Genomic DNA, 144,179 nt, shown 5'->3' with positions numbered 1-144,179 from the left:
TCAATTTAACCTCCACAATACAGCTACTCTTATAATCTCATCCACATCTCTCCCACAAATTTGGTCCCTCTCTCATGTGCCCTCTGGAATGCCACCCATGATCTTTTCCAACTCTCTGAATCTCCTAGTAACCACAAAAACCTGTATTTCCCCCTTCGACACCACTTCTCCTGCAGCTTGCCACACGGGGGGCATCATATTGTGTCACACACCCCAGGGGTTCTTCTATCATCTGGTTTACTCCTACAGAATCAAACCCTCAGAACTGTCCCTATCATTTTCTACAATTGAGGTTCATGCCATTCACCTCTTCCAACCTGTTCACCTTCGAGTAGCTGTCATTTATCATCCCCCTGATGCTAGCTCCAAAACCTTGAAAACTTTGCTTGCTGGCTCTGCTACTTCCTCTCTTCAGACCTTACCACCCTCATCTTAGGTGACTTCAATATCCCTGTAAAAAAAAAAGATTCCCTCCTGCTCACTGCAGCAATATCAACAAAAAATACTTAAATTTTACATGATAATAGAGATTCAGAGGTATTAGTTACATACATTTGCAAATATATGAATAAGCACCAGGCCATCATCAAGGCTCCTCTGTACTGGCATCCCTAACATTAAGGGGTTCACGTCCGAGAAGCAAGGTACCCCAAAAAATTCCAGCCAAGGACCATTCTCAGGGCATCACACGAAAAGGGGAAAAAAGGTGATAGTGAAGTGTAAAGAATAGATGTGTAAAGATAAATCAATAAGTGTTAATGAAATGAGAAAGAATTAAAATAACATAAATAATAAACAAACAATTAGAAAAGTGATAAAAAAAATCTATGTGAATTAAGTTGTGATGCCCTGAAAAACATCCAGCCAGAATAACTCCATGGGCCCCACTCCCAAATGCTCACCCCAAAATAATTATTGCTGCATAATAGTAGCACCCACTCTGGGTCATATAATTACAAATTAGTGTACTGCATAATAACAGCACATGTATATGCTGAGAGCTGACTCACCTTGGAGGGACCCCAGAAACCTCCATATGGCACTATAAGGACCAGCACATCCTCCAAATGCTGGCTCCCATCATGCCTCTCAAGACTGCAAACAAAAAGTATGGTGATCGCTCATATCAGCTTAGTAACATAGCACAGGTGCTTGTAAAGGGTGGGGTTTACACTGAACCACAGAAAAAAAAGATTCCCTCCAGCTCACTGCAGCAATGTCAACAAAAAATTCTTAAATCCTACATGGTAATAGAGATTCAGAGGTATTAGTTACATACTGTATATTTGCAAATATATGAATAAGCACCAGGCCATCATCAAGGCCCTCTATACTGGCAACCCTAACATTAAGGGGTTCACGTCTGAGAAGCAAGGTACCCCAAAAAATTCCAGCCAAGGACCATCCCCAGGGTATCACATGAAAAGGGGAAAAAAGGTGATAGTGAAGTGTAAAGAATAGATGTGTAACCAGTAAGTGTTAATGAAATGAGAAAGAATTAAAATTACATAAATAATAATCAAACAATTAGAAAAGTGATACAAAAATATCTATGTGAATTAAGTGGTGATGCCCTGAAAAATGTCCAGCCAGAACATGGCGATGGCCTGGCGCTTATTCATATATTTGCAAATGTATGTAACTAATACCTCTGAATCTCTATTATCATGTAGGATGTAAGTATTTTTTGTTGATATTGCTGCAGTGAGCTGGATGGAATATTTTTTTTTTTTCTGTGGTTCAGTGTAAACCCCGCCCTTTACAAACACCTGTGCTATGTCATTAAGCTGATATGAGCGACCACCATACTTTTTTTTTTTTACTTCAATATCCCTATTTATGTCCCCACAGAATCATCTGCCTCTAAACTCCTTGGCCTCACATTATCATTTGGTCTCTCCCAATTGACCTCCTCACCCTTCCATGTGAGCACTTGATATGGTCTTCACTCACGATTGCAATATTTCTGATTAAACAATTCCCCATTCCCTCTCTCTGACCATCACCTTCTCTCTTTTAGCTTATCTCTCAGTCCTCCTCCACCACTGCCTCTAAAGGCTACCATCACTAAGCGTAACATTGAGGCTGTCGACACAGTATTCTTATCCTCCCTGCTCAACTCACTTCTCTCCCAATTGTTTCTCTCCTGTCCTGATCAAGCCATTTTCCTATACAATGTCACCCTTCTTCTCTCAATTCTGTTGCCCCAGCGGTCACTTACTCAACCTCGCAGATTCACACCTCAACCCTGGCACTCCAAATGCACTGGCAAAAAGTATTCATAAATAGCCAAGCGACAGTGGAGGAAATTGTGTTCCAATGCAGACTTCTGCCATCTCAAATTTATGCTCTTAACCTACAGTGCTGCCCTCTTCCCTATCTAAACATATCCTTATCTCCTCCCAGTCCTCTAACTCCCATTGTCTCTTCACCACTTTCAACTCCCTTATCTGCCCCACGCTTCCTGCACAAAGGCACTAGAGTTCTCTGAAGAGGGAACAGTTGGTGATATGCTGGCACTTGCTGAATGCTGCACAGAGGCAGTGGTATTCTTTGGAGCCAGCAAACAATAGATGAAATGCTGGTGCTTGCTGATTGCTGCACAGGAGCAAGGGTATTCTCTGAAGAGAGTGCTTAGCAGGTAGAATGCTGATACTTCCAGATTAGTGCACAATAGCACTGAAATCACACAAGGAGCACAGGAAGCTTTAGAAACTGCTAAGACAGAAGTCAGCTAACTGGTCACAAGTGAAGTTTTTCTGGCAATGTCCTGCTGCACCAGAGGAGTTTAAGTAGGGCACCCAGAGAAACTGCTGAGACAGAAGCCAGCTACTGTAACTGGTCACAAGTGAAGTTGTTCTGGCAATGTACTGCTGCACCAGAGGAGCTTAAGTAGGGCACCCAGGATCCCTATTGGCTGCCAAAGTCAGCTGGAGGAAAAGCAGCCTCTGTTTGGAGAAAATGGAGTCAGCTGACTATAACCAACATGGTGGTGCCCATGCATTGCTGGGACCGGGAAGGTTCTGGAAAGATGCTAACTCAGAGAAGGTAGCACACACAAGTGTAATGGAGCACTGCAGTGAACCATAGGAGCACCCCAGGCACCCAGTCAGGTAACAGGGTCTCAGAGCCTGATGTGTGACACTTGACATTTGAAGGGGTCCATGATGAGTGCCGGTGCTGCATTAGAATCCACAAATCAGATCAGTCATCTTTAACCTTAATTGGCATTAGCGAATGTGCTATTTCTCTTGAAGCATGACACTGGCATCTCGGAATTTTGGCTACTAGCCCCTGAATAGCAGTCTGAAAGGGTTAAGAGTCTACATTAATTTTGAAATACTTTGTTTACGTGACATGGTCTTTTTTTTAATTGACTATTCACAAGATTAAGAACCCCTGCTTTATACATTCTCTGAAAAGAGTTAGTGGTACAAAGATTTTGAAGCTGTCTTGTACTTCATTTTTTGGGCCTCACTAGATACAGTACTCCATACTCATCAAGTTGGCCTTATATGTCAGAAGAACCCCAATCTATTGATTCCCCCATTATAAGGAGATTTGTCCAGCATTTTGTAAGTTGTTGCTTTTTATCACATGTGCTTGTATCCCTTTGACAAAATGGAAACCAGCTGAGTCCTATCCTCCTGAGCTGGAAGAGCCAGCAAATGGACGTTTTAGATTTACGTTCTGGAAAAGGAACAATGTCATATTCCATATTTTAGGTTTCACAAATGAACTTTTGCCCAACTCTAAATCAGACACTGATGGAAAAAAGTTAAAATAATTAATTTATGGAAAGAGACGATCACACAGAAGTAGATATGGCTTTGTCTTGATTCTTTCTCTTTTTAACCTTTGTATCCTTAGCACATGGTACTTGCACCAAACAAGTTGGAATTATTTTGAAGAATTATTTATGAACATAATATTGCACAGGACGGAAATATTTCAAAAGTGACACTAGACTAGATGCATTTAATAGTGTGATGTCCTATTGTAAGTGTCCCTGTTCTATAAAGTATTTTTAATTGTAAATAATCATTTGGCGTTGAGAATACTCACTCTCTCTCCAAGTTAAAAATAGAAACTTTTCTCAATCATTGTAGAGTCCCTGAGGGACAAAACATTTCTCATCTCATGATATAACAGCGGAAACCTCAGTAACTGTTTGCTCACTATGACCAAGCCAACATATCTCTGCACCTGATAAAGCATTTTAAATGGTAGCCTAAATAGGTAAGTAAATTATTATATGGAAATAAAGAAGTAATGTTTTCAATTCTGTCTACATCTGCACATTTTTATCTAATGCGACAACTGGAGAGAACAGTGCTATTGTTTTCTGGCTTTTCCTTATACAAAAAAACTTTGCATCTAATTATTTTTCTTTGTTAATACTAAGCATATATGTAATATGATAGTCATAAAGAGCACTGTTTCTCAAACGGGGTCCTCAGGACCCCTGGCAGTTCATGCTTTCAATACCACCTGTGGATCTTTACAGTGTGACAGTTAGGGGTAAATTTACTAAGATGGGAGTTCTATTAAGAAGTGATGTTGCCCATAGCAACCAATCAGATTGCAGGTATTATCTTCTAGAATGTGCTAGATAAATGAGAAGTAGAATCTGATTGGTTGCTATGGGCAACATCACTTCTTAAATAGAACTTTCATCTTAATAAATGTATCCCTTAGTGATGAATGCCCCTGTGCAGCAGCTAGGGGGTTTGGAAAATGTAAGTTGTTAGGGACCCTGAGGACTAAATTTCAGAAACACCGATATTGTGTATAGAGTTCTCTTTTTACAGATAATATTTTTTCTGTCTATTGGATAGAATAAATACTTGCTGATAGTGCAGTTGCAAATAGCTTACATAGTTATTTTTTTTTACCTGATTTGATTGTCGATGCCAGTCTTAGTAACTATACCACCACTAATCTGATGATAATGTCATCTGCAATGTGCAACATACTGTATAGAACCAGTGTTACCACCAAATAAGAACTTGCTGAAACTTAATTAGTGATCCAGCAGACAGAGAAAAACAAAGTAAATTGATAAATAAATATTATGCTGACTTTTTACAAAAGTGATTTGATTATCCTATATTTAATAAGTACCTGATGCAAACCCAGAATTATCTCTTTATAACAATTATGATAGTTAGAATGATAATTTATTCTCAAACTACAAATGGAAGTAATAATTTAGAGAACTGGAGTACAAACATTCACATTAAGAGGTCAAGGAACTCATACAATGTTAATATAACCTAAATTAGTAATTTTAAACTTTCTATAATCACAAGTGTGTGCAACACATATAAAATGTAAACTATCATGTCATAGAAAACCTAAACAAAGCAAGTATATACTGTAATGAGTTTCACCCCCTCCTCTCACATGCAAAACACTAAAACTGCACATTCTTCACACTATTGTGAATGCATAGCCCTTCCGACTATCTCCAGACATATCCCTGTTAGAGGACAGCAGCAGTGGGCTGACGTGATACATTCTGACCACCATGGGGATCGCTATACAGGACTTGGAGGTGAGCCGAATCAGCTACTTCCCATAATCTGGCCTCTAGGGCTACTTCCCATCTACTTATGTGTTTATTCTTTGGTCTTTTTGTTTTTTAGGTTAATAACATGCCCCTGTGTTGGTAATACTTTCAATATTTCAACTATCAAAGCAGCTAGGAAATTATTTTAATGTTGGCATTAGTTTTTCTAACACCAAAACTAACATTGTGATCCCAGAAAACTGGATTCTTTGAAATGCGAGTTACTTACAGTGCTATTTTTATTTTTCAGCAGGAACAAGCAGGAACTCTCATTAAATATGATGTAATGTCAGGGGCGTTTCTAGAGAGGATGGGGCCCGTGTGCAGTCTCCGACATGGGCCCCCTCCTCTCCGCCCGGCGGCTGGCTGCGCACTGAGCTGTGCGCGGCCAGCGCCTGAGTTTTAGACTCTGGGCACTAGAGTGTGCCCAGAGTCTATAGTGTATGCACAGGGCACTGGGAAAATGGCCGCGGCGGCCATTTTCTCTGTACTGCGCATGCGCAAATGATGGGAAAATGGCCGCCGTGGCCATTTCCCAGTCGTTTTACAGCGCCGGACCCCTGCACCGACGTGGGACTCTGGAGAGGTTAGTAATATTATGGGTGCAGGGTGTGTGGTGCGGGGCTCCCCTGGACCCAGGGGCCTGTGTTCCCCGCACACCCTGCTCCCATTATAGATACGCCCCTGCGTAATGTCCTGGGCCACAGTGTATTTTCCATAAGACAACTTTTATTTTAAAGTCCCTTTTGAGTGCCTTTTTTTCTTAATACTATACAGTATATTTATGTAACACACAATTTCCAGAAAAATAGCCCTTGTCACGAACTGGAGCCTCGGCGGAAGTCAGTGGCAGACTCCCCGAAACTCCACAACAACTGTGCATCGGGCGGGCTTCTTCATTAGATTTAAGGTTTGTAATTTTTACTGTTTAGTCACACCTTGACAAAGGGAAGTGTGTGTCCCGAAACGTTGGAGTGAGGTTATGTATTTTTAACAAATACACTATTTAAATTTTCGACTAAGTCTCTGAGTGCCACTGCTTGTTAGTATTAACATTTCATATTGTTGATATCCAGAGGGCACCGGAGCACGTTACTTCTGAGAGTGAAGTGCCGGTCCGACCACGGATTATATATATATTGTGACACAGTTAGGTTAGGGGGTCCCTCTCCTGGGTAGAGGACTCCTTCCTTACACACACACACAGCAGCAGGGAAGCAGCACACCAGTCTGGATGCAAGTACAAGCTGGTCGGCGCCAGTCTTTATTGTACAATGTCAGAAATATAAAGAAAACATAAATAGAAATCCTATACCTGTCGGGGCACTAACTTCACAGGTAGTTCCCTCACTACCAGAACCTGACAAGGCCTAATGCCCTCGCCAGCAACAAAAGCACAGCACAACACTCACAGTTAGGTTTCCAAGTGTCTCTGAGCAAACTCCCTGCCTCCTCTCCCAGGTGAGACCATCAGCCCTCAACACACTAGGCTTATATTGGCCACTCTCAGGTGGAAACCCTAACAAGCCTGTTACCAGGCTGCAAGAACCAAAACCTGGAGTGGCCGTGGGTGGAGCCCTCCCTCTCCTCTCACCCACAACCCCCAGGCCCCAAACAGGCTTTTCAAAAAGCCAAAACTCAAGCCTGCTATACTGCAGACTTTCTCCTGGGGGTTTAAAACACATAAGACAGGAATCTGGGACAAATGTACCTGCCACAGACCACTTTACCAATGATCCTATCACATTTCCCCCCCCTTTGTTTCGACCTGTGGGGCGGAACAACTGAAGCCCCCAAACAATGAACGCGTGACAACGCATCAGCATTGGCCAGCTGGCTTCCTGTCCTGTGTTCCACTGAAAATTTAAAAGTTTGTAACGCCAAGAACCATCTCGTAATTCTCACATTACTGTCCTTATTTTCGGACATCCACTTCAAAGGGGCATGGTCAGTGATCAATTTGAACTTTCTTCCGACCAAGTAGTACCTGAGAGCCTCTAATGCCCACTTTATGGCCAATGCCTCCTTCTCCACTGTGGCATAGTTTCTCTCATGTACCTTCAACTTTCTACTTAGATAGAAAATAGGGTGTTCCTCACCCTCCTTGTTCTGGGACAGGACCGCTCCTATACCTACTTCTGATGCATCGGTTTGTACTATGAATTCCCTTTCAAAATTAGGAGTCATCAGGACTGGTCGGGAACACAACGCTACTTTCAACTCCTGAAAAGCTTTCTCTGTCTCAGGACTCCATTCTACCATGACTTTTTCTTTGCCTTTGGTCAGGTCAGTCAGTGGGACTGCCATAGTGGCAAAGTTGGGTATAAACCTCCAGTAGTACCCCGTAATTAGGAAGAAGGCTTTCACCTGCTTCTTATTCTGAGGCCGTGGCCAGTTTTGTATGGCATCAACTTTATTGAGCTGAGGCTTTATCAGGTCTCTGTCAATGGTGTATCCCAGATATTTTACTTCCTCCATGGCTAGACAACACTTTTTTGGGTTGGCTGTCAAACCTGCCTTATAGATGGAGTCCAACACTGCTTGTACCCTGGGTAAGGGAGACTGCCAATCAGGACTATGAATGACCACGTCATCCAGATAAGCAGCCGCATACCATCTATGGAGCCTTAGAATCCTGTCCATCATTCTTTAGAAGGTAGCAGGTGCCCCATGTAGCCCGAAGGGCAACATCTTGTACTGAAACAAGCCCTCAGGTGCTGAAAAAGCTGTCTTTTGTTTGGCACTCTCGGTTAACGGTACTTGCCAATACCCTTTGGTTAGGTCAAGAGTGGTTAAATACCTTGCCGTCCCTAGTCTCTCAATCAGTTCATCCACTCTTGGCATCGGGTAGGCATCGAATTTTGAAACACTGTTCAACTTTCGGAAGTCATTGCAGAAACGCACACTCCCGTCGGGCTTTGGAATCAACACAATGGGACTTGACCATTCACTATGTGATTCTTCAATAACCCCTAACTCTAGCATATTTCTAAGTTCTTTCGACACCGATTCTCTTTGTGCTTCTGGTAACCTATAGGGCTTTAGATTAACTTTAACCCCTGGGTCAGTGATGATGTCATGTTTAACGACCGAGGTTTTCCCAGGTACGTCAGAGAACAGCACCCTATTTCTGATCAGAAACTCCTTGACCTCTTGTTGTTGAATTGCCGACAGGGTTTTTGCCACTGTCACTTCGGGAACTAAGGGCCCTGGATTTACTGGAGGGGCTCGGACGGCCGACAGTACTGTTCTATCTTTCCAGGGCTTTAATAGATTTATATGGTATATCTGTTCCGGCTTTCTTTTCCCCGGCTGGTAAACTTTGTAATTGACCTGTCCCACTCTTTCTAAGATTTCAAAGGGCCCTTGCCATTTAGCCAAAAGTTTATTTTCCACAGTGGGAACCAACACTAACACTCTGTCCCCAGTAGCAAAGCTGCGTAACCGGGCATTGCGGTTGTATACCCTCTGCTGTGCCTGTTGAGCCTGTTCCAGGTGGTCTCTCACTATCGGCACTACCGCAGCAATTCTCTCCTGCATTTGAGAAACATACTCAATCACTGTTTTGTAAGGACTAGACTGCCCCTCCCATGTCTCTTTGGCAATGTCTAGTAACCTCCTTGGGTGTCTCCCATACAACAAGTCAAAGGGTGAAAACCCAGTGGAGGACTGGGGAACCTCTCTTATGGCCATTCTTTCAAACGCGGTGAGATAGGCCTCCACATCATCGCCCAAAGTCATCTTTTGGAGGAAGTGACTGGCTCGTACGGAGTGAGTGGGGGTGGGAGGACCAGTAGCAACATCTCTGGGCCGGGCGAGCAGGTGCTGTACCACCTCTTTTATGGCCTGGCAGGTTTCCTTGATGGTGACCTGTTGTTGCCTCTGGGCTGTCTCCAAGGCCAACAGTTGCACCCTGGTGGATTCCTGCTGAGCTCTGGTAGATTCCTGCTGAAGTTTGTTTGTCTCCTGCTGAGCTGCTGTAGCTTGGAGCAAGGCCTTAATAATGTCCTCCATTTTGTCCTGGGGTGTAGGTTGGAAGCTGAACCTTGCCTCTCTGAGCATTGGCTGACGCCTCCTCTTTGGGACTCCAAGGACACAGCGTTATTTCCACACTTACAAATTGGGTGTCTGTCCCTTTAATTTTTAAATGGAAAGTTATCCTCTTGCTGCAACTTCAGTGTGTGTGGTTGCCTGCATTCTCCACCATATTGTGACACAGTTAGGTTAGGGGGTCCCTCTCCTGGGTAGAGGACTCCTTCCTTACACACACACACAGCAGCAGGGAAGCAGCACACCAGTCTGGATGCAAGTACAAGCTGGTCGGCGCCAGTCTTTATTGTACAATGTCAGAAATATAAAGAAAACATAAATAAATCCTAGCCCTGTCGGGGCACTAACTTCACAGGTAGTTCCCTCACTACCAGAACCTGGCAGGGCCTAATGCCCTCGCCAGCAACAAAAGCACAGCACAACACTCACAGTTAGGTTTCCAAGTGTCTCTGAGCAAACTCCCTGCCTGCTCTCCCAGGTGAGACCATCAGCCCTCAACACACTAGGCTTATATTGGCCACTCTCAGGTGGAAACCCTAACAAGCCTGTTACCAGGCTGCGAGAACCAAAACCTGGAGTGGCCGTGGGTGGAGCCCTCCCTCTCCTCTCACCCACAACCCCCAGGTCCCAAACCGGCTTTTCAAAAAGCCGAAACTCAAGCCTGCTATACTGCAGACTTTCTCCTGGGGGTTTAAAACACATAAGACAGGAATCTGGGACAAATGTACCTGCCACAGACCACTTTACCAATGATCCTATCACAATATATTTATATATAAATCCTTAAACGGCAGCACTCCATGGATTTTCAAACAGAGAAAAGAGTCCCTCCGGACTCACACTGAAGTAGAGCAACGTTTCAGATTTATTTCAAATCTTTCGTCAAGCTAAATATAACAAACAAGTCTTACCTTAAATACTTTAGGCACCCAAGTGTACACAGCGCCGGGCGGGCATCCTTCCCACTCCGTCGGCGTGCGGTGTGACGTCACGCGCCACGCGTCCGACGTCAGGTCAGGTGGGTGCCTGTTACCAAGGAAAAAACTGAAACCCATCACCGCAGGTAACCATGGAAACAAAAGTGTAAACATAAACAAAAGCGCTAAGAACCTGTCATTTATAAATATAGGTATAAATACCACCATATATATCAAATGCAATTAACATTGACTGGCGATAGTTATGAGCCAAATTGTATAACTTTAAATGTCACGGATAGGACAATTACATACAAATAGGAAAAATGACAAAAAGACATAGACATCAAAAACAACGGATTAAATAAAACAAGACAAATTGAGTTGTTCATTGAGACCAGCTGGAGCCACCGTATTTAATCGGTGTATCCACATAGCTTCTAGTCTCAAAAGATTCTTTGCTCGGTCACCACCCCTCACTGATGGTAATACCTGATCTATTAATTTGTATCTCAGGGTAGATAAGCCATGTTTGGCCGCTACAAAATGTTTAGCGACCGGCTGGTCACTTTCTCTGCCTTCCAAGGCTAATCTGATGAATGACCTGTGTTGTGCCGCTCGTTCCCTAAATGTACATGTGGTTTTGCCCACATAGGCTAATCCACATGGGCACTTAATAAGGTAGATGACATATCTACTCATACAAGATAAAATGTGATGAATAGCTATTTTTGTTCCCAAATGGGGTTGTGTAAAAAAAGCACCTACTTCCAAAAAACGACAAGTAGTGCAGCCTGTACAACGGTATGAACCCGGTTTTTTGGTCATAAAATGGGATGATTGGCTAGGTTTACTAGTTATGTCGTTTTTCACTAGCCAGTCTTTCATATTTCTGCCTCTTTTAAAGCAGGTGAGTATGCGTGTATCCTGTAGGGAGGGAATGCATTTATCAGATTGTAATAGCGGCCAGAATCTTTTAGAAGTTTGATTTACAACTTTATTTGTGTTAGAAAAATGAGTGATTAGTGGAAATATTTTTTTAGAAGAAGATTTTTTTTGTTTCGATAAACATTCATTTCTTGTCATAGTTAAAGCTATTTTATCTAGCCAATTCTAAGTCTCTGACTGGATAGCCCCTAGTCAGAAATTTATTAAACATCAACTCCATCAGGGTCACTACATCTTCTTCCCTACTTGCAATGCGTCTAATCCTCAAAAATTGTGAGAAAGGAAGACCTTTCTTGAGTGCTGGTGGGTGGGTGGCAACTCGAGGCATGCAGTAGAGTATTTCTATCAGAAATTTTTGTGTACAAATCAGTTATAAGACCTTTTTCAGTTTTATATATCTTCACATCTAGATAATTTACAGTTGTGGGGTCACAAGTAATGGTGAATTTGATTGTATCATCCATCAGATTTATTTCATCCATAACTTCATGAAACTCATCTGTTGTACCCGCCCATAGAATGAAAATATCGTCTATGTAGCGGGTTAAAAAAGCATTCTAGATGCAAATCTGGAGTTAGTTAGAAAGAGTTGTTTCTCAACTTGGAACATATAAATATTTGCAAAGGCGGGGGCCACGTTAGAACCCATGGCACACCCCCGCCTCTGCAAATAAAAACCGCCATCAAAATTTTGTCTCTGTTTTCCTGTCTCTGTTTTCTCCAACAGAGACAGGAAAAAATTCAATTCTGGTCCGGTGTATAAAGGATTATTTGTCAAAAATGTATATATATATAAAATTATATATGCACATTATATATTTTAGAGATGTGTGGTGACCCCTGTGTTATAATTTTGATTTTGGATCCAGATTCACTGATTCATCAACTTCCAGCCCAAACCCCTGGACCTAGAAACATGAAAATTGGGGAGTATATTCCTTTCATGACATGGGTGCCCACTAAGAAGGGATTTTTCTAAATTCGACTCCTAAAGGGGTGAAAAGGGCTAAATGTTTCCCCCCTGTGCAATGTCCTGCCTGACTGTCTCAACGTGGCTGTAGCACAGTTCATATTCAAACACCAAGTGTTATCCCTAGTTCTGCCAAATATCACTGGCAAATGGTGTGGCTCCTCTATTTGAACAGTGAGGAAATTAAATGTGTCACTACAGAGGTGAGAGAAGAAAATGTGTTCTTACAGAGGTGAGGGAGGGGAATGTCAAATGTGTTACTATGGGGTGAAGGAAGGGAATGAGTTCCATCACGGGCAAATGAGGGGAATGTGTTTCTACAGTGGTGAGCAGGGGTAATGTGTTACTACAGTGGTGAGAGAGGGAAATGTGTTACTCCAGAGGTGAGGGAGGGGAGTAAGTTACTACAGGTGTGAGGGAGTTATTGTATTCCTTCACAGGTGAGGGAGGGATGTGTTGAATGTGTTACCACATGGGTGAGGGAGGGAAAGGTGTTACTACAGAGGTGAGGGAGTGGAATGTGTTAGTACACAGGTGAGAGAAGGTAATGTCTTACTATAGCAGTGATGCATTACTATAGAGGTGAAGGATTAATATGTTATTGGAGTGGTGAGATGGAAATGGAAACCATAAATATCTAAGGTCTACCCAGGTAAAACCGGGTACATCAGCCAGTACATATAAATACATATTGCGTATATATATATATATATATTTTTTTTTTTTTATATATATATAATACGGTATGAGTATATATAATATATAATAATTTCGAGTTCAATTTGAAGCTCAAACTGAAGTAATGTGTGTACTTTAAAATAAAATAAATTAAGCTTACTTGGTAGTCTTTAACCCATAACCTCTTCAATTGTTAGGGCAAAAATTATGGATGGATGAAATTCATCTGCATCCAAGATGTCACTTCAGAAAAGTGGAAGCTCCTGACTTATCCATCAGATCTGTTCCAGTCAGGAACTCCCACTTTTCTGAAGTGTCATCTTGGAAACAGATGAATTCCATTCTTTAGGAGTCTTGGTGAAATTTGCTCTAATTACATTTTATGGGTTTTTAATCATGTACACCTGTATTATTTTTTTTTGGAACATACATCACTATGGGGTAAATTTACTAATGGACAATTTTAAATCAATCTAAATCAATGTTGTGTTTAGGGGAACATTTACTAACATTTAAAAATCAATATAAAAAATCATCTGTTTCTAAATGTGTATTTTAGCACCTGATACACAATATCAATTTAGATCGATTTAAAATCGACCTTTAGTAAATTTGGATCTAATATTCTGTCTGGTATATTTGGTGCTGGGCTCTCATTCTGGATAATTTGGATTTACCCTAACTATTGAAAAAAAATTTGAGTGTGAAAACTTCCAGATTAGTTTCATTTAATCTGTTTTGAAGTATGCACATTACTTCAGTTCGAGATTCAAATGGAACTCTAATAACTACACCATCAGTACCTTCCTATTTTGTTATATGTTTGTTTTTTTAGATCTGTTGCTACCTGAAGGATCCAAAAGGAGGAGCATGTTTTCATCAAACTATTACTATTATATAATGTGAATACTAATAGTGAATTTAGAGTGTGGTTTGTTTTATTTACCTTCCTATACAGTGTAATAGTACAGTTTAGATCCCACCCTAAACACTGTCAAATCAAATCAACTTTTTCAAAGCTGTACATTAAAGAGGGGTGGTTAGTTGGTTTAATTCAGTGATCATCACACCAATGCTCTCCTCCCTATCCATTTAGATTAAAAAGATGTCAACAATAAATCTTTTAAAATAAAACTTTGGTTACCAAATTTAGAAAAATAATTTGCCTGTTTGAAAAAGTGCATAAATACATATGCATAAATAAGCACAATATTTGAACCCATTGCTGTGCTGGAAAGTTGTTTAAAATAATCGTCTTTGTATTTAAACGTTATATTCGAGACAACATTTAAGAAGATCCAACGAAACCTCAACATCTTAATGACATAACAAATCTTCACAAGGGCTCTCCTGGTTGTCTCTTTGTCATTATCATTGGGAATGACAGTATAGAGGGAACCCACATCAATGCTGGCCAATATAGCAGTTTCAGGGAGTGAACCCAAGCAGATTAACTTGGTGAAAATATCGCCTATATCGTTTTTATCTTGATGTAAAATAACCATCCATGAATTGTGCAATGGGCTGCAAATTTCATCTCTGAGCAAAGATTATTGGCCACATAGGTGGTTTAGCAAGAGTTTATGTACTTTAGGTAAAGAATAAAAAATAGAGCAGACTGGACAAGGAACCTTCAAACATTCTGCAAGACTTACATCCAACCAGTAGTTAAATATACCTTTATAAATAATTTGATTGATTTTTAGTTCATACATAGGGTTAAACTTAAGTTTTCTATAGCTACTAGTCACTGATAACTGACTACACAATTCTTCATTATAATCACTAAAGACCTGGCACACAATGGCTCTGCCCTTATCAGCAGGATGTATAATAAAATCAGTGTCTTTCTGCAGGGACCTCAATACCTTTTGTTTGGCATGTCAAATTATAATAATATTTCTTCACATCAAGTCCCTGTTGTTCATTAACCTCTTGCAGATAAGTGTTTGTGCTGGAGTTGGTAGAAGTGGAATCAAAACACCTCTCTGTTTTTTAGTCAAGTTTGTATTTGGTGCTAATATGCATATGTGATGTGACTATTTTTCCTAATGCCCAGCTAAGGGTGTCCATGGATGGGATCACAGCTATTGTGAAGCAAAGTAATAGTAATGTATTTAATTTCTGCTAGTCACCCACTGAACGATATATTTTATATGTTTTTGTTTTGCATCATCTTGTTGGCTTTAGGTTGCCTGTACTGTGATACTGTACTAGGTTTTTGTGTTGGGTTTTTGCCATTAGCACTATCTTTCAGAAAATAATTTGTATATATTATACTGTGTTTTAAATCTCCAATAATGCATTTTAGCAAAAGATACTCTGTGTTACTATAATTAGCTAGTGTGGGTAACATTGAGATTTTTTTCTACACAAACTGACTTGTTATGTTATATGAGAGGTATATTGATGTTGGCCTATTCATAGACAGGGTGTTATACAGATATTGTTAATTCTTTTTTAGGTAGCTGCCCTTACTACTTCTGCAATGTGGCAAAAGAGAGAGGAGGAGACCCTACACAGGATATATGAACTCAATTAGAATTTTTGGTATGAGTATAAAAATAATATACTTTAGCCAACAAATTGCAAATAGAAAGGATTACCAGAATGTGTCAATAAACATGTGTTGGCAGTGCACATCCAGAGTTTATAGTTCACTTTGTACACAGAGCAGGGGGATTTTATGCAAAGGGTAAAAAAAGGAAGAAAAACTCTTATTGGGGGCATGCTTACAAAGCGTGCCCCCAATAAGAATTTTTCTTCTTTTTTTGCCATTTTTAAAAAAAATTTCCTGCTCTGTTTCTGCTGTCACGGCACCTACCAGCCTTTTTGATGAAGATCTCCTTAGAGATGCTGAGAATATGACACTAATAAGGTGTTGTTTGAACAGATGGACTATGTTGATCTTCCAGCCAAAACCCTACTTGAAATCTATCATAAATTGCTTAAATTAAAGATAAAAGAGACCTTATATGATCAATTTCTATCCAAACATTCAGAACTAAGAAGATACCTAGAGGTTTCAGAGTGAATAACACTCCCACCATTGGCAGGAATAGCCTTGTTTTTTTCTAGCAGATGGTGTGGAGTGTTGAACAATTGTCCACTAGATCTATTTATCCTGGTGGTGGAATAGGTAGAAAATGAGTACTCTACATTAAAATCAGAAATAGAGAGATTTACTAATTCCTACCAAAAATGCTTGATAGATGACTAGTCTGAGGGTGGGCTGGACAGACAGACTCAGCTGGATTACAACAATAGTGAGTTAGTAACTTTTTATAGAAGACAACTTGAAACTTTGAATAAGGATTAGAAAAAAACACACTATTAATTGGTTAATTGGAGAAAATAACCCACGGTCTCATAGACAAACAAGAATATTACTTTCTAGGCAATATTATAAAACCAACACCTACAGTATTCATCCCAATCAGCTTCTGAATCAGTATATGGTAACATTCTACAACCCAGGCACCTTTTTAGTGGTAAAAGCAGGAATCAGGTCAAACAGGGGCCTATAAGTGGGTCAGACCACACCAGAGTAAAAGAGGATACAAGGTGACAAAATCGAAGAAAGAGGCTGTAAATCTTATATTTAACCTGTCTGCCCATGTTTTTATCATCAGATGAGGTTTCATTGCTCAATAAAGGAGGTTTGTCATTTGCCATATTGAATATTGAATTTTCAGTGGGCCATTGATCAATATACAATATGAAGACAAATTCGATTCAGAGATTATTTAGCAAAAAATCATGACATTCCATATGCACAAATACATAAATACAAACTGGACTAAAAGTTCCTGTGATCCTACATATACCAACTCCAGCACAAAAACCTATATGCAAGTGGTTAATGAACAACAGGGACATGATGTGAAAAAATATTATGATAATTTGATATATGCTGAACCAAGGCCATTAAGGTCCCTGATGAAAGAGTTTGATTTAGTCCTGCTAATAAGGGGGGAGCCATTGTGCTCCAGGACTTTAGTGACTATGATGAAGAATTGTGAAATCAATCACCAGTGACAAAATCTATAGAAAACTTTAAGTACAACCCTATTTTTGATATTACAACTAAAATCATTTGAATTATTGATGAAGGTAAGACTAATCTATCATTTATTCTTTACCTAATATTTTTGATAAACTACCTGGGTGGTCAATAATCTCTGCACAGGGTTCCAGATTTCTATGTATTTAAGAGATACAGGTAATTTTATCATCAAATGGAACTGTTTGGGTACTGTCCCTATTTTGACCTTTATTAATGTGTGTTCCCTCTATACCATCATCACCCGTGATGATGGTGTAGAGGCATTTACTTATGTACTCTGAATAAGTCAACTTCTTTGATTTTACAGTGTTTTGGCTGGAGTCTAAATTGGCCACTACACTGTTTAGGAATGTAACGGACCATAATACCTTATTGTTTCTGACAAGCCATCATCCAGAACATTTAAAAAGTAGTTTGCCTATATCACAATTTTTGCAAGTTTTGCGGAATAATTCAGAATCTGAAATTACTAATTCACAGCAAATGGAGATGGAGGTGCAGTCCTTACATAGGGGCTATTCCCACAAAATTATAATATCTAGGAATAAACATTGGCTAGGATTTAAAGTAGTAAAAAATTCACAATAAAATACAATATATATTTTTTTTATACAGGAGTGCTTGATGCACATACCACCTGTGTTAAAAAATCAATTGCAAAGAAGTGGCACATCATTAAATCTGACATGACCTTACCATTACAGTCTAAGAAGCCACTTTTGTCATTACATAATGGTCCAAATTTGAAACAACTGTTATTAAGACTGACTGTGAGGAAGTATCCTAATAATACTGGCAAATAAATAAATATTAAATACAGGCTAACATGCACCAGTGACTTTATTATCTATATGTTGACAAGTCTTTGTGCTTTAGTATACATCGGCATTACAACTAGACCTTTCGTGACATGATGGCACAGTTTATCAGTGTCTCAAGCTTTTGCCACTGGATGCACTAATAAGCCTTCTTGAGAACCAGCATTCAACAGCAGCACTATGGTGCATGGACATAGACTGGTAATCCTCCCCCCCCCCCTTGAAAGAGTTGGTCATAGAGAACTGGCCCTTAAACATCGTGAGTCCAGATGTATTTTTGACCTAGATACTGTGTTTCTCAAAGAACTCAATGAACAAATATCATACAATATTTTTTTGCAGTAGGTGTATTTGCAGTATACGTTAAAGTATATATCTTTCCTGTATAAGCAATGGTTTATGGTGGTTTCTGATGAAGGACCCTGAGCAAAGGTTCTGACTGGGACTATCTTCTGATGACATCAGCTAACAGTGGGCTTCTGTGGGAGGCAGCCACGATGTCAGGAACTGAGATTCTGACCTGTTCCAGTACCATCTTCATTTTACAACCACCAGATATGACCATTTTGTTCCTGTACTGCCATTTGGGAGAGTGTACATGCTTTAAACCATTTATGTTTTGTTAATTGACAGGGGAAAGGAGACATGTCCTTTCAGATATATAAGGAGAAAGAAGGAGAGTGTGTACCACATTTCCACATTCATTGGAATGGAATCATCCATATAAATCTGCCTTCTTATTAGAGATGTGCACCGACCCACGTGTTTTGGTTTTGGATCTGGATCGACCCTGGTTTTGGATCTGTATCTGGTTCTGGATTTTTTTCCTTGGTGTTTTATTTTTTATTTTTGGTTTTGGATCTGGATTTTTTCCAAAAAATGATATAAACAACTAAAACCACATAATTTGGACCTATTTTTGTTTCTATAGTATTATTAACCTTAATAACAATCATTTTCAAGAATTTCCATGCATTTGTAACCACCTCACAGCTCACAATATTGATTTCACTATTTTTCACCAAAATAGGTCAAAGGCTGCAGCGAGGTGGCTGGCTAAAGTAAGCGACAGAGCAGCAGCACAAACGCACGGCAGTTTAAAAAAATATAGAACATCTAGAAAACATTGCCACACAGCAGTGGCAGACAGGATGGCAGTTTAATAAACTATAATAATGTCAGTCGGCAATGCCCCAAATTGTGCAAAATGTAAAGAAAAGAGATGCAAGATGGAATTGTCCCTCCCACCCACTCTTATGTGGGATATTAAAAAGGACACGCACATTTTAACAAACCAAGCACTTTAGCCACTAGGACTGACACTTTCATGGCTTAATTCCTTGGATTGTATGGGCCCCCAAAAAACATTTTTTGGAAGGACTACCTTCAATTATTAATGAGGAGATTGATGATGAGGGTGTTGGTGGTGGAGATTGCATGTGCTTGTCCAAACTGCTGGTAGCTGATACTGCACTGCTTGTTATTAATTTTCACACTATTATAATTTTGATAAACAAATTGCATGAACTCATTGCAAATGACATAACAGGGAGGAGGTGCCTAGATGGTTAACATCCTTCCTCTGCTAACTTTGGCTTTACAAATGGAACAGATGCCTTCACAACTGTTGTCAGAATTTAAATTAAAATAATTCCACACCCAAGACGTGGCTTTTCTGGCTTTCTTTTTATCATGATCAAGAACTGCTGCCACAGGTGGCTGATTTATGCAAACATCCTCATCATCAACATGCTCATTAGCATCAGATAGGACACAAATTTCCCCCTCATCCTCCTTCCTTCACACTATCATCCTCATTTTCTATTATTTCACCATCTAATACTAGTACAGCCGTCATGGCATCAGTAATCCACTGTGAAACTGTGTGATAGCTGTTATACTTACTTCCTCTATCAAAGGACCATTTAATAGTCAATTGTTTTTTTAACTTACTACTAGTAGTAGACTTCTTGGTCCATTTCTAGGATGAAGATCCACCCCAAGCAGCAGCAACAGACGTAGCACTCAAGGATCCTTCTGAGGAATCATGGCAAGGAGAGGAGTCTGTCATGCTTTTGAAATTGGATGCAGGACTACTTCCAATCACAATTGAGGATGTTGATGATGATGCAGGTGTTGGTAGTGGAGATTGCAGGTGCTTGGATCCAGATAGAAGGGAGCAGCTATGTGGCACTGGACTGATTGCTAGGTTTTTTTTGTCCCCAAAGTTTCTCAATTTGAAATACCCTTTTCAATTTGATGAATGCGCTGCAAGTGATGTAACAGGGAGGAGGTTCATAGATGGTTATGGTCCTTACCTCTACTCACTGTTACTTTGCAATGGTTACAAATGGCTTGGAAAAGGTTGTCCGGATTTGGGTGGAAATGATTCCACACATGAGATGTGGATTTTTGGTCCTTTGCCCAGGCATGGCAAGAATGGTATTTTTCCCACCATGGGCAACAACTGTTGCCTGATTTACAGTTTTTACACAAACATCCTCGCCAACAACATCCTCATCGTCATCAACATCCGAATCATCCTTGTTGTTATCGCCAACTAGATAAATATCCTCCTCGTCCTCCTCATGCAATTCCACAGAAGCATCCTCGATTTCTACGTCAGAAGGCACACAAATGGTGGAAGGAGGATCATCTTCAAGTACAGTATTACTAGAAAGGTCAGGCTCACACATGGCAGCAGTGGACACACTTGGACTCTCCTCGGGGATTTGTGATTTTTCAAAGCACACAGTTGGTTCTTTTGTATTACTCTTAACAATTTTTATTTATTTTGTACCTCTCCTACAAGCAGAGGGGCTTAATTTATCATCACTAAAATCACCAGTCATAAATAGTAAAGGCCAAGGCCTTATCCTTTCCTTGTCACTTCATGTAGTGAATGGCATATTGCCAATTTTTTGTTTCTCTAAAGCTGACTTAGCTTTAAATTTTTGGCCTGACTTAAGCCCTGGTACATCTGCCTTCATAGATGATGTTGATGGCCTTGCATCATCATCATAACTGCTGCCAGCAGTGGATCTTGCTCTCCAGTCATGTGACTGTCCTCCTCCTCCATACTCACCACGCACACAACCACACACAAAAAATAATAATATTTTTTTGGGCAGCAGCCCTTGACAGACAGCAGCACAGCTACGCCAATGACAGTGACAGGTGTGGCTAACACGCACACACAAAAAAATTGTTTTTCTTTTTTTCTAATTTTTGGGCAGCAGCCCTTGAAAGACAGCAGCACAGCACCCCTGCGCAGCTATGCCAATGACAATGACAGGTGTGGCTAACATGCAGACAAAGAAAATTGTTGGTTTTTACTTTTTTTATTTTTTGGGGGGCAGCAGCCCTTGACAGACAGCAGCACAGCATTCCTGCGCAGCTACGCCGATGATAGTTACAGGTGTGGCTAACCACGCACACAAAAAATTATTATTATTTTTAGTGGCAGCAGCCCTTGACAGACAGCAGCACAGCATTCCTGCACAGCTACGCTGATGACAGTTACAGGTGTGGCTAGCACGCACACAAAAAATATTATTATTTTTTGTGGCAGCAGCCCTTGACAGACAGCAGCACAGCACTCCTGCGCAGCTACACCGATGACAGTGACAGGTGTGGTTAACATGCACACAAAAATTATTTTTATTTTTTTTGGCAGCAGCCCTTGACAGACAGCAGCACAGCATTCCTGCGCAGCTACACCGATGACAGTGACAGGTGTGGTTAACATGCACACAAAAATTATTTATTTATTTTTTGTCAGCAGCCCTTGACAGACAGCAGCACAGCATTCCTGCGCAGCTACGCCGATGATAGTTACAGGTGTGGCTAACCACGCACACAAAAAATTATTATTATTTTTAGTGGCAGCAGCCCTTGAAAGACAGCAGCACAGCATTCCTGCACAGCTACGCTGATGACAGTTACAGGTGTGGCTAGCACGCACACAAAAAATATTATTATTTTTTGTGGCAGCAGCCCTTGACAGACAGCAGCACAGCACTCCTGCGCAGCTACACCAATGACAGTGACAGGTGTGGTTAACATGCACACAAAAATTATTTTTATTTTTTTTGGCAGCAGCCCTTGACAGACAGCAGCACAGCATTCCTGCGCAGCTACACCGATGACAGTGACAGGTGTGGTTAACATGCACACAAAAATTATTTATTTATTTTTTGGCAGCAGCCCTTGACAGACAGCAGCACAGCATTCCTGCGCAGCTACGCCGATGATAGTTACAGGTGTGGCTAACCACGCACACAAAAAATTATTATTATTTTTAGTGGCAGCAGCCCTTGACAGACAGCAGCACAGCATTCCTGCACAGCTACGCTGATGACAGTTACAGGTGTGGCTAGCACGCACACAAAAAATATTATTATTTTTTGTGGCAGCAGCCCTTGACAGACAGCAGCACAGCACTCCTGCGCAGCTACACCGATGACAGTGACAGGTGTGGTTAACATGCACACAAAAATTATTTTTATTTTTTTTGGCAGCAGCCCTTGACAGACAGCAGCACAGCATTCCTGCGCAGCTACACCGATGACAGTGACAGGTGTGGTTAACATGCACACAAAAATTATTTATTTATTTTTTGGCAGCAGCCCTTGACAGACAGCAGCACAGCATTCCTGCACAGCTACGCCGATGATAGTTACAGGTGTGGCTAACCACGCACACAAAAAATTATTATTATTTTTAGTGGCAGCAGCCCTTGACAGACAGCAGCACAGCATTCCTGCACAGCTACGCTGATGACAGTTACAGGTGTGGCTAGCACGCACACAAAAAATATTATTATTTTTTGTGGCAGCAGCCCTTGACAGACAGCAGCACAGCATTCCTGCGCAGCTACGCCGATGACAGTTACAGGTGTGGTTAACACGCACACAAAAAAATATTATTATTTTTTGTGGCAGCAGCCCTTGACAGACAGCAGCATAGCACTCCTGCGCAGCTACACCGATGACAGTGACAGGTGTGGTTAACATGCACACAAAATTTTTTTTTTTTTTTTGGCAGCAGCCCTTGACAGACAGCAGCACAGCATTCCTGCGCAGCTACACAGATGACAGTGACAGGTGTGGTTAACATGCACACACAAAACATTTTTGGTATTATTTTTATTTTTTGGGCAGCACCCCTGCACAGCTACCCCGATGACAGGTGTGGCTAACATGCACACAGATTTTTTTTTTTCACACTGGGTGTGGGTGAATACTCAGAGCACCCCTGAAGGACAGAGCACCCCTTGGACAACACAGCACTACATCCAGCCAGCCCCTCTATAGACAACAGCCCTTATGGGCAAGACAACAGCCAGCCCCTAGACAACAGCCAGCCCAGCCAGCCCCAATATGTATGGACAACAGTAGCCTGCCCCTATATGATCAACAATAGCCAGCCAGTCAGCCTCTATGGTCAGCATCAGTGTCAGCAACAACTCCCAGCTCCCTGCCACTGCATGCTCCACAGCCGTTATGAAAAATGGCGGCGATAGCGGGACCTTTTATAGAATCCAAAACCTGCAAGAATCCGACAGCGGGATGATGATGTTTTGCCTTATTTTCAGATCCGAGCCAGGTGGGAAAACCCGAGCCGGCTCGGATCTGACTCAGATGCCCGATGTTCGGGCGGGTTTGGATCTCTGAGATCCAAACCCGCTCATCCCTACTTCTTATTGCATTGATTGTTGCTGGACACCATTGGACTGCTGCAGGGTGATTTACCCCATTTTATTTTGTCTTTCGCATAGATTGTGGCACCTGGTGTTTAAAGGGATTTGTTATGCAGTAAGCGCTTTAACATTGCATATAATTGTCTGTTTTGTTTGATGTTTTTTGGTGTACCTGGATGAACACCTATTTATGCAATTTTTAGCTGCACACCTGTATTTTAATGTGCACTACTCTAAGGCACTCCTATTCTAGTCTGCCAATTTCCACTGGAACCATCCCCGGAACCAGTGTAATTTAAGAGTGTCCCCATTTTTAGGGATTGTGTGACAGTGTGTGGCCCTGATGAAGTTCAATCCTAGGCAAGAATTTAATCCTGATGTGATAAACCAGTGGCTTCCATTCTACCTGTTCCAGTGTGCATTCCACCGTGGATATACATGTGGACACTGGGATAATAAGATACACTTTGTGGGCTATGCTTGATAATGTATAAGAGCGCAGACATCCAGTATGTATTTTTGTCTTCACTTATATGACTGATGGTTACTGTTAAGTTGTTGACCTTGAAAATGTCCCCACATGGGAACAATACATTTGCTACTGTCTTTTTTTGATACTGGTGATATATAATTAATAGGACATTTCTCTCACTTGATGGATATGGCTAGTGCCAGGGCCGTAACAGAGCTTAACAGTGCCCTATCCTGGCCCCACCTTTTTGCACATGACATCATGACATCGTACATAGGAGGCAGGGCTGCCAGCACCCAGAAGTGTATCAGTGCCTGGAGCGCCTCTAGGCAGCTGCACACAAGGCAGGGTGGCTGCCTGTAACATCCAAAGGACGCTTCGGGCTGCACTGCCAAAGCATTACAGGATACAGGGTGCCATTTCAGGCACCCTGCTACGCAGAAACAAGGGATGTGGGTCAGTGAAGGTGCCACTCACAAAGCCCTGTGCTCTTTGTGGCAGCACCAGTCACACACCCCTAGTTATGGCTCTGGTTAGTGGCCTCTATCTTATATACCATTTGAGTGAGCCTTGAAGACTTGTTTGCTTCACTGAGGATGTCAGAGCTGTAACTAGATTTTTTGGTGCCCTGTGCAAGAAAGAGCATTGGCGCCCCCCTCATTTTTTAAAGGGACATGATGCACCCAAAAAAGGGGAATAGCCTCATGGGGAAGGGCCAGGGAAGAGATAGGGGAGGCCAGGAGTTGCTGGGGATTAAATATGAGAAAGTTATAAGTGAGAATGATAATAAACAGAAATTTGACAGGCCCAAACAGCGCCCCCTGACCTGTGGAGCCCTGTGCGATGGCACCGGCCACACTACCCTAGCTACAGCCCTGGAGGCTGTACCCCAGATTTTGGAGTGGGTGCAGTAAGTGTGGGCTTTATTATATATAAACTGTATATATATATATTTATATACTTGCGGAAGCACTATGAATTATTATCTATGTATGTGTATATTGTATAATTGAGAACTTGCAGCCGGTGATTACCCCTTTGAAGTCTATGGTGTGTGCCATAGCCACGGGTATGCTAGTCGTGCCATCCATGCCGCAATGCACTGTCATCGCGGCATAGATGAGCGTGGCTACGTCTGTAATTAACCAACCTTTAGTGAATATAAACCATATTACTGTATTAGTTACACATTACAGTAAGTAAAATAAACACATTTTCATTTATACAGGGTTCACTTCTGCCTAAATATGATATTAGGAGATTGTTACAATGTGACTGGATTCACGCTGCTGGGTCTGTTTGATAATCCGGAGTTACAGTTCCCAGTTGGTGTATTACTTTTGTTTACCTATTTCATAATATTTTTGGGAAACATTACCATCATTACTGTGTTTTGCATAGATTATCATCTGCACACTCCCATGTACATCTTCTTATTGAACCTTTCCATCATTGACATCGCTTCTGCATCAAACATTCTGCCTAAACTGTTTAATATGCTCTTCACAAAACACAACAAGATCTCATTTACAGATTGTATAACCCAGATGTATATATTTGCATCTCTGGTTTGTACTGAGCTTATCCTGCTTGCAGCCATGGCATATGATCGATATGTGGCAATCTGTCACCCTCTTAATTACATTGTTCTAATGAGTTTAAGAAACTGTGTTGGTCTCTCAATTGCCTCTTGGGTTGTGGGGTTTGTGGACACAATTGGACATGCTGTCCTTATATCTAATATGTCCTTTTGGTCAGATCATCATATTGACCATTTCTTTTGTGATATATCCCCATTACTGATGATTGCCTGCAGTAATATATCCATGGTGGAAATGTTGAACTATATTGAGGGGTTTCTACTAGCATTTTCTTCATTTCTGCTTATATTAATTTCTTATATATTAATTATGTCCACCATTCTGAAGATAAAATCGGCAAAAGGGAAGCATAAAGCCTTTTCCACCTGCACCTCCCATCTAACCTGTGTGATTATTTATTATGGGACTATGATCTGTTTGCATATAAAACCTACATCAAGTTATTTCCCAAAACAGGACAAGCTCTTTGCCCTGGTGTATGTAGTTTTGGTGCCTATGTTAAATCCCTTTATTTACTGTCTGAAGAATAAAGACGTCAAAAAATCATTAGTTAATCTAAAGGCTAAGATCTTCATAAAAGCTTTGTAGCTTTGTTGAAGGTGGTTTCTGTACATAATTATGTTTGAAACCATTTGTGGAGGTAACTTCACATTCAATAAATCTTTTCAATGGGCCTTTTTTGATTTTCATGAATGTTTAAAATGTTATGGTCCAGAATCCAGTTTTTACGAAAAAAGTTTTTGAAGAGATTTTTTTAAAATGCTGATATATTTTTAAATATATCCATTAATCATCCTTTTGATTTTAGCACCTGTTTTATTTTTGTTATCCTTTAATAATATGTTTTTTCTACCTTTGTTTTAAGATACTAGTAACAACAGTACATATCTTTGTATCAGTAAACATGGACTAAACAGCGCTATAGGGATGGGGGTGCAGCTGCTGGCATTGCCCCGGAAGTGATGCACAGCTGCTGGCCCAGCCTATAATGGTAATGGTGCCCAATTGCCCATGTGCTACAGTGAATGTGCCACCAGGCAGTATGATTTATATGTGCTAACAGCAGGACAGCAGGTGCCCAGCTGTCTGCTGGACCAACTTCCCATCTTCTCTGACTGCTGATGTTACAAGATTACAGAAGCAGAGGTGAAAGGAAGGATCATTGCCGAGAAAAGTGGAACAGTGGGGGTAAACTGATTTTAGAGGATCTAGTGACTACCGTGAAAGGTTAAAGCAAAGATAGAGAGTAATAAATATGTTGTAGAAAAGACCACGCAGGATAGACATAGAAACTGAGGGAAATGCAGGAAAGCATCAACATTCGAGATGGGTAGAAATATAACTGTAGTAGAAGGGTTCAAAGGGGGAGGTTAAAGGCTAAAGATTTGAGTGGTAATTTGGGTTGAAGGGGGAGACAATGACAGTTATGGAGAAAAAAGTAGAGAGCAAATCAGTGATAAGACATAATCTGTAATAGCAATATCAGCAGATATAAGATCAAAATATGGACTGTTTAAGGGAATAACAAAATAGCAGTAAATACTAAAAATTAAATGACAGTAGATGAAGAAAACAAATGCAACTTTTATACAGTGAACAGAATGGTGACTACATGCAAGAAGACAGTAAATGAGACAGAGGAAAAAGCTGGAGAAAATTGTCAACAAAGTATGGTGGATTGCTAAGAAGGCAGTCAGAAATTCAAGCAGTAATAATAATAGATGAAGGAGACCACAGAAGGGAAAAAAAGAGAATGGTAATATATACAGAAAAGAAAACGAATGCTGACACTGCCATTTGCATATTATTGCAGCCATGACTCTGGCAAAAAACAAGTGTGGACGTAGCAGCATCCACCTCTGAACCAGGCCCCAGGTGTTCACATTTCAACACGGTTTTCCTCTTTCCTTTACCTACCAAGGGTGAGTCGATCACTGCATGAAAACAAAAACATTGCTTTCTATGCCACACATAGATTTGGAAGACACACCTTAATAAATCCATGATCTCATAACATATCCTTTTCTATACTCATTATGTGGGTGAATCTAGTCTTAGAAATGACAAAGGGATACTAATTGTAGGGTATGAGGTCTGTTCAGAGTACTGCTTAATATTTATACTGAGAAAAACAAATACAGAAATCACTCACATACTGTACACTCCCATTATAAAAATAAAGGACAGTAATGATCCTGTAACCATTCTTCATTTAATGTTACAATCTTATTAGGATATATTAACTAATGTACTTAACATTTACTTTATCTTAAAACACAAAGAAATATCCAAATAACATTTTATTGCAGAATAGGATGTTTTGCATGGGTGTGGTTCCATAAACTTCTTATTAACTAATAACCTTTACTAGGGGCGGATTGGGCCACAAGGACACTAGGCCAGTTCCCGCTGGGCCGGTCCCTGTGTGGCCGCCCTTCATTCACCTGTGCTCTGCTCCGCTGGCCTGGCTGGCTGCTGCCACAATCAGAGCTCACCTCCGATCAGGAAGCGTTACTGTAGTTAAGGAAAAACCACCGACGAGGGAGCTGTTGTGCAAGCCCACCCGCAGCAGCTCCTCCCATAACCCTTTGTGGAGCCGTCAGTCACCACTGACAGCTTGGGGGGAATCAATGTTTGTGTGATTTCTTTTTTTCCCTGTGGGGGCAATCATTAAATCAATGTGTTTTATTTTTTGCTTTTTCCCTGTTGGGGCTGTTGTGTGTTTTTTCTCATGGGGGCCAATCTTTTTTCTTGTCGGGGGCCAATTTGTTTTATTTTTTCCTGTGGGGGCCATTGTATTTGTTTTCCTATTAAAGGCCAATGTGTGTGTTTGTTTACCTGTAGGGGCCAATGGGCTCGATTCAATTCAGTGAGATGCTGAATAGACCCGGGAGGGAGCTCCCAGGGCTATTCAATTTTGTTCTCTGTTTGGTCCAACAGTTGCCAGTTAAGTCGGAGAATGCTGGTTCTTACAACTTAACCTGGGTGTTTAGTCGTGTGAACCAACATTCTCTGAATAAAGTGCTGGCCACGAGGCTGTTAGCACCACGCTGGAAAACAGCTGCGTGGCCAGCACTTTTGTCAGATTCTTCCTCACACCCATGCAAAGAAATCCTTTAGTTGGACCAAACAGAGCTCTTAATTGAATGTCTTTGGGAGCTCCCTTGTGGGGGTATTCCACATCACACTAAATTGAATCGAGCCCAATGTATTTGTTTTTTTTTCTGTGGTTGCCAGTAAAGCATTCTGAGACCATTCATGTGTGGGGTTGCTTCTCAGCCAAGGGAGTGGGCTCACTTACAATTTTGCCTAAGAACACAGCCATGAATAAAGAATGTTACCAAAACATCCTCCAAAAACAACTTCTCCCAACCATCCAAGAACAGCTTGGTGATGAACAATGCCTTTTCCAGCATGATAGAGCACCGTGTCATAAGGCAAAAGTGATAACTAAGTAGCTTGGGGAACAAAACAGAAATTGTGGGTCCATGGCGAGGAAACTCCCCAGACCTTAATCCCATTGAGAACTTGTGGTCAATCCTCAGGAGGCAGATGGACAAACAAAAACCCACAAATTCTGACAAACTCCAAGCATTGATTAGGCAAGAATGGGCGGCCATCAGTCACTATGTGGCACGTAAGTTGATTGACAGCATGCCAGGGCGAATTGCAAAGGTCTTAAAAAAGAAGGGTCAACACTGCAAATATTGACTCTTTGCATACGTCAATAAAAGCCTTTGACACTTATGAAATGCTTGTAATTTTACATCAGTATACCATAGTAACATCTGACAAAAAGGTCTAAAAACACTGAAGCAAATAGTTTAAATAACAAAAGACACAGAGACTTGAGTTTGGTGAATTAGAATTGAAATTTATTAAGTGGTCAATTCAATTTTGTGAAAGAGGGTATGCTAAACCTGATAAAAACTGTGGGCAGACTAAAGCATAGGCAAGAAAGAATGATGCCAGGACTAATTCAACCACTAATATCAACAATTAAAAAGGGAGGTTATAGCAATCCCCACTGCACCAAAAGTCAAATAAATAGTGCATCCATGCCAAACAAAATACGGTTCCCCCATGCAGGATGATATCCATTTCACCCATGTGGGTGGCATCACTAAGTCTAGCACCAAAATACTTACAGTTTACTGTGCTTTAACACCACTAACAAAACAAAACACCAAGCAAGACAAAAAACTAATTAAAAAAACTCCCATCACCCCCCACAAACTAAGATATTCTATGCTAAATGGTATCTTATTGCCCAAAAAATCAAAGGAATAGCCCACCACGCAGATGGGGAAACAGTTAAAGGCAGGACGTTGGGGGTGGGACCAAATGAAAACGACAAGACCAAAATAAAAACAAGACAACGAGGAAGGGAAATACTCTACTGTAAAATGAACCTCTAAAGGCAAAAAAAAAAAACTTAGCATAACTGATCATGGTCTGGCTTGGTAAAAACAAGAAATTACTTTGGGCCTAAAAAATAACATGGCAAGCAGGAACACCTGGGTCATCTCACAGGGAGCGCTTGTGCTAGGCTCATCACTGGATAAGTCTATCCGCATGTATATAGCAATTGTGTTCAGTCGTCCTAAAGCTTTGATGGAATCCTCAGGCATACCCATAGCTGCAGTCTCTGCCCCAATGTGAAAGGAATGGATGCCAAAATCCTTAGGATTCAGACTCAACCCTTTCAGGCTGCTTTGGAAAGGTGCTAAAAATTTTGCCATATCAAAGTGGCAAGTCCTTTTGCACCAAATAGGCACCCTGAAACGGAGAATGTAACTAAACATAATGTAAGTTCCTGACCAATGTCTCCAGGAGATAGGGTCCATCTTGGAATGATGAATCTTGCATAGCAAAACCTCAAGCTCCATCAGTACATTCCAGAATAGCAAGCATTCCCCAACAAATTTTTAAAGAAGTGACCAGCTCACCAATCCGGAAAGCCCCAAAATTGGCCAAGACAAAGGCCAAGGTAAACAAAACCTGTTCATAACAATCTTAAGTGATGGAGGCAAGGACAGAGAGCAACTGAGACAACAGATGTATGTCAATTGGCTGACGTCTGTCAAGCAACCATGGCTCATCTCATGCCCAACCATTAAGAGCCTTCTGAATAAGAATACCCTTAGTGAAATCTACCTTATCATAGAGCTGGGCAAAAAATCAAATCCCCCAAAACATCCTAGCTGCAACAGCACAAGAGCAGCCATTTCACACCCACTCTTACCTATGGGTATTGAAGTCCTGAAATGACACCTAATCCTACCAGGCACTCTGATAAGTTCTCAACATTCCCAAAGCAAGGGATTCTTCTTATCTGGTTTGACTGACTACCAAAAGTTTGCAGGACTGTAACCAATTGAATCTAACAAAAATTAAAATGATCAAAGTCTTATTAAAGAGACACTTCACCCACAACTCCTGAGTGGCAATAATTGAGAAATGCTCAAGCAACAACACCATCCTAACTAAGTCCCTCTGCACCCAAGAAGGCGGCTTTGAGGAGACACACTGCCGACCCTCCAAATAGGAACCATAACCAGTGAACCCTGCTGCATCCATATACAATGTCATGCTGGAGGGTTGTAGTGGGTCGGAACAGGCATGGGAGGCTGAAGTGGAGACTTGGGATGCATGGATGAAGTTGGGAGGCTTGAGCCAAGACTTTCTCACATATGAGGTGAGGAGTTAGAGGAGCTTTAGAGGATGATGGACCAAAAGACGAGGACAGGAATCCAATATCTTTATTAACAGAGAGAAGGAATGGTAACTGGAGATAATGATAATGTATAGATGAGCCGAATCGAGTTAGGACTGATAATGCTGGATTGTTGAGTAGGGCCAGAATGACCGGTAATGCTGAACTGAAGAGCTGGATCAGTTTGAGACCGATAGTGATAAACTGGAGTACTGAATCAGTTGGAGACTGATGAAGATGTTTTGAAGTTCTGAATCGGTTTGAGACCGATGATGATGAGTTTAGATGCTGGAGTGGTTTGAGACCGATGATGATGAATTGGATTTCTGAATCGGTTTGGGACCGATGATGAATATATCGGATAGGACCAATGTTTTGGAGATGACAGCTGGAATCAAAGATTGGAGATATTGAATGAGACTGATGATTGCAGGTATCAGATGGGACAGATGATTGGAGGTATTGGATGGGACCATTGATTGGAGGTATCAGCAGGAACAGTGGAGGCAGTAAGGACAAGTCTCAGTGGTAAAACCAGACTGGAGTGCAAGATGGTATTGGAGAAATGAGGGCCAGTCAGGGAATGGAATTTATAGAGGTGGATCCCCAGGGATTGGATGCTATGTTCAGCTGGTCTGAGAGAAGCGCTCTGAGAGGAGGAAGAGTGTCAGATGACAGTCAACATGACTGCACCCATACTCTTTTTCTGCAGGGAATTCTGGCATGCAGTTTGTATCCCATCATGCTGGGGAGACACGCTGTGAACAAGGGACTGCAGAGAGCCATTTCCATGCTCAGTGACAGGACACTGAGTCAAAGGGGCAGGAGCAGTGCAGGTAGACCTCAGCACCAGCCGGGAGCAATGTGTAGAGTGAGCGGACCTCAACACTAGCCTGGACATGCACCGAAGAGGTAAGAAAGAGGTTTTAAGTGTCCAGAGCTTGACATGCCACTGGAGCCTTATGCTATACAAAGGCTGGGACATCCAAATACACAGACTTGCCCAACTGCCTGTCCCAACCACCAAGAAATCATCAAGATATTTAGTCACTCCCTATTCCACTGTGCTGGCAGTGATGCACCAGTGAAGGAAAGTATTGAAACACTCAAAGAATACTCAAGAGACAGAGCACCCCATTGGGAGGCAGCATTCAACATAATAGCCATCATCAAGCCTGAAACATATGAATGTAAAGGAAACAGGCTGCTGGGGCAATAGGCAAAAGGCAGATTTAATATTATTTTTTGCCAACAGAGCCCTCCATCCAAATCCCTGCACAAAGCACAAAGCCTGCTCAAATAACAGATACACCACCATACACTTCTCTTTTGGTATGACTATGTGTAATAGAAGTAAGGGAAGGATAAATGCTGAATTAATCTAAACTGAATTAATGATATAGCAATCACTTCATCAGCCAATTAGACTGATTTGACTCATCATAGGTAATCCACACACCAAAAACAGATAGATTGCAGATAACGGCACCTTAGTGGTGACCCCATAGAACAGCACAAATTGCACAATACAGAACAGAGGGCCTAATTTAGAGTTGTATGCAATGCTGATGTTTTCTCAAATCAAGAAATTTTTTGACACTGCACATGCATCAAGTTACATTACTGTACTTGCACTCTGCAAGTCTGTATTCACAGTGGGATTGATGGGCAGGGAGCATTTGAGGCAGGCAACGGGGAGTGTTGGACTAAACGCAGGCATGTCCTGACCATTTCAGGGGTGTATCAAATCCTGCATCTGCAAACCTGTACGCACAAAACATGGCTCCGGCATCTCATTACGGCGCCCATTCTGGGTGACCCTAGACTCACTCAAGGAGTCGATGTTTACCAGATCTGCGTCCGATGCTGCATACTGTATGTTTATGCAGTTACGCAGGGCTGCCATCAGAAATTATGGGGCCCGGGGCTGACAAAAAAGGCAGGGCCCCCACCCCTCCCTCAGTCCCATCAACTGTATCCATTGTCGGAAATTGACTACACATCCATCAAAACGGCCTGGCCCGGGTCTGGGAGAAAGGACACAGACACACACACAAAGACACACACACACATACACTTATCTTACCTATCTCGCTCCCTCTTCTGTCTCAGCCTCTATGCTCTGGGCGCCGGCTCCTCCCAATACCCACCCGCCGCAGCTCCTCTCTCTCATTTAGTTGTGCGTCAATGCATCAATAAATAAATACACATATATGATGATCAAAAAGACAACACAATACAAACACAAATATGCACACATATATATAACGTCTAATGTCCCAACAAAAAACATGACTGCACTGGCCTAATATATCAATATTAAATAAATGAATTATTAAACTAGCAAAAATCCCATTCCTAAATCACAATACATCAAAAAATTAATATTTTGTGTAATTATATATAATCTGATAATCAGAATTTCAACATATGAATGAATGATGGGCATCGTTGTATGGTCTCCGGCTGTGTCTTGGTAAGCGATGCGGGACTATTGACCGCTAACCACGTATATCTTCAGCTACCCCGTCAGATACCTCTGGCTGTATCTCTCCTGTTTCACAGAGCCGCCTATATGTGCAGTCAAATGTCCGACTGCTTGTGGCACGAAACCAAATGACTCCCAGCACGTTGGCTTAATTAGAGACAGGAGTCTCTTCCTGCGGCAGTTACCTAAACCGTACTGTGATCTTTTAGGATACGTTATTTAATTCTTTAGACCTCATTGCCATTTAGCTACAATTGGTTTTCCAACGGGAGTCATAAATATCTGCAAGGATTTCACTTGGGATTTCTCAGGACTATTGCGATTTATGTGTTTGGATCTACTTGCCTACATTTGCGATATATGTAACAACTTATGCAATTTACAATTGTTATTATTTTAATAGTGTACTCAATTTGTTGCTGATTTCAATATTTATAATCAGAGCTCGTTTTACATGTTGAGTGTTGATATTTTTATACCTTGTGGACTAGGAATCTGATCAATTCCGGTCCTATATCTCATTATTGTTTTTTATTGTAATATTCATGTGTATATTCTTGATTAAGATTGAATAAATTGGTCAGTGCAGACCTATACACACATGTATGTGTTATCGTCTATGTCCCAACATAGTTATTAGAGCGCAGTGTTCTTTTGTTTTTGGTATTACTAGTGAGGTTGGCAATCACCTCTTTCTCACTGCTGCTTTGTTAACAGATCTTTCTGGCTTATTAGCGCTGGAGAGGTCTTTTTTTGTGTGTTGTAATGTATATGTGACATGTGTATGTATATGTGTGTATATCTATATGCATGTGTATATATATATATATATATATATATATATATATATATACCTGTCCAGAAGAAGGATTTCTTTGGTCTCTGCAGAGCTTGACAAGTAGTACAATATTACAAAGACATGCCTTAGAACAGAGGAAGGGACGGGGAATAAGGTAGAAGGGGTAGGGTCTTGGGAAGGGATATGGGGAGTAGAAAAGCAGACAGATAGGATAGAGGAGAGAGAAGGCAATGAATCAGGGGAAAGAGAAGTGAGAGGGGTCTCCGGAAGGAAGGGGAGGGAGTACTAATGCCATTCGCAGCACAGGTACTGGCAGCTGGTTCTAGAGTAGGAACCGACCACCGCTAACCAGTTCACTGGTGGTGCTTGCTACCCTCCTGACACCCCCCACTCTTCATCACTAGGGGCACAACCCCCCTCCAACTGTGCACCTGGCTCTCTCTGACGTGGTTATTTGCACAGATTGCTGCAGACCAAACTTTATTAAGGATTACTAAATATTAAAGATTGCGGAATACAAACCTGAACATTGGAGTAAGGCTCTATGAATGTATTAGCCTATGGTGGACAGAACAGTTAATTTGCACTGATGCATTTAGTCTGCCAATGTATGTAATTGTATACTTACGATGCTGCGCCATTCATCCACTGAACTGATACATGGTCAGAAAATTCAAAGACATTGTTCCAGAATATCTCATAAATGCTAAATTGGGTTTAGATCTTGTGGCTAAGAAGGCCATGACTTACAGTATGGCTTACATCAGTACCATGCTTATAAAGTCTTGAGAGAGACCACATACAGTAAGCACTATATACAGTATGGAGACAACCTGGAAATCATACCTCCAATTATGAAAGAGATGCTGCAACTTAAGGTAAAGATGATCAGTCAGAAACATTAAGTAGTGACTACATACAAATCATGCCAGAAAAATGTGCCACAAAAAACTATGAAACTATGAGAACCCTTCACAATTGCACACGAGTATTTAGGGCTGCAGAGTTCATTCACTTTATTTTCACCAGTGATCTATATGGGACAGTACAGGATATACCATATTTCCCCACGTATGTGTGCTGAGTGTTCTGTATCTGCCCCTGACCCACTCTCCTTCCTTTTCCTTTCCTTTTCTTCTTATGTCAGTGTCATCCATGAGCCATTGTCATTGATTGCACCGTCTATGCATCAACAATAAATATGGGTTGCAGAGGTCCAGCAGCTATACAGAATAATGTAGCACAGTTTGTCAGGGCACTAGCACAGTGTCTGGCCTTTCCAGAGGCACCAGAAAAGGATGGAGGCCAGACCTCCAAGAAATACTGTATTAACTGTTTGCAGGTTTCTTAAGAGTTTTTGAACATGTGCTCAAGAATGTCTGATAGGCTCCCAATCCTAAACAAGCAAAGTGAAAGAACAGTTTAAGGCAATATATGCAAATAATGAAAAGTATTTCTGATCATTGCAATATGTCCATCAAATCACCAGGGAACATTCGGTTTCACTCATTCTTTATATTATACACGCACACATACAAATAGCATTATGGGTCTTTTTTATATACAGTATATGATATATTTATATTATTTTCTGATTGAACTCACCTACTTTTATATTCTTAATATTATCTTATATAAGTAACACACCTATTGAGGAAGACATTTTAAAATTTAAACTGCCCCATTCAACTTATACAACCCATTTCCACTATACATATTTATTAGCTTAAATAGGGACAAACCTTTAAAGCTACTGTAAACCGTGTTTCTGTAAAAGTTTAACAAACAAGGAGACCACGTCTTAACATATTATTTTAGAGAAAATAATGACACGATAAAGCCATCTTTTTTATATTTTGTGTTTTATGCAAATGATTCTTTAATATGGCACAACAATTTAGGATTGTATTTGATACAGTAGCTGTTTTTTTTTTGTTTCATACTAACTTATTCTTAAATTTTATCAGCGCAACTTTCATTTCTTTGTTTTTTAGACTATAAATAACAGGGTTCAGGACAGGAACCAATATAGCATACAGTAGAGCAATGAACTTGTCTTGTTTTGGGGTATAGCTTGTTGTAGGTCTCATGTACAAACAGATAATAGTCCCATAAAATATAACAACACAGGTTAGGTGAGAGGAACAGGTAGAAAATGCTTTACTTCGACCTTCTGAAGATTTTATTCTGATTATGGTGGATATAATAAATATGTATGACACTAATGTAAGTATAAACACTGATGATAATATTACTGTCCCTTCAATGTAGTTAATCATTTCAACCATATGTGTGTCGCTGCAGGAGATCTTTAGCAGTGGAATAACATCACAGAAGAAATGATCAATGATGTGGGAGGCACAAAAGGACAGTCTAGATATAAGGACAGCATGACCACTAGTGTCTATAAACCCGATAGCCCATGCAGCAGCTGCTAGTACAGCAGTTTGTTTCATACTCATTAGGACAATGTAATGCAGAGGGTGGCAGATAGCCACATAGCGGTCATATGCCATGGCTGCCAGTATGAGCACCTCAGTGCAAGCCATGGCTAAAAATAAATACATCTGATATATACATCCCCAAAATGAGATTGTGTTATTGTTTGTCATGAGCATGTTTAGTAGCTTAGGCAGAATGCTTGAAGTGTAAACAACATCGGTGATGGAAAGATGCAACAAGAACATGTACATAGGCGTATGCAGATGAGAATTCAAACAAATGGCAGTGAAGATGCTACTATTCCCAAGGATGATGATGATGTAGATGAGCAGAAATGTTATGAAAGCTGGATATTGGAGTTCTGGGATATCAGATAAACCTTTAATTAAGAACTTAGTCAGATAAGAGTGAAGCGCTGTATCATTTTGATAGATGACCATTTCTAGGTTGTAAAGAAAAAGCAGTATATTTGAAAATGTTGTACAGTACTTGCATTATTTTGTAATATTTTTGCTGTATCTTCTTTACAAGTGAATATTATATATTTAACTGTGAAATTGATTGAAATAACTCAAATTGCATTTGTGACTTTCTACATGGTGTACATTATATTATTTCAGTCACATCACCCTCTTCAAGATGGCTACCTCAATGGTACTAGGGTTGCCAGACCATCCCTTTAATAAGGAACACATATGCATTACACAGATTCTGTGGCTGATTAAAACCAAGGGAAATAAGAACTTCAAGTCAGCCAGCCACAGATCCTGTGTACTGTAATTCATATGTGTTCCTTATTAAAGGGATGAGGTGGAAACCTTATCTGGTACTGTTGTGGGTAGGATGAACAATGCATAGATCGAATGATTTTGTAAGGATTGTGTATCTTGCATAAGTATTCTTTACAGTATACTTATCTTGTTCAAGCATTGCCTCTTCCAGCCAGTATAGACTATGTTGTATGCCCAAGATGGCTGCCTCAAGTAACCTTCAGGGTAGGATGAATAATTCATGAACTAATGACCCAAAATGGCTGCCTCACACCTGTATTAAGATCACAGTTTCTGTGTTTTCTGCAAATGTAAATCTCTGTATTACGTTAATGATTTCTTTATAGCACCTTGCATTTTCGGGAGAAAAGCACTTTAAATAAAATTATTATTATTATATTATTATTATTATTATTATTATTATTATTATTATTATTATTATTATTATTATTATTATTATTATTATTATTATTATTATCATCATTTTCTTCCTTTGTGGTATTGTTTATCTTGATGAAAATACAGTCATTATTTGATTTGGTAAATGCATTTTACACCTTCTCCTTGATACCTTGGAAAAACAACTTTGTTCCCTGTACCTCAGATACTAAACAAACTAAGTAGATACACTGTACTTACACTTATCACAGGCAGAAGCAATTGATATGCATATATTACTGAGAGTCTGTTACCTTAAAAACTCTAACTTGGCACCGGCCAAAATATTCTCTCACAAGCAATTAATATGGCTACTGACAGCACCAACTCAGCATACAGAGTGGGCACAAATATTTTCTGGACATGATCAGAACCAATTTGCAGATATTACACCGCACAAACATGTGTCTGTACAACTCAGCACCAGCTTCTGTGTACACTACAGCTTAGTTTTATTTACTATATGCGATTTTATTTTGGACACATGATTAACATTCAAAGTTCTCTTTTAGTGCTGAAGAATATAATATTCGTAATTTTATATTTGCAGCAAATTATTGCCAATTTGTAACAGTTATTTTGTCAATATGCCTAAGCATCTGACAGATCTTGCCTGTGAGGCCATCTTGCATGTGAATGCCATACTAGCTTCTAGACTCAATGTATAAATGCAGAGATCAGGAGATAACAGGATAAAGATTTCCAGAAAGGCACCAAGGTCTAGAGTGGCCCATTTGTTGAGATTGCAGGTAATACCCTAAGATCCTTCTGGCAATTATATTTACATACATTTTATTATTTTTATTTTACATATACACTTCTTAAGGAACAGCTATGGTGGGGACAATGTACTGTATGTAGCACCTATTGTTTTGGTAAAAAAATTTTTCTATAACTAGTTTCAGAGGCAATAAGAAACCAGTGAAATCAATTCAGAATGAATAAAATAAGTATCTACTATAGTGGCCAATAGCGGGATCAGGATTGCAGAATCCCGGGATTTGGGCCCAAAATAGCTGGGATTTGAATCCTGGGATTGGAGTGTCACATAAATTCTGCCTGTGCCTGGAGTGGACTGATTGTAGTTGGACCTCGGGAGGAGGAGGGAGCCCTGCTGCTGCCCTGCCACTCAGTCCAGTACTGGTGCTGCCAGACCGCCCAGCCCAGCCCCACACCCGGTGAGTGCCTGCTCTGCTGCCTGGGCACATGACAGTTTTATAGTTTTCCTTTGAGCCTGGGCCATGATGATTATGTTTGTATATTTTATTTTTCATTGACCAACTCAATCCTGGGGATCCCGGCATTGAGCATGTTTCAATCTCAAATCTTGGGATTGAAAAAATGACTCAGGATTGGCCACCCTAGTATCTATACACTTGTCAGATGCTGGAAGGAACTATAAATCTTGTATCAACCTGTAACTTTAGATGAGTACTGGTAATTTTTATTTTCAAAAAGCACTATTTGGAGAATACTTATTTGCCAGTATAAATGATTCTTGATCTAAATCACAAGTATCCTTCCTGGTTTCACCTTAGTCTAGATGATTTACAGTAGCTCATTGAACTGTATTCATATTCCTTTACTATGATGTGTTTTTTCAGTATATGTTTTTCCAACCACCTGTTACATATTTCAAAGTATCTTGTCCCATGTCCTTTTGTGCTGTGTATTTGATTGAAAGTAAAATAATGTGACAATTCTTTATATAAAGATTCTAAAAAACAAATTGATCACTATTCTTTTTTACAAAAGAATATACTTGTTTCTTTTTAAAAGCATTTGGATAATATTTACATAGGAAATACAGTACATGCAGCAGCATTAAATCAGCATGGAACAGCACTGAATCTGTATAACTTTATGTATACAAACAGTCAGAAGATCTGCACATTTGGAAATCGACCTTGGTTAAGAGTTCATCTTTATTAATAGCAATTGCAGAGATTCACAGCAAGAAAGTATATAATGTTTAAAATGAATATGATATTAGCCCAAAACGTTATGTGCTTTTCTACTGCTACATCTATGTAAAATTAACTCAGTTTAATAACTTATTGTAGCTGCAGAGTTGTAGCAAAGTGAGCATACATTTTTCTTAAAAATAAGTGCATGCAAAAATAGCGTATTTATACACCAATACTGTGGTGCTTGAAAGTTTGTGAACCCTTCAGAATTTTCTATATTTCAGCTGAAATTTGGCCTAAAACTACCTCAGATTTTCACACAAGTCCTAAAAGTAGATAAAGAGAACCAAATCAAACAAATGAGACAAAAAATTAGACATGCTCATTTTTTTTGGAGGAAAATGATCCAATATCACATATCTGTGAGTGGCAAAAGTATGTTAACCTTTAGGCTTAGCAAATATTTTGAAGGTGCAATTAGAGTCAGGTATATTAAATATGTGGGATGACAATCAGGTGTGAGTGGACAACCTGTCTTTTTAAAAGAACAGGGATCTATCAAAGTCTGATGTTCACAACACGTTTGTGGAAGTGTATCATACCATGAACTAAGATTTCTGAGGACCTCAGAAGTAGAGTTGTTGATGCTCATAGAGCTGGAAAAAGGTTACAAAACCATATCTAAAGAGTTTGAGTCCACCAATCAACAGTCAGACAGATTGTTTACAAATGGAGGAAATTCCAGACCATTATTACCCTCCCCAGGAGTGGTCGACCAACAAAGATCATGGCAAGAGCAAGGCATTTAATATTACGCAAGGTCACAAAGGAACCCAAGGTGACCGCTAAGCCACTGAAGGCCTTTCTCACATTAGCTAATGTCAATGATCATTAGTCCACCATCAGGGGGACACTGAACAACAATGGTATGCATGGCAGGATTGCAAGAAGAAAGCCACTACTCTCCAAAAAGAACATTGCTGCCCATCTGCAGTTTGCTAAAGATCACCTGGACAAGCAAGAAGACTATTGGAAAAATGTTTTGTGGACAGATGAGTCCAAGATAGAGCTTTTTTTTTTTTTAAATGAGAAGCGTTATGTTTGGAGAAAGGATAACACTGCATTCCAGCATAAAAACCTCATACAGTCTGTGAAACATGGTGGTGATGTCACTATCTTGGTTTCAGCCTGTTTTGCTGCATCTGGCCCAGGACAACTTGTCATCATGGATGGGACAATGAATTCTGAATTATACCAGAATATTCTAAAGGAAAATGTCAGGACATTTGTCCATGAGCTGCATCTCAAGAGAATATGGGTCATACAGCAAGACAATGATCCAAAGCACACAAATCATTTGACCAAAGAATGGTTAAAGAAGAATAAATGTAAAGTTTTGGAATGGCCAAGTCAACCTCCAGACCTTAATCCAATCGAAATGTTGTGGAAGGACCTGAAGCGAGCAGTTCATGGGAGGAAACCCACCAACATAACAGAGTTGAAGCTGTTTTGTATGGAGGAATGGGGTAAAATTCCTCCACACCGATGTTCACAAGTAATCAACAATTACCAGAAACATTTAGAAGCAAGGTGGTCATACCAGATACTGAAAGCAAAGGTTCACCTACTTTTGCCACTCACAGATATGTGATATTAGATTATTTTCCTGAATAAAAAAATGAGCACCTCTAATTTTGTCTCATTTGTTTGATTTGGTTCTCTTTGTCTATTTTTAGTACTTGTGTGAAAATCTGAGGAAGTCTTAGGCCAAATTTAAGCCGAAATACAGAAAATTCTGAAGGGTTCACAAACTTTCAAGCACTACTGTATATAGCATTGTATACATCTTGAGAGGTGTACTCAGTCACATAGGCAGTAGGTGTGCTTAGTTTATGACATGTGATCACATCAGTCTGTATTTGTACCTGTCCTGTAACAGGTGCAAAAGATATAACAATAAATTAGGTACAGTGTGGAAGATGGTGCTACTATCAAAGTCACTTAAAGGTGGATGTAAAAAATGTGATGCTTCAATAGTGTACAAAAATAAATAAAATGTATAATTAACTTAAAAGAAAAATATGGCTCGTGTTTCTTTTTTTGTTGTGTTGTTTGTATCCTCAACAATGTCATTTTAATCAAATACACATGAAAATAAAGAGGATATCACAATGTGTAATCCAGATTTTAAAAGGGTGTTTCCCAAGTATTGATACTGTTGGAATAATAAATATCTGGAGCATACCCCACTCACTATTCAGACAAGGGAAAAGCTCCTATATAGGTGTCTTTGGCAGGGTCTTGCAAATGCTAACCAACTACCTTATGCCTGAAATTTTTTCTTCATATGGGGATTATTATAAATGTTGAGGTGGCATACCTCACTTACACTGATATAGTGTAGTAAAAAGCTCACAAGGGTTTATTTATAGATGATCAAAATAGTGCATACCAGTACTCAAAAAAAGCTTTCAATCCTTTTCCGATGACAAAAAATATTTTATTATATAAAAGTGCACATAAAACAGAATATAATAAAAATGTTTAAACTTTAAAAAAAATAGTGTTGTCTGGGGGGGGTGTCACAGGCTGGATTTGAGTGTGACCTAAAAAGATATGTCCGGGTCCGGTTCCCGAATCTGCTAAAAATGTCAAGACAATAAAAAAATAAAAGTCATACCCTTCTCCAGGGATGCTGAAAAAGATATGCCTCCTATCGGGCATATATGCACACAATTGCTGGTCTGTATGAGCCATATTTGTATGAACACACCGTTACTAACTTCTATGTGAGAACAACCCCTCCTATGTCAGTTCCATATCTCCGTTCATAGGGATTTGCATATGTAAAATGTATGCAAATTTGATATCACACATATGTGTGATTTTACTTTCTGTGCATGCAATTCATGCAAGATACTGTACACTATGCAAATTGGGGTAGTACTCTGCATCAGAGACTTTCTTTTTTGTGTGCGTGTGTGTGCGTGTGTGTGTGTGCGTGTGTGTGCTTGTGTGTGTGTGTTTACTCGTCCAATGGCAACAAATTTTTTAGGCTGGCGCCAAGTAGAAGTGCCTTAATCTGCAGCCTAAGAGTTTTCAGGTCTCCCAAAAGGAAGCAAAGGGCTCGAGTTTATGGCGCCGAAATTCCGAGCGACAGCTTCCCAACAGCCGGGATTTAATCTACATCCCTCTGTAATATGCGTAGTGTCTGAAGAATCTACGACTGTAGATTAGTCTTAGGCAGTTGCAAATGAAATGGACTGCTCACAAAAGACTTGTAACTCCTATTATATAGAAATAAAGCAAAGGAATAAACGGGCTCATATATTTAGTTACTATGCCCTTGATATACAGGGAGTAAACCGACACAAATTGCAAAGAAGGGACCTCAGTATTATCGGTTGTTACTCATTAACATTAAGGGCCCCCAATGCTTCCTCATCAATGTACTCCCTCTTCTTACATGCATTGAGCAGCATTCTGCACTGAGCGGCTCCATCCCTTCCACCTCATTTTGTGGGAAACCTTCAGGAATACATAACATACATGCATGTGTGGTCATAACGTTTTGTGGATGTGGAGGGTGGAAACAGCTAAACATGGCAGGAAAGGCATAACAATGTAAGTCCAGGCCTGGAAGTGGACATTTGGACAATATTTCAGTGTCGGTCAGTGGCATAACATAAATGGAATGGGGTGCGGTCAATGTTACAAATATGACTGAAACCTATTGAATCCTTAATCTGCTATAATTCATATATCTCACTTTATCTGTTTTTTTTATTTTATTTATTATACCTATGTACAGTATATCATAAATTCAACAAGAGTTTTGTCCACATTTTCAAAATTGCCTCTATTGTCTGCAAAAAATTCCCCAGTGATTAATAGTAAATGTTAGAATTTAGGCTAAAGGCCCCCATACACGGAATGATTTGAAAACGTACGACACCTCGTTATGTTTTCAAGTTTCGTGCGATGCATTGCAGCATGCTGTAAATGGTATACGATGCATCTTACAAGATCACATCGGAATCGTCTATGAAAACCCTATTTTTCACACGATTGGTCTTTACGATCAGTCGAAAATGGCCAGATCGTGTGAAAAATCGCCCCGTGTATGGGGGCCTTAGCACTTCCTATTCACACATACAAAAGAAAGCATTAGAAGAGTGGAAAATTGCATACTATGCTCCCCAATGTAAATAATATGACTGTTAGACATTGCTGATAAGTTATTCAGAAGAAAAAAAAATTGAGTATTGGGGCCATTATTCCCTGTAATACACACAATGTACTAATTTCACTTTCACACAGAAAATAGCCAAAAACCCGGCTGTTACCCCGCGTTTAATGCACTGTTTTTTTTGCCGGTCCCACTCTTTACCCCCTTTCACACAGAAAAGCAAATTCCAGAGTCAAGCATTTGGACCTGGTAATTTGCAGATCAACCAGGGTACTTTTTCTGTGAGAAAGGGTCAACCCGTGTCTCATTCCCTGTACTTCGACCCTGGTAAAAACCAGGGTTGTAGTCCTGGTAATTTCAACCCTAGTTGACCCTTTCACACAGAAAAAGAGCCCTGCAATTACCGGGTCCAAATACTTAACTCGGGAGTTTGCTTTTCTGTGTGGAAGGGGTATAATAAACATTGAAGTAATGACATCAGAACTCACCAATAAGTGATGAATGGTCTTGACTTTTGTACAGACATTATATTATATTATATTATATATAATCATATGCAGTTGTAAGATGTCTTATCCAGAAACCTGTTTTTCTGAAAGTTCCACAATCTATTAGTGAAAGTAAGGAAAGGTGGTAAATCTGTGCTGCTGCCTGGTAATAGTGTCATGTATACAAACATGTTCACCAGCTATTTTCTCTTACAAGTAGTGTATTAGGCGGAGCTATGAATATATCTTTTATTTAGGGGAGGAATGCAAAGGACCATGTTGGAAAAGACAGACAAAATGTTTAAATACAATCTAATATAATTCAGACATAGTGCTCTAAGGGGGGAATTCAATTAGTTGCAGGGTTTACCCTTCAGCTATTTGATCATGGTGCCCAATTCAATTCGCTGCGGGAACCCTGTGCGCTAATTACCAGAGGTAGGATTTTGCATTTTAGCATGTGGGGAAACCCATTGATTCCGCACTTTAAGTGGAATCAATGGGTTAGGGTGTATTGACCCCTGGTTTACCATGCGGTAAAAAGGCCAATTACAATAACTGAATAGCTATTTCCCGTGTAGTGTGATTAATTAGCTGTGGGGTATATCCCACGGCTAATAAAACCTTATATGGGGTTAGGTTAATGTTAAAAGCACATTTAATATAAATTGAAACATATCAATGTAACACAATATGATTATATATGTTAAAATGCATACATACAGAAATGGCCATATCATAAAACAGTGTGCACACTGATCAAATATATTATTATTCCTGTGGTCCCAATATCCTGTTTAAATCGCTCTCACCAATAGTCGATATAGTGGTGTGAATATATGAGAGTTCCAGTTTGATCTCCAGTAATTAGAAAAACGTATACGTATTTCCCAGAAGCTCAGGAAGAAGGCCAAGCAGAAGTCAGTTAGCAAGGTGTCCTCGCAAAAATCCTAAGAGAAGGCAGCAGAGGATGTTATTAGGTATTGCTACTTGTATAACTGGAACTTACTCCTGAGGAAGGCTGGGGTCTATTCCACACGGAAACGCATTAAGCTGCATGCTGGATTGTCCTGCATGTATTTTCTGGACCAGTTATACAAGTAGCTGGGACTTCTTCCTAAACTACTGGGTAATACAATTTTTTCTACTAAACCGGAACTCTCATATCATATTCACACCACTATATCGAATATTGGTGAGAGCGAGTTAAACAGGATTTTGGGACCACATGAATAATAATATATTTGATCAGTGTGCACACTGTTTTGTTCAATGACAAATCTCTGCCGGTCTCATAACTACATCCCCTATTGATTATGTGGTCATTTCTATATGTATGCATTTTAACATATATAACCATATTGTGTTACATTAATATGTTTCAATTTATAGTAAATGTGCTTTTAACATTGACCTAGCCGCATATGAGTTGTATTAGATTACAACGAATGAATAACCATTAGCGCTGTTTTTCTTTTTCATATTATTTCTTAGATTGAGGAGTCTAACACCCTCCTCCTAATAGCTGCTAATTTGACAAATGCCACTCTTGTTTTTTATTTGTTTTTTGAATCCCCCCCAAAAAAATATATAAAGGAAATCATTATCTGGAAAGCCCTAATTTCCAACCATTTCAGATAATAGATCCCATACCAGTACATTTTAGAATTGTGAACAAAACATTATTTTCCTGATTTCATATATGCTGATTTATATATACCGAAATACACATGTTACTGTAGGGGAATATCGACATGAACACAGACACTTTTAAATACAAATGTGTGCAAAGCAGGACTCACAATATGTGTGTGACACAGTCATGAAGTCAATAAAGTTAATTTACATACAAAACCAAATTTATTTTAAATAATATAATATTTAGCCTTTTCTGCTGTTAGAGCAGTGGATGCACTATAATTCGCTAGCCCCATAGCAAATTCACCAACCCCATAGCAAAATAACTTTTTTTTGGGGGGGGGGGGAGGGGGAGCAGAAAGACATATCTTCTTACTGCTACTGAGGCCATCACTATGCTCTTCTCAGCATGCACAGGAGCTGGGGAATGTGCAATTGAATCTCATTTGAGATTCACAGTGTCTCCATGCAGTGCCTGCGCCTGTACCCACACAAGAAAGGCACGGCAAAGATCCCTGGAACAACTGGCCACCATCACTAGCCATTCTTAGTACGACTAGTCCGGTACAACATCATCATCATTATATACATTGGTACAAACATTTTACCAACATACAAAAGCTCATTAAATAGAAAAGTTGTAAAATAATAAGTGACACTAGGAGGAGACTCATAACCAGAAATCCACACTTTGCCAGCAACAGAGACCCTATTTGATGCTAATATAGCACAAAGTTTCACTACTGTTTAATGATAGCAGAGAATGGGCTTTAAAGATCAGTCATACACAAACTTGAGTGCAGTAGTCACAGCCTTATGAAGTGATTAAATAGGCTACTTCACCTTCACTGCAAAACCTGCTAATTCATTGGAATACTCTCTACTTCAAAAAAAAAAACTAAACTAAGCTTTTAGATTTCTAACGCTATGTAAAAGATTTATTTAACAATGTATAGAAAAGAGGTGCAAGAAAAATAAATGATCTTGTACCCCTTGCATTGCAACATGGTTTGTTGCAGATACAGTACAAACTTATTTGCTTTCTTTGATTTGCTCTCAACTGAGAATCAGCCCCATAATATGGGCACATACAATATAAAGCAGATCAAACTATTCTTCACAATCCTTAATAACTTTGCATGTCTATTAGTATTGAGGTTTATTTACCATTTGTTTGAAGGATGGAACACTGTGCATGCTATTTAAGTTTCTGCAATTTCTTCCAAGTCTGAGCATTTTCTTAGTGAGGGCTGTCACACATTCATCTTGCCCACAATTTAATTTGCAGCATGTATTGATGATTATTATGAACAAATGTTTTTGTGATCATAATTGCCTATCTAAGATCGTAATTACATTAATACAAGCATCAAAACTAATAATGATGATGACGATGATGATGAAAATCGTGTCACTTATACTTTGAAAAAAAAAATTAATTCAGAAGCAATATACAATTTTTCCTGAAGTCACAGATTACAGAAAAAGTTTTAATTCAAAACAGCTAAATAGATTTTTTAACATTATAAACTGAACTTAAAGGAAGACATTAGTTTTTGTTTCATACCTGTAATTTGCCCTATAATGCCTACCGGCATATGTGCTTAATTTGTGCAGTTCAGATGATCATCAAATGATTTGTAGAAATAATTATCTCCTTTAGGATCATGGAGAGAGGGCCCCCCAATGATACAGTACATTGCATTCAGAATTTATTCTATATGTAGTAGAAGTTTAGTCCCCAAAGGGATTTAAAGACGTACCATTCTGATCTAAGAAGCTCCTGGCAACATAACTAACTTTATAATTAATAGTACTAGTTTTTACCATGTTTGCAAAAGTTGTATGCTGAAACTTATGCAAGGTGACTATTTTACGTTTAATGGTTGTAGCATAACTTTAGCCTAATTTACCAAATAATTTCCAAAGTGCAGTTACTCCTTATGTAAAGTTTATGTTTGCTGTATTATGTGCTCACACAGTAACCAGATGCTAGTGTAAAAAAAAAAAAAATTATCAAAAAGATTGTTGTGAAAATAAAAATATATAACTCCAAAGCTTCATTTTCCAAATGTAAGTGTGTGTGTTCACTCACTGTTTATAAAAAGAAAAACTTAGAAAAAAAGGGGTGGAATTATGCTAATGAAAAAGTGATATCTAATGTGTAAAAAGATAGCAAAATACTAAGGGGTATATTAACTAAATTGAAGGTGTTTACAAGTGGAGATGCTGCCCATAGCAATAAATATACCCCCAGGCATCTTAATGTGGCAGAAATTGTAAAATTATCAAGACACCATAAACAATAAAAAAAATCTGTTTAATATATTATTAGCAAACAATTTAAATAATATAGAATACATACAGTATAATAAAACCATCAAAACAGTGGATACTGGTAAATATATAGTTAATCAGTGAAATCTATATATAGATGTAAATATAAACTACCTCCAAAATCAAATTGGTTCCTCTAATGAACTAATGGGTTAAGTAAAATAAAATAAACAAAGTTCACTAATATAATAAGAATGTTGTGTCTGTCTGTTTGTTCCAAGTTGGCTCAAAAACTACTGAACCGATAGTCATGAAAAATTCTTAATATTGTAATAGAAACTCCTAGGAATAACCTGCACTTTGTTTATCTTGATCCGTCAAGTTTAAGCTTATCAATAACAAAAACAAAATTTACTGACATCACCAATGCAAGCACCAATGTAGTACCATGCCACGTCCAGTAACGGGTCAGGTGGAGAGGTGCTTTGGGTCCGTGTTCACTTGGATTGGATAGACTACATAGCGGTCTGTGCACAGAGCACACAGTGACATTGGTGTGACTGGTTTGCAAAGGCGCTGCCTTGTAAACCAAATAGAAGCCACAGAAACATCACAGCTGAATAGTAATAATACAAAATAGACCAGTTTGGCTGAAGCACTGCACAGATTAGTATGATGTTTAAAAGAGAAGAAATTGTTAATTTATAAAGAAAAGTTGTAAGGTATCCCCCCCAAAAAAGTATAACCAGCCCCAGACCTCAGATAATGGTCGATTAGTCAACAATAAAAAAGTTGGCATTTAGAAAGTTTACACCACAAGGTTGACACATTCTGAATGTCAACATGGTCATTAAGTTGACTATCATTTTGTTGACATGTTAGCAAGGCACTTTGACAGTAAAGCTGCCCACAGATTATTAGATCCATCATCTAGTGAGGGTTATGCCCAAACTGTCAAGCCACCTACAGTAATCCTGTTATTTGGGGTAACCTGGCAACAGTCTAGGAGCTCTTCTGATTGGCCCACAGTCACCTAAATGTGGGCTCTTAGTGGATAGGCTGGCCAGCATGGTAACCTGGCAACTATGAATATCTAAACCGTGATTATCCAGGTGGCTGGGAAATATATCTATGCCCATACAGGGGTAAGTACTACAAATAGGGGACACTGGGTAGATTTATCAAAGCTTGGAGAGAGATAAAGCAGAGCAATAAAGTACCTACCAATCAGCAAACTGTCATTTTTCAAACACAGCCTGTAAAATTACAGTAAGGAGCTGATTGGTTGGTATTTTACCACTATCCACTTAATCTCTCTCAAAGCTTTGATAAATATCTCCCACTGTCTCCTCGGACACTGAGAAGTGATCACGTCACTGTATGGTAAAACATGCATCAGAGCAGTGGTTTCAGCATGTGCACAAACCAGATCACAGAACAGCCTCCCTGGGTAAAAGTTCTGCTCAACATACAGACCAATTGCCACCCCTCTGTGAAGTTTTCATCCAAATCCATCAAGTGTAAGGCCCAGAATAGGCTACCCGGGTCAAAGATCGGCTGAGTGTACACCAACAGGGTGTCTGATCGGAACGTCAACCCCCTAGTATGTCTTCTAGGATCCAATGTTACCACTCTGTGAAGTTTTCCTCGAAGGCCATCCAGTGGCAGGCTCAGAACAGGCTCGCCGGGTCAAAATTCTGCCCAACGTACACCAATGAGAGGTCCTACCAGGAACCTACCCCCCTAAAACCTGGCCAGGATCCAACTGGACCACCCCACATTGGTTTCATTCCAATAGGTGCAGGGGTGTCCAAATGGATAACAGGAAAGACAAACAAACAACAAAACAAACATACCAATGAATATTATATAAAAGATTATTGCATGCAATACTTGCTGGCACATGAATCTGGCCAACATAACATCTATAGTATGCCTGTGAGAACAAACTGACATTGTTACTCAAATACATGCATAAATGAAATTAACAGAGATTTCATGGGATAATGAACACCTCCGACATAAGGAATTATAAAACATTATTAAATTGTAATCAGCGACATCCAGTTTACTCATATTTTTAAGAGGTTATTGAATGGTATCATACAGTTATAAATATTACAAATGAAAGTTATATTTTATGTTCTCAGTTCTCTGCTGCTAAATGTGAGTGCTTCACTACAGAATACTTTCTATTGTATCCATATTAGTAAAACACACTATTCTCGGGAGCACCTTCCTATTAATTTTGGTAAACGTGACCATTTATTTAATAATAGGAAGCAGCGGTACTGTTCTAAATCAGAATTGGATACTCCTGTGTGGACTCTCCTTTTAGAGTATCTAGCTCCTATCAGTAGCACTAGAACAAGATTGTATTACATGGGGGGTGGCCTAATGCACCATTTTGATATGGTCACTTCACCATAATCATTATGTTTAAGAGACTGCTTTTAGGGTGCATATCATTATGTGTCCCATAGGTATAGTTAACATATTGATGATTATAACTGTTAAATATATGGTATGGATTCAACTGCATGATGTATTTAAAGCTTTATCTATCATAAGACATGTGGCTAAACACATTTTCCAGCTACTTGGCCGCATAGCAGAGATCAACTGTATGCCAACTTTGAATCATCATACTCAAAATAAATCTAATTTGACAAAAGTTGTGAACAGGAGATTGGGTCTGATTCAGATTTGGGAATCAAGTAAGATAGAGCAGGTAACTGTGCACCTGGACAAACCATATTGCAATGCAAGGGGTGCAAATACATACATTATTTTTGTATGTAGGGTAAATACTGGCTGCTTTTGCATGTAGCCCACAATGCTGGACAGCTATATTTTTACACTGCAATTTACAGTTCAGTTTGGACACATCCTTCCCAAATCTAAGGTGCCTACACACTACGCGATGTGCTCACGATGCGATGTCTGATTTCCCTTGAACTCACCCCGGTAGCTCCCCGGCAGTCCTGGAGACAATTTGGTGTAAAGAGTGTATAATTTGACCCACAACCTCATGATCTATCATGCATTGTGTCCGATGTCCGAATCGTGAGATCATGCACAACAAATCGTTAGCTTACCAAACACCTCACGATGATCTGCAAGATTTCAACAATATTTAAATAATGGGCGGGCTTAACTAGGGAGTATATAAAGCAGAAGCCATTTTAGGTCTGTGCACTTCTGCTCTGTGACTAGTGAGCCTTGGTGTATACCTGCTGAATGCTGTACATTGCTATTTTACTGTTTTGTTTTGCCTGGCTCAACAAAGTGTGTTTTACCTGCATTCTATCCTGCATTCTGTGCTGATGGATCCCTATCGGTATAGAGTTCTGGCCACCTATGCTGGGGTTAAGGTGTTGAAGGAGAGGGCCCAGCAAAGGAGAAGAGCATGCTGGACCAAAAAGTGGCAGCTGCAGAGGGTTACTTGCTCTCACATGTCCCTGCTGATGGAGATTCAGGAGAACAATCCGGTCAACTACCGCAACTTCCTGCACATGGATAATGGCAACTTCCAGGAGTTGCTGCTTCTGGTGACCCCCTATATCCAGAAGCAGGATATTAAGCTGCGGAGGGCAGTCCCTGCTGAGGAGAGGCTGGTGGCTACCCTGAGGTACCTATCTACAGGAAGGTCACTGGAAGACCTGAAGTTTGGGACCCTCATATCCCCTCAGGCTTTGGCATCATCATCCCGGAGACATGCAAGGCTATTGCAAAGTGCTGCAGTACCAGTTTTGTAAGTTAAGAAAAAACACACTACATATTTATTTCTTCTGAGTTTTAAATGTAGAAAACTACTGTATAAACAATTTAAAACTGTGTAAAATTTTCTGCCAATATGGCTGCGAGTACTAAAACTGTGCTGCGAGTAATAAAACTGTCTTTATGAAAACAGTATAACATTTGGATTCCAAACTTGAAATAAATAATTTTGCCAATTTGTTTTTTAAAGTTTCCTTTATGCATTTATAATGTAAAACTGCATTATCACCAAATTTTATCAGTCCCAATAGCTAGGCTGCTCTATGGTATAAGGTGGGATCTGATGCCAGATTGAATAGGCCAATAAACACATGGCACAAGTACAGATTGTGGCACCGGATTCCAACAGTCTGTCCTTGCACCATGTGTGCATTGACCGTGTCCAATCAGCATCATCACCACCGTATACCATAGAGTAGCTATTGGGAGAGCTAAAATTTGGTGATACTGCAGGCAACAACAACTAAAAAACGTTCGCTGTTGTAAAACCCCGGAATATCCTCCTCTGCTTCTAAAGGGGCACTATATATAGCCTGGCTTGCGGTGGTCGGGTTAGTGGGTGGGGGAGTAGGCTGTGACTGGGATGGAGGCATCACAGGGGTGGTTGGGGCAGGTAGGCAGGGCACAGGGTCATCAGTGAAAGCACCTCCAATGCAAACCACAGGGACTGCATGGGCCAAAGAGGTGAGGGAGAAGTATATGGTCTATTTTAGTGGGCTGGGTGTAATGCATGGCAGGAAGACTATCTGAGATAAATGACAATTAAGTGGACATTTGTGGGACGTTAAAAATTGAGTATTTCTTTGTTATGTGTATGCACTGTGTCTTTACTTACCAAACCTGTCTCGGAAGGTCCACTGTGAACTTCAGCTGCCTCCTCTTCTCCCTCTCGCTCGGCCATAAGGACAAGAGACTGATGCTGTGGTTCATGGTCCATGATAAAGGAAATAAGAGGATAGAACCAATGGGTGGCCCGATACACGTCACCAGCAGACGCTCTTGAAATGTTTTGACTCCTCCACCTTCTTCCGTTCTTTGACAAAGACTGTATGGAGATTTGGGATTTTATTTCTCACCCATTTCCCATACTACAGTATTGACGACTATATTCCACCCATTCCTCCAATTCCTCTAATGTCTTTAATATTTTAAAGTTGTTTTTGGTTTGTTTATGTTCTTATGGTGTTTTAATGTTAAGGTTAATGTTATTACAAATTGAATTTTTCAATAATTTTTTAGATTCATTCAATAATTTTATTACGTTCAAAATATGATTTAAATATATAATATATAGACACATTAAAAATAGGTGGTCAGTGGGTGGGTCATGCATTACACACAGTGGGTGGGTGATGCATTATACACAGAGGTGGTCAGTGGGTGGGTGATGCATTATACACATAGGTGGTCAGTGGGTGGGTCACATTGGTGGACAGTGGGTCAGGCATATTCATTGGTGGACAGTGTTTGCATATACTTTGTTGCTCAGCAGCACTAGCATCATAAATACTCAGCAAAAAACAGGTCAGGTCGTGCGATCAGGTGTGCTGAAGGAATCGCGTCCGTCTTCATCCAAGTCATGATGCTACACAAAATGGAGACTGGACGTGTACAGGGATATGTCAGTCAAGTGACGGAATGGACAATAGATCATGCGATAGATCGTGAGTGCAAACACATGTACAATCTGCACCACATCATGTCCGAGATTGACAAATCTTACCTGCAGCAGGCAAGATCTGAAGATACAATGTACATCCAGCAGGTATGCGCATCGTCATCGTGATCGTGAGTGGACACTCACAATTTGGACATGTTTTACACGATTTGTTGTTCTGATGCATTGAAATTGGGCGAATCGTGTAAAATATTACCTAGTGTGTAGGCACCTTTAGTCTCTCTGCACATTTTACATCTGCCTCCACCTGCAGTGCAGCATAGTTTTACCAAGATGCATAGTTACTTGCTCTTTCTTACTCTATTCCCAACTCTGAATCAGGCCCAGTCAGGGGCGCTGAGAGGGGGGGAGCAGGTACAAATTACCCAGTTCTGGCACCGCTCCCCCCCTCTTACATCACAGCAGCCCTGCACATGCTGCTGTGTGCTGGCCTAAACTTGGAGACTGCTCGCGGCTGCTAAGAAGCAGCCACAGCAGTCTCCTATGCCCATGGGGGGAGCAATCAAGCTGATTGCACCCCCCATTGGTTATGTGCTGGGCTGAGGGGGCTGACTGCGCCCCCCTCACCAGCGCCGCTTCGTGGTGCTGCAAAAACTGTTTGTTTTTTTAACCTAATGGGGCTTGGCCACGCCTCCCGCGATATGGCCACACCCCCTTTTTACCGGGGCCTGGCGCAGCTCTTGATGGGCCTGGGCCCAGTGTCTAAACAGTTGTATTTTTTTGTAAATTATACAAACTTCCACTTTATATATTTCACCTTTTATGTGGATCCCAGGCAAAATTAGCAATGCAGTTTGCAATCTGCTGGTTTGAAAAAAATTGATTCCATTTCCAAAATTATACACAATAATAAGTATTATTAATTGTAGTCTGGAAAAAATACACTTGGGTACAGACAACTACCCTGTAAGGCCACTCTCCAACCTGTTTTCACCCACCTAAAATGAGAGTGAATCTTGTAAAGTACCCACCCTCTCTTTTAAGGCTGCTTGCTTGTCTCAGCCATTAGGCAGTTTATTTCTTGCTGAGTGGCATTTTGCTTGCTGAAGACTAATATTAATAGGGTCATGTAAGGTTACTCGGTGCCTTAGGCATATTACATCTAGTATATCTGCTGCTTTTGATTTATTTCAGTTTGCTTGTAGAGCAAACAGGGCCACAGATGTTACTGCTCTCACTGGCTTCCATTAGGTAATGGGCAGGTTCGGATTAGTTTGAATTTTCCGGCCAAATTCGGATTTTTCCTGCCAAAAATCAGGTCTCAGAAAAAGGCAAAATGTCATCTTTGTTGGACAAACACCATCATTCCTGGACAAAAGTCCTGGAATGATGATGTTTGTCCATGAAAGATTACATTTTGCCTCTTTCTGAGACCTGATTTTTGGCGGGAAAAATCAGAATTTGGCAGGAAAATCTGAACTAATCTGAACCCACTCATCTCATTTGGAGACAAAATATTATGTTGTAAAGATTCTATTTGTCGACTACAGTTTAGCATTTAACACTGTTATCCCACTTATCTTAATGTCCAAGTTGTTAGATCTGGACATACTGTAAATAGTTTTACATGTACAGTAAATGGATTTTAGATTTTCTGACAAACAGGCCACAGTCTTTTAGAATGGGTAATTATTCATCAAGCAAGATTGTGATGTGCATAGGAGTTCAACAGGGGTGTGTGTTACGCCCCCTGCTGTACTATTTGTTCACTCAGGATTGTGCTCCATTTTCTAGTTTAGTTCAAACTAAGAAATGTGTTGTTGATAATGCAATGATAGACCTGATCAGAAATTAGGACGAGACAGAGTACATGAAAGAAGTCTCTAGGTTAGAGAAATGAAGCTGTAAAAACCATGTGAGGAAAACAAAACAGATTATAGTGGATTTTAAAAGAGTTAGGAGGCAGCCTCTCAAATGTGTAGTTTTAACCTGATTGTTGAGGTTGTGGAGTCTGTTAAACTGTTAGGATAAACATTTCAAATGATTTGTCATGGTCTCTTCACAGTCAGTCTTTGGTGAAAAAGGCCCATCAGTGGTTATTTTTTCTGAGAAAAATGCAGGCATTAGGCATGTGTAGGGAGACTGTTGTAAGTGTTTCTGGCTGTATTGTAGAGAGTGTCCTGATCTATGGCATTGCTGTGTGGTGTGGGAATTGCACAACTGCCGAGTGAAGATCCTTGGAGAGGTTGGTCAGTACTGTGGGAGTATGATTAGGCTAAAGTTGCCATGTGTTCAAAAAAATCTATGAGAATGGAATTTTAATGAAGGCTAAGGGAATACTTACTGATAAGTCCCCTCCAAATTATGGCATATACAATATGCTGCCATCAAATATACGATATAGGTCAATATTGTGTAAAATTACTAAAAAAAATATTGTTTTCCAACCATTATAAATCGATTGAGTAACAAGTAGTGCACTCAGTTGGAGGCTTTTAGGTTAAATGTTTTTGTTGTTTTTATGATTGGAGATGACTTTCATATGTGTTTCGATGGCAATTCATGTATTGTGAATTTGCTAATGACAATAAAGCTATTGTTTCATAATTTAAAACATATAATTCAGTAAAATGTTATGAAACTTTTTATAAGGCCGACCATAAAGCCACCAAATGTTTAGCAGTAATTATAGTATTCAATAAATTAGCATGAATATCCTTGTCTTTAGTATATGGTCACATCATGAGCAGTCTTATTCTATCCATAGGAGTCTATGAGATACCCACCAGTTTATAGTTAGTAAGGTTATATTTAGTGTAAAGTGTAATTTATATGAATGTAATATTGCAATATTGAATCCAGTTTTACTGTTTTAGATCGATCATGCAGGAACAAACTACTCATATACTGCATACTATGGTGTACTGAATATTGCACTGCAGATCTTAAGTACTGCTTCTATTTTAACTGAATTATAGTTTGATTCTAATGAAACTATTTTCAGTATCTCTGTAAGTAAAGTTACCCATACTAACATACCTCTAGGGCCATTACAAACAAAAATATTAAAATACATGCCTACATTTAATCTCTCTTTGTCTACATTTGGTTGTGGAACCCTTGCCTCTCTGCTAGAGCTTGGTCTGAGCTGAGTTGCAGCTGAAGGAAGAAGTGAGAAGATGACTTCACTCCAGAGGTAAATTACACCAGTATCCCACCATCTTTTTCATCACCCCTTCGGGGTAACACAGACTCATGACATAAAAATAGTGCTAGACACAACCCCTGACTTGTGCAAAAAATGCCACTGGCTGATGCTAAACAACCCACAAGCAATGCTTGTCATGTTCCTCTGATGGCATACCACAGAGCAGAATATCCCCCTCTAGATTTCCATGGGTAAACCCATTTAAACTGCAGTGCATATCCTATGAAACTGTATATATAAATACGAAGTTGAGTGAAATTTAATTAATCATTGAGAAATATTTTCAATATATTTTAATAGTTATGACCATTGTTACTGAGAATATTAGAGAGATGCAAATATAGATCAGTAATAGTTCAAAAGAGCTCATAGCCAAAGATATATTTTTAAATCCTAGTCTGAGAGATCCAAGTTTGCTAGCAGTAGTGTCAGTAGATAGATGTAATGCCTCTCAATAAATATTTTCCTGCAAATTGAAATTCATGTTTTGCCTTACAACTATACCCAGTGCTGTAACAGTGCCATATTCCACCCTGTTATGGCTTTGTCTCCAAACATGTGATGTCATGCTGTCGCAAAGAGAGGATGGAGCTGCTGAAACCAGGAAGGAGCTTAGCAATGCTCTGGTTGGCTCTTTGGCAGTGACTGAAGCATCTAAAGGAGCCACCAGGTGTCTCTCAAGGCTGCAGGGTGCCATTCCAACATACTGCAAGCCAAATGCTGGTGTCACATGGGCAGGGCTGGCAACAGAAATCTTGGGGCCCGTTACAGAGATATCTCTGGGGGCCCCGCTCGACCCCTCCTCCACACAACCCACACATCCCTCCTACAGCTCTATCTATCTATATATATACTATATATATATATATATATATATATATATTACATATAGGTCCAGTCTCCAGTTCAATATATGCATAAGTGGAAGGTTATAATAATATATATATATATATATATATATATATATATATATATATCAACTTATGCATATACATATATTGAACTGGAGGCTGGACCTAAATGTAATATATATATATATATATATATATATATATATATATATATGTACACAGATAGATAGTAGCTGGAGCTACAGTATTTGTCAAATTAGAAAAGGGGGCACTCACCATCTGTCAATATTGATTCTAAATAAAGATTAGACACCATGTAGTAGAAGTTACACTTACCCTCACAAACAGCCGCTAGGACAGTGGAGGAGAGGAGCTGCAGTTCATAACACAGCTTGAAGTAGTGTGATGTCTGTGTGCCCGGCAGTGGTCCTGTTTCTCCTCAATGGATGGATCTCACCGGCAGTACTCCAGGGACAAGAAGGGGTGGTGCAGCGTCATGAGCAGTGACGCCATTCCGCAATAAGTGACAGCTACGAACCAGGTGATGGAGCAGCCAGCTTTAATTTTGGGGGTGGGGCTTTCATTGAATACACGGGCTGGGCTGGCCAGGTGCGGCCACTAGTGGGGAGGATACGGGCGGTCAATTTATTGTTTCCTATTAGCCACGAACCACGGCAGATACTGTTTGTGCCACTGAGCCCTCTGAAACTTGGGGCCCCTTATGAGCTTGGGGCCTGGCATGGGTGTACCCCTTGTACCCCCCTGTCTCCGGGCCTGCACATGGAAGCAACAATGCCCCCCCTTGGCCCTGCTCAAAGGTGGTTGCACCACTCGCCCATCCCTATTTATGGTCTTGACCATACCCTTTCATGTGGTATTTAGTGTGACCCACAATATAAAATCTATAACACAGTATTTATTTTTTTCACTAAGAACAAAGTAAACAATTTATATGAGGAGACTTTTTTATTCTAATGTGGATAAAACTAATAATATGAATTTCTTTCATGAACAACCTAGTTGAGTATGAAAAGAATTTTGGGGAGTTAGTAAGTCATGAATTATGTATGGGGCTGGAGGGATCTGCCCACACAGGGTAGAAAGAAGACGTGTGAGTACACATCTTGTGTACAGAGCTCAGGTGAGGCTAAAGAGGCAGACCAGTCAGGCTGCATGTGGAATCAGTGTAAGGAGGACTGAGGCAGCTATAGAGTCCACTGTGCCTGGAGTCCAGTGGAGGCCAGGAGGCCAATGTCCAGACCTGCAAATGGCAGGGAAGACCACCAATCTCTGACTGTGTTTAAGTGATGTTGTGGCAGCCAAGCCAGGCCGGAAGCCAGTGCCCAGACCTGCAACCAGGCAGGGAAGACCACAAAAGAGACTTTGTATGAAGGCCAGGAAGCCGCTTTTATACCTGTGAGAGACAGGACTGGGACTTTTGAGAGACTGTGTTACATTTGCAGACTAGCTGCCCATAATAGTCAGGGTTCCAGAAGTGAGATAGTGCCCCGAATGGGGGCTAGGTGTTTGTTATTTTTGTTCCTGAATGCTGACAGTAAAGCTCCATTTATTTAATTTAAATCTGAAAAGCTGCATGTGGAGCCTTATATATATATTAACTAGGCACTGCACCACTGACCCGTCTACCGTGCTAAATTACGCAAGCTATCACACAACAAAATAAAATTTGAGGCTCCATACATATTGAAATCAGTGGTGATCATTTGCAAGAGTGCAGCTTTAATAAGGACACATTTTATTGTCCACCCATGTGTCTTTTTTAAATGACTGGAATTTTGCCATTTGTACTGAATTTGTGTTTATTTAATTATTGACAATTTCTTTAATTTAAAAGTTAAACTAGAAAACTTTACTAAGTTCTGAATAGTCCCTGTGGAGCATAACACCTCTCATATGATGGAGCAATAGTCAGTAACTTCTCATACACTTTATATAAGAAGACTATTCCTTTCCTACAAGTCAGAGTAACAACAGGTTAGATGATCTCATACATGGGTATGTACAATACATTCTGTTTCTCATCATAACTGGTGCCCTATGAAATATACAGGCATACATTTTAATTTCTGTCTGTGCATATTTACAGTAGTATTTTTCATGCATTAACAGATGTGTATATATTTTTTTATTTGGAATTAATTACAAGTTAATTTCAAATATTCAAAATCACATCATTGTCAAAAGTGTCTATAGAATTGTAAACAGAGCTTTAGAATGATATATAGGGTTTTGCTATCTTTTTAAAACACATATTTAATATTGTAGTGTGTAAAGTAAACTGTAATTATTTGCTATACATCTATTTATCCTAAACAACATTTTGTGTGATGCAACTGATTCATTCCTTGATAAATGGCTGAAATCAAATGACATACAATGGATTGTCCAGCAATTAAGTTGTTCATTTCGAAATAGAAAATAATAATGTTGCAACATTAGAGCCAAAATAAAAACAGCAACGTTTGAGTGAGTTCCACATTAGGCTGCCTACGCAGATTCTTCTTTTTGATGTAATTTATGTTAGCACCATCACTGACTTTTATAATGTATGGTAAATGCATCACAGCTTTATTTCAAACATTTCTAAACTATAATTAGCAATATTAATATTATAAGTGCAGCTGATGTAGAAAAAAAGACAAAAAATATACTGGAATGTAAATACATTTTTATAGGTTCAGATATGAAAAAGTAATAAAGGCCTATACCTTATTAACTCTGTCTTCAGTACTCACTTTTACAGTTTGCTGCCTTTTTAGCTGATTTCTTTCCAAATCAATATGATTATGCTCTATAGTTGGAAAGCAAATAAAGCTTACTTGAAACGTATACCTTATGGCCCTTTACTATATAATATGTGATACTAATAGAGAGAAAATCTAAGTTGCATGCTATAAAACATATTAAAGCTAATTTATTAAAAGCCAAAATGTGGGCCTACCTGGATAACTTTTTATCTCAGTTTATGTAAATCAACTAAGACCTGCATAAAAATCCACCAAAAATATGGTGCGGCTGCATCCATTAAAAATACAACACTAAAGCTGACCATACACTAGACCAACTTACATCCAACCATCCAACTAGTTGGTTGGTTGGATGAAAATCTGGTAACCTATGGAAGCCAATGACAATTAGCAATCTGCTCCCAAACCCTTGAAAACGGACAAAAACTGTTGTTTAAAAAACAAATTGTTTAAATGAAACACTGAACCAGCTTGTCTGAATGATCATTTTCATCTGTTTTCCGGTGTTTGGGAGCAGATTGCCGATTGTCATTTGCACCTCTACCTTACCAGATTTTCATTCCAACCAACCTACTAGTTGGATGGTTGGATATAAGTTGGTCTGGTGTATGGGGCAGCTTTAGGCTGTTCAGTGTACATTTTACTACATAATACTGTCTTTTTCATTCTGCTCAGTTCCTTTTTTGCAACTTTATTTGCAATGTTTTTTCATCTGGACCCTGTTTTAATACTCACTATTAACCACTTTAGAACTCAGTGTGATTACTGTATATTTTTATATGGTTTAATAATTTGTTTGGGAATGTTACTTCTATTAAGTAGCCCCCCAAAAATTAAAATATCCCATTATGCCATTTTTCCTTTCTATCTAGCCTCAAAATTAGAGAGCCATTTTAATGCATCAGGGTTTTTATTTGAAGGCTTGTCTGACGTTCCTGAGCTCCACTATCCACTTTTTGTAATATTCCTGCTGGCTTATCTCATCATTATTTGTGGTAACGTCACAATTTTTGCAGTTATTCTGTTTGATTCTAACTTGCACACTCCAATGTACATTTTCTTAATGAATCTTTCTTTCATTGACATTATTTCTACTTCAAATATTCTGCCTAAAATGTTATATGTGCTCTTCACCAAAGATAATACAATATCATTTTTGGAATGTTTGACTCAGATGTATATTTTTGCATCTCTGGTTTGCACTGAGGTGATCTTACTTGCAGCTATGGCATATGACCGGTACGTGGCCATCTGTCACCCCCTTCATCACATAATACTTATGAGTCTGAGACATTGTGCTGGGCTCACAATAACTGCTTGGGTTGTTGGGTTTTTGGATACTATTGGACATGTGATTATTGTTGCTAAAATGTCATTTTGTTCATCTCATTATATTGACCATTTCTTCTGTGATTTTTCACCATTGCTAAAGATTTCCTGTAGTGACACTTCCCAAGTGGAAATGTTAAGCTATGTTGAAGGAGCAATTCTTGGTTTTATGACATTTTTACTTATCGTAGTGTCATATGTTTATATAATTGGCACAATATGCGGCATAAAATCTGTAGAAGGACAACTTAAAACATTTTCTACCTGCTCTTCTCACCTGACCTGTGTTATTATTTTTTATGGGGCAATAATGTGTCTACACATGAAACCAGCATCAAGTTATTCTTCTCAATGGGACAAATTCTTTGCACTTGTGTACGTTGTTTGTGTACCAATTTTAAATCCTTTTATTTACAGCCTAAAAAATAAAGATGTGAAACAGGCTTTGGTGAGTCTTACAAAATTTTAAACTGCTTTCATTAAGAACATATATTAGATACATATGTATCAAATATAAATTGTTACAAAATATAGTTTAATAACTGTTAGTTTTCTGACCATCTTAAAAATTTTTTTGCACTGACATGTATTCACTCATCTGATACCCATTTTTCATTATGCCATAAAAATATATATATATTGCTATCGACTAATTTCTGGTAACTTGCTGTAAATTGTGTTATCTCTGTAGTGTATTTTAAGTTTATTGCGTAAATGTTATTAGATTAATTGAAGTGAGGGGCAAATGGATATGTTTAATTAGTTCCTTCTATATGATATTTAGTTGTACTAAAAATCAGTAATAACTGATTACTTCTGTTAACTTGCTATTTATTAAACAGCAGACAGCAATATTATAAAAGAGGAAAAGTGGTCATGTATGGTTCATTTCCAGAAACATTTGGTGAAAAACATCAGAGCAGTAGGCTAGTTTTGAGACTCAGTGATGTTACCACATACTTCCTGCTGAAGCTTTAATGTTTTAGTGAAAATATGCAAAAAAAGATACAGTTAGTCTCCTGTCTAGTGACATGATAGCCTAGACTCCTTAGTGCATTGTTGAAGTGAGACAGTGTAATAAAATGGTCCCCAGTAGTGAAGGTACTGTGAGTATGGAAAAAGCAATGGTCCACAGTCAGTTGGGCTTGAGCTAGAGTATTCTGTATGCCACTCAGTTTAAGGCTGTCCAACCTACCACCCTTTTTTGCTAGGTGAATGGTGGAACATACCACTAACTCCTGGTGTTGTGTTGAGAGTTTAATCTGCCCCATTGGAGCCTGGCAAAGGATTCTCCCAGTGCATCATGCCTTTGGGGAATGGATGGAATTAAGCCATCTCTTGATATCCATTTATTCAAGAACTTCAGTTAAAAACTCTTAAGCCATTAAATTTAAATAATTATATAAATCTAGTTGATGTGGTGAGATTTAATGAAAAACATTTTAACATGCGTCTTTTTAGTTTGTGTTTATTATTTTTTATCTTTCCTTTATTTTTTTTTTAATTCTCTTTAGTTTTATTTCAATTATTATTTATTTTTAACTTTTTATTTATAGTTGTATTTATTTTAGTTGTCTATTTTTCATGTTTCAACATTTTTCTGTTTACATTTTCATACTTTTTTATATATACTTCTTATATATATCTTATATACAGTATATTAAAAAAATTTAATTTTTAAACTGCTTAACACATTTTTTATATATTTTCGTCTTTTTTATCAATACAGCTTTCTCAAGTGTTCATGTTCCTAAAAATAAAATATAAATTCTTGTTTGAATCACTTTGCCTTTTCATGTGTATTTTTGTTTTTCATATGTCACTAGTTCTTTTCAGTCTAAACCAGTTTGCTAATTAATATGCCATAAATATATATATATATATATATTGCTATCCACTAATTTCTGGTAACTTGCTGTAAATTGTGTTATCTCTGTAGTGTATTTTAAGTTTATTGTGTAAATGTTATTAGATTAATTGAATAGTACATATGCTGTAATCCTATTTGTTTCTATTGACTTTTATTATATTTATTTTTCCTGTTTGTGGTGCTAATGAAGTACAATCAAAGTAGATCTTACCCTCTATATAATTTCTATAATATAAGCTTGTCACTTACTGATTGCTTGAAGTAGCAAGTAGAAGTCTTGGAAAAGAAGCATACACTAGAGATTTTTCCAATGTGAGAGTGTACTCAAAAAAAGTCTACTTTACCGGAGCACAGAGGCCTTGTAACAGCAGTCTGTCACCAGCAGAACAGAAGTGCTTATTGAGTTATATTATCACAGCATTGTACAAATAAAAGTGGATTTTCACAATATATTGTTATTATTATTAATAATAATAATACTACTACTACTACTACTACTACTACTACTAATAATGATAATAATAATAATAAAGTAACACTTCTAATTTGTGTGCATTGAGCTCTTTATTTCACAGTTACACACTTTAAAATGCTTATTTTGTATTTTATCTCAATATGCATCATAAAAATTAATCAACTCTAAACAAAAATCTAAAAGAAGTTAATAAATACAGATTTTTTTTCACATTTATTAGCCCCCAACATATTACATAAATAGTGTATACATGGTACATAGCTCTGTTAAGCAGATTATGATAGAAATAAAACAGAAGTGCTTATTGAGTTATATTGAGTTGTATAATTATATTGAGTTGTATAATAAGCATTGTGGCATTGCCAAAATAACTATAATCTAAGAGGTGTCACCAATTACATAAAAAATTTTCTACAGTGTATTGAGTACAAGGTTATTAAAATATAACCATGTTTATTATCACACAGCAAATGGAGAAGAACAGGTATCAGAGAGATCATAATTGCAAATGGCTACAAAGGTATGCAGATAAGCCAGAGAACTGCAGGAACTTTGGTTAAAAATGTACAGATAAATAGTACAAACACATAGGAATCTCCAACAAAGTGCAGTGTTCAAAAATACACGTTATAGCACGTATTTTACCCACTATTGGGCACTGGGGACTCACTTATTTAAAGAAGCCGGGGACCCGGAGACGCGATGTGCTGTGGCAAATCCCTGACAACTGGCTGCAGCACAGCGCGTCCCCCTGATAAAGACACAGCGCTGTCTGTTAGAGCAGCCAATGAGAGTCAGATAGACTCTCATTGGCTGCTGCTGTGGAAAGCCGTGCTGGGATCAAGTGTGATCTCAGCATCGGCACAGCATCCGTGCCCGGCGCTGGGACAGTGTGTTTGTTCCCAGTGCCAGGTAAGCCACCACAGCGGGTACCTGGTGAAGAGGACTGCGGAGGAGGAAAGTAAAAGAGCTATTGAAGTTCCCCCTGCAGCCTCTTCCACCATACGGGTAGGCGGCCTTGGGCCACCGTTATTTAACCCCTCCCTAGACCACCAGGGTTGTTGGGCACTAGACCCTTGGGATAAATTCAGGCAGGCTTGTGGGTATATAGGTGGGCACAAGGCCTGGGCTACATAGGTAGCATTAGGCCCAATTGAAGGTGTAAGTGACCTGGGGATTAGGCCCAGGTCACTAAAGAGCAAATAGGTGGGCCAATACTGGTGGCAATGCAAAGTGGATAAACTACTGGGGGCAATGCATAGAGGGTAAACTACTGCTGGGGGCACTGCATAGGGGGGGGATTACTACTGGGGACACTGCATAGGGGAGGTTTACTACTGGGGCAAATGCATAGGGGGATTACTACTAGGGAAATGCATAGGGGGACTAATGGGGGCAATGCATAGGGGGTTAACTACTGGGGGCAATGCATATGGGAGGACTACTACAGGGGGCAATGCAGAGGGGGGGACTACTACTGGGGGCAATGCATAGGTGGACTACTACTGGGGGCAATGCATAGGGGGACTACTGCTGGGGGCAATGCATAGGGGGACTACTGCTTGGGGCAATGCATAAAGGGACTAAAGGGCATTAATGTGCAGCATAATGTGTAAAGGGCATTAATGTGCGGCATAACGTGTAAAGGCTGGGCATGACTGTGTGACATCATTTGTAAGGGCTATTACTGCATGGCATAATGTGTAAAGACCGAGCACTAATGTGCGGCATAATGTTTAAAAACCAGGCATGGCTGTGTGGCAAAATGTGTTAAGACCGGGCACTGCTGTGTGGCATAATGTGTAAAGGGCATTAATGTGCGGCATAATTTGTAAAGGCCGGGCATGGCTGTGTGGCATAATTTGTAAGGGGTTAGGGGAGGTCTGAGAGAAATATGGGGAGCTCGAAAGCATAAATTATGATGGGACCCATAAATGGTCAGGTAAGACCCCATTTTTTTAAAGTGGAGGGTCCCTGGGACCCACATATTTTGTATCTCACCGCAATCACTGAAAGTGTTTGCAGGCATATGATACACAAGCATCTCTGCAAATGGATATGCATTGAAGCACTGGAAAATCTTCTATAAAGTTGTGTATGGTTTAATACACATTTGGGGAAGATGTATTAGTCTTTTTAAAGAGGGCAAGTAGAGAAGTTGCCTATAGAAGATGATTAGTTGCTATGGGCAACTTCTCCATCTGTCCTCTTAGAAGGTTTGATACATCTCCCCATTAGACTAAGAAGCTGATGATGTACCTTTACTCATATCTGTCACACATAAAGATGGCCCCAGACAAAGTTCCTGCTGCAGAATGCTTGGCATGATGCAACTTCCATCAACAAGATAGTGCACACATCAACATCTACCAAGGTATGCTGAAATAAACATGGAAGAGCAAGAGTCTAGGACAAGGTATACATTAATATACCTCAGCACAGAAGCTAGTTACCAGTTAGGCTGAACACCCAATGGGAATTCCAAGAGTCTCCACTAATAGATCAAGATAGCAGGATACAGTAAAGGTACTACAAGTACAAGTTATTGTAGACTCATTGCCAGTTTTTTACATTGCATAGTTTTCTTGACTTACTGGCCACCAACTTAGACTGTAAAACTTGCAATGCAATGAGGTATTTTCATATATTACCTAAAATATGAGGTCCTCTATTTTAAAAAAAATAATTATGTAGTTGTCCTTCCCTAGCCATGAATGTATTATTTATATATTAGCACAGTACTTGGAATATTTAGTAATTTACATCCATAGAGTTAAAAAGTCTTGTATAGAAGGGACGGGGTTTGTTCAGACAATCCGCACAGGAGACAGGCTCATTACAATGCCTACGAATCAGAAAATATATATGCTAACTGTATAATTGAATTATAATAATATTGAACCAAGTATATCACCTTATATATGAATCATAAGTGTGCTAATTTGGCCCCTTAGTGGTACTCCCCGAGTCCATACAACTGATGTATATATATTTTTCAAAAGAGAAGAAAAAGAAAGACTCTTTTTGGGGGCACACTTTAATCTAGAGACTACCTTCACTGTGTTGTTTTTTTAATACATGTGCATATGAAATATTTAAAACTTAACTTTTATGTTATGTAGTAAAAACTATGAGCAGTCACTCAATTATTAGTTATGCAGTGGCTCAATAATATGAGCCAATTTGTGTGAGAGAATTTCTTGCTCAAGACATATCATAATTTCTTATGAATAAAAAAGGTGAAATAGAAATAAAATTTACTAATGACTAATTCTATTAATTTTAGTCATAAACCTGTTGAAAATATGCTACTACAGTATTACTATAAACAAAATATATCCACCTATGGTAGTGATAGGACTGAAATAGCCATGCACTAGACAAAATTATAGTATAGTATGAACTAATAAATGGAAAAGATAAAAAATCAAACATTAATAATCTATAGTAAATGTAATAAGTATGTATACAGAGTACATATATCCCTTGGAATAAATTGATGTAGTAGCATATGTATAAATTGCATCAACTAGATGGGTCAGTAATAAATTCAGGTATATTAATATTGTAGAATAACAAGAGGGCGGATGAAACCGCCAGAATGGCAGCTGTCGTGAATCACACCACTGTAAAAATTTATATTTTTCAGACTATAGATCAGCAAAAGCTAATAGAAGCGCAGAAGGTATGCACTGCACAGGAACTTGCCACGTGGAGGATGAAGGGATGTGTGCAAGAGGGTGATGGTCTGTGGAGGGATGGTAAGGGTAGACCGGTGGCTCCTAGGTCCCTCCTTCCAGCGCTGGCGAAAGCTGCCCATGGGATGGCCCGATGAGAGGGAATGTGTAAAATTATTGGGAGCTACTGGTGTGCACCTGGATTTTCATCTTACGCAGAGGGTAAGGCTCGCTCATGTCTCATCTGCAAAAGGATGATTCCTGGAAAATCGATTCCCACAGAACCATCACACATTCCTCCCTCCACTTCTCCATTTCAAAGATTACAGATTGATTTTATTCAAATGCCTAAAGTAAGAAATTTTCAGTATGTCTTAACAATAACCGATATGTTTTCAGGTTGGGTAGAAGCATTTCCCGCTGTTTCATGTACTGCGTCATTCACAGCAAAGAAATTGGTACAGGAATTTGTGTCTAGATATGGTATACCATTTGTTATTGAAAGTGACAGAGGTACACATTTTACAGGGAAGGTATTTCAAGCAATGTGTCAATATATGGGTATAAAAAGTAGCTTGCATACGCCGTATCGACCTCAGGCGTCAGGATGAATTGACCGAGTTAACATGACTATTAAAAATAAATTAGCTAAGATGGGTGTGGAGACTGCCATGAATTGGGTGGAGGCTTTATCTCTGGTTTTGTATAGCATCTGCACCACTCCAAAACGGCCACTTAACTTGTCACCTTATGAGATACTTTTTGGAAAACTGCCTAACATGATTGTAAGTCCAGCAGTAGACTTTTCATTGTCACATGATTTAACTACGGACTATGTTATACAATTCTCACAGCATCTGAAGATGTTGCAAGAAAAGCAAGGAAAGCTTATGAAAGGACTCCCAGAGGGACCTTGTCATGATGTCCAGCCTGGAGACTATGTAATGGTGAGAAATTTCTTGCGTTCTGGTTGTCTCGTAGATCGGTGGCAAGGCCTGTTCCAGGTTCTGCTAACAAACTCGACGTCGCTAAGAGTGACTGAAAAGGATAATTGGATTCATGCGGCACACTGCAAGAAGGTTTCCGACCCAGCGGTGAGGCCAGTTACAGCAAAAGGGGATGCAGATAAAGACATTGACTGTGGTTTGAATTTAATAAAGTTATTTTGTGATGGGCCTGAATAAAGTCATAGTTCAAACCAAGATAAGGTTCACGGAATCGGCAAATATCCTTCGTGTTGCTTGTGCGGGTTGTGGACAAAGAAAAAGAAAGATGGCTATCGGTGATCAAGTCTCTGTGTATTCATTGATTGGGACAATTATTTTTGTTGCATTTTTACATTTTTTATTTTTGCATAGGGGCTGTCAAGCATTGGTGACCGACGAGGACGGTGTGGAGAGTTATCCTAGGGGTACTGCTGGGGTCATGATGGTAGACTCCACTCCTGTTTTAAAATCCATGATTATAGGGGACGGGGTAGGAACCATCATAAAAGACACACACTTCTTTTAATACTGATTCTCCCAGGTATAGGTATGGATCAGAGGATGGTCCAAAGACAGAGTTAAAAATTCTTAAAATGGTTGAAAAGAAAATACAGGTAATTAAAAATTTAAATGCTGCAACCTGGTATCTGGCAAAATATCGGAGAAGAAGAGCCATAATGGAAGGAAAAAAGTGTGGGTTGTCCCCAATTCCAAGGTGTATATGTGAATATTGTGGTCTAAATCCAGAAACAAAGTGTGTACAATGGTGTAAAGACAGTACATCTATACAAACTGACACTTCTTTACTGGACACCTATCATGAGTTGATAGGGAAAACAATAAGGTTAACTGATTGTTGGGTATGCAGTCATCTACCATACCATTCAGGGAATGTTGGGTTAATGGCTATCCCATTACACTCAAATCAAACAACATTTCACTCATTATGTGGAACTCACACACTTGAACCTTATAATGTGAATGGCTCCATGGGTTTAAAATTAACAAAGTATCAGAGGTATAACCAAGGTAATATTACATGCATTAACAAAACGGTATGGGAAGAGGGAGCCAAAGGGACCTATTTGGGAACCAGCATGTTTAACACAGTCTTGCAGGAAGGTCCTTTTAAAACCAAATGAGACTGGGCAAAGGCTCTTTTAGAAATTATTAAATACACAAAACCTAACAATAAAGAATGTGTAAATGAATTGGTGAAATGTGTGATGGCAGAAGGAGTGTTGGGGTACAATAAAACTTGCAATCATCGTATGGTGGAGTGTGCTCAAGGAAAAAAAGGTACGGATGAAAAGAGTGCCCGTTGCAATGTTCCCTGTGATAGTTTTTCAAACATATTGTCTAATAGACCATGGACATTGCCACAGGGGTTATATTACGTGTGTGGACAAAGGGCTTATAAATGGTTACCGGTAAACTCCTTTGGAATATGTTTTATAGGGACATTGCTACCTGACGCAGTGATAATTAAACATAAGGATCTAAAAGAAACATATATGCAACATTCACTCCCGGAAAAAGTACAAATGGTAAAAAGGGAAATAGAAATAGTACATGAAAGGTACAGACATCTTTTTTCATTGTCACAAGGGTACAAGGTTGGTTTGCGATTTGGTAATATAATAACATTTGGTACATGGGGATTAACTGCAAATCAAAGAATGATACAGGAACTAGGAGATCTAACAAATAATATCACAGACATATATGATGGTACTTTTAGATTTGTGGGAAGGGAACTTCAGGCCATAAAGACAGAATTAATGCAACATAGAATGGTGTTGGATTATCTTACAGCGGCAACTTCAGGATATTGTGTGACATTACAGACGGTGTATGGGTTACAGTATTGTACCTACATTACAAATTCTTCCAATGCAGAAGAAGTAATAAAAGAAAGGTTAAATTAAATTACTCAGGTAAGAAATGAATTTGCAGAAAGAAATAAACTTGAAGGTGTGATTCCCGACAGTTGGTTCACCTGGTTGAGCCCCAGCATGTGGTTTGCATGGATTGGAAATTGGTTTGGCGGCATTATGCACGCAATGGGAAGATTAATATTTTTTGTCATGGTAATGTTGTTGATTTTCTATATATTAGTGAAATGCTTCAAGATGATTTTCCAATGTATTAAGAAGAAATCCGATGATGCAATCTATGAGAGATATGAACTTTCTTCAGAGATATGAACTTTTTTCGGAGTTATGACCCCTCAAATCTCATGAGGATGGAACTGATAACGATGGAATATGTGGCCGTACATATTCCTTCAGCAATTCACGAATATATGCATGCTTATGTCTTTCATTATTATTTTCATTGCAGTTAAGAGTATATATAGAAATTATTAAGAATATATATTAGTTATAAGTTGCGGAGGACTGTCATGTGTCGAATGGCCTCAGGCCTAGAGATGAGGTTTACCCTCTCTCTAAAGTAGGCAGGTGTGTGTCTGAAGCAACAAAGCAACAGTTATTATTGTTTAATATTGTTTAATCTAAAAGGTATAAGTGTTATTACGGAAATAGGTAGAAATTAGATCTGATCAAAATCATTTCTTCACTAGCAAGACAGAATCATGGGTTAGTTTAATACTAACAGACTAGAAGACAGCATGTCTCAGATCTGTCTAAGCAAGAAGGGAGCTAATCAGAATAGCCTTGGCCTATAAGCGGTCACCAGTATTTTGAGAATATAGAAAGGAGATTATAGGTTTTGTTAAGATTAAAATATATAATCAGTGAAATGTTTAGTGCGCATGAATATTGACTTAATTAATTAATATTCTCCATTTTAAAATATGTCAGTAGCAGAGAAGAAAAAAGTATAAAAGATTGATCAATAAGGGGAGGGGTCAGGCAGTCGGGTTGAGCAGGAGAGATCGTAGGTCGAGAGAGTCGCGGGGCGCTGGGTTGTAAGTATAAACATTGGCTGACTGTCACCTTGTGCATCTCTGCTAGGCATTGCAAATAATCATTTTGTTACTGCTGCTGAAATTGTTGTTTTTTATGTTGTAAGTCTGCTTTGATAATAATACCATAATACATGTATAATTAATTTGCTTTTAAGTAAAACATTGTCATTTATTTTAGAGTTGGTATTGGTGTGAATTATTTAATTTCTTCTTATAATAAGTAAGGTTTATAAATACTATCCAAAGCACATTGCGCTATCAGAAGGGAGTTAGATAGGGAAGCTATAAAAGGTCAATAGAATGAACTGCATGTTGGTTGCAACAATCTGCCTAGATTATTTAAATAGAACCCACTAGGATGTATGGTTCTTTAAAATGTAACATATAGTGCAGTATCAATACAAACACTCCTCTAGTAGCCAGGGGCGATCACCCCGTAACACTTCTCAACTGCCCACTACCACTGAACACTGTATAGCAGCGGAGTGATCAGGCAGGGAGAATGCAGAGAATGCTGGTGCTCAATGGCAGCATCTTCCTTCCCCAGCTCAGTACACGCTGCTGTGTGCTGAGCAGGGAGGGTGTGGGGAGCTCACTGTATTGAAATTAAATTTAAAAGAAAAACACCAAACAATTTTTTGCACATTTGGTAACATTGTATTTGGTATGTTACATATGTGTCCTCCTATACCTATCCTTTTTGCAATATGTGGCACGATACGCGTGGTGCAACTTAAATGCTCTGCCATGGGTAGCAATTGCCGGACTTTCATTCTTTTTCCTAAATGTAGCATCATATTGGCATGGTAGCCCCACACAAGTCACTGATATTGTACTAGGCTCACTAGATTAATACTTTTATCCCAAAGGAATTGGCATAAAGTCACAGATTAAGCACAACGGTACTTGGTGTGAAGCATGACGCTGCTTACTCGTATCGGAACATTATTTTGCCTTCCAGCAGTGACACTTCCAGCAGCTACATACAATGCCCTTACCAGTGTCCAGGGAAATCGTGTATTATAATTTTGTCACATTAGCAATGTGAATAAGATGGATATTTTGTAAAAAAGTTTCTGGCAAAGCTTGTAGATCACCAATTGGGGCTATTTGGCCTGATTTCAGGATAGGTATAAGTGGACACATCTGTAGATAGAACAATATGAGCAATGGTTTACTCTAAAAATGCAATTTCTTAAAAAAAAAACAAGATACAAACAAAGGGGTCTATTTACTTAGCCTTGGATGAAAATAAAATTAACAGAGATAAAGTACCAGCCAATCAGCTCCTTACTGCCATGTCACAGGCTGTGTTTGAAAAATGACAGTTAGGAGCTGGTTGGCTGGTACTTTATCTCCGTCCACTTAATCTCCATCCTAATCTTAGTAAATAGATCTCAAAATCAATGGTCTTGATGTTGGAATGTGACGATTTGTGTCAAAACCCTCAACTGCGAACGGCTAACATCATGTACATTAGTTTGATACAGTACAATTATAAAAAGACTAATATATTTCTGGTAGCAGGGCACACAAAGTAGAATCTCACAAGTGAGGAAAGTGAGGATAGGAAAGTTTTTAATTAACATTACTAGTTCTCTAATAGTTCTTTATTTTGTGTGTAATCTCTGGAGACCATAACTCCCACAAATAGTATAACAGAGCTCGCTGTGACTCTTCAGATCATTTTCTGGGAAGATCATCATTAACTTTTGCAGTTGTCATAAATGGAATCACAAGGAGTCAACATAATTCATGCGATGAACAAAAATAGAGGTGTTTTTGTCTATTAGATATTACTTTGGCTATTATTTGCAGTACATTGTGTTCTGCTGTTATGTGCAAAAAACCAGCATTATAGTATTTCATCTCACAGACACATACTGCTGCTCATTGTCATTTGAAGTTGGACAACTCTTTAACATATATATATTTATGTATTTGTATCATATATTCTACATGGGAAGACTGCAATGCTGACAAAGAAGTTCAACCAAATCTTGCAGATAAGCTGTTAATGTATACTTTTATTTTCTGGTACGTGTACACTTGTTTGTGGAACCTATTGCGTTCAGCAATACATAATGATATGGGCTCTATCCTTTTGATTTTTCACAGATAAAAAAAGCTCCAGGATTACCAGCAGGGGTGTGGGAAGGCTGCAACCTCTCTTTTACAGGGAGTAAGTTTATGTATTGTACAGAATCCTCAATAAAAACTTACTGTCATGGTTGTATCACATATCGGTTTGCTTGTTAAGTAAATGATTCTCATTAGCACTAGTTTAGAACCTTCATTCCTACTTGATCCCTGCTACACATTACAATTTGCTGTACTTCTTGCTTTCACATTATATTTACTGCAGCAGTTTCTGGCTTAATAAAGTGACTACCGTAATTATAATAAGAAGGAAACTTTGTTTTTACATGAACTAATTAGATGGGAGGTTTGAGGATATACTCTGGAACAAGTGGAAGATGTTCTTTTGAAATGTCTGTAATTACATTATTTCAAACGTGTAACAGGGAATGAACAATTAAGAACAGATCAATTAGTCTCAATATTTACAGAGCACTAAACATATTACAATCAGTAATGGAGTTTTATAATCATTAAATAAGATTTTCATGAGGTAGTCTCACATACAAGCAGCAATATAATCCTTAAATAATAATAATTTGATATGTCAGATGACTCTTAATCAAACATTAGTTGTTTAATCTAGACGAGGGAATCAATACTCTACTATTGTATAAAGCTAAGCAATGCAGATAAAAAAATATGGATGCTAATATTAAAGGCTAATATTAAAGACTTGACTTAACATTAGCTATTTATTTACCTGTGCTCAATGGATCTGTTGACCCAGCTGCTGCCCCCGAAGCTTCTGACAGTCTAACTGGGAGAGAGGATCTAGTGTGAGCTGGAAAGTTTGAATAAAACAGAAATAAAGAATAAGGTGCCGACATAAAATTAAACCTATAGTCTTGCAATGTAGACAAATATTAAATTGTATATGAAATGATAGTATATATGAACTACCCAGTATGTGCATTTAAAGATATTTAACCCAAGCATAGAACATGGCTAGAGGTCCCATAGAGCTGGAAAATTATAAAACACCACTAGAAATAGGCAGACTAGAAAACTGTATTTTTAATGCTTTTCAGGATTGAGTACATCTATATTGATCCTTTGACATAAATAAACATACCCATATTTTATTTCGTACTGCAAATATTATTTCAACCAATGGAACTATTGGGTGTTACATCACTACTAAATATAATACCTTCATCTCACATACAGATATCATATCTATTTAATGTGTTTACTTATTTTATTTAAAGTAGATTTTAATACATTTTGATTTTGTTACTGAATGTTATCTTTTCCTCCAGGCCAATTTTAACATTTTGGTGATTTATTTGCTCCACATAGAATATATATATTTTTTATCTTGCATTATTGTCTGCTTCCACCTTTTGCCTCTTCATTTTATGCCTTATACTATGTTTTATGTTTGTTCTATACTTTTGCCTATTAAGTATTAGGTATTATGGCTTATTTCTTAATATTATTAATTTATGTATATTAATGTATATATGTATAAAATGTTCTGCATTTTGTCTTTGCTTATTTTGTTTGTTGTTTTTATTGTTGTCTCACCTCTTAGTTTTAAGTACTATGCTCTGTTTTCCCACTGTATGGTGCGGTGGAATTTTGTGTCAGGATACAAATACACAGAAGTAATAAAAATAAATGATCCCAACATGAAATAAATTAATTCTCCCAAGCATAATAATGCCAAATATATGTAATTTATATTAGACATCACTATAGAATGCAGCTGTATATTTTATCCTTAAAATGTTCCCTAAATTAGGCAGCCATAACTGGTACATGTACAAAATCATTAGGGCAGGGGTGGGCATTAAGCGGCCCTCTAGCTGCTGTTGAACTACAAATCTCAGCATGCCTTGCAACTGTTTTAGCATGGCCAAATAACAAAACTAGCAGGGCATACTGAGATGTGTAGTTCTAAAACAGCTGGGGGCTGCTTATTGCCCACCCCTACATTAGAGTGTACTTCAGATGGAATAGGGTATATATTGCGGGGATATCACCATTTAAAAATTTGAGCAACATTTGCAGAATTTTGTCACTTTGGATAACTGAAGTGGTTTTATCATGAAGCGCAGTGGTGGGGACATCAATTTCTATTTTTAATTTATAATATAAAGAAAATAGTATTCTGGTCATAAAGCCAAATTGTGTGTAACTCTGAACTGTGCTCTTCATTTTTAAAATATTGTTTTTCATTTTCTACAGCTGGTCATAAAAGCTTCATTACACAAACATGTTGAGGCCCGAGCAAAACTATTCTGCAAATTCGCCCACGTGACAGACACATATGCACATACACAGCCTGGTGTACACCTACACTGCACTATATGAGTGCTTGCTGGCAGACAATTTGCACATCTATTTGCAGGAATATGGTCTGTGATATTAATTCCAGCAAAGGTAAAAATGTAGCTAAAAATTCCTGTCTACTCTTACGTTCTCTAACCCCTTTGGTGACTTAGAACTAATTTCTTCTCTTAAAAACACCTCTTCAAGCCTCATTTATGTCTAAAATAAGTGAATTCAAAACCCATTAGGGCTGAATTTACTTCCTACCATACCTAATCAAAAATGTTAGATAACAACTCGTATGCCGCTTATTTGCATTTTTTTCAATTAGTAAATTACATCTGAACACTACAATTGAACAGACATTACAAGGTATTGAAAAAGTAAAAATAAACACACACAAACACATATATATATATATAATATATATATATATATATATATATATGGGATCGATATGATTTACCGATCCTGACGACAGAAGACAGGCACCAGTGGGGATCCTGACTGCGCTAATGGTAAGTATAAACTAACCTAACCGCCCCCCCTAACCCTAACCCGCCCTTATGGGTGCTTAACTGTAACCTCCCCCCCAAGTGCCTAACCCTAACCACCCTCTATATGTGCCTAAACCTAACCCCCCTTCCCCACTGCCTAAACCTAACCCTCCCAGGGGGTGCCAAACTCTAACCTCCCCCAGGGGTGTCTAACCCTAACCCCCCTTCCCCTAGCCTAACTCTAACCCTCCCAGGGGGTGCCTAACCCTAAGTCCCCCCCGGGAGCCTCTAACCTTTTCCCCACCATTGGATGTCCGCACCCAGCTTACGATCGATCGGGAAGCCGGGCGCCGGGCTCCTGGCATGGGGGAAATGACAGGCGTCGGATTTTGACGCCTGTCATTAGACCCTTGCCAGGATTAGACAGTCGGGATGCCAACGGTCAGTATTTAGACCGTCGGCATCCCGACTGCACACCATATATATATTTGAAAGATCATACATTTGTCCTCTCCCCCTCCCTCTAAATCAATAAGCGGTATTATTGCAGGAGGCTGGTGCTGGTTGCCAATAAAGCAAGGGGGCAATGAGAATGGGTCTCACTCAGACTTGGTCAGATACCACAAAATGTAAATACTGCCTGTAAGATTGCAAATCTACTTACTTCAAGATGGACTTTACTGACAGACGTTATAGCCTTAGATAATCAGGGTCCAAGGTACTCAAAGCAGCTGCTGATCCCTTATACTTCTTCTCACTTAGGGCATGATTCAGAGATAAATGCTATCCTGATATTTATGCAGTCGGCCAAAGATTTTATTACAGCGCGTGCATCTAAGTCACACTGTGCAAGCAACCCAGTGCTCTTCAATTTTGCTATAAGAAAAGAGTGATTGACAGTTATCGGCTATTTGGGGGTGGTAACGGGTGCTAATGGGGGGGTGGTTACAAAACTGCTGGGGTATTGCAACCGTTTTATAGGAGTGTCATCTTTGTACGCAGCTTCACTGGTGCCAGTGTCTTAGGGCCTGATTCATATTCTGGAATAGAGTAAGACAGAGCAAATAACTGTGCACCTGGACAAACCATGTTGCAATGTAAGGGGTGCAAATACCTGTAAAGATTTCAATATGGAAACACCCCTCCCAAATCTAAATCTTGCTGAACATTTTATATCTGCCCCACCTGCACTACAGCATGGTTTTACTAAGATGCACAGTTACTTGTTCTTTCTTACTCTATTCCCAACTCTCAACTCTGGCACTTAGAGCCTGATTCTGTAAGGATCGCAATTTCAAAGCTGAACGTAGGCTATAGATATATGATGTATGCACTTAGGCAGCTTTGCAATGCGATCCTTGCAGATATGGTAATGCAGCAGGAGGCATCACGCCAACGCAGCATTGTATAATCCGTGTACCATCGGCCGCCCCCTCCCTGCCACCAAATGGCAGCAGACTGTCAATCACTGACAGTCTGCTGTCAGTTTACGTGCAGGCTCGCAGACCCGTTCTGCACATGCGCAGAACGGGTCTGGCGCCTGCGCAGATTCCTGAACATCGGGAATCTGCGTGCACTGCTGAATGTGGCCCTTAGTTCCATCGTCCATTCTGTGTAGCCACAGGCTTACTCAGAAGGCCGATGATCGACTGATCTGCTACTGATGCGTCACATTCTACACAGATGATTGGATTTGCAAAGCCACAGGTGAGAGTCTTAATACATCGCCCAGTGGCTGCGACATTTACATATTTTCACATAACAGCTGCGTAAAAGGTTGCAGTAGCGACGGGATTAGCTGACAACTCTGAATCAGGCCCTTAGTGCTGCATATGAAGGACTGTTCTAGTATCTAGAATGGTGTCAAGATATTAGCTTTGCAACAGCAACTCTCTGGAATTCTCTACCTTGCATAGAGCAGTGAATGGAATTGTCCTGAAAATGCTAAAAATCTGTATAGCCATGCAAATATACAGTTTCAAGGGCCCCAAACTCAATGAAGCCTAGCAGTCCAAACAATTTCTAAAGCAACCAATAATTCTATAGCTTTCCTTTTGCAAACACATAAAATGATCATTGGGCAGTGTATAACAAATACATACAATATAAGGCCATATTTAGCACAATCAGCATTTAAAATGCAGTTGTGTAGAGCTATTTTCACTGGTAATTGCAATCTTGTAATGCAAATTACCACTTGCAGTAACCATGCTTCAGGTGCCGGATCATAGCTTCCAAGAAAGCCCTGTCCAAGCAACGCATTGGAAGTAAATTGATAGCTACAGTATCGCTATCACTTTGCTTCCGGTTTTTTATCTGGGGAGTATAATGCTCTCAGGCAGTGCATGCGCGAGTACAGGCAAGCGGGGAGTGATCTAAAAGAACCTGCATTGTAAACAAATGAGAAACAGTAGCCCATAGGTTACTATAGGCTAAAACCATCTGAAGATGATAACAGCTACTGGGACCAAGTTTCGCATTCCGGGGCTTGGTAAATTTGAAATGTTTTATATCCTCCATAGAAACGAATTGAGGTTACCGTGTGAGATTTCAGATATATCTGCTGCAACCCCACTTCTTAAATCCTGGGGATACTTAACATATGGGGTATTTCTTGCAAAATTCCCTTCATAAATATGCACCATAATCTCTTTCGGGTTTGTACAAACGCAAGATTGTTGTAATAAGAGCTTCCATGATTAGAAACAGCTTGTGTTGCATGTCGAGCTGCACATCACCTGTTGACCAAGGAGAAAATGTCACCTGGTTTGTGCTGTGGGAAGCATCTGTGACCCTTTAACACAGAGAATGCTTCCAGTTTTGCTTTAGTTCAATTAAACACTGGAGTTTCAGGATGCACTTATTTATACCCCTTTCACACAGAAAGGCAAATTACCGGGTATAGCACTTTTACCCGGTAAATATAATTTGCTGAACAACACAGGGTTTTTTCTGTGTGAAAGGGTCAACCCGGGACATAATTCCCAGGTCTTCGACCCTTGTTTTTTTGCAGGGTTGGAGACCCGGGAATTAGGTCCCAGGTTGACCCTTTCACACAGAAAAAAACCCTGTGTTGTTCAGCAAATTACTGGGTAAAAGTGTGAAAGGGGTATAAGACTAGAACCTTCAAATCCACCCGGCATTTAAAAGCTAAGTAAAAGCTGGGAATTTTCACACACTGTGTGAAAGTTAGTCCTAAAGGAATCTCTGGGCAACCTGGGAAGCTGAATATTGTAAAATCTGATAACGCAAAAGTACATTGATTCCTATATTGGCAAATTTCAGCTTTGCACTGTATCTGCCCTTCATTAGCACAAACCCACATTGTATATTATAAAGTTATTTTATATATTTTACTGTGTGATGAAGGAATGTAATAATATTAATATTAAAATATAAATCATTTTATTTTCATTATACAGAAATGTTATTAGAAGAAACATTTAATACAACAGATTTCTCATTTGAAGGATTGACTGATGACCCAAAACTCCAATACTTTATGTTGGTAATATTGTTCATTTCCTACCTTGTTGTGGTCTGTGGAAATGCCGCCATTATAGCTGTGATTTGGGTGACTCCCCACATGCACACTCCTATGTACATCTTCTTAATTAACCTTTCCGTCATTGACATTGCTTCTACCACAAATATTCTACCTAAACTATTATATATTCTCATCACCAAGTATAATACAATCTCATTCTGGGAATGTATAACTCAGCTGTACTTATTTGTGTTATTAAGTTGCACTGAAGTTATGCTGCTTACAGCTATGGCATATGACCGCTATGTTGCAATATGTCACCCCCTTCATTATAATAGTAAAATGAGTATAAGACACTGCACTGACCTATCAGTTACAGCGTGGACTATTGGGTTTTTAAACCCTATTGGACACTCGGTCCTTATATCTCAGATGTCCTTTTGTGCTTCTCATCGAATCAGCCACATCTTCTGTGATGTTACGCCTTTGCTAAAGATCTCTTGCAGTGATATATCTGAAGTAGAAATGCTAAACTACATTGAAGGAGCACTACTGGGATTTATTACATTTATTTTCACTGTAGTCTCATATGTTTTCATAATTTCAGCAATCCTAAAAATAAAGTCTTCTAAGGGTCAAAATAAAGCTTTTTCTACCTGCTCTTCTCACCTGACCTGCATTATTCTATTCTATGGGACAATAACATCTTTGCACATGCAACCCACATCCAACTACTCTTCCAAACTGGACAAGTGGTTTGCTCTTGTGTATGCTGTTTTGGTTCCAATGTTAAATCCTTTCATTTACAGTCTAAAGAACAAAGAAGTCAAAGAAGTTTTGTTGAAATTTAAGAGGAAATGGGTTTAGGAAAACAAATGATCAATGTGTAAAATATTATATTCTTAGTTGAGTTGAACAGGTTCGGTTTCCTGGAAACTGAACCCCCCAAACTTAGAGGTTCCAAACTGACCTGGTTTGGGTTTTCCCATCAGGCTCAGAATCAAAAAGGAGCCAAGATGAGCTCACTGATTTGGATCTCGGTGTTTTGGTTTCTGTCACTTCTGTCTGACAAATCCAATCAACGGCTACTATCATGGAAATAGGTTGCTGGTTGGCTAAGAATGGCTGTCTCTCAGCCAACAATTGGTCTGTAAAAATGGTAGTAGCCTCTGATTGGATCCGACAGGCAAGAGTGACAGAAACCATGAGGGGGACCTGTCAGCAGTGGCCGCAGAGCAGCGAGAGATGGGGACTCTCACCAGGTATGGGAGCCTTTCTGTGGATGCTGCTGGGCACAGCACCTTAATAACAAAGGTAAGCAGCATAGCTGCTCCCAGGAGGAGGGGGAAATGATGACAAGGAGGAATAATAATTATAATAATGAGTAATAATGAGAAGGAGGAAGGAGGAGGAGGTGGTGGAGGAGGAGGAGGACTGATGAGAAAGAGGAATGATGAGGAGGATTATTGAGGAAGAGGAATGAGGTGGAGGGGATCTACCACGACATAATGTGTACTGTATAAGGGTATCTACTGTGGTGTAACGTGTATAAGCAGTTCTACTGTGTAGTAATGTGTGTAAGGGGCTTTACTGTTCCGTAACATGTGTAAAGGGCTCTACTGTGGTGTAAAGTGTATAAGGGGCTCTACTGTGAGGCGTAATGTGTAAGGGGCATTTCTGTGTCACACAATAACACCCATTTTTAGAAGAACCCTTTGTTTCTTCTTTGTTTTGCTTTTGTCGAGTGGGCGCCAAATTACTTCCTCGCCCCGGTGGCAAAATTCCTATTTTTGACCCTGAGGGGACTCTGCAACCTCATGGTGATCATTGGCAGAAGGTACCAGCAGCCCAGAATGATGATCCTCTCAGTGACGCAGGACTTGTTGAGAACATGGTTACCTTATTTGAGGAATCCAGGAAAAGCTTCAAAGGTACAGCAGCAGAGAGTTATCACAGAGCTATTCCCATGCTTTGGCGTCTCTGAGACATGGAGGAGGGAATGATGGTCGGGGTGTAATGGGTCACTGCTGTAAGAGTCCATTGCTCCTCCAGGGGCTTCCTGTACTGGAAGGTCTGATGAGCTAAAGGAGGAGGTACCAGGTGTTTGTTGTCATGGAGTGGATAGATGTGAGACTGGGGCCTTCTCTATTACCCTATAGTCGGGCATATCTAATGCCCACAGGAAGCTCACATATTCATCTTCTCAGACCCCATCACCCTGACATCAGGGGAGATTATAACAGAGTGTACAGGTCCTGTGTATGTCTATACTACAACATAACATAGCGACCTGTAGCTGTCCCAATGTTATGGGAAGTTTCAGCATGGCATGCTGCCTTTTGTTGTCCCACAAGCCTGGCTGTAATGTCTAGACTTTTGAAACCTCCTCTCTTACTTGTTATTCCAAATATTATATTTTTTGGGGGGAGTTATCATAAGTATCACATGCCAGTCTTCTTTCTCAGTGCTCCATTTTGTATATGTAAGTAGCTGTGACCAGAATCATGCTTGGTCATCCTTCTCTTCTCACCATTAAGGCATGCACATATTATCCTAACTTATCATATGGTTGAATCGCATTGAATTCCCAACAGAGTGATTTTATTAATGCCTGATTCAAATTGTGATTTTACTCCTGTGTTTGCCTTTATTAAACTGTTATCCTGTCTGTCACTGCTGGGCCACAATATTTCATAGATGTGCTACTGCTGTGTGCTTGTGCTGCTGCTCTGTTGCGTAGCTTAGTCAGCCAGCTCGCTGCAGCCTTTGGCCAAAACTGGCGAAACCAATATTGTGAACTGTGAGGTGGTCTAAATGGACTGGAAATTACTGAAAATAAATGATATCAAGGTTAATAATACTGAAGGAACAAAACCAGTCCCAAATGACATGAATTTAGCTGTTTTTTTAGATTTTTTGAAAAAAAAATACTGATCCAAAACCAAACCAAAACATTATGAAGAACTAGAACCATAATCAAATCCAAAACACAGGGGTCTGCGGCGCTGCGCACATGTCTACTTCTTACACATTTTGCAGAATTTAGAACAGTCCAGCACAGCACAAATCTTGTCTGCTGATTCTATTAGCCTGTGTTGTTGTCCGTCTACAGTCTGAATGAACTTGCCACTTATGTGCTTGAAACGTGTAGTACATACTTGCAAACTTTTAAAAAAGCATTTCAAGGAGATTGTGAAAGTGGCAGCTATCTGTGCAGCACTAAAGAGGGCATGTACTCCTCCATCATAGAGGTGGGTCATAGAATTTACCTACATCCTTCTGTGCATTAAACCTATGCTTCACTCTATGGGGTAAATTTACTAAGAATCGAGTTTGGTCGAGTTTTGCTGTTTTTAAACTCACTTTGTTTCACCAAAACTCAGTTGAATTTTCTCTTTTTAAAACTCGCAAATTTAAGAAGTGAGTTTAGCTGAAAGTGAATTTTTCGATGGTGCAGCAGATTGAGTTTTTTTCCCCAAATTGCGAGTTTAGAGGAGAGTTTAAGGAGCGTTTAGATGAGAGGTTATATGAGATTACTTACTCGAGATTGCAGTGTTTTCTCTCTGCAAAACTCACCCAAGCAAGCAGCCTGCACATATCAGTGAAATATGTGAAGGCTGCTTGTGTATTGAACCTGTAAAAAAAAGTGTTAGATAAAAAATGACATAGGGTCCCCCCACCTAAAAGCATAACCAGCCCCGGACTTGCCAGCCATTCCTGGTTCCTAAAATGACGGGGAACAAAATGAGTAGGGTTCCACTGCAAATTAAGAACCAGCACCAGGCTGCAGGGCCAGGCCTGGTTTTAAATATAGGGGGGGAATTGCATAGGGTACCCCCTATATTTAAAACCAGCACCAGACCAAACCGACTGGGGTGTAATGCCACAGCCCGGAGACCCTTTCATCGGGGCTCGGTGTCCAAAGCATTACAACCCCAAGCTGGTCAGGCCAATCCAGGGATCTCATGGGAGGTGGGGTCCCCCACAAGAAAGCACCCCACCTCCTGAAACCCCAGGCTTGGTCTGAAGCCAAGCGCTCTTCCCCACACCCCTGGAGCATGGGTACAGGGGTAATAAAGGATTATTTTGTTGGAAACTATTGTATTTTACAGTGGCATTACAGGTGCCAGCATGCCTGCCCTTAGGGATCTCAGGGGAGGTGGGGGCCCCCACAAGTAAGGGCCCCCCTCTCCCGAAACCCCAGGCTTGGTCTGCAGATGGGCGGCACCCGTACCACCACTGTAAAATAAGTAGTTAAATAATGACAGGACACACACCATGATAAGTAAAAGTTTATTACATACACCTACCCATTTCAGGAGAGGGGGGCCCTTTCTTGTGGGGGTCCCCACCTCCACTGAGATCCCTGGCTTGGCCTGGCCAGCTTGGGGTTGTAATGCTTTGGCCACCGAGCCCCAGTGAAAGGGTCTCCGGGCTGTGGCATTGCACCCGGGTCGGTTTGGTCTGCTGCTTATTTTAAATATAGGGGGTACCATACGCAATTTTTCCCCCTATATTTAAAACCAGGACTGGCCCTGCAGCCTGGTGCTGGTTCTTAAATTACCATGGAACCCTACTCATTTTGCTCCCTGTAATTTTAGGAACCAGGACTGAATGGCAAGTCCTTGGCTGGCTATGCTTTAGGGGGGTGACCCAAAGTTTTTATTTTAAATAAAAACACTTTATATTAGGTATACAGGCAGAAATATACACAAATCACTCTGATCTGTGTATGTTTCTGCCAAACTCACAGCTCAAGAGGTGAGTGTTTAATACTTCTATTTCACAGTGAGTTTGCTACAATCTCACACATGTAAAGTACTTCCTAATTTAGCCGATGGTGAGTTTTTTCGAGTTTGCAAACTCACATGAGTTTTAACAGTGAAAAGAGAGAACTCACTTCCAAACTCACTTGAGTTTGGCTTTAGTTAATTTGCAAGATGAAAAACATGCCTGAACTCACGTGAGTTTGCAAACTCACCCAAACTCGAAGCTTAGTAAATTTACCTCTATGACTTTCTAGCATCTTATATTCAGCCCTCTAACACTCTCCCTTACACATGATTAATGCAATTCATTACACATCACATGAAATATAGCATACACCCATGGGCACAAATCCCCTGTAATGCAGCACCCACCAGCTAATAAAGCACACAGGCCCTGTAATGGAGCTCACATCTTCTGTAAATCAGCACACTTCCCAGGATCCCAGCAAATTTACTTGACACATTTTCTTTACTCTTGCATGAAATATCTACCTTAAATTGTACAAACTCTCTTTTTCCTCATTAACTAACTACAGTCTACAAGATTCTATTAAACCACCACAGACTTAAATTTTTCAATCACTTAAAGTTTAAATTTTTTTAAAAATCAACCTGCCATACAGAATTCCCAGGATGAAACTTCATATGCCTGTAACACATTAAGGGGCATATTTATTAACATCATTTTTTACTAAAATAATGTGAAAACTTTTTTCACATTATTTTAGTAACACATACATTTATTAAAGGGCAATTGGAGTTGTTTTTGTGAAAAACTACTCCAATCCATTCAATTCAAATATTTTTAGTTGGCAGATCACATTTCCCACACTTGTAATGGTAAATGTGATCTGCTCAGATTTATTCATAATATATTGTGAATAAATGCCAGGGTAAGCCCTGTGATAATAATGCCACCTTCAGATGGCGTTATTTTGGCTTTCACTAGCTCTGACTCCTGCTCTGCCATAACAGGCAGAGCAGAGCCAGGAGCTGGCCCCTCTGAATAGACCACAAGCTGATCACTGCAAAAAAATATAGTTAAAAAAAATACTTACTTGCTTCCAGGGACTGGTGATTGGTGCTCTAGTGAGGTTCTCTGGGGCACTGGTCAAATGGTCTCTGGGCTCCTGCACTGTGACCCCAGTCAGCTACTCTATGCCAGCATATAATTTTTGCAGCATTGAGCAACCAGTGGCATGACTATGGTTTCTGGAGCCCAGGGTAAGTTCCAGAATGGTGCCCCCCCACACACACACATACAGTAAAAAAAAATTATGCCAACAAAAATGGGCGTGGTCACATACCGAAGGGGCATGGTCACATACCAAAGGGGTGTGGTTACATACCAAATGGGCATGGTCACTGAAAATGGGGTGTGCCGACAAGACACACCACCGTTTTCTCGTCACTCTGGGAACATTCATTTCCATTCCATATGCACCCTATCTATGCGGTGGGATCTCACAATGTGGTATGTATCCTCCCTGGGATGAAGGCATCTTCAGTCGGTATTCAATATTCATGTACTGTAGGTCACATCATCCGGAAGATGCATGTTTGTGTAAGAATATTAACAAGGTCATTATTATACAACAGTGATTCAACGAGACACCTTCCCCCTGTGTAACTTCCTTCCCTCTGCATCTCTCAGCCACACAATCTCCCCTTTGTGTCATCTCTCAGCACACCATCACCTCCCTCCCTGCGTCATCTCCCAGCCACACTATCTTCTCCCCTCCTGCATCGTCTCTCAGCAAAGCATCACCTCCCCCTGTGTCGTCTCTCAGCCATACCAGCGCCTACCCCCCTGAGTCATCTCTTAGCACACCATCATCTCCCTTCCCTACGTTGTCTCTCAGCACACCATCACCTCCCCCCGTGTCATCTCTCAGCCACACCACCACCCTCTGCGTCATCTCTCAGCACACCATTGCCTCCCCCCATGCGTCGTCTCTCAGCACATCATCACCTCCTCCCTCCCTGCATCATCTCTCAGCCACACTGTTGCCTCCCCTCTGCGTCATGTCTCAGCACACCATCACCTCCCCCTGCGTCATCTCTCTGCAAACCATCATCTACCCCTGCATCTACTCTCAGCCACACCACCGCCTACCCCCTGCGTCATCTCTCAGCCACACCATCGCCTCCTCCCTCTGTGTCATCTCTCAGCCACACCATTGCCTCCCCTCCATATCATTTCTCAGCACACCATAACAGATACACACACACTGACACAGATACACACACACTGACATAGATACACACACACATTGATACACACACACTGACACACACTGACAGACACACGCACACACTGACACATGCACACTGACACAGACACACACACACACTGACCATGCACACACACACTGACAGACACACACTGACACTCATACACACACTGACACAGACATACACACACATTGACACATGCACACTGACACATACACACACACTGACACAGATGCACACACACTGACACACATACACACACACTGGCACACATACACACACTGACACAAACTGACACAGATACACACACAGTGACACACGCACACTGACACACATACACACACAATGACGGAGACACACACACACACTGACCAGGGCCGGATTAACAATGGGGCGGATGGAGCTTCAGCTCCAGGCCCCTCATTAAAATAGGCCCACAACATCTTCTGTTCTGCTGCAGACAGGAATTTTTTTCCTGCTACAGCAGCCTGCTAGTGAGAATCCAAGACTCCTCCCCCTCAACCGCAAGCCGCGATTCCCCCTCCCACCCCGGGATCAAATACTGGCACAAATTGATTACATAGCGGCGCAGAGAAAGGCATCACTAGCCTTCCCTGCACCGCATACAGAGTCCCGTGCCTTATGACGTCACAACTTGCGACGTCAATTAAGTTCCACCTTGTCTACGGTCCGCTGCGGTGCCCAGAAAGAAGTAATCCAGCCACGTACTATCGGTCATCTGTGAGGGCTGCTCGACGACCAGGGACTGTCCCTCTGAGGTGTCATGTTGGCTGCTGGTGATCGGGGGACACAGAACAGAAGCCTCTTGCTGGCTGCTGCAGTGCTGCTGATAATCAGTTTGCAGGTACTGACAAGACATATGTGTGTATATATATATATATATATATATATATATGTGCGTGTATGTATTGTATATGTAGTATATATATGTACTGACAAGATATATACATATATATACACACACATATATGTATGTGTATATATTGTATATGTAGTACACATATATACCATGCAGTATTTGTAGTATGTATATACTGTGTGTGTGTATATATATATATATATTTATATATATAGATGTGTGTATATATATATTATATATATATATATATATATATATATATGTATATATATATATTATGTGTGTATAGAATATGTGTGTATATACATACATCTATTGGATAATTGTGCAATGAGTTCACTTGTGCTTAGTCTATGACCTCCGTACTTTAAAAGGGTCGCTTCTCTTAAAAGCTTCACCCAGCCCGGTATTGTGTATTCTAGGAACAGGAAAGCAGAACACAATTGTAAAGTATATAAACACTTTATAGTATAAAAGCAATCAGTTACGTTCTGTGTTCAGTTAACCGGCAGGGACTCAGAACACAGAGTGTTACAGGAATCCTTTCGGGAAACGGTGCTAATGGGTCCTTGGAGATCAGCGACTGCACCAAACTTGTTCCATGCTGCTTATTTTAAACTTTGAATGTATGTAACTGATTGCTTTTATATTATAAAGTTTTTATATATTACCAATGGTACAAGCAACAGGAGGGTGAGACAGGCACTCTGGACACATAAAAATGATTTAAAGAGCAGCCTCTTAAGTTGAACTTTTCAGAGAACTTTTACTTTTCTTTCATCAGGCCTGATTTTATGAACATCTTTTATGCATCCAAAGTGCTGCTCTCACCCTTCTGTTGCATATATATATATATATATATATATATATATATGTATATTAATATATATATATATATATATATATAGTTCGGGTTGGTCCACACTCACGTCCTCATAGTTAAATTGCTGGGGTAGCTTACCCAAAAGGAAGTCCAAAAACCACCCATAAAGAACAAAAATATGCAAAAAATGGGGTGCACTCACCAGTCTTCCAATAAAATCCTTTATTTAAATGTTACATAGCAGCAGGTATCATAGTATGTCGACGTTTCGGTCCCAAGTGTGGACCTTTGTCAAGATGTATTACAAAGTACTGACAACCCATTTATACCTTCACAGTACACAGAAACACCACCCACTCTAATTACTAAACCCACCCCTAATTAACAAGTATAACATAGAAACAGACTATAAGCATAAAAACAATACCTGATCTGATGGGTACACACCTTATATATCACATATTAATCTAGCATAAGTATATCCAAGGCATATATACACTTTAGAGTCAATGACAATAACCTGATGCCGCTGTAGAGCATGGTTAAGCTGTCCAGCCGCGTGCGTTCCACCTAGGAAACACTTCCGGTCGGTGGAGCGCATATCCGGCTGAGGTGTAGTCATAGAAACACAGCATACAAAATAATGCAGGAAGTCACCTGACCACCGCGGCATGTTACATCCACACAACATTAAAGTATAGGGGATGACAATGTGCGTTCCACCAAAGGAAAACTTCCTATCGGTGAGACACAATGCCCATCCCATTATCACCAAGGCAACGATATAAACAATCAAGATAGTGATCCATAGTGCTTTCAGGTATCAAACAACTGTGCAAACATCCTATATTGAAAAATATTATACAAACAACACATCAAAGTAAAACTTAATATCACAGGCTAAATATAGCACTATAGGCAAAAGTTGATAAATAACATGCCCTATTCATTATAAGCCACATAGAAAAAAGACCGCAAAAAATAATGAAAAAAATGAAAAAAATACAAAATGTTAATGAAAAATATTTAAAATAAAGAAAAACGTATATCCATTGAAAAATATATTAGCAACAATCCAAGGTGGTGCACCCCAAAGAGAACCAAATTTATTATAAAAAAATACCATAATGTATTGCCTCATCGAGGCCCCGAGGCCAAATGGTGTCCAGTTTGTTAATGCAAACGGCTTCTCTCTTTAAGAGCATTTTCGCTCGATCGCCTCCTACTTCCCAAAATCCATAAGACTTTGGATAAGCCGCCTGGGCGTCCCATAATCTCAGCCCATAACTCACTATTTTCACCAGTTGCACAATATGTCGATATATTTTTACAGAAGGCGGTGGTTTGTAGTGATAGTTACTTAAAGGATACTCAGGATCTGATCGATCAAATAAAGGTCCTACCTCCACTAAATAATGGTATTTTGGTAACCATGGATGTTTCATCCTTATATACTGTAATACCACACATAGGAGGCATCTCTACAGCCAGGGATGCTTTAACTAAAAGTCATGATGGTATGCCACCAGTTGAATTTCTGATGAGTCTTTTGGAACTATCACTAACGTGTAATTATTTTCGATACGGTGAGCGATACTATCTCCAAACGGCCGGTACGGCAATGGGTAGTAACATCGCCCCGGCATATGCCAATTTATATATGGACAGATATGAGAATACTCACATCCTGCCACCGTTTGGAGATAGTATCGCTTTTTACCGTCGATATATTGACGATGTATTTTTGATCTGGTGTGGAGCTGAAGAAGCTCTACTTGAGATGATACAGGTTCTTAATCAAATTAATTCACCTATTAGGTTCACAATGCAGTACAGTAAGGTACAGATAGATTTTCTAGATATTACCATTTATGCCACCACCTCTGGGTATGGTTATAAGCTATATAGAAAATCTACAGATCGCAACACATTATTATTTTTCAAGAGCCACCATCCAGAATCTCTAAAACGGAGCTTACCAGTGTCTCAATTTTTGAGAGTGTTCCGTAATAATTCGGATTCATTGAATTCACTATCTCAGGTTGAAGATATGAAACTAAGATTTCTGGAAAGAGGCTACAACAAACCAACCATTGATAAATGCCTAGCTAGGGCACAAAACATCTTTTTGACTGGTGATAAAAAAACTGCTAAGAAGAAAAGGCCCCAGAATCCTTTTGTCATCACGACTACCTATGACACAGCGGGTACGGACATTCGTAAAGCCATTAACAAGCACTGGCACTTGGTTTCTTCAGACCCGAATTTGGGTAATAAATTACCAAATAGACCGCTAATTAGTTACAGACGTGGTCGCGATCTGAAGGACATATTGATGCGTCCAGATTTGAATCCTATGAGGGACAGCTCAACATGGTTATCATATCAAAAAACCGGTTGCTTCAGATGCGCCAACTGTACCACATGCAGGAGCATGTCTGTAGGGGAAGGATTCCATCACCCCCACACAGGGCGAAGAATCAAGATTCAACATCGGGTTACATGTACTACAGACCATGTGATATATATCTTGACTTGTCCATGCTCAAAGGTGTATGTTGGGAAGACTATTCGCCCTTTTCGAGAACGCATGGCGAATCACAGGTCTTCTATTCGCAGTGCATTAGTGAATATGGATTCCGATAAACCAGTAGCCAGGCACTTTCTTGAAGCCCATCATTTGTTAGCATCGCTCAAATGTATGATCATCGATTGGGTGCCACCACCCCGAAGAGGAGGCGATCGAGCGAAAATGCTCTTAAAGAGAGAAGCCGTTTGGATTAACAAACTGGACACCATTTGGCCTCGGGGCCTCAATGAGGCAATACATTATGGTATTTTTTTATAATAAATTTGGTTCTCTTTGGGGTGCACCACCTTGGATTGTTGCTAATATATTTTTCAATGGATATACGTTTTTCTTTATTTTAAATATTTTTCATTAACATTTTATATTTTTTTCGTTTTTTTCATTATTTTTTGCGGTCTTTTTTCTATGTGGCTTATAATGAATAGGGCATGTTATTTATCAACTTTTGCCTATAGTGCTATATTTAGCCTGTGATATTAAGTTTTACTTTGATGTGTTGTTTGTATAATATTTTTCAATATAGGATGTTTGCACAGTTGTTTGATACCTGAAAGCACTATGGATCACTATCTTGATTGTTTATATCGTTGCCTTGGTGATAATGGGATGGGCATTGTGTCTCACCGATAGGAAGTTTTCCTTTGGTGGAACGCACATTGTCATCCCCTATACTTTAATGTTGTGTGGATGTAACATGCCGCGGTGGTCAGGTGACTTCCTGCATTATTTTGTATGCTGTGTTTCTATGACTACACCTCAGCCGGATATGCGCTCCACCGACCGGAAGTGTTTCCTAGGTGGAACGCACACGGCTGGACAGCTTAACCACGCTCTACAGCGGCATCAGGTTATTGTCATTGACTCTAAAGTGTATATATGCCTTGGATATACTTATGCTAGATTAATATGTGATATATAAGGTGTGGACCCATCCGATCAGGTATTGTTTTTATGCTTATAGTCTGTTTCTACGTTATACTTGTTAATTAGGGGTGGGTTTAGTAATTAGAGTGGGTGGTGTTTCTGTGTACTGTGAAGGTATAAATGGGTTGTCAGTACTTTGTAATACATCTTGACAAAGGTCCACACTTGGGACCGAAACATCGACATACTATGATACCTGCTGCTATGTAACATTTAAATAAAGGATTTTATTGGAAGACTGGTGAGTGCACCCCATTTTTTGCATATTTTTATATATATATATATATATATATATATATATATATATTAGGGGTGTGCACCGGCCACTTTTCGTGTTTTGTGTGTTGGTTTTGGATCTGGATCTTTCTCTGTGTTTTGGATCTGGATTGGTTTTGCCAAAACCACCCTTCCGTGTTTTGGGTTCTGGGTTTTGTGTTTTGGATCTGTATTTTTTTGAAAAAAAAGCATAAAAACAGCTAAAATCACAGAATTTGTTGGTTTTTCTGCTGCTATGCTATTATTAACCTCAATAACCTTAATTTCCACTCATTTCCAGTCTATTCTGAACACCTCACACCTCACAATAGTGTTTTTATGTCCAAAAGGTTGCACCGAGGTAGCTGGATGACTATGCTAAGCGACACGAGTGGGCGGCACAAACACGTGACCCATCTAAGAGTGATACCACAGTGGCAGACAGGATGGCAGTTTGAAAAACTAGGCCCCAAACTGTACATAATGTAAAGAAAAAAAAGAGGTGCAAGATGGAATTGTCCTTGGGCCCTCCCACCCACCCTTATGTTGTATAAACAGGACATGCACACTTTAACAAACCAATTATTTCAGCGCCAGGGTCTGCCACACAACTGTGGCTGAAATTATTGGTTCGTTTGGGCCCCCACAAAACAAGCTGGCAATTTAACTGTCCCTGCACAAACTGGCTCTACGGAGGCAAGATCCTGACTAAGGAGGAAATTGACGAGGAGGGAGTTGACGGTGTGGTTTGCAGGCGCTTGGATACAACAGGACAACGGGGTTTAGGTGTCCCTGGACTGCTTACGGTCTTAGCCAAAGTTTCTGAAATTGACAGTAACTTTTTATGAACGAGCTGCAGGTGCCGTATAAGGGAGGATGTTCCTAGGTGGTTAACTTCCCTACCCCTACTTATTTCACCTTTACATATGGTACATATGGCAAGACAGTTGTTGTCCGGAATTGGATAGAAATATTGCCAGACCAAAGAGGTGGAATGTTTGGTCTTCTGCCCAGGCATGACCGTGATGGGCTTTTTCATCCCACGGACAACAACTGTCTCCCCCGGGGCCTGATTTAAACAAACCACATCACCATCAGAATCCTCCTCGCCAACTTCCTTCTCAGCGCCAGCTACACCAGTATCCTCATCCTGTTGTACTTCAACAGTGACATCTTAAATTTGCATATCAGGAAGTGGACTGTGGGTGCTCTTTTAAGCACTTGCAGGGGGCGTGCAAATGGTGGAAAGAGCCACCTCTTCCCGTCCAGTGCTGGGAAGGTCAGGCATCGCAACCGCCACCACACTTGGACTCTCCTTAGGGATTTGTAACATCTTCTTAGAATGTACAGTTCTTCGCTGTGCTTTTGCCAGCTTAACTCGTTTGATTTTTTTAGCGGGAGGAGGGCTTCCATAGTCATGTGAAGCTGAACCACTAGTCATGAACATAGGGAAAGACCTTAGCCGTTCCTTGCCACTCCGTGTCGTAAATGGCATATTGACAAGTTTACGTTTCTCTTCAGATGGTTTAAATGTTTTTTTTAAGGTAATTTTCCTGAACTTTGTCATTTGGGATTGTATGTGCCCTCTACTATGACATTGGGCATCGGCCTTGGCAGACAACGTTGATGGCATGTTATCGTCTATGTCATGACTAGTGGCAGCAGCTTCAGCACTAGGAGGAAGTGGTTCTTGATCTTTCCCTATTTTATTTTTATTGGAGAAAGTTTGGTCCTCCATTTATGTTATATTGATATATACGTGTGGCTAAGGCGCACACAAACACAGAAAGTTAATTTGTATTTTTGTTGGAGACTAGTGCACTTTGTGGGTTACACCACCCTTTAAGAAATGAGCCAGCCGGCGCTTTACTTATGGACACAGGCGCACGCTTGGCGCTGCTCCTTTGTTGCTGCACGTGCAGCCACAGTGCACACAATTCACAAAGACAGAAAAAAAAAATTTTTTTATTCTTTGTTGTGCGCACTTTGAGGGTTACACCACCCTTTAACAGACAGACGCACGCTTGGCGCTGCTGCTTTGAGGATGCACGTACAGTGCAGACAATTCACAAACACAGAAGAAAATGTTTTGTTTTTGTTGGAGTACACTTTGAGGGTTACACCACCCTTTAACAGACAGACGCACGCTTGGTGCTGCTGCTTTGAGGATGCACGTACAGTGCAGACAATTCACAAACACAGAAGAAAATATTTTATTTTTGTTGAAATGCACTTTGGGGGTTACACCACCCTTTAACAGACAGACACATGCTTGTCGCTGCTGCTTTGAGGTTGCAGGTGCAGCTACAGCCCACACAATTCACAAAGACAGAAAAAAAAGGAGAATTTTAAATTTTTTGTTGAGCACACATTGAGGGTTACACCACGCTTTAAGGGACAAGTCAGCCGGCCCTTTACTTATGGGACACAGGCGCACGCTTGGCGCTGCTCCTTTGTTGATACACGTGCAGCCACAGTGCACACAATTCACAAACACAGAAAATATTTTATTATTTGGTTTGGAGTGCACTTTGGGGGTTACAGCACCTTTTAACGGTCAAGCCAGCTGGCCCTTTACCTATGACAAAGGCGCACGCTTGCCACTATGTTGTTGATGCACGTGTGGCTACTGCGCACATAATTCACAAACACAAAAAATATATATTTTTATTTTTTTTGGAGTGCACTTTGGGGGTTACAGCACCCTTTAATGGTCAAGCCAGCCGGCCCTTTACTTATGGGACACAGGCGCACGCTTGGCGCTGCTCATTTGTTGATGCACGTGCAGCCACAGTGCACACAATTCACAAACACAGAAAAAATATTTATTTGTTTTGCACTTGGGGGGAGCACCCCTGATGGACAGAGCACCCCCTGGACAACACTACATCACCCCTTTAGGACTGGGACACTGCACAGGACTTTGGAGTGGACACAGCACCTATGGACAACTGACTGCACAACACTGTCCAGCCAGCCCTATGGACTTTGAAGGAGTGGACACAGCCCCTATAAACAACAGCAGCACAGCTCAGCACAGCACAACACAACACTACACTGCACTACACTACACTATACTACACAGCCCAGCCTGCCCTAACTCCCACCCTCCCTCTTCACTGTCCACAGCCGAGTGAGAAAATGGCGCCGATGCAGGTACCTTATATAGAATCCAAAACCCGCGAGACCCGGAAGGCGGGATGATGACATTTTGCCTCGATTTCAGATCCGAGTCAGGCAGGAAAAGTCGAGCCTGACTCGGATCGGACTCGGATCGGCCTCGGATTGGGGGGGCGCGGGGGGGCTCCGGGGGGCTCGGGGGTGTTCGGATTTCAGAAATCCGAACCCGCTCACCCCTAATATATATATAAATATATATTTATATAAATATATATATGTGTGTGTATATATATATATATGTTCCAAAGGGGAAAGGAGGAGATATCGCAATCTGCTCACTTCTGCTGCAGCCGTCCCGTCCTGCTATGGGGATGCCTTGCTAAAGAGAGATCTTGCAACCCCTCTCTGGTGCAGGATGTCCCAAAATGCTTTGCAAATTTTGCCAAAAGAGGAAAGCAGGAGATATTGAAGATATCTCCTGTTTTCCATCCACCTGCTCACTCAGCATCCATTCCCATAGATTTACATGGGGACGGTATTTACCAAGATCAAGAAAGCTTTATAGATCTGGTCTGCATGGGCTAACACCATCTTTACCTGCTATAGGACTGTCCTGCCGAAAAGGGATTTTTTCAATCCCTCTCTGGTGGGCTACAGGACGTCCCGAAGTGCTTTGCATCCACAATCACATCAATTCTATCTACAGCACATTTGCAACTGCTGCGCATGTGTGGCTTTCCAGTAGTCACAAGGGGGTCCGTAGATAGAAGTAAAGTGATTGCAGATACGTTTACTTTAATACTTTCTCATCGTCAGGATGAGCTCTTGTCAGAGCCCTTGTCCTAGTGATTAAAAATGGATACATCCGAGCGGAACAAGAATCTCTATTGCCACAATTTTGAGTCTTATGCTGCATACACACGTAAAGATTTTCTGTCCAACCATCCAACTTGTTGATTGGTTGGAATGAAAATGCGGTAACGTATGAAAGCAAATGACAATCAGCAATTTGCTCCCAAATGCGGGAAAATGGACAAAAACTGTTGTTTGAACAAATTGTTTAGATCAAACATTTAACAAACTTGTCTGACCGACACTTTTCATCTGTTTTCTGGCATTTGAGCAGTTTGCTGATCATCATTTACTCCCATACGTTACCAGATTTTTATTCCAACCAATCAACTAGTTGGATGGTTGGACAGAAAATCTTTATGTATGTACCCATCTTTAATTTTCAGGGGTAGACCACATAATTGAATAGATATATCCCTATAGCTATTAGTAAGGTAAGGTCTCTCTTTTTGCATTTAGAGGGATTTCCCATTCATGACATCACTAGGTGACCCACATAATAGAGGGGTTTCATATTTACATCACCATTAAGTGCCATTTTTCTTTTTTGTCATATTAAAGTCATATTAACACACATTTATTGTAGACTATCACATTAAGCGAAGAGCGGAGGGAGATTGAGGGTTTTTGAAGGTAGGCGCTAGTCACCTCCTCTCCAAATATCACACCCTCTGTGAAGACCACACCCCCACATCATTAGTCACACTCCTGCGGCACTAGTCACACACCCCTGTGGCCGCACACAATAGACCCTTCATAAATTTCAGCTCCAGGCCAATGTAGACCTTAATCTGGCACTGACACTGACACATGCACATACAATGACAGATACACACTGACACTCATACATACACACTGACACAGACACACACACACACTGACACATGCACACTGACACACATACACACACACTGACACAGATTTATCACCAACTGTACTGGTCCATGTCACTGAATGTCTTTCTGCAATTTCATCTTGGATGTCATCTCGCCACCTGAAACTTAATATTTCTAAAACAGAATTAATTATATATCCACCAGCCAACAACAGTTACCAACATGATCTCTCTATCACAGTTGATAAGTCGACAATCCACCCTGCCCCACAAGCTCGCTGCCTTGGTGTCATCCTTGACTCTGAACTGTCCTTTGTTCCCCACATTCAATCTGTCTCTAAATCATGTTACATACATCTAAAAAACATATCCAAAATTCGACCATATCTCACACAAGACACTGCAAAAACTCTAATCCATGCACTTATTATTTCCCGCCTTGACTATTGCAATAGTCTCCTTACTGGTCTTCCCAAAAACAGTCTATCGCCATTACAATCAATTATGAATGCAGCTGCAAGGCTTATCTTCCTTGCCAAATGTTCATCGTCTGCTGCCCCACTCTGTCAGTCCCTCCATTGGTTGCCGGTTTTCTACCGTATTCAATACAAAATACTCTTACTTACACATAAGGCTATTAACCAAACCACACCAACATACATCTCTTCACTCATCTCAAAATATCACCCTACCCGACCTCTCCGCTCAGCGCAAGATCTGCGTCTCTCATCCCCATACATTACTTGCTCCCACTCACGGTTACAGGACTTTCTTAGGGCTGCACCCACTCTATGGAATGCCTTTCCACGCAAAATATGACTTTCCTCTAGTCTCCAATCCTTCAAGCGATCCCTGAAAACTCACCTCTTCAGGCAAACTTATCAGATCCCAGAACCACCCACACAACCTTCATAGTTTCCATATCTAATTACATCCCCTTTTACAGTCCACACATAACCTCACACATTGTCTTTCTCTCACATCCTCATGACATTTGGCCGACATTCCTGTGTGACTGGATCATGCAGCCCACCAAGAAACTGTGCATTGTGGCTGGACCAAGATGCAATATATAGCACCTATCCTTGTGTATTACTGCCTATTTCCCTATAGATTGTAAGCTTGCGAGCAGGGTCTTCCTACCTATATATCTGTCTGTTATTACCCAGTTTTGTTCTATCAATGTTGACAATTGTAAAGCGCAACGGAATATGCTGCGCTATATAAGAAACTGTTAATAAATAAATAAATACACACACACACTGACTCACGCACACTGACACACATACACACATACTGACACACAGTGGCACATGCACACTGACACACATACACACACTGGCACAGATACACACACAGTGACACACACACACTGACACACATAACCACACACACTGACACACATACACACACACTGACACAGAGACACACACACACACACAAATGCAGCCAGCCAAGTAAAAACATGGCTGACATCAATTGAAAGTCACTGCCACCCCCTCCTCAGTCCGAACCCCCCTACCTGCAAAATAAATAATACTTACTTACTTGGCTGCAGTGACTGGTCCAGAGCAGAGACAGCACTGGGGAAGGAGAATCATCTTGGCCTCTGGCGCCAGCTCTGAATGGCAACACTGCCTGGGAGGGGCTGCGCACTTCTGCTGCAGCTCCCCCTACAGTCCCCAGCAGCACCAGCAGGCAAACTGCTCATCTTCACACAGTCCGGGACCGGGTGCAATGGTGGTGGGGGAGCAGTGCGGGGTCACAGTGCAGGAGCCCGGACACTAGCTTACCAGAGTCCCAGAGGGAGAACTCCACTGGAGCACCAATCACTGCGGTAAGTGTAAGTAGAACGAGGGGCTCATGGGGATGGGTGGGATAGGTCGGGGTGGGCATGGGATACAGTGAGAAGTGTGCAGAAAGACTTTCCAGAAACAGAGCTTTATCGCAAGCTCAATCCCTACAACAAATTTTTTAGAAATTCCTGTGATATTTCCTAAATTCCTTGGTGAAAATATCACACTACATTAGCATTTGAAATGCAGATTGTAGTACATAGGGGCCTAAGGCCCTGATTCAGAGTGGGACGCTCTGACAGAGCGCTCGCTCTGAGTCAGGGCATCTTTTTTTTTTATGGAGCGGCCTCCTGGCCGCTCGCATTGCTGTGGGTTTCCACCCACAGATAATGCGAGCGGCAAGGATGATGGTTGCGATGGTCAAGACCATCGCGACCATCGGGCTTGCAACGAGACCCTTGTGGTAGGGTCTCGTGGCCACAAGCCCCAGAGAGCTTTTGGCTCTAACAGAGCCGAAAGCTCTTCCACTGACAATACTTGTGATGTCAGTGGGGCCACCCCCAGACGGTAGGCGTTCTCACAGGAGCGCCTCCATCTGGGCAGCCACCCCCCGGCCCGCCCACCAAAGGGGGCGTGCTGTCACTCAAAATCGACAGCACGCCCCCTTTGGTGCGACACCCGGAGCAACGGATTGCCCGTCGCTATCCGGGTCTCGCGCATGCGCACGATGGAGCCGGCTCCATCGTGTGCATGCGCTCTGGGCCACCATTGACCCAGTTGTGAGCGCTCAGTGCTTGCGACTGGGTCTGAATCAGGCCCTAAGTACATTGTCTTCCTGCTGGCTTACCCCCACTTTCAAAGAGGAGACAAACAGAAGTAGTGTTCAACAGACAGCCTATTTTTTAAAGGAACAGAATTGTGAATTCTCTCTATGTAATTCCCTTCTCTGCACTGGACATACAGAAAAACTACCTGAGACCCTCTGGTATGCCCTTTCAAACCATCTTCTGTAATTCCACATCAATAAGAAACAAGATTTCTACAATGTCTAACTTTATTGAATCTAAAATAGCATGTATAATAGAGACCTGGTAGACAAAATGCAGCCTTCAACTTTGAACCCACTATCTACAATTACTCTGATAAATTGCTCAAGACAGAACAGGGGAGGTGGAGTGGCCATTTGCTTTAAAAACCTATTTAAACTTTGTAAGCAGCATGCTCTGCACTGTATTTGTTATAGTAGACACCAGGCACTAGGACCCAGAGCGACTGTTGCTGGAGGCGTGACTTCCAACCTGTGCCTTCAGCACATACATGGCTCCCCGCCACATCTTTCCTCCTATCCGTCCTCAGTAAATAGATGTGCCCCTGTGTTCTCCTCCCTTTTGGAGGATATACAGTATATACAGATGCTACATCCACTATATCACCACTTTACATATTACTTTTAGGGGTGTGCACCGGCCACTTTTCGTGTTTTGTGTTTTGGTTTTGGATCTGGATCTTTCTTCGTGTTTTGGATCTGGATTGGTTTTGCCAAAACCACCCTTCCGTGTTTTGGGTTCTGGGTTTTGTGTTTTGGATCTGTATTTTTTTTAAAAAAAGCATAAAAACAGCTAAAATCACAGAATTTGTAGGTTTTTCTGCTCCTATGCTATTATTAACCTCAATAACCTTAATTTCCACTCATTTCCAGTCTATTCTGAACACCTCACACCTCACAATAGTGTTTTTATGTCCAAAACGTTGCACCGAGGTAGCTGGATGACTATGCTAAGCGACACGAGTGGGCGGCACAAACACGTGACCCATCTAGGCGTGAAACTGCAGTGGCAGACAGGATGGCAGTTTGAAAAACTAGGCCCCAAACTGTACATAATGCAAAGAAAAAAAAGAGGTGCAAGATGGAATTGTCCTTGGGCCCTCCCACCCACCCTTATGTTGTATAAACAGGACATGCACACTTTAACAAACCAATCATTTCAGCGCCAGGGTCTGCCACACAACTGTGGCTGAAATGATTGGTTCGTTTGGGCCCCCACAAAACAAGCTGGCAATTAATGTGTCCCTGCACAAACTGGCTCTATGGAGGCAAGATGTCATCCTCATCCTCCTCATCCACCGATTCCTCACCCTCTTCAGTGTGTACATCCTCATCCTCACAAAGTATTAACTCGTCCCCACTTGAATCCACCACCACAGGTCCCTCTGTACCTTCTGGAGGCTGGTCTCCCTGGAAGAGCTGATAATTCATTTTGATGAACATCATCTTCTCCACATTCTGTGGAAGCAACCTCCTACGCCTTTCGCTGACAAGGTTCCCGGCTGCACTAAACACTCTTTCGGAGTACACACTGGAGGGGGGGCAACTCAGGTAAAATAGAGCCAGTTTGTACAGGGGCCTCCAAATTGCCTCTTTTTCCTGCCAGTACAGGTATGGACTGTCTGCCATGCCTACTTGGATGCTGTCACCGATGTAATCCTCCACCATTCTGTCAATGGTGACAGTATCATATGCAGTGACAGTAGACATGTCAGAAATTGTTGCCAGGTCCTTCAGTCCGGACCAGATGTCCAAACTTGGTCCTGCCTGTCCTGCATCACCGCCAGCGGGTTGCTTAGGATACCTAAGTTTTTTCCTGGCAGCCCCAGTTGCAGGAGAAAATGAAGAAGGAGCTGTTGACGTGTCACGTTCCGCTTCAGCTGACAGTGTGTTCACCAGCAGGTCTTTGCACCTCTGCAGGCTTGTGTCGGCCGGAAAGAGAGACACCACATAGGCTTTAAACCTAGGATCGAGCACGGTGGCCAAAATGTAGTGGTCTGATTTCAACAGATTGACCACCCTGGAATCCTGGCAAAGCGAATGAAGGGCTTCATCCACAAGTCCCACATGCCGAGCGGAATCGCTCCGTCTTAGCTCCTCCTTCACTTTCTCCAGCTGCTTCTGCAAAAGCCTGATGAGGGGAATGACCTGACTCAAGCTGGCAGTGTCTGAACTGACTTCACGTGTGGCAAGTTCGAAGGGCTGGAGAACCTTGCACAACACGGAAATCATTCTCCACTGCGCTTGAGTCAGGTGCATACCCCCTCCTTTGCCTATGTCATAGGTGGATGTATAGGCTTGTATGGCCTTTTGCTGCTCCTCCATCCTCTGAAGCATATAGAGGGTTGAGTTCCACCGTGTCACAACCTCTTGCTTCAGGTGATGGCGGGGCAGGTTCAAGAGTGTTTGCTGGCGCTGCAGTCTTCGGCACGCAGTCGCTGAATGGCGAAAGTGGCCAGAAATTTTTCGGGCCACCCAAAGCGTCTCCTGCACGCCCCTGTCGCTTTTCAGAAAATTCTGCACCACCAAGTTTATTGTGTGAGCAAAACATGGGACGTGCTGGAATTTGCCCAGATGTAATGCCCGCACAATATTGGTGGCGTTGTCAGATATCACAAATCCCCAGGAGAGTCTAAGTGGGGTAAGCCACTGGGCGATGATTTCCCTCAGTTTCTCTAAGAGGTTGTCGGCGGTGTGCCTCTTACTGAAACCGGTGATACACAGCGTAGCCTGCCTTGTAACGAGCTGGCGTTTCTGAGATGCTGCTACTGGTGACGCTGCTGCTGTTGCTGCGTAAGGTGATACATCTACCCAGTGGGCTGTCACAGTCATATAGTCCTTAGTCTGCCCTGTTCCACTTGTCCACATGTCCGTGGTTAAGTGGACATTGTGTACAACGGCATTTTTCAGGACACTGAGGACACTTTTTCTGACGTTTCTGTACAGTCTCGGTATCGCCTGCCTAGTGAAGTGGAATCTAGACGGTATTTGGAACCGGGGACACACTACCTCCATCAATTGTCTAAATCCCACTGCACTAATGGCGGATACCGGACGCACGTCTAACACCAACATAGCAGTCAAGGCCTCAGTTATACGTTTTGCTTCAGGATGACTGCTGTCGTACTTCATCCTCCTCGCTAAGGACTGTTGGAGGGTCAATTGTTTAGTAAAAGTAGTGGTGTTCCTACTTCCTCTCTGGGATGATGAACGACTCCCAGCAGCAGCAACAGCAGCAGCAGTAGGCGTAGCAATGCAGGATCCTCCAGAGGAATCCCGGATAGGAGAGTCAGTCATGCCAGTGACATGGCCTGCAGGACTACTTCCGATCCTGACTAAGGAGGAAATTGACGAGGAGGGAGTTGACGGTGTGGTTTGCAGGCGCTTGGATACAACAGGACAACGGGATTTAGGTGTCCCTGGACTGCTTACGGTCTTAGCCAAAGTTTCTGAACTTGACAGTAACTTTTTATGAACGCGCTGCAGGTGCCGTATAAGGGAGGATGTTCCTAGGTGGTTGACGTCCCTACCCCTACTTATTTCACCTTTACATATGGTACATATGGCAAGACAGTTGTTGTCCGGATTTGGATAGAAATATTGCCAGACCAAAGAGGTGGAATGTTTGGTCTTCTGCCCAGGCATGACCGTGATGGGCTTTTTCATCCCACGGACAACAACTGTCTCCCCCGGAGCCTGATTTAAACAAACCACATCACCATCAGAATCCTCCTCGCCAACTTCCTCCTCAGCGCCAGCTACACCAGTATCCTCATCCTGTTGTACTTCAACAGTGACATCTTCAATTTGCATATCAGCAAGTGGACTGTGGGTGCTCCTTTCAGCACTTGCAGGGGGCATGCAAATGGTGGAAAGAGCCACCTCTTCCCGTCCAGTGCTGGGAAGGTCAGGCATCGCAACCACCACCACACTTGGACTCTCCTTGGGGATTTGTGATATCTTCTTAGAAAGCACAGTTCTTCGCTGTGCTTTTGCCAGCTTAACTCTTTTGATTTTTTTAGTGGGAGGAGGGCTTCCATCGTCATGTGAAGCTGAACCACTAGTCATGAACATACTAGGGATCGACCTTAGCCGTTCCTTGCCACTCCGTGTCGTAAATGGCATATTGGCAAGTTTACGTTTCTCTTCAGCTGATTTAAATGTCTTTTTCAAGGTCATTTTCCTGAACTTTGCCATTTGGGATTGTATGTGCCCTCTACTATGACATTGGGCATCGGCCTTGGCAGACGACGTTGATGGCATGTTATCGTCTATGTCATGACTAGTGGCAGCAGCTTCAGCACTAGGAGGAAGTGGTTCTTGATCTTTCTCTATTTTATTTTTATCGGAGAAAGTTTGGTCCTCCATTTATGTTATATCGATTTGATATATACGTGCGGCTAAACACAGAAAATAATTTTTTTTTTGGTTTGGACTGGAGTGTACTTTCGGGGGTTACAGCACCCTTAATGGTCAAGCCAGCCGGCCCTTTACTTATGACACAGGCGCACGCTTGGCACTACTTTGTTGATGCACGTGCGGCTACTGCGCACACAATTCACAAACACAGAAAATAATTTTTTTTTGGTTTGGACTGGAGTGTACTTTCGGGGGTTACAGCACCCTTAACGGTCAAGCCAGCCGGCCCTTTACTTATGACACAGGCGCACGCTTGGCACTACTTTGTTGATGCACGTGCGGCTACTGCGCACACAATTCACAAACACAGAAAATAATTTTTTTTTTGGTTTGGACTGGAGTGTACTTGGGGGTTACAGCACCCTTTAACGGTCAAGCCAGCCGGCCCTTTACTTATGACACAGGCGCACGCTTGGCACTACTTTGTTGATGCACGTGCGACTACTGCGCACACAATTCACAAACACAGAAAATAATTTTTTTTTTGGTTTGGACTGGAGTGTACTTTCGGGGGTTACAGCACCCTTAACGGTCAAGCCAGCCGGCCCTTTACTTATGACACAGGCGCACGCTTGGCACTACTTTGTTGATGCACGTGCGGCTACTGCGCACACAATTCACAAACACAGAAAATAATTTTTTTTTTGGTTTGGACTGGAGTGTACTTGGGGGTTACAGCACCCTTTAACGGTCAAGCCAGCCGGCCCTTTACTTATGACACAGGCGCACGCTTGGCACTACTTTGTTGATGCACGTGCGGCTACTGCGCACACAATTCACAAAAACAGAAAATAATTTTTTTTTTGGTTTGGACTGGAGTGTACTTTCGGGGGTTACAGCACCCTTAACGGTCAAGCCAGCCGGCCCTTTACTTATGACACAGGCGCACTCTTGGCACTACTTTGTTGATGCACGTGCGGCTACTGCGCACACAATTCACAAACACAGAAAATAATTTTTTTTTGGTTAGGACTGGAGTGTACTTTCGGGGGTTACAGCACCCTTTAACGGTCAAGCCAGCCGGCCCTTTACTTATGACACAGGCGCACGCTTGGCACTACTTTGTTGATGCACGTGCGGCTACTGCGCACACAATTCACAAACACAGAAAATAATTTTTTTTTTGGTTTGGACTGGAGTGTACTTTCGGGGGTTACAGCACCCTTAACGGTCAAGCCAGCCGGCCCTTTACTTATGACACAGGCGCACGCTTGGCACTACTTTGTTGATGCACGTGCGGCTACTGCGCACACAATTCACAAACACAGAAAATAATTTTTTTTTTGGTTTGGACTGGAGTGTACTTGGGGGTTACAGCACCCTTTAACGGTCAAGCCAGCCGGCCCTTTACTTATGACACAGGCGCACGCTTGGCACTACTTTGTTGATGCACGTGCGACTACTGCGCACACAATTCACAAACACAGAAAATAATATTTTTTTTGGTTTGGACTGGAGTGTACTTTCGGGGGTTACAGCACCCTTAACGGTCAAGCCAGCCGGCCCTTTACTTATGACACAGGCGCACGCTTGGCACTACTTTGTTGATGCACGTGCGGCTACTGCGCACACAATTCACAAACACAGAAAATAATTTTTTTTTTGGTTTGGACTGGAGTGTACTTTCGGGGGTTACAGCACCCTTAACGGTCAAGCCAGCCGGCCCTTTACTTATGACACAGGCGCACGCTTGGCACTACTTTGTTGATGCACGTGCGACTACTGCGCACACAATTCACAAACACAGAAAATAATATTTTTTTTGGTTTGGACTGGAGTGTACTTTCGGGGGTTACAGCACCCTTAACGGTCAAGCCAGCCGGCCCTTTACTTATGACACAGGCGCACGCTTGGCACTACTTTGTTGATGCACGTGCGGCTACTGCGCACACAATTCACAAACACAGAAAATAATTTTTTTTTTGGTTTGGACTGGAGTGTACTTTCGGGGGTTACAGCACCCTTAACGGTCAAGCCAGCCGGCCCTTTACTTATGACACAGGCGCACGCTTGGCACTACTTTGTTGATGCACGTGCGGCTACTGCGCACACAATTCACAAACACAGAAAATAATTTTTTTTTTGGTTTGGACTGGAGTGTACTTTCGGGGGTTACAGCACCCTTAACGGTCAAGCCAGCCGGCCCTTTACTTATGACACAGGCGCACGCTTGGCACTACTTTGTTGATGCACGTGCGGCTACTGCGCACACAATTCACAAACACAGAAAATATATTATTTTTTTAGCACTTGGGGGGAGCACCCCTGATGGACAGAGCACCCCCTGGACAACACTACAGCACTCCTTTAGGACTGGGACACTGCACAGGACTTTGGAGTGGACACAGCCCCTATGGAGAACTGACTGCACAACACAGTCCAGCCAGCCCCTATGGACTTTGAAGTAGTGGACACAGCCCCTATTAACAACAGCAGCACAGCACAACACAGCCAGCCCCTATGGACTTTGAAGTAGTGGACAACAGCAGCACTACACTACACTACACTACACAGCCCTAACTCCCACCCTCCCTCTTCACTGTCCACAGCCGAGTGAGAAAATGGCGCCGACGTGTGTACCTTATATAGGATCCAAAACCCGCGAGACTCGGAAGGCGGGAAGATGACGTTTTGCCTCGATTTCAGATCCGAGTCAGGCGGGAAAAGTCGAGCCAGACTCGGATCGGACTCGGATCGGGGGGGCTCGGGGGGGTTCGGATTTCAGAAATCCGAACCCGCTCACCCCTAATTACTTTACATATTATTTGCACTGCCCGCTGTGCAAATAATCTCCATATAGACCAAGAGTACATATTAGGTGCACCACAATGCCCAGCAACCCTACAAATGCTCCTGGCTGCAACTGTACAATTTACATAACCAGCTATTAACCTTGTGTTTACCTCTTCCTACATGGTCAATAAACCTTTATCTAGTTAAGTCATCTGCCATGTGAACTAAACTCCATTTGCAGACCACTGCCACCTACCACCATAGAGTCTGCTAATAGGTTATGTGCTTAGGTTGCCAAAATGCCCAGCCTGCCAGTGTGCCCAGACACCAGCACATGAAAATTAAAGACACCAAGAAAAAGACTGCAGCTACATGTAATAAAAGGTTCTGAGTAAGTACAGAAAATCCATTATTTATGCTGATGAAATGTACAGTGCAGGGCATAGTATAAGCTTTGCCAAGTTAGTGAGTTCAGAAAATTATGCAACATGGAATTTTGACAAGGAGATGCAGTTAAAGCAGGAGAAGCTGTGGACAATGTGGATAGAGCCATGGGGACAATAGACTTAGCTGTAGAAGAGGTATTATGAAGACAAAGGTCTAATGAGAAAATTCAACCTGAGACATAGCTAATGAGAAAATGATGTACTTCATATGGCACAAAGCTCAATACATGCAAGAATATGAATGAAAATATAGATAAAAAGATGTCTATTTCTCAGCAAATGACTTCAGTAGGTGTTCAAGTAGACAATGAGTGGTGGCAATGGCGACGCTGTAAAACCTTACACCAGAGTACAAATTCTTAGTAGTGGCTTTGGAGTCATGTGCTACAAAGCTATCAACCGAGACTGTACAGGCCAAGCTACGACAGTTTCAAGAGCACATACCTGTAGAGACTAATTCTGAGAATTATATTATGCTGCCAAAGAGCACAAACCTGAAAAGCCCAAGTACAAATGTTTCCAATGCCACAAGTGTAGCAAGTTTCAGAGACTGAAACGTTAGACTCAAGCGATTAACCATAGAGCAGGAGCTCTATGAGGAGCAAAAAAGGAAAACTTCCTAAAAGGTACATTGTTTGCAAACTTTGGCCCTCATTCAGAGCCGCACGTTAACAACAGTACGCTCGTTGCGTTCCGATGTTGACTAACCGCGCATGCGTCGGTGTTACACTGCGCATGTGCGTACGGCAGATTGCGAGTTTTTTTTCTCTCGTTCCTAAAATAGCGTACAGGAAGTGACATGTCAAATGTGATTGACAGAACAGGGCGTTTTTGGGTGTTGACGGGGGTGGAGATGAAAAAACGCAGGCGTGGCGAGGCGTTTTTGGGGCGTACATACATTAGCAGATGCGAACGTCAAATGTGTTCGGACCATCTCATACGTCACTGGAACATCCGCTTTCCCTTCAAAATGCTCGCACAGCTTAGGGTCAGGATTACTCGACCACATTGGAGATGGCCTTCTCCTCCGTCCCGGGACTCAACGATGGTGCTGCGATTAATCGCGGCTGGTCAGTAAAGTAATTAGTGTTGGATTGAAAACCGGCTTGGTATGTGTTTGGAAAGCAGTTTATTGGGATAGCACAAAAGCGTACGCAGGTGGAAATCAGAGCTGCTAATGTCATGATTACACAATCAATTAGCGTACATTTTTGGGGTTTTATTTTGGCCACAATTTGTTGGTTATGGCCTATTGTAACAATAATGTCATCATCTTTTAATTAGCTCCCCTTTTTTTTGGTTTACTGTGGAATTTGCATCGCTATGTGATTTTTTAAACGTTCCTTAAAGAGGCCTTTTTTTTTTTTAAAGAGGGTCAGTTTTTGCCTTTAGGGCCAGGATTAAATGTAACCCATTTGTACAATAATGTCACAATACAATCTCATTTTTTTGTTTTTAATTTATTGTTTAAACACAAACAAATTGGCCTAATATTTTGTTGCCTTTTTTTGTGGCAAAGATATTTGTTAAAAAAAAAAAAAAACCATAACTGCTAACATAAGCGTAAATACAAAATTTAAAAACATTTCACAAGAAAGGAGAGGGAAGTTTTGACCAGAAAGGAATATGAGCCAAGCACAGAAGGAGTGTGGGAAAAGTCGCCATTGCTGTCACCGTTTTCTCGCCCGTTTGGCTGGGTGAGGGTGGGCGCCAGACCGGGTCCGGGATGCCATCGGGCTGGCCTGTCCAGAGGCAGATGTTGTGGCCTCTGGACTAGGCACAGGGCTAGGCACATTTGGAGGATTGGCTGATGTTGTGCCAGAGGTGGAGGATCCGGATGTTCCGGCAGGAAGGGAGGTCGGCTCCACCATGTGCTGGCGAACGAGCTGCTCCAGGGCATCGGCGATGCGGATGTTGGCCCTGGTATTTTCCGCCAGGGCCTGACCAATGGTCACGTTGGCCGCAGCATTTTGCTCCAGGGCCTCAGCCACCCGTATCAGACTGGCGTCCATCCTCTGCAGAATCTCCGTATGGCAATCCGATTTAAAATTGAGTTCTGTGAGGAGGCCCACTGCCTGCGAGGGGGCACGCCCTGGACTGGCTTCTGCAGGGTCCTCAGCCGGATGTACTGGTTCCTCCCCTGCAGAGCCAGCAGAAATTCTGCGGCCAAGGCTCCCCTCTGGAGCAGACTCATCCGCCTCTGTCTCTGTTAGGAAAATTGCGAAAAGACTCACATTAGAATCTACATATTGGCACAATAGCATTTCAGAGTTGGTGACATCACAAGACTTACCTTGGCCAACATGAGGAGCCGCAAAGTCTGGCATGTCCGTATCCATGTTGGACACGCCAAACACCTCCACAGCCTGCACACACCCCTGTGCCAGCTCTTCTAAGTCTGTCAACTCCAATGACACAGGGGTGGGACCCCCACCTGTCCCCCTTGCATGCCTAGCCCTGTCGGCAAGTTTTTGCTTGAGACGATATTTGAAGTCTGCCCATCTGTGGAATGAAATTGGAACCATTATCCTTTTTTTTACAATGGGGTTTGTTTATAGGATGGGAAAGTGTTTACTTACCGCCGTTTGACATCCCGGGCTAGACGGACATAATCACCCACCCTATTGACAGCAACGGCGACCTCCTCCCACATTCTCCACTTCTGGCTTTGGCTCATATTCCTGGCTGCCTGGGGCAGGATGTCAACGCACTTCTGGATCAAAACCTCCATCTCCTTGCTTGTGAAATGTGGCTGCCTTTTTTTTTTGGCAGCTTTGGCGGGTTGACTGGGGCCAGCAGTCTCTTCCATGTCATCCTCCTCACCTATTTGGGTAAATATGCAGATTTAGCCACTTCACAACTTGACCAATATATTTGTTTTAAAATAATCATGGAGACAAAATGCATGAAGGCCTTACCGCCGGATTTTTGGCGATTGTTTCCCTGGTCTGAAGCCATGTTTCTGCTTCCAGAATGAAATCAACCAGAAATTCAATGTGATTTCGTGACGTATTTATACATGCGTCCTTTGTTTGCGGCCGCATCATTGATTGTGCGTCCCTATGATTCATCCTTAATTTGTGCGGGAAAATAAACACTATTTATGGCTTGGTGTGTGTGGAGTCGAGGTGGGGTTGTTGGATTGTTGGCGGTTAAGTTGTTTGGATTTGGTTGTTTGCGGTTGGAGGATTTGGCAGAGTTGGTTTTTTGTTTGGTTTTGCTACAGTTCTTTTGTTTTTCCGTTCGCATTTTTTTCCTTTTTTCCACATCCTTTCCTGATTTGGTAAGTTTTGTGCAGTCTAATTTGTGGCCAATTGGTGTCTACTTCTGTTTTTTGGTTAGCTAATTTTTTTTAACACTAATTTCATCTTTTTTAGTTTGTTTTGGCTTTCGGACCCAAAGACCTTTTTTTTGGAAATCTTATATATTCGAGTTGGGTAAGTCCATTTTTTGTCTTGCATTTGCGAACTAATTAACGCATTTTTGACTGTTGGTGTAGTGACTTGCATTTGCGAATTAATTACCGCATTTTTGACTGTTGGTGTAGTGACTTGCATTTGCGAACTAATTAACGCATTTTTGGCGGCTTATTCATCATGTAAACCAGTTTTGCTTTTCCCTTTTCCATTTTTGGGGTCCATTTGAACCCTATTTGACGTACGGTGTGCAATGTCGTTTTCATCGATGGCCAAATGTGTGTTTTGCCTATTTTATGTGTTGGCTTGCAACAATTTGAAAAACAAAAATTCACCCTCTAAATTTTTGATGTCTCATTTTTGGCTTTTTTACAGTTTATACGTATCATGACAATACCCCGGCATGTAAGCAGCTATGGATGGTATCAGAAAGCTAAGTTGTTTTTTGTTACTTTTGGGGTGGCTCAAAAGCCTTACATTGTAAACTTTGAATTTCAGGTAGATCTGGGGCGAATTGTTCTGGCCCTGCTCCCGGAAGACGACCAACCTCAAACTCGTCCCAGGCGTAGGCATCGTAGGCATGCAAGGCCCCAGATATTTCGAACACGTGTCACCCTTTTTGGAATGCCCGATGATGAGGTTTTAAGACGCTACCGTCTACCTCCCAAAATCATCATAGACACTCTCTCATTAATAGAAAGTGATCTTGAGCGGCAAATTGACAGTCCAACAGCAATACCACCACTGACGCAATTTATGGCGGTGTTACATTTCTGTGCCTCAGGATCGTTTCAAACAACGGTGGGAATAGTGGCAGGCATCTCCCAATCCTCCTTTTCCCGGATCCTGAGGGCAGTGATGGAGGCACTTTTCAAGCACCTCCATCATTTTATTAAAATGCCTTTGCATATGGGTGCCCTTAGTGTGGCCAAGGCCAATTTTTACCAAATAGCTGGCTTCCCACACATCATAGGGGTTGTGGATGGTACTCACATACCACTTCAGCCTCCAGCACGGCTGGAGGCAATATTTAGAAACAGGAAACACTATCACTCCCTGAATGTAATGGTGGTATGTGATGCCTCCCTCCAGATCCTGTCCCTGAATGCTAAATTACCCGGAAGTGCTCATGACTCCTTCGTCATCCGGCAATCAGGGATATGGCAGAAATTAACCAACCTACAAGCTGGTGATGCGTGGCTTCTGGGTAAGTGGAGACCTTTAGTACATAACAATGTTAAGCTTGATACACAGTGTTCCTGATGTGGTCTATTTTTGTTCACAGGAGACAGTGGATACCCTTGCATGTCCTGGCTGCTCACTCCTTATTTGGCTCCTACACCAGGGCCACAAAGTGCGTATAATTCCGCACTTACAGCCACCAGGCAAGTGGTGGAGCGCTGTATCGGCCTTTTAAAAGGCCGATTCAGATGCCTCCACCGCTCTGGTGGCGAGCTCATGTATGTGCCGGATATGGTGTCTAAAATTGTGGTCCTGTGTGGGATATTTCACAACATTGCCATAAGGAGTGGTGTCCCAATGCAGCCAGAGGATGCCTTACCTGAGGATGGCCCCCCCGAGGTTGGTCGAAGGTCAGTATGTGGGGGGGCCATACGCGATGATGTGGTGGCCAGATTTTTTAGGTAAGTTTGAACAAAACTCCAGTGTTTATACCTAATGTGTTTGTGTTTGTTTGCGAACATCTAATTTTTTTTTTTTTTCTCACCATCTTCTGTTTGTTCACATAATCTTTGGCACTCCAACGCTCACTACTTCCTGCTACCCTTACCAAACCTGGATCTGGTCCTTTTGGGCATATATTCTGGAACCCATATCGCAACGCCATGTTTGTGGAATCATGTTGGCATGGTCCTTCGTCAACCAGTTCTTGATTTTTTGTTTTTATTTAATTTTTTCTTGGCATGTGTTGTATTTGAATTTATCACTGTGTTCTTTTTTTGGGAGTGACCACTTTGTTTTCTCTGTTATGTTGTGAATAAATGTTTGGAGAGTGAAATGGTCTTCCTTTTTTGGGACGTTAACAGCAAGTGTAACCAGGTTAACACAAGTTACATTTGACTAAGGGGTAAACCAGTACTGACGCCAGTTGAGCTAAACTGAAATATGTTTTCAGCTTCCCAATCCACACCAAAAGGAAGCCTGGCCCAACCTTGGGATTTGTAAGATTGGCCTAAGCAGCTTGCGCACCAAGTAGGAACCTGGAAAATGTAGAAATATGTAATTGACACTACACCCAAAAAGAGAAATGACATTGTTACTGTTATGTGTTTCTTGTGTCTGTTTGACATACAAAGACAAAACACAATCTAACTTTTAAAAAAGGGAAATCCTTGCAGGAACAGTCTACTTATGTCATGCTAAACTATCTTGGTTTGGGTTTTTAAAAATGAGCCACAACGTATATTTGTCTTAATAAATTTAATTGGAAAATATAACAAAAATAAAAAAACTACTGCCGAAGGAGGCCAGACAGCCGGTCGAGGGCCACCAGAATGCCGATGACATGTTGGCGCATCTGCCCCACAACATCCGCCACCTCTTGCCGACGCCTCTGTTCCTCTGTGGGTGAGAAAAGTGTGTGGGTTAATACAACAATAGGGAATCCACATTAAAAAAAAAAACACAACCAAATCACTCCTAAACCCAAACCAAAAAAAAAAAAGGGGGGGCTGGCAAAAATACAAGGCCTAGGTACAAATTCCCACAGGTATGATATGTGTATGTTTAAATCACCAGGAAGAGGTAAAGGCAAACCTTCACAATCACCAAAAGTCAAGCCACAAAAACACGAAGAAAGGCACGACACATGATTACATACAAACAGTTTGTGCTTTAAAAAAAAAAAAAACATACCGGGAGACAAAAGGGGAGCTCCGGAAAAACCTCCATGATCCTCCTCGGAGGATCCGTCATTACCCAAAGAATGGGGAGGAGTTATGATGGACTCCGGGGAGGGGGTAATTGGAAGAGGGGTGGGTGGAGGAGAGGGGGAAGTGGGACGGAGGGGAAGGAGGCCCGACATTTCCGGGAGAGGGTCTGGGAAGGATGGGGAGGAGTGGGGAATAGGGGAAAGATTTGGGGTGGAGTGTTGGCTGGGGGTTGGGGATAGTGGCCGGGAACGCCGTCTGGACGGACGGTGACGGCGGAGTCTTGGCTGTCCCCCTAAAATATGTCAAAGAAATTGCGGTTAGTTTATGGACAAATCCGGGCAACCAAACTAAAAAAAAAAAAAAAAACAACAAATAAGCCAAATAGCAGTAGAATTAATAAATCAGAAATAGAGGGGAAACATGCACACGCAGATATGAGTACAAATAATAAATAGAACAGACAGGAAAACATGCACACGCAGATATGAGTACAAATAATAAATAGAACAGACAGGAAAACATGCACACGCAGATATGAGTACAAATAATAAATAGAACAGACAGGAAAACATGCACACGCAGATATGAGTACAAATAATAAATAGAACAGACAGGAAAACATGCACACGCAGATATGAGTACAAATAATAAATAGAACAGACAGGAAAACATGCACACGCAGATATGAGTACAAATAATAAATAGAACAGACAGGAAAACATGCACACGTAGATATGAGTACAAATAATAAATAGAACAGACAGGAAAACATGCACACGCAGTTTGCCCCACAAACACAAACATTAAAACCACAATACATAACACTTACTTGCCAGGATCTGCATGCGAAAGCATGCCAGCAAGCGGGGCGTTCGCCGTTGCAGGTCGGACCACCTGCGCTCCAGCTGCCCGATGTTGCGGCGTGAGCCGAAGGACCGCAGGTGGGACCGTGCCTCCGCATACGCGGAGCGCTTCTGCCGGTTGGTCATGGGTTGAGGTTGGCTGGTGATCCGGCGATCCATGACCTCCGTAAGCACCAGCAGCTCGCGCCTGGTGAATGCGGAGGCTCTCATGATGGCAATGGTGTTTTTCTTAAAAATCATTTTTGATAAAGTGTGTAAAAATTTTCTGATTGGCTAATGTATTTTGGAAATTAACAGGAGCAATTTTATTGGTTAGTGTATGAGTCATGTGTTCGACAGGGCCAGAAATCTCTGGAGAGTTATGATAGGCTTGATGCAGTGACATGCGTAAGCAAATTTAAATAAAGAAATGAACCCAGGGAAATATGCGGGGATCCACAGCAATAGTACAATTGTTTAATTGTGGTTCACATGTTTTTTGAACAATAAAAGCGAATGTTTCATCCGTACGTATTCTGCGGGTAAACACAAACACGGACAAGAGTAAAGTTTCTTGCATTGTGTTGAAAAAAACAAACAATTAAGCTAATTGATACATTGATTGGCATGATACGATTGATGGAGGTAGGCAGAATAAAGGTGCAGGTAATCGACATCTGACAAGGCCACTTCCTGTTTATACTTGTGCGTGCGTTCCTTTCAAGCCATTTCGGGGATGTACGCTCGCTATTTCGTACGCTCGTTAGTTAGAGGAGGGGTCATCAGAGTTTTGGGAGGCATTTTAGATGCGAACGAAAATACGAGCGAGCCATTGAATTTAAATATTTTTGTACGTACGCCTAACGTACGTACGCCCGCTTGCGAGTGGGTCTGAATGAGGGCCTTTGTCTGCTGTGAACATCAAACCCTTCAAGCAGAAAAGTCAAGCAGAGACTGACAAAAGTGGAAATCTGTCATAGATTTGAAAGATGATGATGAATATCCTGCAAGCAGTATACAAGAGAACCAAATAGCCAATGTCATGTGGTGCACTAATTATTAGGTCTGAGGATCATGCAAAACCTAAGTGCCATGACTTTTGCCATAGATCAACAAAGCTACATTGAAGTAATGCTTAACTAGTTTGGTATGACAGATGCTAAAGCTGTAAGCCCACCAAAGCATGAACACTTCAAAAGCTATGTGACCAATATCAGATGCAGAAATTCCTTACCAAAGTGCTATTGGAACTTTAAAGTAAGCAAGCACTGGCACATGACCAGACATTACCCATGCTGTCACCCATGTAAGCCAATTTGCAAACAATCCAAGAAAAGAGCACTGAACAGTTATCATGTACATCTTTAGATACCTGAGGGGAGCAAGTTCCTCAAAACTAAAGTACAAAACAGAAACTTTGGAGCTACAAATATTATGCAATGCCGACTGAGGAGCAGATGAAAATGACAGATGCTCCTAGCCTGGATATCTGTTTGCTATGGCAGGCACGGGATGTAGTCAGGAAGCCGATGGTCAAAATTCCAACTGCCAGCTTCCCGACTGTCAAATCCCAGCAAGGTACTAATGACTGGCGTCAAAATCCCGACACCAGTCATTAGACCTTTACCAGGAGCCTGATGCCTAGCATACCAAACGAAGGTAAGCCGGGCGCCACCCACGGACAGCCACGTGGGGGGAGGGTTAGGGTCAGCCACTTAGAGGGGGGTTAGGGTTAGGCACTAGGGGGGGAGGTTAGGATTAGACACCCCTAAAGGAGGGTTAGGGTAGGGTTAGGGGTGCTTACCAAAATTTGCTGTCAGAAACTTCACCCTTGCCGGGCTTCCACTGTTGGGATTCTGGCAGGCACAGCCATCAGAAAGGCAAGTAGAAAAAAAGCGAACAGTTGCCTTATCCACTAACAAGGCAAAATATATGACTCTTACAGAAGCATCAAAAGAGGCACTATGGCTGAAAGTGACTGTGTGAGCTAGGTAGTTTTAGCTTAGATGAGTCCATCAACATTGGATGTGACAAGAAAGGTGCAATAGAATTATCTTCCAGTACTAAAGCCCATGGTAGATTAACATATATTGCTATCAGACACCATTTCATTAGAGAGCTGGTAGATAGAACCTTAGTCAGAGTGTGTCATGTGACCAGTGAGGAAAATATCACTAGCATGTTAATAAAAGGTCTGATGTCACATGTGTTAAATGTTTTTTTGCAGGAATTTGGAATGGAATACATTTACATTTTTTATGTATTTTGTTATGTGAGGTTTGATTAACACTTATGATTTTGGTTGCAGGTGAGATTTCCTAATGTGAGATGCTCATGTTGAAATTTATGTAACCAGAGACAACCCTTGAGTGAGGGGAGGGATGGTAGAGACGTGCTCTATTCTGCCTCTGTTTCACTCCGGTTTCTGGGGACTGGATCTGGATTCCTCTTTGAGGGATTAGGCTCCAGTGACCCAGCTCTGGTAATCGGTTTGCAGCATCTGTTAGCAAATTCCAGGCCGGCTACTGATTACCTGCATTGCACACTGCTCTGTTCCTTGAGTTTTTAAATACTGGATCCAGCCCCTTATTCCTATATTCTAGCGTAAGAGGCTGAGTTTCACTTAATTGGTTCCAGGAACAGACTGGGAGCCTTTCTGGTGTCACTGACCTCTCTGAAGCCACCAGGCATTTAGCACATGTGTCTCACCCATGAGTAGACCTCTGATTCAACCATCACTGTTCAGTTACAACCCATCAGCCCAGTCCATGGGTCCTGCCTCAGATCTAAAAACCCTAAACATGACAGTTTAGGGATAGGATTAGTGTTAAACTAAACTAAGAAAAAAAAATGTTGACATTCTAGTGTTGACATTTTAAATGTTGACATTAACATGTTGACATTTTTACTACAGTATGTCAACATTTAGAACCTGTCGACATTCTGAATTTTGACCTTCTGAATTCTGATTTTTATTATACCACATCCCTAGGAATCATTTGTTCCCACATCCAATATGCATCAAAAGCTTGATACATAATTGTAAATACAATCTTCAGAATACTGCAAAAACTTGAATTCACGAACTTCTAATTTGTAACCTTGACAATATCACCAGTACAATTAACTGCTTTCCTACATTATGTATTTTACATCATTTTAACTGACATACACCATTAAGAAAACTACACAAAGAAACACCTTTTCATGTGCTTCAAAATATTTCCCAGCTTTATTCCTCCCTAATGCCAAAGATTTCCATTTACTTTCCCGCATTCCTAGTGACAGTCCATTTTCTGGCAGTACCCACTTTGTGGAATCCCTTTTCTCACATTGCAAGTCCTTCCCCGCCTAGCCTCCAAACATTTAAGTGTCCCCTTATAACTCTGTACTTTATTCAAGCTTATCAAATTTTGAAACCACCCCCTTACCACACCATTAAACAGTTAAACAAAACATACAGTTTTCTTCCATACCCAAACAACCTACAGATCCCAAATCCAACTTTGATGTGTGACTAGAGCCTATAGCCTTACTGAACACTTTTCCCATTGTAATCTGACTCAAACAATGTAATCTGTAGCGATCTCCTATTTTCCTGTAGTTTCTAGGATTATAAGCAGGGCCCTCTTTCTTCTCTGACAGTTATGAAATGCGTTAAGGGAGTCTTTACTTTGGACTTGAACTGAAACAGCGTTCAAAATACATATACACATTATTCTTATACTGAATAACCTACAGATGTTTTGCTAATCCTAAAGGGGCAATTATAACGTCTGCACAGACAACATTGGAAACTATAACATCAAGCATATAAGCCATTGGAGACCACATCTTCAGTGTGGTAACACTACTGCTCTGTTTACAACCTGGATCTTAAAGGGACAGTAACACCAAAAGTATCACCTGTGTTTTACATGTACCATCGGGATGTAGTCAGGATCCTGGTGGTGACCATCTCAATAGTTACAATACTGGCAGCAGAATCCAGAAGGTCAAAATTCAGACAAATCCCCATGGTGAGAATTAGGGTTAGGCACTAGGGGGAGGGTTAGAGTTAGGCTGCAGTAGGTTACGGTTAGACTGCCAAAGGGGATAGTTAGGTTTAGGCTGCAAGAAGGGTGAGTTAGGGTTAGGGTTAGAATACTCACTAAAATTTGGAAGAAGTTTGACCATGGGTTTTCTGTATTGTGACTTTTGGGATGGTCAAAGCTGGGATATCATACCAAACCTGTACCTTCATGTTCAAGTAAGAGTAAAGTCTTATCATTTTCCTATCATGATCTGGCTACTGCCTCTAATACATCTACTTCTAGCTCCAACACTGTGGGAATAATGAAGGGGAAATAACCTGTGTTTTTTAAATGTATTAATGTGTTTGTGTACTTGTGACTAGGAACTGTGCTATCGTCACCTGTGTATGCTGTACCTGCAAATCACATCTGTCTGGTGATTGTACGTATATCAACATGCCTGTATTGCCATAAGTGGAATAAACTAAATATCAAAAATGAAAGGCGCTGTGGTTAAAAGGATTAATGTGAAGTATTGTTAATCTACCTGCTGCTCTCTATGAGTGGTGACTAGCCACTCAGGTGGGAAACCCAAAAAATGCAGAAATGGATGAAAGCGCAATGAGATATAACAAATGATAAATGGTAATTTATTCTCAATGAAAAAATAAAACTAGCAATGTATCACAATAAATGAATAAATATATGTGATATATAATAAAATGAACACTGTTAGCATCAATAAAACATGTACATGTATTAAGGTTCAATAAAGTACAAAATATGAAATATTGTATTGATGTTATAATAAATTACTATTGCACCTCTATCTGTAAAACGAGGTAAAATATCAGTCTCAAATAATAGAGGTAAAACCAGTGGACTTTACACGAGCTCCATACGGACTTTATTAAGACCACCTATCACGGCGGCTCTGAACCACTTACTGCCGACCATCTGACGGAGGTCGGAGTTTATCAGCACGGCTTCTCCATTACGCCCGCTCACAGCTGACACTGGGTTCACCATTCCTCCCGGCTCTCCTGCATATGGAGCTCCGATAGCTGACAGCAGAGGATAACAACAGGTGCCGCTGCTTATAGGATGTAGCATGGACCAGTCCTCAGACCTTTATTGTGCGGCTCCACGCCAGTGGTTATTCCTGATTGAACCTTCCTTGCCACCACATTCTACACATTCTCCTACATTGGTAGGAGGTTAGAACATCCATTGTACAACGAGAAGGCACATCAGAATGGCATTCCGGACACTGCCTTCTGTTTTCAAGTGAAGTCTCAACCGGGAGCTACAACTTTAAGGTCAGCCTGTATTGTGCACAATACCACCGCTAATATACTTGTACCAGGATTATTCTCAATGGTTTTACCTCTATTATTCGAGACTGATATTATACCTCGTTTCACAGATAGAGGTGCATTAATAATTTATTATAACATCAATACAATATTTCATATTTTGTGCTTTATTGAACCTTAATACATGTACATGTTTTATTGATGCAAACAGTGTTCAATTTATTATATATCACATGTATTTATTCATTTATTGTGATACATTGCTAGTTTTAATTTTTAATTGAGAATAAATTACCATTTATCATTTGTTATATCTCATTGCGCTTTCATCCATTTCTGAATAAACTAAATGTTAGTTGCAACAATCTGGTTAGGTTACTTAAAAGAAACTGCTATGATGTATGGCCATTTATCAATACAAAAAGTCTTTTAGCAGCCAGGGGCGATCACCCCATAACTGTTAGGATCTGAGTTTGTTGTGGACCCGGGGTGGAAATAGGAGCAGACACCTAAACAGATTTAATTGAAAAGTGGGTCTTTTAATGGGTGAACTTGCAGACATGTACATGGATAATAAAATAAGTCCAGTATATAAGAGGAGGGTGATGATTAGAAACTGTAGTGAAGGATATATAGGTAATGTCCAGGTAGTGGCAGAACTAATAAAAGTTTTTATAATCCAAATGGTCACTGCAAGGCGGCAGACAGGATAACAGTTACTGATTGAAACTGGTGAGGTGAAATCCGGAGAGGTAATGGAGTAATTAGAATAGCAGCAGCTGATGAATTAGGTGGAGAGTTGTACTGAGATGGCTCAGTGTAGAAAACAGAGAGTTAGGTAAATGGAGGCAGTGTAGGTTCAGGGTTAACTGTACACACAGGTCCTTTGGCAGGGAAAGGGTAAATAGAAGGTGCAGGGTGGTTCCAGCAGGAGACTGGGAGCAGGCAGAGTGGTGCAGGCTACTTGGAAGCTGGGATCCAGCAGGAGCATAGGTAAGCACTCAAACAAGCAGGTTTACAGGAGCAAAGGAACTCTCTCACAGCATACTCTGTGAAACACGTTGCACTGGCAACCATGGAAAGCTCTGAACTCCCTTAAGTACCCAGTGCAGAATCATGATAGGTCAGAGAGAGCATGTGACATGCCAGGACTGGAGCAGCTAAGTCACATGACCAGAGGCAAGATGGCGGCACCCATACCAGAGTGGAATGGAAACATCACCAGGCCTACTATGGCCAGAATGACACAGTGCCTTTGGAACACTTTGCACAGCCAATGCCCACCACCAGACACCAGCCCCTCATCGTTCCCTATGCCGAGAAACCCTGGTCATGAAAATAACACTTCTCACCTGCCTACTGCCACTTAGTGCAGTGCAGTGCAGGCAGAGAGAGAGCCTGCTGCTGCTCAGTGGCAGCATCCTCATTCCCCAGCCAAGCACACTCTTTTGTGTGCTGAGAAGGTCAGTGGAGCTCACTTTACTGAAATTAAATAAAAAAACAAACACTTTTTTTGCAAATTTGGTTACATTGTATTTGGCACTAGCACATCTACAGCCTTCATTTTTTACATTGTCCTCACCTTAAAACCCCATTCCACTGATTCTGAAAAGGACCCCACTTTTTGCTAACATGGTGTGGTATACTGAAGAGGGAATGCTTTGACAAGGAACACAGAAGTCATTCTCAGCTGGATAACAATGCAATTTATGAGTAAATGACAGTTGTAATGGGGTATATCAGTAGCAGAGTGGCTTACAAGACAGAAATCAGTATAGCTTCCCAAATCACTGTGATTTCAGAATTTACTGTAGAACAGAAATCATTGCAGAACAGAAATCTCTGCAGACCAACATTGGAGACCATGGCATTTGAAAATGTGCTTGGATGAAATTAGTAACTGTCAGTGCAGGTGCAGTGTGACAGTTCATCCTCTGACTCACTACTCTTCTGTTGGAGCTTTGCTTGACGCCTACTTGTACATATACGCCTGTGTCTTCATACTATTATAGTTTTAGGCACCGAATGACATCCTGAGCGAACTTGCTTACACAAAACTTTAAAATCAGAGACTCCACATCCTACTTGGTGGGCACCATGAAGACCTTCAATGGCCCTCACAAACTTCAAACAAAGCCAAAAACCTAATCTTGCTCAACCTACACCATCATGCCAAATTTAGGTGAACTCAGTACTAAACTCTGGCTGTGCATATAGGACAAATAGACAGACACACACAAATACACTTTCTTGCTTGTTATATAGGTGTTACAGACCAGTCCTCTTATACCCATCTTTTTCTGCAATATGTGGCGCAAGATGCATGGTGCAACTTAGATGCTCTGTCATGGGTAGCAATTTTTGGACTTTCATACTTTTTCCTAAACTTTTGTCACAAAGGAATTGGTATAAGTACGATACTTTGTGTGAAGCATGATGTGGCTTACTCATATCAGACTTCCATTTTTATTCCTGTTTACACCCAACAGCTACTGTACATGCAATAGCATAACCAGTGTCCAGGGCACCCGTGTATTGTAATTTTGTCACATTAGTAATGCAAATAAGATGCATATTTTGTGAAAAAATCTCTGGCAAAGTTTGTGGATCACCAATTGGGGCTGTGTGATTTGATTTGAGGATAGGTGTATGTGGACACTTCTGTAGATGGAACAGAATGACCAATGAAAACACAATTTCTTATTAAAAACAAGGTATAAAAAAATCAGTGATATTGATGTTGGAATGTGACAAGGTGTGTGAAGGGGTTAACATAATGTATATTAGTTTGATACAATTATAAAAAGACTAATATATATCTGGAATAAGGGCACACAAAGTAGAATCTAACAAATGAGGTTAGGAAAGTTTTAATTGACATTACTACTAGTTCTCTTATTGTTCCTACTTTTTTGTACCTCTGGAGACCATAACTCCCACAAATAGTATAACAGAGCTCGCTGTGACTCTTCAGATATTTTCCTGGGAAGATCATCATCAACTTTTGCAGTTGTTATAAATGGAGATGCAAGGAGTCAACATAATTCATGCTATGAACATAAAGAGAAGTGTTTTGTCTATTAGATATTACTTTGTCTATTGTAATACATTGTGTTCTGCTGTCGTGTGCAAGAAACCAGCATTTTAGTATTTAATCTCACAGCTGCTGATTGTTATTTGAAGTCGGACACTTCTTTGACATAATATTTTGTATATAATTTTATACAGTATACTAAATATAATATGAACTGTTATATACCTATATCTTCCAGGCAAGTTTATTTTGGTACGTATTCACTTGTTTGTGTGACCTGTTGCATTCAGCAATACATAACTACAGTATATGGGCGCTATACTTTTCATTGTTCACAGATAACAAAAACTCCTGTAGTAACAGCAGGTGTGTGGTGTGGAAAGGCTCCAACCTCTCTTTTATAGGGAATACATTTATGTACTTGAACTCATAATCCACAATAGAAACTTTTAATGTCATGGCTGTATCACAGAGAGTAAAATGATTCTCATAGGCAGTAAGTACTAGTTTAGAGTCCATCACATTAATGAATTTAGTTTATTTTGAACTATAAAAATGATATCACCTCCTCCCTTTCCCACTTGATGCCTGCTACACATAACAATTTTCTGTACTTCTCACTTTCACACTATATTTACTACAGCAGTTATTCGGCTTAATAAAATGACTAATAATTACTTGATAACGAGAAGTAAACTTTGTTTTTTTCTTCATGAATTAATTAGATGGGAGGTTTGAGGATAGACTGTGGAACGAGTAAAAGATGTTCTTTTGAAATGCCTGTAATTACATAATTTCAAACATGTAACGGAATAATTCTATGTACAGTTCAGTTAGTCTCAATATTTGGAGGGCATCAAAAATATTGAAATCAAAGCAATTTTATGGAGTTTTATAATCATTAAATTAGATCATATTTGGATATAGTCTCACATACTGTACAAGCAGTGATATATATTTCCTACATAATCCCAATATGATATGTTTCATGTCAGATGTCTCTTAATCAAACATTAGTTGTTTAAGCTAGGTGAGTGTTTCTAGACACTACTGTTGTATAAAGATATTTAAAAGCATATGCAATGCAGATAAAAAATATGAATGCTAATATTATAGGTTAATATTAAACACTTGGCTCAACATTAGCTGCTTATTTTCCTGTGCTCCATGGATCGGTTGATCCAGCTGCTGCCCCGAAGCTTCTGACAATCTAACTAGGAAATAGGATCTAGTGTGAGCTGTAAATTTTAATTAAACAGAAATGCAGAATAAGGAGCCAACGTAAAATGAAACCTATAATCTGGCAATGAATACCAATAAAACATTTTATGTTATATGTTAGTTTATATGAATTATATATAATGCAGGGGATTAATTATAGATTTTTAACATAAGTATAAAAAATAGCTAGAGGTCCTATAGAGCTGTCAAATTTATAAAACAATGCTACAAATCCTGCAAATACGCCAACTAAAAAACAGTATTTTTAATGCTTTTCTGCACTGCGTACAATACATCTTTATTGATCCTATGACATAAATATACATATTTGTATTTTATTTTGTACTGCAAATATTATTTCAACCAATGGATCTATTGGGTATTACATCATTACTTGAAAATATGATACCTTAACCTCACATACAGTATTTATATCTATTTAATGTGTTTACTTATTTTATTTAAAATAGATTTTAATACATTTTGATTTTTTTACTGCATGTACTGTATAAGTATATATATATAGAAATGGTTCAACAACTTTGCTACTGAATGTTATATTTTACTCCAGGCCAATTTTAGCATTTTGGTGATTTATTTGCTCCACGGAGAATATTTTTTTTATCCTGCATTATTGTCTGCCCCCACTTTATGCCTTTTTATTTTATGCCTCTTTTGTGGTCTGAACTATGTTTTATGTTTGTTCTATTGTTTGCCTATTAAGTGTCAGGAATTATGGCTTATTTTTTAATATTATTAATTTCTGTTTATTAAATGTTCTGAATTTTGCCATTGCTTATTGTGTATTTTTCTTGTTTCACCTCTGAGTTTTAAGTACTATGCTCTGTTTTCCCACTGTATGGTGCTTTGGAATTTTGTGGCAGCATACAAATACACAGCAGTAATAAAAATACATTATCCCAACATGAAATAAATTAATTTTACCAAGCATGTTAATGCATCACTATAAAATGCAGGTGTACATTTTAGCCCTAAACTAGGCAGCCACAACTTGTATAATATAACTATGTACATAAATCATTACAATGTACTTGAGTTGGGATAGGGTTTATATTGTGGGGCCATCATTTGAAAATGTAAGCAACATTTGCACCCTTTTTTCACTTAGGATAATTGATGTGGTTTTATCATGAAGTGCAGTGATGGGGAAATCAATTTCTATTTTTAATTTATTATCTAAAGTAAATAGTTTTTGGTCATAAAGCCAAATTGTGTGCAACTGTGAACTGACCTCTTCATTTTTAAAATATTGTTTTTCATTTTCTACAGCTGGTCATAAACGCTTCATTACACTTACCCCCACCACCACTTACCTCCAGGCCGCTTGCACAGCTGTGGGTGACTACCCACAGCATGTGTGCGGACTGGCGATGGTCGCGATTATCGCGACCATCGGGCTTGCGAGGAGACCCTTGTGGTAGAGTCTCAGGTCTCGCAAGCCTGAGTGGACTTCCTGCTCTAATAGAGCAGGAAGTCCACTACTGACATCACTAATGATGTCAGTAGGGCCGTCCACAAACAGCAGGAGTTCCTTCGGGAACGTCTCAGTTTGTGCAGCCACCCCTCCTCCCCACCTACAAAATGGGGAGAGCTGTCGATCAACATCAACAGCCGCCCCATCTTGTAGCGAGCCCCGGAGCGAGTGATTTCTCACTCTCTCCAGGGCTCACACGAGTGCGCAATGGCCCACCATCGACCCGCTTGGGAGCACAATGCGCTTGCGAGCAGGTCTGAATCAGGCCCTGCAGATGATTGGATTTGCAAAGCCAGAGGTAGGAGTCTTAATACATTGCCCAGCGGCAGCTACATTTACATATTTTCACAAAGGAGCTGCGTAAAATGTTGCAGTAGTGACAGGATTCTCTACTTTGCACAGCTTAGAGCAGTGAATGATATTGTCTGTTGAAACTTGAAAGTACTACAAATCTGTCCAGCAATGAAGACATACAGTTTCAAGGGTCCCAAATTCAATGAAGCCTAGCAGTCCAAATCTTTTCTAAAGCAACCAATAATTCTATAAATTCCTTTTGCAGACACATAAAATGATCATTGGGCAGTATATAATACATACAGGTATATGGCTATATGTAAGACGATCAGCATTTAAAATGCAGTAGTGTTTAGTTATTTTCACAATTAATTGCAATGTTGTAATGCAAATAACCGCTTGCAGTAACCATGCTTCAGGTGGCGGCACAATTGTTGGAAGTAAAGTGATAGCTACAGTACCAATATCACTTTGCTTCTCGTTTCTTATCTGGCGAGTATAATATACATATAAAATAAATCTTAAAGTATAACACAGAAAGAGAATTTATCCTGTATTGCTTTAGTTACATTAAACACTGGAGTTTCAGGATGCTCTCATTTAGTTAGGCCTAAAGGAATCTCTGGGCACCCTGGGAAGATGAATGTTTTAAAAGCTGAAAATGCAAAAGTACATTGATTCCCATATCGGCCGATTTCAGCATTGCACTGTATCTGTCCTTCATTAGCACAAACCCACATTGTATATTATAAAGTTATTTTACGATTTTTACTGAATGATAAAGAATGTAATAATAATAATAATAATAATATTAAATTATAATAAATCTTGTTTTTTATTATACAGAAGTGTTAGTAGAAGAAACATTTAATAGTACAGATTTCTCATTTGAAGGATTGACTGACGACCCAAAACTCCAATACTTTATGTTGGTAATATTGTTTATTTCCTACCTTGTTGTGGTCTGTGGAAATTCCATCATTATTGCTGTGATTTGGGTGACTCCCCACATGCACACTCCTATGTACATCTTCCTAATGAACCTCTCCGTCATTGACATTGCTTCTACCACAAATATTCTACCTAAACTATTATATATTCTCATCTCCAAGTATAATACAATCTCATTCTGGGAATGTATAACTCAGCTGTACTTATTTGTGTTATTGATTTGCACTGAAGTTATGCTGCTTACAGTTATGGCATATGACCGCTATGTTGCAATATGTCACCCCCTTCATTATAATAGTAAAATGAGTATAAGACACTGTGCTAACCTATCAGTTACAGCGTGGACTGTTGGGTTTTTAAACCCTATTGGACACACTGTCCTTTTATCTAAGATGTCCTTTTGTGCTTCTCATCGAATCAGCCACATCTTCTGTGATGTTACGCCATTGCTAAAGATCTCTTGCAGTGATATATCTGAAGTAGAAATGCTAAACTACATTGAAGGAGCACTATTGGGATTTATTACATTTATTTTCACTGTAAGTCTCATATGTTTTCATAATTTCATCAATCCTAAAAATAAAGTCTTCTAAGGGTCAAGATAAAGCATTTTCTACCTGTTCTTCTCACCTGACCTGCATTATTCTATTCTATGGGACAATAACATCTTTGCACATGCAACCCACATCCAACTACTCTTCCAAACTGGACAAATGGTTTGCTCTTGTGTATGCTGTTTTGGTGCCAATGTTAAATCCTTTCATTTACAGTCTAAAGAACAAAGAAGTCAAAGATGTTTTATTAAAATTTAAGAGGAAATGGTTGTAGAAAACCAAATGATCAATGTGTAAAATTTTCTCTTTTTAGTAGAGTTGAGCGGGTTCAGTTTCCTGGAAACCGAACTGACCCAAACTTAGGGTTCCGAGCTGACCCGTGTCCCGGTTCGGGTTTTCCCTCCAGGATCAGATTCTAAAATGAGCCAATATGTCCTCTGCACTGCTTTGGTTCTTGGTGTTTTGGTTTCTGTCACTTCTGTCTGTCAGATCCAATCAACGGCTAATACCATGGTAACAGGCCGCTGGTTGGCTGAGAATGGCTGTCTCTCAGCTAACCATTGGTCTGTTAAAATGGTAGCAGACACAGATTGGATATGACAGGCAGAAGTTACAGAATCCTTGAGGGGGACCTGTCAGCAGCGGCCGCAGAGCAGAGAGAGACGGGGACTCCCAGGGCACAGGAGCCTTTCCTTGGATGCTGCTTGGCATAGCTGCTTAACAACAAGGGTAAGTAGCATAGCTGCTCCCAGGAGTAGGGGGGCAGAAAGATGATAAGGAGGAAAGAGGAGGAGTAATGTTGAGAAGGAAGAAGGAGGAGAAGGAAGAGGAGGATGAATAATAAGATGTAGGAATGAGGAGGAGAAATGATGAGAAGGAGGAATGATGAGGAGGAATGAGGTGGAAGGTCTCTACCGTGGAATAATGTGAATAAGTACCTCTACTGTGGTGTAATGTGTATAAGCGGCTCTACTGTACTCTAATGTATATAATGGGCTCTACTGTTGTGTAACATATATAAGGGGCTCTACTGTGGTGTAAAGTGTATAAGGGGCTCTACTTTGGTGTAAAGTGTATAATGGGCTCTACTGTGTGGCGTAACATGTTTTAGAGGTAGTACCGTGTGGCATAATGTGTAAAGGGCAATACTGTGTGCATAATGTGTCATAAGGAGCAATACTAAGTGCAGCATAATGTATAAGGGGCATTACTGTGTCACAAAACAACACCCACTTTTCAGAAGAATGCTCTCTGTTTTTTCTATGTTATGTTTTTGTTGTGGGGGCACCATATTACTGCCTCACCCTGGGTGACAACAAAATCCTAGTTTCGTCCCAGAGGGGAGCATACAGTCTCTGGGTAAATGGTTGCAGAAGGTACCAGCAGCCCAGAGAGTTGATTCTCTCAGTGAAACAGGACTTGTTGGAACATGGTTTACCTTATTTGAGTAATTACAGGAAATGATTCAAAGGAACAGCAGCAGGGAGTTATCACAGAGCTATTTCCATGCTTTGGTGTCTCTGAGACATGGAGGAGGGAATGATGGTCAGGGTGTAATGGGTCACTGCTGTAAGGGTCGAGGGCTCCTCCAGCAGCTTCCTGTAGAGGAGGGTCCGAGGTACTAAAGGAGTAGGTGCCAGGGGTTTCTTGTCATGGAGTGGATAGATGTGAGACTGGGGCCTTCTCTATTACCCTATAGTCGGGCATATCTAAAGCCCACAGGAAGCCCACACACTCAGCATCTCAGAGCCCATCACCCTGACATCTGGAGAGATTATAGCAGAGTGTACAGGTCCTGTGTATGTCTATACTACAACATAACATAGTGAGCTATAGCTGTCCCAATGTTATGGAAAGTTTCAGCATGGCATGCTGTTTTTTGTTGTCCCACAAGCCTGGCTATAATGTCTAGACCATTGCAACCTCCTCTATTGCTTGTTATTCCAAATATTATAATTTTTGAGGGAGTTATCATAAGTATCGCATACCAGTCTACTTTCTCATTGCTCCATTTTGCATATGTAAGCAGCTGTGACCAGAATCATGCTTGGTTATCCTTCTCTTCTCACCATTAAGGCATGCACATATTATCCTAACTTATCATATCATTGAATCACATTGATTTCCCAACAGAGTGATTTTATTAATGCCTGATTCATATTGTGATTTTGTGATTTTTTCCCTTGTTTGCCTTTATTAAACTGTTATCCTGTCTGTCACTGCTGTGCCACAATGTTTCATAGATGTGCTACTGCTGTGTGCTTGTGCTGCTGCTCTGTTGCGTAGCTTAGCCAGCCAGCTCGCTGCAGCCTTTGGCCAAAATTGGCGAAACCAATATTGTGAACTGTGAGGTTGTCTAATTTGCTGGAAATTACTGGAAATTAGTGATATTAAAGTTAATAACACTCTAGGATCAAAAACAGGCCCAAATGACATGATTTTGGCTGTTTTTAGGATTTAAAACAAAAATAAAATACAGATCCAAAACCAAACCAAAATATGATGTAGAACCATAACCAAAATCAAAACATGAGGGTCCACACACATCTCTACTTCTTAGACATTTTGCTGAATTTAAGAACAGTCCAGCACAGCACTAATCTTGTCTACTGCTTTTTTTTTTAGCGTGTGGTGTTATCTGTGTCCATTCTGAATGAACTTGCCACTTATGTGCTCAAAACATGTATTACATACTTGCAAACCTTTGAAAAAGTATTTCAAGGAATTTGTGAAAGTGGCAGCTATATGTGCAGCACTAAAGAGGGCATATACTCCTCCATCATAGAGGTGGGTCATAGATTTGACCTAAAGTACATTCATCTATGCATTAAACCTATGCTTCATTCTATAACTTTCTAACATCTAATATTAACCCCTCTAACACTCCCTTTCACATGATTAATGCAATTCATTACACATCCAGTGTTCTCCCCAGGCTGTTTTCTGCCGGACTCCGCTGACCCCCGTTACCCCCATTGTGGAACGCTGGCCTATGAAGTGACTGGAGGCTAAAGAAGCCTCCGATCGCTTCAGAGGCCAGTGTTCCCAGTGATGCACTGCGTGGGTGTCATCATGATGTCACCCGCAACGTGAGGAACCAGCCCCGCGTGCCTGCTGGATCTAGTTAGATCCAGTCAGCGCGAGGCAGCGGGAGCGGCGAGCGGCCAGCAAGTAAAGGTAAGTGCTGGGCTGTGGCTGGGACCGGGACCAGTCTGGGGGCACTGCATAAGGGACACTTTAAACCTGTGGGCACTACATAAAGGGACCAGCCTGGGGGCACTGCATAAGGGGCCAGTCTGGGGGCACTATTTAAGCCTGGGAGCACTGCATAAATGGACCAGCCTGGGGGCAATGCATAAGGGGCCAGCCTGGGGGCACTTCATAGGGGACACTTTAAACCTGGGGTCACTGCATAAGGGACCAGCCTGTGGGCACTGCATAAGGGGTAAGTCAGGGGGCACTATTTAAGCCTGGGGGCACTACATAGGGGCACTACTTGACCCAGGGGGCACTGCATAAGGGAAAAGCTAAACTACAGGGGGCAATGCATAAGGGCAAAGCTAAACTACAGGGGGCAATGCATAAAGGGGAAAACTACAGGGGGCACTGTATAAAGAACACAAATACAGGGGGCACTGCATAATGGGCACTTTTGACTGAGAGCCAGTGGGGGAGGAGCCTGAGACATGTTGGACTGGATTGGTAAGGGAGACACCCCTTTTCCCGGCATGCGCATAATTGCGAAGGCCCTCACTCGGCTACTTTTGGATGCCACCCGGCTAGAGAAAATTTCTGGGGAGAACACTGACATCACATGAAATATAGCACATACCTATGGCCACAAATCCCCTGAAATGCAGCACCCACCAGCTAATGAAGCACACAGGCCCTGTAATGGAGCTTACATCTTCTGTAAATCAGCACACTTTCCATGATCCCAGCAAAGGTCCATGACACATGTGTTCTTTTATACTTGCATTAAATATCTACTTCAAATTGTACAAACTCGCTTTTTCCTCATTAACTAACTACTGTCTTCAAGATTCTATTAAACCACAACAGATTTTAATTTTTCAATAACTTTAAGTTTCAATTTTTTTTTTAAATCCACCTATTGTTAGCCATATAGAATTGGCAGGATGAAACTTTATACCCCCGTAATACTTTAAGGTGCATATTTATTAATATAATTTCTTCTAAACTATTGTGAAAATGGATGTTTTCACACCTTTTTCACATTAATTTAGTATCACATAAATTTAGTAAAGGGCAATTGGAGTAGTTTTCTTGAAAAACTATTGGGGTCATTGAGGCGTTCGCACGGGGAAGGGTGCGGACACCTTATCACTGTATTTTATGCAGTGAAAAGTGTGCAGAGGGGATACGCAGACTCAAAGCTTTATCGCGAGCTCAATCCCTCCAAAGGATTTGTGAGATATTCCTGTGATATTTCCTAAATTTGTAATGCAAATTTAGATGAAAATATCACACTATATTTACATTTGAAATGCAGATTGTAGTAAATAGGGGCCTAAGTACATCGTCCTCTTGCTTACCCCCACTTTCAAAGAGGAGACAAATAGAAGTAGTGTCCGACAGCCTATTGTTTGAAGGAACAGAATTGTGAATTTTCTCTTTGTGATTCCCTTCCCTACCCTGGACATACAGAAAAACTACCTAAGACCCTCTGTAATTCCACATCAATAAGAAACAAGATTTCTACAATTTCTAATCTTATTGAATTAGATATAGCATATATTACAGAGACCTGGGGGTATATTTACAAAGGTTCGATTTTGGATTCTGTTCGATTTTCTATTTGATTTTGGTTAGATTTTTTTATAGGAGATTTACTAAAGCCCACCTCTCTCTGCCAATGAACAGATCCCACCATTGAAGTCAGTGGTGAGAACCGCAAGGTAACTAAAGGATAGGCTGGGCTAACTAGTGGTCAGGGGTAATGCTTTGGTTGGGGGATCCGGTGATAGGGATTCCCTGGCTGTGGCATTATACCTCCACTAGAAACAGCCAGGTGCTGGTTATGGAATTACAGGGGAACCCTATGCATTTTTCCTCCTGTATTTCCAGAACCAGAACCAGCTCAGAGGCTTGTGCTGGTTGTGCTAAGTACAGTGGAACCCTATGCTTTTTTTCCCTGTATTTACACAACCAGGACTGGCTATGAAAAGTCCAGGCTGTTTGTGCTGTTAGAGGGGGAACCCACATCAATTTATTTTTAAGTGTTATGTTTAACAAGCTTTGTACACTAAGATACATGCATGTATCTCACTGATGTATGCATGCATCTGTGTCAATCAGACCTGCTCATGCAAAAATTAAAGCATGCAGCAGGTCTATTCATTTAGGGAGTTAAAGATTGTTTTTGAGTGGGATTTGGTGTTCGATCTGTACATGTGCATGCAAAATTGAACATCAAATCCATTCTTAAAATCGACCAAAATCGAATTTGATTTGAAAATCGAATGCAAAATAGAATATTAGTAAATTTGAGATTTGCTAAGGGATTCTGCAGTTCGATTTCAATTTGATTTCAGTTGATTTAAGAGATTAATAAAAAGCTGGCTGTTGCCAGAGGCATGACCTCCAACCTGTGCCTTCTGCACATACATGGTTCCCCACCACATCTTTCCTCCTATCCGTTCTCAGTTAATGGATATGTCCCTGCGTTCTCCCCCATAATGGAGGATATACAGTATATACAGACCCCTACTTCCACTATATCACCACTTGACATATTAAAGATACTGCTGCCCCCAGTGCACGATAATCTCCATATAGAGTGAGAGTACATATTAGGTGCACCACAATACTCAGCAACCCTACAAATGCTCCTGGCTGCAACTGGACAATTTAGATAACCTGTTCCAGCTATTAAGCCTGATGTTAACTCTTACTACATGGTCAATAAACCTTCAACTAGTTAAGTCATCTGCCTTGTAAACTAAACTCCATTTGCACACCACTGCCACCTACCACCATAGTGTCTGCTAACAGGTTATAGGTTGCTAATGCTCCTAGCCTGCCAGTGTGCCCAGACACCAGCATGTGAAGATTGAAGATACAAAGAGAAAGACTGCAGCCACATGAAATAAAAAGGTTATCATTGAGTATGGAAAATCCATTATTTATGCAGATGAAAATGTACAGTGCAGGGGATAGTATGAGCTTTGCCAAGATAGTGAGTTCAGAAAATGATGCCACATGGAATTTTGACATGGAGGTGCAATTAAAGCAAAGAAAGCTGTGGAAAGTTACCAGTGACCCATGTAATAATCCAAACCAAGATGATGTGGATAGAGCCATGGGGACAATAGACTTAGCTGTAGAAGAGCATGTATACTCCATTATTTACAAGAAGACAACTGCATGTGATATGAGGGTGACTTTACAGAGATATTACAAAGAAATAGGTCTAATGAGAAAATGATGTACTTCATATGGCACAAAGCTCAATGCATGCAAGAATATGAATGAAACAGATAAAAATATGTCTATTTCTCAGCAAATGACTTTAGTAGGTGTCCAAGTAGACGATGAGTGGTGGCAATGGCGATGCTGTAAAACCTTACACCAGAGTATGATTTCTTAGTAGTGGCTTTGGAGTCATGTGCTAAAAAACTATCAACAGAGACTGTACAGGCCAAGCTACTACAATTTTGAGAGCACATACCTGTAGAGACTAATTCTGAGAATTATACTTTACTGCCAAAGAGGGCAAACCTAAAAAGCCTAAGAAAAAAAAAATTCAAATGCCACAAGTGTAACAAGTTTCAGAGACTGAAACGTTAGACTCAAGTGATTAACCACAGAGCAGGAGCTCTATGAGGAGCAGCAAAGGACAACCTCCTAAAAGATACAGTGAGGAATTTGCAAACTTTGTCTGCTGTGAACATCAAACCCTCCAAAAAGCAAAGTCAAGCAGAGACTGAAAAAGAGTGGAAATCTGTCATAGATTTGAAAGATGATGATGATGATGATTATTAATATCCTGCAAGCAGTATACAAGAGAACCAAATATCCAATGTCATGTTGTCACTAAGTAACAAACTCAAGCTCAAAGACCTTGGGCCTATGCACTATTTATTAGGTCTCAGGATCATACAAAACCTATGTGCCATGACTTTTACCATAGAACAGCAAAGCTACATTAAAGTGATGCTTAAATAGTTTGGGATGACAGATGATAAAGCAGTAAGCCCACTGATCAACAAAACAATGAAAACTTCAAAAGCTATGTGTCTAACATCAGATGCAGAAATTCAAGAGATGAGAAAAATTCCTTAACAAAGTGCTATTGGAACTTTTAATGTATGCAAGCATTGGCACATGACCAGACATAACCAACCCTGTCACCCATATAAGCCAATTTGCAAACAATCCAAGAAAAGAGCACTGAACATCCATCATGTACATCTTAGATACCTGAGCTCCACAAAACTAAAATACAAAACAGAAACTTTAGAGCTACAAACATTCTGTATTGCCGATTACGGAGCAGATGAAAATGGCAGGTGATCCTAGCCTGATTATCTGTTTGCTATGGCAGGCACAGCCATCAGTCAGGCAAATAGAAAACAGTGAACAGTTGCCTTATCCACAAGCAAGGTAGAATTTATGACTCATACAGAAGCATCAAAACAGGCACTATGGCTGAAAGTGACTGTGTGAGCTAGGTAGTTTTAGCTTAGATGAGTCTATCAACATTGCATGTGACAAGAAAGGTGCAATAGAATTATACTAAAGCCCATGGTAGATCCAAACATATTGCTATCAGACACCATTTCATTAGAGAGCTGGTAAATAGAACCTTAGTCAGATTGTGTCATGTGACAAGTGAGGAAAATATCACTAGCATGTTAATAATAGGTCTGATGTATTAAATGTTTTCTTGCAGGATTTGGAATGAAAAACAGTGAAAAATTGTATGTATTTTGTTATGTTATGTTATGTTTACTTAACATATATGATTTTGTTTGCAGGTGAGATCTCCTAATGTGAGATGCTAATGTTGAAATTTATGTAACCAGAGGCAGCCTTGAGCGAGGGGAGCGGTAGTAGAGACATGCTCTATTCTGCTTCTATTTCACTCCGGTTCCTGGGGACTGGATCTGGCTTCCTCTTTGAGGGTTTAGGCTCCAGTGACTCAACTCTGGTAATCGGTTTGCAGCATCTGTTAGCAAATTCCAGGCGGGCTACCGATTACTTGTATTACTCGCTGCTCTGTTCCCTGAGTTCGCAAACACTGGATCCAGCACCTTATTCCTATATTCTAGGTTAAGAGGCGGAGTTCCACTTAATTGGTTCCAAGAACAGACTGGGAGCCTTTCTGGTATCACTAACCTCTCTGAAGCCACCAGGCATTTACCAAATGGGTCTCACCCATGAGTAGACCTCTGATTCAACCATCGTAATTCCACTATGACTCATCAGCCCAGTCTACGGGTCCAGACTCAGATCTAAAAACCCTAAACATGATAGTTTAGGGTTAGGTTTAGTGTTAAGATTACGATTAGGGTTAGGCTAAAATAAGGGGGAAAAAAGTCAAAATTCTGGTGTCGACATGGTAAATGTTGACAATATTATCATGACTTTAGTAAGTTTTGCCCTTCTGAATTTAGATTTTTCATACCATAACCCTAGGAATCATTTGTTCTCACATCCAATATACAGTACATCCAAATCTTGATACAGATATCTAAAAATCTCCAGAATACTTAAAAAACTTTACTTCATGAATTTGTAATAACGCCAGTACAATATATTGCTTTCCTACATTATATATTTTACATCATTTTAACTGACATACACCATATGCCGTTAAGAAAACTGCACAAAGAAACAAATTTTCATTTGCTTCAAAATATTTCCCAGCTCTAGTCCTCCCTTATGCCCAATATTTCCATTTACTTTCTCGCATTCCTAGTTACAGTACATTTTCTGGCAGCACCCACTTTGTAGAATTCCTTTTCTCACATAGCAAGTCCTTCCCCTAGCCTCCAAACGTTTAAGTGTCCCCTTAAACTCCATACTTTATTCAAGGTTATCACATTTTTAAACCACCCCTTACCACACCATTAAACAGTTTCAACAAAACTTACAGTGATAGTTCTTCCATACCAAAACAAACTACAGATCCCCAATCAAACTTTGCTGTGTGACTAGAGCCTATAGCCTTACTTTTACCATTGTAATCTGACTCAAACTATTTTCTTATAGTTTCTAAGATTACAAGCAGGGCCCTCTCTCCTCTCTGACATTTATGAAATGCATTAAGGGAGACTTTACCTTGTACTGCCTATTAAACTGAAACAGCATTGGAAATAGACATACACATTATACCGATAGCAAACAACCTACAGATGTTTTGCTAAAAGGATACTTAAGGGGCAATTATAAAGTCTGCACAGGCAAAACTGGAAACTAACATCGAGCATATTAGCCATTGGAGACCACATCTTCAGTGTGGGAACACTACTGATCTGTTTACTACCTGGATCTTAAAGGGACAGTAACACCAAAGGTATCACCTGTGTTTTACATGTACCATTGGTATTCAGAGCCAGCAACAGAAATCTTGGGCCCGTTACACCGATATCTCTGGGGCCCCCTCTCCCCCCCTCAACAGAAACTACACATCTCTCCCAATACATATATCACCAAATATAAGACACTGTAATTGTGCTATTCACAGGCCCACCAAGAGCAGTGCCCCAGTAAAAAAGGGGGCATGGCCTAATCATGGGAGGTGTGGTCACACCCCCTTAGGTTAAAAAATACAGATGGAAGTGGCGCTGCGCACTGGCGAGGGGGACGCAGGCATAGGAGACTGCTGTGGCTGCTTCTTGGCAGCCGCGAGCAGTCTCACAGAGCAGCGCAGCACACAGCAGCGTGTGCTGGGCTGCTGTGACGTAAGAGGGGGGGAGCGGAGCCGGACCCGGGCGCCCACCAGGCCCCTCCAGCAAGCACTATCCTGGGTAATTAGTACCCGCCCCCCCCTCTTGGTGCCCCTGGCTATTATCTCTATCTTAGAAATGCACACATATATACAGATAGATAGATATATATAGATGGATGTAAGCTACATGCATCTATATCCATTTATGTATGTATGCATGCATAAATATATATATATATATATATTATATATATACATATACAGTCAGGTGCATAAATATTGGTACATTGACAGAATTTTCAAATTTTGGCCTCTATTCACCGCCACAATGACTTTGAATTGAAACAAACAAGATGTGCTTTAACTGCAGAATTTCAGATTTAATTTGAGGGTAATTAAATCCAAATCAGGTGAACAGTGTAGGAATTACAACTGTTTCTATATGTGCCTCCCACTTTTTAAGGGGCCAAAAGTAATGGATCTATCAACTCAAAATCTATTTCATGAACAGGTGTGGGCTATTCCCTCATTATTTCATTGTCAATTAAGCAGGTAAAAGGTCTGGAGTTGATTCTAGGTGTGACATTTGCGTTTGGAATCAGCTGCTGTCGACTCTCAATATGAGATCCAAAGAGTTGTCACTATCAGTGAAGCAAGCCATCATTAGGCTGAAATATCAAAACAAGCCCATCACAGAGATAGCAAAACCATTAGTGTGTCCAAATCAACTGTTTGGAACATTCTTAAAAAGAAAGAACGCACCAGAGAGCTCAGCAACACCAAAAGACCTGGAAGACCATGGAAAATAACTGTGGAGGATGACAGAAGAATTATTTCCCTGGTGAAGAAAAACCCCTTCACAACAGTTGGCCAAATCAAAAACACTCTCCAGGAGGTAGGTGTATATGTGTCAAAGTCAACAATCAAGAGAAGACTTCACAAGAGTGAATATAGAGGGTTCTCTACAAGATGTAAACCATTGGTGAGCCTCAAAAACAGGAAGAACAGATTAGAGTTTGCCAAACAACATCTAAAAAAGCCATTACAGTTCTGGAACAACATCCTATGGACAGATGAGACAAAGATCAACTTGTACCAGAGTGATGGGAAGAGAAGAGTATGGAGAAGGAAAGGAACTGCTCATGATTCAAAACATACCACCTCATCAGTGAAGCATGGTGGTGGTAGTGTCATGGCATGGGCATGTACGGCTGCCAATGGAACTGGTTCCCTTGTATTTATTGATGATGTGACTGCTGACAAAAGCAGCAGAATGAATTCTGAATTTTTTCGGGCAATATTATATGCTCATATTCAGTCAAATGCTTCAGAACTCATTGGACGGCGCTTCACAGTGCAGATAGACAATGACCCGAAGCATACTGCAAAAGCAACCAAAGAGTTTTTTAAGGCTAAAAAGTGGAATGTTATGCAATGGCCAAGTCAATCCCCTGACCTGAATCTGATTGAGCATGCATTTCACTTGATGAAGACAAAACTGAAGGGAAAATGCCCCAAAAACAAGCAGGAACTGAAGACATTTACAGTAGAGGCCTGGCAGAGCATCACCAGGGATGAAACCCAGCGTCTGGTGATGTCTATGCGTTCCAGACTTCAGGCTGTAATTGCCTGCAAAGGATTTGCAACAAAGTATTAAAAAGTGAAAGTAAGATTTAGGATTGTTTAGTTTGTCCCATTACTTTTGGCCCCTTAAAAAGTGGGAGGCACATATAGAAACCGTTGTAATTCCTACACCGTTCACCTGATTTGGATGTAATTACCCTCAAATTAAATCTGAAAGTCTGCAGTTAAAGCACATCTTATTTATTTCATGTCAAAGCCATTGTGGTGGTGAATAGAGGCCAAAACATGAAAATTCTGCCAATGTCCCAATATTTATGCACCTGACTGTATATACAAAAAAGGCACCTTAGCTTAAGGAAAGTGAAAGAGGGCACTCACCAGCAAAAGTACATTCAGTTCATTTATTGTAAACAACAAGTGGTAAGCAGGTTGCAATCATCGCCAACGTTTCAATTCACGGAGGATCTTTGTCAAGACTTAAATAAAATAGCCATAATGCAAGTATAACAAAGTGGCATCACCGTCACCAACAGTAAAAAACAACAACAAATGTACCAAGCGCCCAATTTATACCAGACCTCACCTATGATGTTGTTTTTTACTGTCGATGATTGCAACCTGCTTACCACTTGTTGTTTACAATAAATGAACTGAGCGAACTTTTGCTGGTGAGTGCCCTCTTTCACTTTCCTGAAGCTAAGGTGCATTTTTTGTATATATTAGGACCACCTAATTTGGAGGTGTTCATAGAGGCTGCACTTTGTTGTTGCTTCTGTGGGACTTGAGTGCGGGACAATGGTTCATATATATATATATATATATATATATATATAAATCACAGGGGCTCTGCACTCACCATAATAACTAACAATAATAATAAAAATACACAATATAAAGTGGGGTTTTGGTTCATGAATTGATCAATGCATTTAAGCTTGCAGCCCCCGTCATGGGACCCCACTTTACTGCAAGTCCCTACTGTATTGCTCAAAATTATATAATGGACATAGCCATCACATTAGTGTTAAACTCTGGGTATGCTATCAAGGTTTAAAGCTCACAGCAACTTTGCTTTTATATATATATATATATATATATATAATTTTTTTTTGTTATTGCTTTCTATCTCTATCTATACAGCAGTAGAGAAGGTCTGGTGCCCTTGGAAAAAGTCTGCCATAGTCTTCCCTTACATCTATATATAAATATATATATATATATATATATATGTTTATTTATATATATATATATATATATATATTTCTATATATTATTAAGAGATATATAGATGGATGTAGGCTGCTTGCATCTAAATCTATCTATATACACATCTATATCTATCTGTATACACATATCTATAACTATATATATATATACACAAACAAATACATGTATAGTCATATGGTCAAATGCAGTATACTCAGCAAACTTAAATGTCAGATACGAGTGGCAAAATCCATAAAAAATCTAAATGAACTCACCAATCAAATACTGATAGGTAGGATCAGCATTTAAATGATATTTTCAGCGCCGATCCTTCTTATCAGAATTTGATGGGTGTTACGTATATATATATATATATATATATATATATATATATATAAAGAAAACTGGAGCTATATCTGTAACATGGACACTTAACCCTGCAAACATCCGCCGGGACAGGCAGTGGAGGTGCGGAACACTAGTATGATAGCCTGTCTGTCTGTGTGCCCGGCATCCTTCGTTTCCAGTTCCTGGCCTCCCTGCTCCTCGGTGGATGGATGTTGGTTGCAGCAGCAGGCCAGGAATACAGGGTGTGCTGACAGGCGCAGAGACATCAGGACGCTCTATGTGCAGCGTTGCGGCCACACTCAGAAAGGCTGAAGTGGCTGCCGAGGTTACCGCCGGGAGCCGGATGGGTATTGTAATAAGTTTTTTTTCTTAATTACATGTGCCACTGCTAGATGGGTGGCAGGTGGGGAGGTGATAAATTGATTATTTAGTAATAGCTAAGGTCCCACGGCAGATGCTGTTTATGCCCCTGAGACCTCGGGGCCACTCAGAACCTCGGGGCCTGGCACGTGCCGGGCCACTCAGAACCTCAGGGCCCGACACGGGTGTACCCCATTGTACCCTCCTGTCGCTGGGCCTGTCGGGATGTAGTCAGGATCCTGGCGGTGACCACCCCGTTGGTCACAATACTGGCAGCAAAATCCAGAAGGTCAAAATACTGACAAATCCCAAAGGTGAGTATTAGGTTTAGGGTTAGGTACAAGGAGGAGGGTTAGAGTCAGGCTGCGGTAGGTTAGGGTTAAGGATAGACTGACAAATGGAATGGTTACGGTTAGGCTGCGGGAGGGGTGGGTCAGGGTTAGGGTTAGAATACTCACTAATATTCGTGAGAATTTTGACCATGGGATTTTACTGTATTGTGACTTTTGGGAAGGGTCACCGCTGAGATACCATACCCAACCTGTACCATCATGTTCAAATACTTAGGATTATGAACTATCCTTTAATACGCTTGTGAAACCATGTGGTGTGGTTGAAGAAGTAAGGTGATTGTGATCCATTGTCCCATTACTGTGTACTCTGAGCTGTCATTGTATTTCTGCCTTACAGTTTAATGTCATTTGTTGTTTCTGTGTGTTGGTTACCTATGTTATTGTATACCGTGCATATTTATCTTAATTGTTTTTAATTGAGACAAGTTATTCTTAAATGCTGCCAGGTGGAGTGTTTAGTCAGAGATAAGAGAGAACAAGTTGTCTTGGTTAAACAGTTAGTGTATGCAGATATAATACATTCAACCTTTTCATGTTAGCCAACAAAGTCATTGTATGCTAGTGCCCTGGACTAGACTCCTGGGCACCTTCTCCACAGAGAGCCATCTGTCACCAACTGTCAAAAGGGGAGATGCACAGAGTTACAGGGCCGTAGCTAGGGTAGTGCGGCCGCTGCCATCGCACAGGGCACCACAGGTCAGGGGGCACTGTTTGGGCATGTAAAATTTCTGTTTCTTATCATTCTCACTTGTAGCTTCCTTTTATTTCATCCCCAGCATCTCCTGGCCTCCCCTATATCTTCCCTGGTCCTTCCCTATGAGGCTATTCCCCTTTTTTGGGTGCATTATGTCCCTTTGAAAAATGAGGTGGGCACCAATGCTCTTTCTGGCACAGGGCACCAAAAAGTCTAGTTACGGCTCTGCATTTTCCCACCTATCATGATCTGGCTACTGCCTCTAATCCACCCAATTCTAGCTCCAACACTGTGGGAACAATTTGCTTGTTTCATTTTTTCTGTGGGGGCTAATGTCTTTTATATTTTCCTGTGGGGACTAATGTCTTTTATATTTTCCTGAAGGGCTAAAGTGCTTTTTTTATTTCCTGTATTGGTCAAAGTATTTGTTTTTTTGTTTTTTTCCTGTGGGGGCCAACATGTTTTATTTTTTTTTCTTGTGGGGGCCAATGCGTTTGTTTTTTGTGTGAGCCAATGTGTTTATTATTTTCTGTGGGGGCTAATGTACAGTATGTGTTTTATCACATGTGGGGTGTCCATGTGTTTATTTTTTTCTTGTACAATGTTTTCCGGCTGCGAATGTGGTTGAGTTGCATCGTGCATGCTTTGTGCAGTGTTGCAGTACAGTCACATGACATATATACTAAAAATGTATTTTTTGGCATTACTAGGCAGATGCAGATGTAATGTAGTATGATTGTGTTGATGACATTGCTTATATAGATACTTTGAATTTTTTTAGGGGGGATGGGGGGGCACCAACACTTATCTTGCCTCTGGGCAACTGGGTTGAAGTTACACCACTGCTCCCTCCGCAGCCCAGCACACTCTGCTGTGTGCTGGGGAGGGTCCAGGGGGCTCACTTTATTGAAATTCAATAAAAAAACACTTTATTTGCAAATTTTTGTTACATTTTATATGATTTTATATGACTCTAACTGGGTTACCCTGAATTGCCCAGTTTGAAGAAAGGACATTGAAGTACATCTGCAGCCTTAATTTTTTACATTGTCCTACCTATAACCTCATTCCATTTGGAATGGGGTATATCAGTTGCAGAGTGAGTTACAAGACAGAAATCAGTATAGATTCCCAAATCACTGCAATTTCAATAATCACTGTAGAAGAGAAATCATTGCAGAACAGAAATCTCTGCAGACCAACATTGGAGACCATGACATATGAAAATGTGCTTGGAGGAAATTAGTAAATGCCAGTGCAGGTGCAGTGTGACAGTTGATCCTCCGGCTCACTGCTCACCTGTTGGCGCTCTGCCAGCCCCCACTGGTACATATAAGCCTGTGCCTTCA

General features: G+C 40.7%; 4 protein-coding genes and 1 pseudogene across 4 annotated transcripts; 4 read left to right on the top strand and 1 right to left on the bottom strand.

Moving 5' to 3' along the window:
- Positions 1-25,439: 25,439 nt before the first annotated feature.
- LOC148501498 (olfactory receptor 5AR1-like) lies at positions 25,440-26,381 on the top strand. Its single transcript, XM_088450434.1, has one exon. The coding sequence runs from the start codon at positions 25,440-25,442 to the stop codon at positions 26,379-26,381; it is 942 nt and encodes a 313-aa protein (XP_088306560.1).
- Positions 26,382-36,733: 10,352 nt separating this feature from the next.
- On the bottom strand, positions 36,734-53,662 carry LOC148501497 (olfactory receptor 5B21-like). Its single transcript, XM_088450433.1, has 3 exons — positions 53,561-53,662; positions 45,914-45,980; positions 36,734-37,680 (listed from the first exon to the last, which is right to left on the bottom strand). The coding sequence occupies exons 1-3, from the start codon at positions 53,660-53,662 to the stop codon at positions 36,734-36,736; spliced, it is 1,116 nt and encodes a 371-aa protein (XP_088306559.1).
- A 645-nt stretch (positions 53,663-54,307) lies between these two features.
- LOC148501496 (olfactory receptor 5AR1-like) lies at positions 54,308-69,705 on the top strand. The gene is made up of 6 exons (XM_088450432.1): positions 54,308-54,490; positions 57,220-57,292; positions 62,043-62,947; positions 68,494-68,605; positions 68,921-69,034; positions 69,503-69,705. Exons 1-6 carry the CDS (start codon positions 54,308-54,310, stop codon positions 69,703-69,705), a joined length of 1,590 nt encoding a protein of 529 aa, XP_088306558.1.
- Positions 69,706-70,733: 1,028 nt separating this feature from the next.
- On the top strand, positions 70,734-76,806 carry LOC148501495 (syncytin-2-like; annotated as a pseudogene).
- Positions 76,807-80,776: 3,970 nt separating this feature from the next.
- LOC148501494 (olfactory receptor 5AR1-like) lies at positions 80,777-81,706 on the top strand. Its single transcript, XM_088450431.1, has one exon. It carries the CDS (start codon positions 80,777-80,779, stop codon positions 81,704-81,706), a length of 930 nt encoding a protein of 309 aa, XP_088306557.1.
- Positions 81,707-144,179: the final 62,473 nt, after the last annotated feature.

The sequence above is a fragment of the Taudactylus pleione genome, unplaced genomic scaffold (assembly GCF_031769625.1).
Source record: "Taudactylus pleione unplaced genomic scaffold, aTauple2 ptg000518l, whole genome shotgun sequence".
NCBI classification, from domain to species: Eukaryota; Metazoa; Chordata; class Amphibia; order Anura; family Myobatrachidae; genus Taudactylus; species Taudactylus pleione.
The sequence above is the reverse complement of the archived record's forward strand: the minus strand, read 5'-3'. Positions and strand labels throughout refer to the sequence as shown.

Excerpts from the sequence above, each read along its gene's own strand:
- LOC148501497 (XM_088450433.1), bottom strand. The coding sequence starts at position 53,662 with ATGGACCATGAACCACAGCATCAGTCTCTTGTCCTTATGGCCGAGCGA. Across the intron at positions 45,981-53,560 it reads GACCTTCCGAGACAGGTTTG|GATTTTTGCGAGGACACCTT; the intron begins GTAAGTAAAGAC and ends GCCTTCTCTTAG. Across the intron at positions 37,681-45,913 it reads CCTGAGCTTCTGGGAAATAC|AAATGGTCATCTATCAAAAT; the intron begins GTATACGTTTTT and ends TTTACAACCTAG.
- LOC148501498 (XM_088450434.1), top strand. The coding sequence starts at position 25,440 with ATGATATTAGGAGATTGTTACAATGTGACTGGATTCACGCTGCTGGGT.
- LOC148501496 (XM_088450432.1), top strand. The coding sequence starts at position 54,308 with ATGCTACACAAAATGGAGACTGGACGTGTACAGGGATATGTCAGTCAA. Across the intron at positions 57,293-62,042 it reads TATTGCACTGCAGATCTTAA|CCTCAAAATTAGAGAGCCAT; the intron begins GTACTGCTTCTA and ends CTTTCTATCTAG. Across the intron at positions 69,035-69,502 it reads TGTTATTGAAAGTGACAGAG|ATCGGTGGCAAGGCCTGTTC; the intron begins GTACACATTTTA and ends GTTGTCTCGTAG.
- LOC148501494 (XM_088450431.1), top strand. The coding sequence starts at position 80,777 with ATGTTATTAGAAGAAACATTTAATACAACAGATTTCTCATTTGAAGGA.